The following is a 117,423-nucleotide window of genomic DNA, read 5'->3' on the forward strand; positions in this document are numbered from 1 at the left end:
TTGATTTTCTGTCTTTTGTCATGTTGCATGCTTTAAAGTGATAGAACATTGTATGACTACTATGACCCCATACCAGTGCCATATAGTATTTAATATGTTATCTCTGAAAGCAGTTCAAATGATTCCGATCCTATGATAGTGTGCAAGATGAACGATCAAACACAATCTTCAAAGTGCAAGATAAATTTATTGATTTAGGACAGTACTGAACAAATCACAACTATATATTAAGGTATGTACAGAACTCACCGATGAGCGGGTCACATTTCATTGTTTCATTAAATTCAATGTTTAATACATTCTATTATAACAAAATTATTTGTAATTTTTAAGTGAAGGTTACCATTGTATTGTATTTCACCCCTTTCAATTGAAGGTTGAAACTGAAATAACATAATTGTTGTTAATATTGAGTTTTAAAAAAATGACTGCCAGGTTGTAACAATTATATAAAATCTGGCTTATACATATATTTATGAAAAAATATTGGCAGTAAACATTTATTTATTCTGCATGCTTTAATTATTCTATATACATGCTGGAAAGGAAAGCTTGAATTGGTTTACTCTATAGAAGCGAATTGCATGATGGCTTTATCAGTTGTGTGTATAGTAAATGAATAAAATATAATACTAATCTGGCAGCTGTTCATAATGTGTTATTTAGCTTATGAGCAACCAGATGCCCCAAGTTATCTTTGGGGACTGGTATTTATTAAAAGATAATTCTCGGTTTAAGACATATTTTAAGATACGGAAACTGCCACAAAATTAGAGATTGGAATATGCTGATAACAATGCACCAAAGAAATAATGTTTGTTGTTAAGATGTTGAAATGAGTAGGATGATGAGAAATTTCTCAAGTATGCACTACACACAAAAATGCACAAGTGGGACTGTATGCTAATGTTCAGCCAAACGTGTTACCTGTTTCAGGTCATAGCTTGAATGTGAATGGCATCTGAGCAGTGATCCTTTGGCAGAGGACCAATTTACTGTAAATTCTTCCCCAAATTAAACCAAAATTCTGTCTTTTATGCATTTCCAAAAGTGCACTCGTGCATGGAATTAATTTCTAAAAAACGTGGGATATGTTCACAAAGCCTGTTGTGAAGTTATAGTTATATGAAGCCCCAAAATTTGAATCATCAATATATCTAAATGTTCCAAATAAAGTCACAATACTAAACTCTAGTAACTAGATTTGATTTATGGCAAAATTATATACTTTGCATTAGAATGTATTTATACAGTAATACCTCGGTAACATTTGATTTACGGCGACCGTATGGTGAGTCTAAAACAGCTGTTCTATCAATTTTTATTCAAACCACCTATATGTAGCTGGTACAAAAAATATGTTAAGCTGTTTTCGACTCGCCGTACGGCTGCTTAGACCAAATGTGACGGAGGTATAAGGAATGTAATGATATCAAGATATGAAATTGCAGCTAACGTGGATGAAATTATCAAGTGAACCTGTTTATGGCTTTCCGTATATCAGCTTGATGTGAAGTTGTTCATAACTTCTACGAAGATTAATTGACCACTGCTCTACTAATGATTATGCCACCTTTGATAAGAAAACCCACTTTGATTTTTTTTTTCTCCATTGACATGATACTGACATACATGTACATGTAATCTGTAGATTACTTTGTAGCAAGAATTGAAAACCCACATTCATGCCATCATGATTTGTATGCAAAACTTGCGTGTATTAAAGTTTATTGTTATTGTCTGCATGATTTATTCAAAATGCAATGTCTTCTATATGTTTAACAATTACAAATGTGTTGATAGACATTTGGTTTCACTTTCTACCCACCACTTTACCTATATTGCTAATATGACAATCTACATTGTAGTTACCTCTCTCCAAGAAGTGTGAAACTGAACGAAACCCTTGCTGCAAGTTCATCTGTATTGTTATGTTAATGTGTTGAAAAAAATTGTTAAGTAATGCTTTTTTAATGGAGATATTGCCTCTTGAGTTGGACTACAGTTTGATTAGGTACAATAAGCAGCAATGTACTTGGGTCTCAGCTTGATCCATATATCAGCTCCACATATACATGTAGGTCACAATGACCCGACTAACCAAATTCCAAATTCCAAATATATTACATTGCTACTGATACAAGTATTGATTTCTCCACACCCCAATGCAGGGATACTGATTTTCCGTTTTACCAGTAAACAGAACGGAAATTCTGTTTGGTTCTTAAACTTTTCATGTAAAAATTCACGGAATTCAGGTTTTTGCTGTGTACATTTTCAGTGACAAAACAGAATTTCCATTTACAGATCAAGTTGAAACAGAATTGCAGAATTTCAGAAGTGGCAAAGACCATTGTTTGAAACAGAAAATCACCGTCTCTACCAATGGCCCATATAGGGAATAGGAAGGCAGCAATGACAGTGAGCCTTTTTTTTTATCACTGGCTGTTCCAATTCCTGTATGAAATCTGTGGGTTGGGAATAGTGTTTTTAAAGCCTGTGTATAGCTTTGGTAAAGGGTCAATAATGTGATTGATAATCGAATATCATCTAATATGACAGTCTTACTGAAGCGTAGAGACCGTTAGATATTTTCCAACTGCACTTCTCTGAGAAAATTTCAAATATTCAAATCTTGGATATATAGCGCCCTCTCTCGGCGATGCTTGTTTTAAATTTAAAAAATGGGCATTCAAGCACTTATCTTATAAATTTAGTGATTAGATATCCAAAAGTTACAGACAAAGAACATATCTTGAAAGTTTCAGCCCATTCCATGATTTGGAATAGGATTTAATTGAAAGACAAAACACACAGATATTTTAATTTGATCGGGTGACCCGATCAAGTTAAATTTCCATGTAAAATCGCAAAATTTATCCTGTAAAACACATTTTCATTTCATATCCTCCACATCATAACTGTTATAGGGCATATCCATTCATATTAGCTAGCAATGAATTGGAATAGTGATAGGTGCATTTTGGTGGATTTACCAAAACTATACACAAGCTTTAAGAACTTCATCTAACACCAAAGATATTAATAGTAATGATAGTGTTATCTTTAATAATATGTAGCATACACACTGTCCAGGAATATTCATGTCATGTAGTGCTAACTTGCCTCCAAACATATTGGTCTAATACTCATATCATGTGATGCTAATGAGCATCCCTGCCATATCAAAAGGATGCAAGTGATATCAACCAGAATTGAGTGAAATAATCAAGCCTTCTTGGTGGTCAAAAGTATGTATGAAAGCTAGTATCATCCTTGGAGGTACATGAAGGCAAAACAATGTAATATTCCATTGGGGAATAATGTTACTATCAAATTGTCTATTGCCTTGTCATAAGCTTGTCTGTTAAGCTTTTTGTATTAATCAATGTTCCCCCAACGAGTCTGATTACTTGGTCTGTAGACTAGAGTAGATGTGTGATCAAGTGGCTTGGCTTATGAAATCTAGTTTTATTCATGCCATGGTCTTAGCCTGTGCTTTAATTGTTGGACACTCAAAACAAAATGTGAAACAACTTAGTTTACACTGTCTGTATGTTTTAAGATTACAGTGCTCTTTTTTTCATGATTCAGTGGTGAAGAAAAGAAATGCATTAATCATTACTTTATACACTTATTGTTTAAGTGCCAAATATGCTGATGATTTTGAACCTCTACTGTTGAGATGTGTGGAACACTTGGCTCTCCAGAGTAAAAACCACGACTATAGAACATACTTGAAATTCAACTGTTCAGAATGGGGGGTTTTAGATAAAATGAGCATATCGGTAGTTTAAATGGAACAGGCTAGGTTACAACGAAGGTGCAATGGTTCCTTGACCAACTGGTTATAGATGAAACATGATTCCACCAAATAGTCATTATTGGTTTGACCAAGAGGCAAATCGCCACATCTGCTCTTTTAATTGATGATAGGGATTTTTTTTTTTCTCCGCGAGGCAGACAGATTCAAGAGCACAGTTATACCCCAGTCACATTTGCTTTACAGCGAGTCGAAAACAGCCATTTTATTCAAACCACTTGTATGTAGCTATTAAAAAAATGTTTAAAATGGCTGTTTTTTACTCGTCATACAGCCGCCGTAGAGCAAATGTGACTGGGGTATAAATATATTGGAAGTGCCGCAGCCAGTCAAATGACAAAGCACAGCTGAGAGGTCATTGACTAAAATTGGTGAAACATAACGGCCTCGTCTTAACTTTCGGAGCTGAAAAGACATTGCAATATATCGATTGTCCAGAGTCCAGGACCAAACTGCTGTTTTGATTCACCAAGTTTAGACAAAGACCTCTTGTTTGTTCATTGTATTGAAGGACATTGACAATATATTTTCTATGTTCTTGAATCTGTTGTGCATCGTGGAGCAAGAACTCCCACAGATAACTTAAATACTGAAGTGATAGATTTTGAACTTTATATCAGGTAGCTTGTAATACCACCTGCCATTTCAAAGCAAACCTGGTGTTGTATCGATATTAAATGAATTTTCTGCTCTTGAAAGATATCCCAATATTGCTAATTTCTTTGAGTGGTATTTATGTGTGTTGTCAAAAAATGTTAATCTATAGAATGTAAATTACAAAGCAAATGATTGTCACCACTACCATAAACACTGTCCTTATTGCTATCATCATCATCAATCATTCATCATCACCACCACCACAACAAATGACAGAAAATTAAGAGCGCTGTCTGTCGATCTGCGGATATTCAGTCTGAAATTCCTTTTGTTTGTATTCTCCAGCACAATGGACCAGGGCTGTATCATCTTTGTAGTCAGCAAACATACTGCTAATTCATAAGTGTACAAGGCAAGATTCTACACAACTTGCACGATCCTTCATATGCATCTCCTACACAACCCACCTGTGATGTTTAAAAGAAACAGGCAGAATAGAGGTCCTAAAGCTTACTTTATATGCAGACTGCCATTGTTGTCCTTTTTTTTACATCATAACCTCTTTAAATAATCACTACATAAAACATGAACCTTTCAATTTAGATTAACTCTTACAAGTATAACCCCTTCGCTTATGTTGGGTTTTTCAAAATTCCCTAGTATCATCACGATAGTTGAGTTGCCATCATTAAAATTTGATTACTATCGATCGAAAGTTATACACAATGTGTATAACTTCCAATTGATAATTTTTTTTCAAACAGAAAAACACAGCCGCACAAGTTTATATCAAATTATCATTCATGAATATTTATTTCAGACTACATGATATACGCTTGTGTCCTTCAACATGAGAAAAAAAAGCAAGAAAATAAAAAGAAAGTACAATTCAAGCATATTCTTGTGGCTACTCAAATGTACAAACAATACAAATTTTACACATAAATAAAAGAAATTGAATATATTTTGATGATTGGTTTAATTACAATGAAAACAAAAAGAAATATAACCCTGTCTATGGTGAAGCCTACATTCAAAGTAGTCCAAAGTCTGTACAATAATGCTTATGAGTGATACAAAAATCATTTCATACATGTACGACTAAACCACAGATAGATACAGCATGAAAAGCTATAAACACATTCATTCTGACCATACCCATGGACATTCAGTCGAGGATTATCTAACAAGAGTATAAACATATTTGTATTAATAATATATATTTGTGTGGTATTTATATGTATAAACAAGTGAATAAATTAAGGAAACATTCAAACATATTACAAATATAAATACAAATGCAAATACAAAATGGTGATAAACTATTCATACATTTTCATAAAAAATAATCAATAGAAATTTACTTACAGGAAATTTCTTATTTCCAATAATGATCGCAAAGTGGATAGTGTTTGATAACAAATGTATGATAAAAAGAAGCTGATACATGCACAACTTTATTACGTCTTATAGTCTGAATATGACATACAGTGTACATGTACAGCCATGTCCTAAATGGACATATGTACATTAATAGTTTCATTGAAGACTCGTTATATTCCAAAGGACAAGGAATCAAATTGTTTTTCATCAATCTCTGCTCGAAAAAAAGCTGGTGGGTGTTTCATAAAGCTATTCATAAGTTACAAATGTTTTTTTCACACATGACCATTAACCCTTTCTTGTGGAGAATGATCCAATCAAGTCCAATAGTCTATTGATATAGCGCCTTTTCCTTGAATTTCAAAGCACTGCTCATAAACTACTCCATGTTTGGGGCACTAAATCAATAATTCAACAGATCAGCTTAGTCCATGCATTTCATTGTCCTCTTAACTTTATGAAACATCCACCAGGTATACATGGAGAGAAGCCACTGCAGCCATTCTATCCATATCTTTAGGGTAAAATTCCCCCATTTTCTTTCTATTGTTCAAATATAACCGAGTTTTAACTTTGTAGAAAATAATTCAATTATTTGTTGATTCAAAGGTTTGTGGCACAAAACATGTTATAATCATGAATATAAACTCGACAAAGACAACAGAAAATGAGAGGAAGATAGGGTAACAAAAATTGGCTGTCTAGAAGTAAAGAAAACTATAATGCTGACAGAAAGAATTTGTGCGCACTTGTATCATTTTGATGACGGTAGCGTGGTTTGAAAGCGATTTTTCACACCGTTTGATCCTTTTAATTTCTGTTTGCATTATTTGATTTTGCCCTCTTTATGGGTATTTTGGGGTGAATTCTTATAACAGCAGGACAAATTGCTTCCTCGATTGTATGTATACTTGTGTGGAATATAACTTTCCTCCACCACTCTGAACATGGTAACACGAGAAAAACATGCTTTCAAACAATTCCCTTTCCTGTAATTGCTGCATAGCATTGTATAGACTAGTAGAACGATGGAGCATTTAATGACAGGACTTGTTTGATCTGAGATTTGTACCGGAGTGTTGACTCAGTTTGAAGGGCATCCGTCTCACAACCGGGAGTTCAAACCCCGGCCGCTTGAAACAAAAAGACATTAAAAGATGGGAGTTACTGCTACCCTGTTTGGCACTGTGGCAGCCGGGCTCACAATCAATTGGGCAAAAAGACTTCAAAGTATTTCTACTTCAGATTTCATTTTAAACAATAAAATATGGATTAATTTTCATTTTTTGAAGTTGACTTACAACTTGTTAGATTACAAATAATGACGAAACTCTCCCCTGATGGTCATCTGTGGGAGAGCAAAGTATAGCATTGGGCAATTTAAAAGACAGTGTTGGTCTTGAGAGAATTTTAAAGGGCTTTTAAACCAAAGCTCCAAGATGAGATGGGTTCAAAATGACAATACTAGTCATGTCATCAATACTTGAACAGCTAGTTATGATTTCAAGATGTTGATGAATACCTCAAGCCAAACTGGTTCCCCATTCAGTTTTGTGGCATTAGCTTAAGTTGATGTATCAATACTGATTTACACCTTCATGTACAATTAATTGAGTGAAAATTACTGTATTAGCCACAATCTACATGAAATTAGCTGAAGTAAAGTCATATATTGTGAGAACAGTAGAAAACTACATTCTAACATGTTGGTGCTTAACGTTCAAAATTCAATCACGAATTTAAAAACAGCTTCATACAAGAGCGACAGGAGTACTTTAGTGGGGTGCAGGTGGCATGCAAATATGAGAAAATCTTTGAAAAAAATGTACATGCTTTGTTGCACGAACCTTCAAAACAGAACTGTGAATTGATGGAGTGATATCAATAAAAGTATGATAAAATTCTGAGGTAAAATGTAATTTATATCGCAATCACAAATGGATATGGAGAAGGTTCAATGCCAAAACAGCCTCTGAGCGCACATACCAATAGCACAGTGAAAATATCTGAACAAAGATCATTGTTTTCCTTTTCATGTGAGAAGTACAAAATAGGGCTGCATAATATGACTACAATATTGTCACATCAAACATCATATATCATCACTCACAACATGGTTTTTTTTAAGTGAGTGGTCTTATGCTTCGCAGACAACGAACCTGTTTCAAACTGCTCCAAATCTCTTTGAAATCCAGATATCATCCCATCACTATAATCCTATAACCTGGGTTCACGTTTTAAAGGGTCATAACAGTGTCAACCCTTACAAATCTTTCCCTGTCTATTGCACCTGGGTTATATGTTAGCAAATAGAAACAGCTACAGAGAAAAGAAGTTAAATGTGAAGAGTTTGACAAGTGTTCATTGGGGACGTATCACCTTATCATAATATCACAGCTGGTGATAATCTTATATGCAAATATGTTATATTGTACAGCCCTAGTAGAAATGAATAAATAACATACAGATTAAAAGAAAGGATTCAACAAGACTGGAAAACAGGAAAGGACCTCAAGAGGTAAATCCATTGAAACACATGTAGGAGGAAAGGATCAAAATATCTGTATAAGCAACACAGAATTTATACCAACCAATGAGAAACTTCAAATTTGTACAAGTATCTGCCAACAAAGCATAAAAAATAAAACTTCTGTTTGAATTCAGCAAAATAACATATGTATGTTCAATACTGCTTTGATCATCATTTAGAATGCACCTGTTTAAAACAAAACCACACATTTGCTTTACACAACCCACTGTTCAATATATGATAGTTCCAAGCTTTCTTACAAACATGCCATCAATAACTAAATCGCCAATATCATGATTCTATTGAACACAAATCATTCCACAAACTTTATCTCTCCTTCTCTTCCTTTTTGCTTGTTTTAAAATAAAAAATCTGCATTTTCTCATTAAAAGAGTTAAGACCACCAAAAAGTCAACCAAAATAATTTGAGTACAAACTTGCTTCATACTAGAGTTGGAACAAAATGCTGCTTGAATGCATTTATAGAACATTTCAAAAAAATTTGATTACATTCTTAGAGAATTCCAAACTCTTTCATAATCTCATTATTGAGCTTGGTTTGAATTCTTCCTCATGGTCAATTCCATCGAACGATCAACTTGTTAAAATGTCTGCCCCAATATTTCTCCATTTTGACTTCACATCATGAACAACCGTACTCTAGCCATGATGATGTGAGAGCAGTACTCATTTTCATTTAAAGCAAAAAGCAGAGAGCAACCGTTTTAGAAAGGTCCCACACATACAGGGGGTCCAATGGTCATACTTCATGGAATTGCCCAAATGCTAAAACACATTTGCGGCCTAGGGGTGTTTCACAAGGTGACTTAGAGTCACTTAAATTCCAAATTGCATATGGTATAAAAGGTATCACCGCAATTGGTCAAATCAAGCTAATGCGTATCAATCTATTAGGTAGCAGGTAACATATTATTTGCGCGTTGGCGTCTAGGCATGAATAAAAGTCACAATTAAATCTTTGTGAAACACCGCCAAGTTTAATTCAAGGAGGAAAAATGTAAAACTTTTTTTTCCTGCACTCTTTCTACGTTCTAATGATTTGTGTGGCATTCCAACCACATTGAAAGCTAAGCAATGATCGTGGAAATTGTTTTGATTATTGACTGCATTGACTACAATGTACAATTAATCATGAAAATCAAGCGTACGATTAATAGCTAACCTCTGTTACGGACCGAGGCTAATTGGCAACCCACTTCAAGACATGGCCAGCTACTGATAGAAAGTCAGCTGGTATTGTTAAAATGCTTAAAATTTTGAAATACAGTTTGTTTCAGCTTGCTCTGCATGATACCATTCAAATTACTGACAGGGCTTTAATATTAAACAGATTACATCAGTCCCTGTGTTATATTTCCTTTTAGAAGGCACTAACTACAAAATAAACAAAACGATAAAGATTTGACATTGCAAGATGAGTGAAGCTCCACCCTTTTCAGTATAATTTCAAACAGAAAGTAAACACTTTAACCCAATCATCACCATGCCCTGTATTATCAGGCCATAGCAAGAATACAATTGATATCAAACTTAGCACAGGAATAAAACATTTCAGTAACTCAAATTCATCTCTGAATAACTGCAGGTCAATATGTAAGGCAACTGCATCATGGTACACAATGAAAACAACCAACCTTGTCTTTCAACCACTCAAAACAAACCTTGCACCATTTCGAATAAGAAAACAAATCCTTAAAAAAAAATTCCCCACAACATTCTGCTAGCCAAGGAGCCCTTTACATACACTTATTCTTTCAAATACATAGGACAATTTGGAAAATATAAATATATATGTAATGCCCTTTTAAAATTGTAAAGTTGTAGGTGTCATCTTTTCTCACCAAGTTATACATTAAAAGAGATTTACAATGAAAAAAGAAAATATACTGACAGGAATACACGATCTGGTAGACCATACCAAGGTAAAGGTTACAGGGCTACAGGTTAAATATGATAAATCATGGGTCCTTTTTTGGAACGGGGGAATTTAAGGAAGTTAATTTCAAGTGAAATTATATCAAAGTGATTGGTTAACAATGGTTTGACTTTTAAAAAATCTGAGCTAGAAGGTCACACTTGTCACCTGTGTCTGTGATATGTTACAAAAATGAAGCCCAGAAAAAATATTGTTCGAAAATAATTATTCAGTGCTTCAAAAATTGAAATATAAAGTGACCGGAAACACCATCTTAATTTCATCCCATACACTTATGTGTAGTATTTAGGCGTCTATAAGACATCTATTTACAAAATCAGGGTTTGCCTTGTAGTTTTAGCTTTTCATTCTCAATAATGGTTGTTTTCAGGGTTTATTAGTTCTAATACATGCACTTGTATACATGTTTCATCTTGGTTTGAGAATTTTTTAAATCGGCCGCTCACAAAGTTAAACAATCCCTTTAAACAAGCAAATAGTTACTTAAAACAAACCATTCGAACCAGATTGAAGACTACCAGCCATCATATCAAATTTGTATTCATCACTTCTATTCATTCAAAGCTTCCATCTCTATTCTGTTAACATAACACTACCAACATGTTATCTCCAATCAAATTTTACAGTAAAAAACATGATGCAAAACCATTTTTTTTTAATGACTAGTATCCAGTTTTTGTCTAACAAATGAGACAGAACATGGGGCACCTGTCTGAATACTGCTTGGTTAATATAAGCATCACAATACTAAGATACATGTATCTGACGGGAGGTAACTGGATCTATAATTGATCTTCTCATATTCCATCTCTCTCTCTTTGTTCTACGGGTATTGCCTCTACTCTTTCTCCAATGTCTTCCAAGGAAGCAAGAGAGTGCTGAACAACAAGAAACATAAAAAAAGCTTTGGAAGGTGCATGGGTGATAATGTATCACAAAGTATGAATATATATAGCCTCTTGGTGTCCTAGATGTGTCTTGCTACATAGATATTACATCATCTTTATAGACGGTGTAATGCTTTGAGACATGAGGTTACAGATTCTTTCACGTAAATCTCAGAGGCAGTTCTTCATTGCTTAGTCATCACATTCCTACTCCCTTTATTTCTTGGAATCTTCAGATGCAACAAATGGTGCTATGATTTCACAGTCTTTGAAGAATATCCTCTAGGCTCTTCTTTGTTGCCTGATCATAACTTTTTAACTATGAACATTTCTCGCAACAATCTCAATATGTAACAGAAGGTGCCATGATTTTGCACATCTGGTTGAAAAGCTTTGAAGAAAATCCTCTTGGCTCTTCTTTGTAGCTTGATCATAGATAACTACATTCTAATTCCACACATTTTTTCACAACAATCACTAAATTGCAACAAATGACAGATGCTGCATTGCCAGGATTTTGCCAAACAGGTCAAAGAATCTTTGAAGGATATCCCCAAGGCTCTTCTTTGTTGCATGATCATCGATAACTGCATTCCAACTTCTAACTTTCCCATCTTAGCCATACCAAGAAACCATGGTATTACACTCTCAGCCAAAACAAGAAACCACAATCAGTAAAGATGGTGCAAATAATACAAAAGCAATTGCATTAGAAATGTCTGTGTTCTCATTCGCCAGTAAATCCGCACGTCTCCTCTATAGCACACGTCAGTTTGTCAAGGAACTTGGAGTAGTTTTCATATGGTGGGATGTCAAGACGGTTGAAGCTGAAAAGATAAAGTTAATGGAGAATTAGATTCTTCATCTGAAATAATAATTTGATAATTGAATGATTCACATAATCAGCATCATTAATACTGATATTAGAATTAAGGACTGTCCTCCATTCATTATCATTATAACATACATCTACATCATCTTTTCATATTCATTGTGATATCATGACTATCATCACCATTATTATTATGGCTATATGGATAAAAAATAACCATGTTTCATCAAACAAAAGCAGGACCACAAACTTACCAAACTGTACAAAATAGTATTCATATATTTGGCAAGCATAACCCATGTTTTATTTTGCCTAAACAAGAGAAGGGGAGCATACTCTTGCTTAAAGATAAATTCCAGTTGTGGTAACGATTTCAAAATGAGTTCGCACGGAATCCAATAAAATGACCACTAAAGTGTCTGTTCGTATAAATAAAAAATATCTGCCAAAGGATTCTGGAAGAAATTGTGTAATTGCTGAGAAATTAGCAAATAAGCACGGGATTCGGGTCAAGCGTTAGGCCGACATTCAAAGCAATAATATTGCACTGTCCCATGTGCGCTTATCTGTGTTGGTGATCTTCAGTGTGAACATTTTCCTGCGTAGCTTTCAAGATTTCACGTAGTTTGAGTTTATGTAACTGTACCAGATCTAGATCCTCGAGGATATAGTGACAATTATGCCTGGTTTACAGACTTTCTCTTGAAATCAGTGTTTACTGCAACTACTTTCATTTATCTTTAACATTGTAACTTCAACCTATAAACTATGTCACAAATTATAATATAAAAAAAATCAAGGAAACTTGGAATCTGATTGGTTTGTCATATTTTGTCATAAAGTTGTAGTATTTGTCATTGATCACAAGTTTAGTGATACTGGGCCAACCTCGAAGTAGCAGTAGGTACATACCATGTATGGGCCTTGGGTAAAAGGTCTGTGCTAGCATCTATTTGATGAATGGTGAACAGACGTGGGCTCAATGCACCAGTAGAACCTGATGAAAAAAAATTATAAGATCAAGGCAAATTACTCTGACTGAACTATAGCTCTTAAGAAAGATTTTTTTTTATGCTTCTTTTGTTGTCTCCTCCATCTTTATCGTGTGTTTTTTTCTTCTGAGTGAATTGTCATTTCAACAAAATGTTAACAAAATGAAAAAAAATAGATTGAATTGAATCAATGTCTATCAAATAGAGAAGACAATAGTCTGTAGTATGTCACCTGCCCAACACTCTTTAAATATACTTTCAAACATTTTCACCAGATGATTTTACATAAACTTCTATATAATGAAATCATAAAAATTAGACAAAAAAGAGAAAAACCGAGAAGATTTTGCATAATTAACCTCTTTACAATGTATTAATCAAAGTAATCAAAGTAATTAAACAGGAAAAATGATTCCTTGATGGTACTCACCTTGAAGTGCCTTGAACCCTTCTAAAGGCACCTTGGATGTTCCAGTAACAAACTGCAAGAGTCTTGCTCTCTTCTCCTCATCAAAGGAATCAACTGCTTGCCAGAACCATTGGACAATGGCAGTCTCCAGAGAACAGTTCTTCAGCCTGGTATTGTTCTTCCAGTCCTCAACGTCGATCTTGCCCAGGCCGTTGATCAGGAGCTCCAGCTCACGCTCGTCGAACGGTCTGAGGAGCCGCGGTGGGATGAGCTCGTGAAAGCCCTTCTGGAGAGCCAGGAACTGGGGTTCGATGCCACGCAGGAAACGCCATTGCACAAACAGTCTGTTGGGTGAAGACAAAAGCAGAAATAGTTCAGAAGTGAAATCATCTAAACTTCAGACTCATTATCAACTAAATATGATGTATAAAAGATCTGGAGGTTATCACCAGTGATTGTGATTACAAAGTCAGTATACCACCTGCTCATTTGTATCAACATACATCCATGCACATGAAAATGGGTGAAGAATCAAGAATCAGACTTGCTTAGTAACTACAATATTTTCACCATATTTTTCAAAGACACACTGGGTAGGATGTGGAATTTTGAAACGTATCTCAAGGGAGATGGTCACCACATTGCCGTGATGGACAATCAAAGAAATGACCACACATGATATAAGGAATGATGGAAGGAATAGGGAGAATACCAAGGTTAAGATGAAGCAAAAGAAATGCTGTCATTGAAACTATAACAGCTGAAGGAGACAGCTCATAGTCGAGGGGAGATGAGAAAGTACCTATGGGCCATTACCAGATTCACTTTATATGGCAGTGAATCCAAACTTCGCACGTATATCCATAATCCGCGGACTGTCATTGTCTAAAAAACTAGCCAATATCCTTAAAATCTGGCATCATCAACGTAAAGTGCAACCTATAATTACCCTTTGGCGTAAGTTTCTTTAGGATGAGTTCAGTATTCATGAAAACATTGACAAAAGATCAGCAAATTTGTCACCGTTAACGCCCGTTCCTAATAAATCTGATACTCTCAACAAGCATCCCGATATCATCATTTTGCAAGCAGATATCATTAAAAATGTGAGTTCAACGTGGTTCTGACTGATTCTATAGCATTTTGTTGTCAATCTGACAAAAATATCTCACCTTTTGAGCTTGAGCTTTTGTTTAAATCTTCACAAAATTTTTGGTCCGCGAAGTTAGGTCACACTTTTGGAGAATGGTTTTCCAGCACAGCGCGTATTCGTATATCGGAATAGAATTTTGAGATCGTGATACCGGCAAAATGCCTTGACCGCCTTCACATTTTCGTTAATGATTTTACAGTTTACGCTCTTGCTGACAGTGAGGTAACTATTACTTGAATTGGTTTTGTATAAATTGTGTAAACAAATTTAAGCCTGATGAATATTTTTGAAAAGTCCGCAAAGTTTGGACACCCCATCATACCTAAAAAGGTGAAATACAATTGTAAGTAAACTACCTTGTAAGACTGATTTCTTTCTGTGTTTCTACTTACTTGACATATTTCTTCTTGTTTTCCTCCGTGACTGGGATATTCATACCATTGGGTTTGAGTTCATGGACCTGCATCTGTCCGAATGAGTTGTGTTCCACTGCAAAAGTATTCTCCAGTATACCAGTGATATCATTCTCTCTGTTGAGTAAAAATAACATAAAATGGTTTTTAGATAAAGAGGAGGACCTCTTTTTAAGCACGTAATACAGTGACAGCCAAGGCTCATTGCTTGCTTTCTTTGATTTCTAACCCTTTAATTAGTTTTAGGTACATGCAAACAGGCATGGATTCTTTGTGGGAAATCCAGCTTTCAGTTATTGTGCCTACCTAAGGAGCTCACTAACAAATATCAGAGCTGCCAACCTGAAAAAAGAACATTTCAGTATTTTAAAAGCAGAAAATCAGTATTTTTATGATGACATCAGTATTTTTAATGAAATACCATAAGACAACACATAAAAAAACTTTAGAAATCAGTATTTTGCATGAAACCATCAGTATTCTTCTTATTTTTCAGTACTAAATACTGAAAATCCGTACTACTTGGCAGCTCTGAAATATAGTGGCCTCTGTGTTCTTGAGACTGACTAAACTTAACCCTATACAACCAAGGTTATTCAGCAATTGTATCAGTGACGTTTTTGCATTCACACACAATGAATTATTCCAATTTGCAAAAGATACTCATTGAAAAAAGAATTCTTTTTGGATTTGTATGTGGGATTATGTTCTTGAGCAACATTTGGCAAATCAGGACCAGTGTTTGTAATTTGATATTTCTGATAAAGATCTTCAAGGAACTCACAGTATCCATACAAGGCTCCTGTACACCTCAGGGTCTACTGTCTCCATGTCCTCAAGACTGACTGGCTTTCCTAGAAGCTGCTTGTAGAATGGCATGGTGAAACCTCCATCTATGTAGTGACCATGGAAGATGGCAAGACCGATCACTCGTCCAACAAAATGGAAGTAGGATAGATGTTCCTGGATTGAGAGATTAGATGAGAGAGAGAGAGGATAATGATGTGTGATTTTATCTTGAGAAGATTACTTCATGGTTCAATTTTTTTTTTCAATTCAATTCGGTTTATTATGAAAGACATTGTAAAATAGTCCGAAGACTGACACATACGAAGTTAACAGAAAAAAGGAAAAATATATTTAAATTATATACCTACGAATTAACAAAATATAATAAGAACATAATAGTAAGATTAAATATTGCACTCGAGGTTCTACACATTACAGAAATATAATCAAGGGGATAATGCTATATAAAGAGAAAATAGAATGACCGATATAAACACACAAAAGTATTGGGATATGTATTATGTTGATTGATTTCAATGTACACTGAGGGGGGGGGACTTTTGTTGTAAATAATGAAAAAGGAGGTGAAGGGTGAAGGGAAGAAAACAATGCCATATTTTTACACACAAATTATATACGAACATGAACAAGGGTTGAGTTCAATGGCATATAAAGAGGCACATATCACAGAGCAGCATTCAATAATGCTGTGACATGAGGGATAGTTGAGTTCTTGTATCTCTGATGGTAAGGTACATATATTTTGTCTGGATGCAACATTTGTGTTATTACTCAATAAAATACCACTAATGTATTCAATATTTTCACTCATTCATATAAACATTTATTTTGATCAACATCATCAGCAGCAGAATATCATCACCATCATTGAGGTTATCACAATCATCATCATCATTGAGGTTATCACAATCATCATCATCATCCAACTCCTTCTCCTCCTCCTCATCATCAGCATATCATCGTCATCTTTATCATCTCCACAACCACCAACGTCATCCCCACCACCATCATTAACACTATTTTAATCATCATCATCATCCTCATCACCACCATCATCACAACTATCATTATCATCATCATCATCAACATCATCGTTATCGCCATCATCGTCGTCATCGTCATCATCTTCATCATCATCACCACAATCATTATCATCATCACCACTATCATCATCATCATCGTTGTCATTGTCATCGTCATCATCATCATCAAGATCATCACCATCATCATCACCACCACCACCATCACCACCTGTATCCTTACTGGATTGACTCCTGAGTCTGGGTTGATCTGTAATGTATAGATATCATCCCGAGAGTACTGGAAGAGACCATAATAAGGATTGAGCATCTCGTGTGATAGGAGGTACAGCCACTCCCTTGTGATGCCTCCATAGTCCAGACCCTCCTCTGACTTGAACTTGATGGCCAATCGTTTCCTAAGGTCCTTCGGCTTCAGCTTCATGATCTGACGGTAGGATTCCTAGGGTTGAAAATTGCAAACACACATGAAGGCATGGAGCTTTTTGTCAGGGTGTCCTATAGTTATGTGTGGACACTCTTAAAGATGTAATGGAGAATATTGTATAGTTTAACATCTACTCAAACTTTTTGCCCAACAGAAAATAAAGAAACAATAGAAAAGATAATTTGAAAATACACTCTTACCAAGAAGGAACAAGCATGGGAAATATTGTTTTTACTAGATTTTCACTACTCAAGAGATTTTGAATGAGAGACATCCAGAATGTTCTTCTTGAGTACAATTCATTTTTAGGTAACAAAATGAGACCTGTAAAAGCTAACAAGGAAACTGAAACAACTGAAAGTAATTGTCATAAAATATAAAATCATTGCAAAATTATAAATTATTTGGTCAGATTATTCCATATTTGAAATTAGTCACTCATAGATACCACAATTCCAGATGTTAGCAATATCAAATTGCCTTTTCAGTTAAAGGGGAATCCAACCCAAATAAACACTTGTTTTTATAAGGAAAAGAAATGTCAGACAAGTTGATAGGTGAAAGTTTGAACAATATCGGACAAACAACAAGAAAGTTATGAATTTTTAAAAGATGTAAATATTGGTAATCACTATACCCATGGAGACTTCAAATTGGCCGAGCATGTGATGTCATAGTGATGTAAGGCAAGGACTACTCTTCCATGTACTCCAATACATATTATGGCTAAAATGTCATTTTGTCCCAAAGTTTTATTTCAAATTGAATTTTTCTTTCATGAGGACATAAAACAACATACTACCTGGGTTATATTTAGAATACTTCCCCAGGGGAATTGGTACTTAGGAGAAAACCACAAATCCCTGATAATAAAGTACATGGCCTGTGGGAAAGTTGTCCTTGCCCCTTGTCATAATTTACTTACCCAGTTGCCAATTTGAAATCTACATAGTATTAGTGATCTCAATTTTAAAGCAGCTATAACTTTCTTATTGCTTGTCCGATTTCTTTCAAATTTTCACCATTCTGTTTATTTTTCTTCTTCCCAACACATTTTATGGCCAAGGCTGGATTCCCCTTTAACAACTGATCATTAATTCGTTAGAGCATTGGACTCATAATCGCAAGGTTGTGAGTTCGAATTCCAACTCTGCCATTGTCTCCACTTTGATGAAAAGGCCCGAGAGTAATATCTGTCGTCTATAACGTCAGCCACTATGACTGATAAATTTAGACGTAAAATGTTTCATAGGTAATTGGTTATATACCAGCTTGGCGTTTACCAGCAAAATGCTCTCCTGCCGAGTTCCTACGGGAGTTACCACAAACAGAAACAGAAACAAAAGTTGTAAATAAATGTATCATAAAGGTATTTTGGGAGTATAATGAAATGCTAACCTCAAAGATGTTTTCTCTTGAGACCTCTATCCTACAGTGTCCTGTCTGAGGTTGAACTGTAGCTAACTCTGCATGTAATAGCTTCATCTTCTGGACAAGGTCTCTCTTGTACTTCGGTACAGGCGATGAATCTGTATTGCCATTATGTCTAGGTATTAAATAAGAGGATTTTAAGCATTAAAACCACTGGAAACATATTAAGCATCGTGATATTATAATAATGACAGTATTCATTAGGTGCGATCTTTTCAGTAATCATGTTTAAAATGTCTTAGGAATAGATATTGTATGCGCATTTCGTAAAAACCCATACATGTAGTTGATATAGTTTCTCATTTCACTTTATCAAACTAAGGGGTGCTTGAACAGATGCTCCGGGCTGAAAATATGATTTGAAACAGATAAAGAAAAATCAGACAAACAAAAGACTGAAAATTTGATCAAAATCAGACAAGGAATGACAAAGCTATGGCATTTTAAAGATTTGCTTTATTCCGGTAAAACAGTTCAAGGCATGTCTTCATGAATATTCATTGGGTACACCAATGATGTCTTATCCCCACTAGTTCTTTTGCATTTTATTATATGAAATTAGATTCATTCAATTTTATCTACCAAGAACTAAAACAATTGGATTGACAAATGATTAAGTGCATTAGATATTCAATGCTGCAAATTTTTTTTTCATTATGAGGGAGACATATTTACACATGTATGTAAAAATGAAACAATTATGATTTCAAAAGAAAAAGGAAAGTGGAGGAGTGATAATCCAGGGCTCGAATAAATCCAAGGCCATCCAAGGCCATGGCCTTAGATGCCCTCAGAAATGGCCTTGATGCCCTTTCAAGTATTTGTAGACTTAAGGCCAAAATAACTGCCCTTTTTTTTGCTGTGGCCTTGGTGCCCTGCGGTAATCCAGTGCATGTGCCCCATTGAAAAGTGCATTTATTATTGATGCCCTTTTTTGGTGGCCTTGGATGTACCATAAAGTGAAAACTGCCTGCCCTTTCCCTTAAGTGCCCTTTTAAAAAATGGCCTTGCCCCTTTAAATTCTTAATTCGAGCCCTGAGTGATATCATCAGCCCAAGTAATGAATATTCATGACAACGTGCCTATGACTGTTTTCACAAAATAATGGTAAACTTTAAAATTCAATAACTTCATTATTTTTGTGATCAGATTTTGATGGAATTTTCAGCATTTTGCTCTGTGAATTTCAGTCTATTTATTTAGATATAAATATTTTCAGCCCAGAGTACCCCTGTAAGGAAACTGGTATATTGCAAATATCAGCCAGAAACTTGCAAGCTGGGTCAAATCTAAGTAAAGTTAATTGTTACTTTCCATTGCAAGAAGCAGACAAGGGGCCAATAACACAAAGCTTAGCAATGATTGTAGAACATTTTTCTGCAATTGATTCCATGGACTTCAATGTACATTCCAGAGCTGCAAACCTGAACAAGAACATTTCAGTATTTTCAAGGCTGAAAATCAGTATTTTGGTGAGGAAATCAGTATTTTCACAGGAATACCATAGGACAACACACAAACTGAAACTTTAGAAATCAGTATTTTACATGAAACTATCAGTATTCTTCTCTATTTTCAGTACTAAATACGGAAAATCAGTACTACTTGGCAGCTCTGACATTCAATCGTGAAAATCAGGCATACAATTAATTGCTAACCTTTGTGTTACGGGACCCTGCGATCAATCGCAAGACTTATGACTTGGGGACTTACAGTAAACTTATGATAGATTTATACTTTTTGGAATGCCCAAAATATGTTTAAAATGACAAATTAAGCAAACAATTACTTTGACATAGCCCTATTGATGATCTGAGCATCAAGCCTTGGATCCGTGAACTGCGTTGTCCTGTTATTATGGTCTACATAGTAGACCCTCCCGGTAGCCGTGTGTCGCGTCTCCCACCCAGTAGGGAGCCCTCCGAGGTCAGCCTCGTTGATGTGAAGGTCACGTGGTAGTCGGGGGTCGTGCCACGTACTGTCCCCCGTACTCGTGTCTAAGAAGTAGACCTGGCCTTGTGATGTTGTGCGTTGTTCTAGTTATTAAGAGGAATTTCATACATATATTTATTAGTTAATAATGAGTCTGAAGATATTTTATGTATTTTAGACAATTTTCAGTGTAGAAGCTACATGTATTAGTTATATGAACTGAAGTTCTGATTTTGATTCATTTGGATAAGTTATGATTGAAATTAATTTGGGATACTCCCAATTTTTATTTTGATACCTGGAGCAAAGGTCTAAAAAATAATGCTTCATTTGTAATGGTTGTAAAAGATTGATGACAAGAAAACCTTGGATAAGCGGGACCAAGTGTGTAATAGCTTATTTCATATAACAGTTGCAATTTCGAAAGAAGACTCAGACAAAATCTTTCACATGTTTCACATAATACTGCAAGTCATCAGAGAAAAGAGGTTCTTGGTTGTTTGCTGAATGCTGATACATGTGCATTAGATGTTACACATGTGGCATAAACCGAAATGAGCTGATAATCAAACATGACTGTTCCCTCTTAAAGTGAATTTCAATAGGAGTAACAATATGAACTGAGTGAGATCCAGACTGGGTTTGTTGATATTTATCAGTTCCTAGGCAAGCAGATTTAAACAGCTGTGTGTTCTTAATCCCACATCAGACAATATGGGGTCTCTCACCATATCCCTCTGGCAGATCGATGACTCTGTGCAATGTTGATCGATCCATGTAGTTTCTGAGCCTTGAGGATGCCCTTCTGCTGTACTTGCTGTGGTCGTCCGATGAGCGACCATGCCGACTGGACGCCCCTGACCGCCCCCCTTCATGGCCCTCCCCACTGCCCCCTCCTCTGTCGCCATGACTGGTTCCTCTATGATGTTGAGATGAGGAGGAGGACGATGACGACGATGAGTGGTGGTGGTGGTTGTGATGGTGACCGTTGGCGTGGGTGGACGTCCGTGATGAAGGAGCATGGGTGCACTCAGAAGCAGGCCTAGGTGGGAGGGGGTGAAAACAGTAATTCAAAGATAGAAAGATTCAAACTACATCGTTAATGCAAACCTGTTTATAAGGACCAAGGGATGCATCTTTTCAGGTGCTTCTGTGACCCATCCCCTATCTCTCTAAAAAATGTGGGCCTTTCAAACAGAGTCGTGAGTTTGGTTCGAATCATAGCCATGACCTGTTTTTCCTTCAGCAAGAAATTTATCCCCACTGTGCTGCACTCGACCCAGTTGAAGTGATGGGTACCCGGCATGATTAATTCCTTGCATGCACTGAGCGCCAGTGATGTTAGCTCAAGCTAAAGTGCTTTGTATCCTCAGGCAAATTTGCTATACAGTATAAATCGAGCTATTATTATTAATGCATATGATGAATTCAATCCTAATGTCACGATATATCAAAATGAAATCAACAATAGCTTAACATGCATAGCGTTGCAAATACAAGGTAAATACACTTACAAAGAGAGATATTTTGAGAATCACACAAATGACAGTTCAAGCTCTGTCTTACTGTCTTACAAACATGAAGTAAAGAAGTCAAGCAATATTTTACATTCCACTTCCACAAACAATGTATGTAATCTATGTTTCATCTTCACATTCTTTTTCTCAACTGCAACAATCATAATATTTTTTTTTTCTCTTAATGAAATAGCTATTAGTTTGAAAAAGAAAGTAATGTTGCAACTTTCAGCATAACAAGAAAATTCCCTCATGTACTAGGAAGAGAATGTCCATAAATTGCAGAGTTAATCACATATGACAGCTGGGGAATGCCAAAGAAATAATCTGTTTCTCATAATATCTTACAACATTTTGATATGGCATGGAGCAAAGTCTCTAAACATCTATCCCTTGCAATCTTGTTTCCTGATCGCATTTCTTGGCAAACCGCAGCGAATTCTCTAGGGATGTTATATGATACGTTGAGGAAAGTGGGGAATAAAGGTGGAAATATTAAGGAAGTAAAGTGTGTGACTGTGACTGACTGAGGGGAATCAGTCTATCTCTTTACACAGGTTAATCATACCATACAACACAGACAAAGCAAAAATGGTCTGGACTACTCACATATGTCTGCAATACCCAACCTCGATAAAATTGTGTTGATCTTAATCATAAACTTGCATTAAGCCAAGTTTTCAAAATCAAAATGACATGTAAGGGATGAGAAGTCTGATTAGTCTATCGAAAAAAAAAACCCTAAATAATTCAACACCTATGCAGCACTCACATCTTTTGACAATATATCTATTTTTGCCACTCTCCACCCAGGTGTAATAAATAAGAAATTCACTGAATGCTTGAGCACGCGACCCAGGTGTAATAAATCAGTGCACCGTCAGAAGAAATTCATTGAATGCCTGAGCGCCCAATTAGAGTAGCAGTGCTATAGCCAGGGTAATAGTATGCAGCGCTTAGAAACAGTTTACTAAGCGCTATATAAATTTTGCATAATATTACTATTATTATCATTAAAATGAACCAAGGTGGGTGATTTACCTTGTAGGTCTCTCCCATTGTGTTGTTCTTGTGAGGTGATTGACAAAATACACTCTTCCTGAGGTTGACATACGCTCCTCCCACCTGGAAAAAAGAGTGTATATACAAACATTGTGAATAAAACTATATTCTATGTAAGCATACAAAACACAGCATAAAAGGGTATTTGTAAGAATGACAAATATGAGATACCTGTAGGACAGTTCTTAATGCCTGAGGCAAAGCTGATTGTGTTACATTAAGTAAAATGTCTCACATTTCTTTGTCTTCAATCTCCCTATATGTACAGGTACCCAAGTTTACTCCATCATAACCCACAAAAAGACATCCCAGCTGATTACCAATGCAATGAATAATTGATGTACATGTACTGTGCATATTTTACTCTCTAAGACATAAACTTTATACTGTAACCCTGCCCTGTACCAGTTAAACTTCATTTCTTGTGTTTCAAATAGAGAAAACCTGGTTTACAGACTGAACAAACATATGACCTTGTGACTCTATAAGGTACAGATAGGGCACCATTCGTTTCATATAACAACTAGACATGCTAAATTACTATACTATGAATTCCTTCACATGTAGCCCCTACGTAAATAATACACATTAAAAAGTACGATGACAGCCACATCTGTAGTTAGTTCAGTTAAATGAATACCATCATTGCCAGTAGCTTGTTACCTCAATGGATATGTGACCCTCTGCATGAAAATAAGACTTAAGTTACAGCATTGGTGTATGGAGGCTGCACTTTTTAGCAAGTTCTTGCACAATGTTTTTTTTTTAACTTACAGATTTCATCAATTTTAAACTCATGTATGAGATAAGATTTTAAAAAAATCTATAAGAATCCTATTCCTAATTTTTTAAGGGGGTGGGGTCACAGAGCTATTTCAATTACTACTTTGTATCACATTCAGAAAATGGAACATGTTGAAATTCCAATCCATTTTTCATATCAACATGAACAGTGGTATTTTCTTTTTACTTTAAAATAAAATAGAAAAGATCATCAAACAATCCAAAACTTCAATCCACAGTGCAGCTGCCCTCTTTTGAAATGACATCATCACAAGATTTACAAACTTTCCTAGAAATTGTTTTGATGAGTAAGATGTTGTCTGCCTGCTGTCAGAACCTGTTAAACATCTAAAGAGCGCCCTGAGGAACCTGCCTCCAAATGCTCATGTGTACCGATGACACTCAACTTCAGGGCTAGGCGCTTGAAGCCAAATTTGAGAAGCCAAAATGAGCAAAACTTTTAGTTTTTGAAGTAGGAAAAGTAGCGAAAAAAAAAAGAAGTGGCACTAAGAAACATTAATGATAATAACACCTGTACATAATTATGTAGGTTGATGATTTTCCTTGGAGAAAAAAAGATGTCTGATAATAGTATGCCTTGCTTTCTTACAGAGCAATTACTCAATTTCTTTCAGAATCATTTGCACCCAAGATTAATTTACACAAATACATTTACAGGCACTTTAGGTCATTTTGTAAGAATTTTTAATACAAACTGATTTTGTGATCATTATTACCACTGGACTTTGTCTTAAAAAAAACTTTCCTGAAATACACTTTTCAAATAGGCAAGATTTTTATTGCATGAGAGTGTACAAAAGTGCCCCTGATCGAACACATTTATACCAGCACGGTGCTTTGCAAAGACCGAGTATGAATGAATTAAACAAGGGTAGAAAAGCTCTCCCATTCAAGTCTGAAGGCACAGACCTTTGCTTTTTCAATTCGTACATTACTGTACTGTATATAGTGCATAATGTAGAGTCTGAAGTTGTGAGACTACATTCACCATTTACTGTGACACAGAGAGTTTGGAGTGTAGTCTTCACTCAAGACATAGTTTTTTATTTAAGTGTCAAATATGAGTCTGTGCCTGCAGACTACTTTCATAAGTGCACTATCATTTCGTCGCACGCACAACGAACCGTCTTCTCTGCGCAGATACAGTGCGCTATCGCGCCTCGCGATTTCACCACGAACCGTCCCGTTACGATGCCCACTGTGGCGTAAATAATTCACTTCAAGAAAATGTAAAGATACGGGATGTAACTTTGGAACCTGAACTATCGAACAGAGACACCGGTTAATAATTTGCTCTCCTTGTAGGTGCACTTATTGCTGTTTTTAAAAAACCTTTTTTTTAAATGCGTTCTCTGCAAAACTAACTTTCGCATCGGAGTGCGCAGAGAGGACGGTTCGTGGTGCGTGCGACGATTCGATTCCGCCTCCAGTGCATTACCTCTTATGTCTCATTGCACTTCATGCCCCAATAGTCGTTCATATAAAGTTTATATGCAACTTCATATACAGCTTCATTGTAACAGTCCCTAGATTACATTTTTTATTTACTTTTTTATAGCAACTCTTCTTCCTCGTACTCATACTTCTCCTATACCTCATCTTCTTCCTCCTCCTTCTCACCCTTTTCCCTCTCTTCTTGTTTTATTCTTCCTTCATTCCACTTACTTTTCTTTCCTATCTTTTTCCTTTTCTCTTCCTTCACAACATTTGCATCCTGAGCCATCAAATTTAAAGCAGTCACAAAATTGGCAACCAATTGTCACAAAATCCATAACGATGCAATGTGTCATTGAGCTTATTTCAGGTTCAGCAGAGAGGGTTCGATCTCTCCAATGGAAAGGGCAAGGACTTCCAACAACACTTTCCCCATTCAGACGACCACAAATTTGACCAATAAACCACCCCAATAAGATTAGATGTACCTACACTATCCATATACACAACCTGGTTTAACATGCAGCAACTGAATGAGCAATCATTTGTACAACTTTTCCCTGAGTCTAAACTGGGTATTACTCCTTCATCAGCACAGCATCACAGCTGGATTAATCCCCCTTCAGACACATGTCTTCCCCCTCCACCACCCTTTCTAATCCCTTCCTAATAACAAGTGACAACGATCTCAGCCGTTTCACACTTTATTCATCCGTTACCATGGCGATGATTCACACCTGTCAAAGACCACATAAAATATTGTGTTGAAAGGAGTACACAGCCAAACTAATTTTGAGTAGAGACATGTGATGAGATTGTTTTGTGCTAAATACTATCAACAAATATTACTGAAATTGGATAAATTCATGACATCAATTTGTTATCCGTTTAACTTCTCCAGCAAGAATCAGAAACAAGGATCTGTTGTCTCTTTACACTATCACAACTGCCGTACGGTACTAAGGGGTATATGTTACTGTGTGAATTTCTCAAACAAGGAATGGTTAGGTTTAATAAAAAGATTTGTATTATCTCTTGAAGCTTAAGTCCTTATATTTAAACATTTTCAAAACAAAAAAATCTGTAGGGGAAGGCGGGGTAAGCTGAGCATAGGGGCAAGTTGAGCCACCACCCCAGGTCAATAATGAATGAGTCGGACATTGTGGTGGTGTTATATATTGATGACCCATTACATAACCATTTACCCAACCATATTGTTTTAATTTTGAAACAAAATGTACTTTTTTTAGATGGAAAAATACAAATTTCAGCCAAAGAAGTAAAAAAGGGTGTAAAAAAAGAGGAGTGCTTTTTACCCACACACATCTTTATATATAATAAAGAAATAAGAACAATATTGTTAGTCCAGGTATGGATCTTCATTCTTGTCATAGTCTTTTAAATGATGGATGCATAAAAAATGTGTGGATGTGAAAATATCGCATTAAGTTTGGACTGGGGTACTTTAAGCCAGCCAACATGTGGAAAGTTGAGCCATGGTAATTCTTATGGTAATAAGAAAGAAAAATAAAAAAAAAAAACTTTAAAACCATTGATATGCAGGAAGAAATGTGTAAATTCACATGACAGTTCTTTTACTTTTAGAGGATGTTAGTATTTATAGAGAATTAGCAAGTGAAAAGACTTGAAATAAAAAAATTGACAAACTGCTTCTTCCCGCATACATTTTGTACATATTTTTTGTGGCTCAACTTACCCCAGAAGGTGGCACAACTTACCCCACATATGGGGCAAGTTGAGCCATTTGACATCATTTTTTTTAAAGGTCACAATAAATTTCAGTGTGGGGGTACAAAGTTATATATAGGTGAAAAATATTTCCCAAGAATCAAATTTAAAGGCAAGGTACTTATTTCTACAATATCATTAGTCATATCAATTCTAACATGCCAAATGCAAAAAGTGTCACAACTTACCCCGCCTTCCCCTACATTTTCATAACCCAATCAACTAGTGTATGATTTATCATCCTTGTGCATCGCATTTAGCAAATGAATTTAAGTTCAGATTTCCCAAAAGTACAGGCAATTTTCAGTTAATTACAAACAAAGGACCAAGAGGCACTAAGAGATGATTGTCAATCTAATGTAACTAATGATTCTGAATCTCAAAATCAAATTGCTAGCTTCCCCAATTTTATACTTGAGAGCATACCCATAGATGATTTCAAACCAAATTAAGTTTCCGATGGAAAGACTGACTACGAAGCTGCTTTTTGTCTTTTTCTTGCCAAGGGCGAAGAAATGACTAGCAATAATCATGTGGGGCTTACATAGGTAATAAGCATGATTCACTGTGCAAAATGATTTCAAATGAGGTACGAATGAGGATACATCATTTTCGAAAACATAGGTAAAACTGCGATGTCATTTAGATTAACCCCAACATTTGTGTGGACTTTTTAGTATCACAAGGATTAACAGATATCGAATGTCAATGTTCAGAAAACAATTTATATGATATTGATAGTCATTTCCCTAAACAGTGCTGTACATGTTCATTTCAAAGGCTTTTCCTCTTCAATTTGGATACTTTCTTTTATTTCCCGTATTTCTTTTAAATATCAAAATAAAATGAAAATTGACAGAGAATGTATCAAGTTGGAACTTTGCAGATTAGCAGGTAAAACCAATGATTTCCATGTTCCAATTGTGTTATTGAGCGTTTTCTTGCTTCCCTCCGTAATATAAAAATGTAGATGGTATCTTTCCTAAGGTATTCTTTTGATAGGTAACTACATCAAATTTGCCTTGGAAATGACAGTTAGTACCATCACTTTCATCAATGATTATCATTCACCAACACCCCTTAAGAACCATATCACAGACCTAGCCAAGACCCTGTGCCTTCAGAGAAATAGGACTAACTGCGGCAGATCGAAACAAAATCCTGTAGGAAAAAAAATCCCCTTTTTTCAAAATGAAATGTGGCCTTTTTCAAAATGAAATTAATTATTAGCTCTAATAATTAGCTCTATAACTGACCAAAAAGCGAGGTTTTCAACTTCAGAATTGATATTTTTTCCAAACCCTTCGCTCGCTATGCTCACTCGCGAATAATAAAACCTATATCTTATCAATCAGGAATCACTTTTAAAATAAACTTTGCTCACCTTAATTACTACAAAACACACTTCTTCACACAGCTGATAATCGCATGGCGAAAAAATCCATTTGCACCAAAATACCCTTTTTGGCGTATATGTGCCCTTTTTTGGCTTTGCCCCTCCCTCAAATGGAAGTATGTTCCGCTGCCCGTGACTGCCATTGATGCAATCAGGATCCCTGGGCAAACAGGCAGTCAAGAATTCTTACCCATCAGGCAGCTCATTTGGATCTGAAGGTAGCAAAGGATGCGGGTTGATGTTGCGAGAGTCGACCACCGCTCCGCTCGCTGAAGACCCAACCCGATCTCTCGATGTAAGACTGATGACGATCTGACCGCGGATGTTGTCTCCATCCTCCGGTTTGTGCTTGCATAGATCTAACCTTTGATCTGGTGCAATATGGAAGAAAAATTGACGAAAAAATATTATTCAGAGAGAATAGAGGTGAGGTCCACTTGTCATCATGTAGTAATGATTGATAGGTGGGACTAGTTTCCATAAAGCGCCGTGGTTTAGCAGTTCTGACTCTCGCCTTGTAATCAGAGGGTCGTGTGTTCCAATCCCGCCATGGTCTAGTGTCCTCTGGCAAGGCGTAAATCCACACTTTGCCACTCTCACCCAGGTGCTAATTGGGTACCGATAGGAAACAACCGTCATTGTGGTTGGTTTAGCAAGTTTGCGCCTAACAGGCTGCTTGAAATGCTATGAATCCAGTGACCGGGTAATAATAATTGTGAAGCACTTTGAACTGTCGTAGATTAATAAAGCGCTATATAAATGCCAATCATTATAAACAACTGTATGTATAAATATTGTTCCACTAGTATATTCTCACAAATTAAAAAAATATTTTTTATGATGATAATAATGATGGGAGTAGTGATAAGGGATTAGTCCATGACAGTACCAAGACTGGACTTTCTGCATAACTGTAAAGAAAAACTTGACATAGCCTTGACAACTTATGACTAAAGATTTGGCTGACATGTATAAAAAAAAACACAGCAAAGCTCTTTCAAAAGTTCATATCGTTAGTAATACAACCCTCGTATTTGAGCATTGGGAAAAATCTTAAAACAGCCTTGAATAACTAGAAAGGTGTAGACTCTTCAACTTTAGGTTTGGATCAGATACAGGAAACAAATTCCTTGATAGATTCATGGTAGAAGTTCTTTACAATTGATGTCCTTTATCCCCTTACAATGAAACCTTGAAAACCAATGACATATCAACTTAAGTTTTACAAGACACAACCTGTTTGATGGTGAAAGTAACACAACCGGTGCCTTTCAGCCTCTGTATGGCAAACGTAAGAATCTTGAGACAACCTTGAAAACAATATCACATTTAGTTTTACAGGACACAACTTCTTTGATATGTTCATGTTAAAGTTACTTACAACCGGTGTCTTTCAGCCTTTGGATGGCATGGGACAGAATCTTGACACAGCCCAGGAAACCAGCTCCCTGCTTCTTGTGGATCTTCCGATGATTCCATACACTCAGTGTGATGCTGTCACTTAAACTTAAAAATCTGTAAAAGAGAAATAAAAGAGAAAATAAACAATGTTAATTTGCAATTGACTTCTAAGAAAGATTCTTTATTAAAAAAGGTCAGTATTTTCAAAGCTGTTAATACATCAATACATTGATATCTATGTATTAATAGTTATGGGTACATACTACAAGCTATTTCATTTCTATTGATATTGGTACATCCCAAGTCTTACCATCCACTTCAATTAAGAGTTTTGGTGTATATTTGGATAGTAACATGTCTATGACACAGCAAATTGATTTTTTTATGTAAATCTGTTTATGTAAATCTGTTTCAATTAAGAAATATATGTCGCATACGAAAGTAAATAACAGTAGATGCATGTCATCATGCGGTACGTAGTCATGTACTATCTCGGATCGATTATTGTAATGCACTCCTTGCAGAAGTTCCCCAAATTCATGTAAGGCGACTACAGAGTCTGCAAAACTGGGCAGCACGTATTATTCACAAAGTTGACCGTAGACATGATGCTATTCCATTAATAAGGGCATTACACTGGCTACCAGTTAAACAAAGAATATTATTTAAGATTCTTTTTTATGTATATAAATCATTTCATGATCATGTACCAATGTACATCAAGGGGGCACTTCAGGTTCATAATCCTAAACGAGAAGGTTTGCGGTCAGGTGGAGATCATCTTTGACTAACCTGTCGGACAACCTGGAGTAAGGCTGCGGCAAAAGAATGGAACACGCTTCCCGTGACATTAAGATCTGAAACTTCTCTTCATAGATTTAAGAAACAGTTGAAAACATACTTGTATCCAGGATAGATGTAGCTTTTTAAGTATTTGTAAATTGATCTACAGTGTAAACGCTATGATATAGTGTACTATGTATAGCGTTCCTAAATGCCTTATTATTATTTAAATCATATGAAATTATTTTAAATCAAATTACCTTTTTACATGTTGGGTACTTTTGATTTGACTCCGGAAGTACATGTACATGTGAACATAATTACAAGACAATATCTTTTTTTTTAAGTTCAAACACAGAACACTTTTCATAACATAAAACTTTAGTTAGCTTCAACCTGTTAAATCATTCACACCACTCACAACATACATGTAGGCCTACAATGTACCAACCAACGACAACCTATTTTGCACCATCCCAACTAAAGGCCCAAAATAACAAAAGGCTTGGGGGGGGAATCATGAACAAAAACACCATAAATGAATACAGTGTTCTATTTCCAAGATCAGATGGGTTTGCCAGCGCCACTTGTCGGCCTCGTTACGCTAGCCTTGTCCCCATAACTGGCAGGCTCTGACTGTCACATACAATTTCACACCATCCCCGTCATCAGACTCAGCACTGGTGATTTCAATAAAATTTCAGGGTTTGTGGTAATAGAAAATGGAAAAAGCAGATCAACCAAAAGCAATGGGGCATATGGAAATCAAACAAAATCTATATCTGTGCATGTAGTTTATAAATGTATGAGGTCGCATATATAAAGAATGGAGGAGAAGACAGAAAGGAAGTATTAAAGATATCAAGTATACAGAGAAAAACAAAATACATATTGAACCAGTAGATGTGATGATTGTCAGCAAAATATTTAGGAAAGGGCATGACAGAATACTAACAATCTGAAAAAAAAAAAGAGAGAAAGAAAATCAAAAGTGAGTGTCAGAAATGCACAGTGGCAGTCAATACAGGTCAGTATTGTAATTGACCGTTGTATGACCTCTTCAGACTTGATTGTGTCTAGCACCTCAGAGTAACAAAATATGACGAGTCGTTCCAATGAAATATAATTCAATTTAGAAGCTTGACCTACTGTACAGAGGCAATGAAGACATTCCCAATGTCCATGGCAGGCAAATACAGATTTTCATTATTGGAGGATTAATCAAAGTTTGAATAATCCATGAGAAGACTAGTACTTGAAGAGGAAAGGAACGTCCACATAAATAATAAATGAGACTCCAATGACATCTTTCTTGATAAATATTTCAAATTCTTTTTCAACAAACCCCTTTAGTTACTTGAAAATGACCTACATGTCTATATTCAAGATTTTCATTGATTTAGTGACCTACAAGCATCCGGTAATTTCCTATACTATAGATAGGCCTATGTCTTAGAAATTGAGAAAAAATGGTATGAATTCATTATTCCACCAATCTGTAAACTTCATTCTGTTGCAAATCAAATTAGATCAACATTCTCATTCCACTTCCAATATGTAAATGTACAATGCTGCAGGACTGCATGTATGTGCACATGATGAAAAGGACTATGGATGTCTAAGTCACATAATTTATTCATGCGCGAACCAGACCAATGATTCATTTCTTGGTGCATGCTGAGTTCACTGACCAATAAATCAAACTTTCAATCTGATTAATGAATCATTTTCGAGTAAACAATAACTTTATAATGTAGACATTGCAAACCATGCTACATTTTCAACAACAAGGATAGTTGGTCACACTAGTTAACAACAAAACTTGCTTCAGTCAGTTCAGTGACATCTGCTCAATATCAAATCCATAAATTGGCTAGTATTAAATGTGTTTTATTCAAAGGGGAAGTTAACCATGACAGAAAGTTTCTTGTAGAAATACAAGAAAAAAGAATAGTGAAAAATATTGGTGAAGGTTTGAGGAAAATCCATTATAGACTAAGAAAGTTATTTGAATTTTTTGTTATTTGTGATGTCATATACGAGCAGCTGCCCTACATGTTATGTAATATAAAATGCATGAGTTTCACTTCATTAATGGTTCAGGATGACTCGAAATGTTCTTCTTACTGGAGCAGTAGTGAAATAATTTATCTGTTGAAATAATGAAGGTACAATAAAGCTCATTTTCATTTTACTAAACAAATTTACACTTTATTGATTTTTTAAAATTCACGATACATGGGAAGATGCTCAAATATGACGTCACAAATCAAAAAATTATCAATAACATTAATATTAATCAATAAATAATATTCATCAACGAAATGCATTTACAAAAGAAATAGTGAGTGATGTCTTCAGTCCCCTTATTTGCATACTAACCAGCATGTGTATATAACTGTTTTGTGAAATTAAGCAAAACTTGAAAACATCACAACTTTTTTATTTTATATCCAATTTTGATTAAATTATCGGTGTTGAGCATGATCGGTTCATCACGGACGGACATTTGATAGATTTTGAAAGTTTTGAAGGCTTGTAACAAATTAGGAATAAGATGAACAAGGTTCCTTTGTGTTTTATAGTGAAGGGTAGGACATAGTATGCTGAATGATTAAAAAAGTTTGTTGCCATGGTTACCTACAAACACAGGTATCCACTAAATGTGCCATATCACGGACGGACAAGATAGAAATGTGGTTTTTAGAATTTTTGTACATTTTTATTGTTTCTATCTAAACAGCTTTACATGGACCAATTATTGTTAATGCACCTAACACTCGGGTATGTTAGCTTCTATGTTCAGCATATTGAATTCTTAACCAATATCAAACTTCCGAGAGAATTGCAAATATTTTCCATCACGGACGGACATCATGGACGGACATCACGGACGGACACAATTAAAATACAATGGAAGTACTCTGTAAAAAGTTCTTAGTACTTTTTTGGTAAACAAATGAAATTGTTTTGATGATTTGTACATATTTTAATAATATTAAACAGTATTAGTTGCACAATCAAGTTGCTACAACTTCAATCAAGTTGCTGCAACTTGATTTAAGATGTAGCAACTTGATTTCTATGCTAGACGCACAGTATAATCTAGACATACGATTGCTCTTAACACATTTCTTGTCAAAATCGAACATAAAGAATAAGTGATGTATAACAAAAAAAAAATAAAAAACGTAAAAAGCCATTGATATGCAGGCAGAAAGGAGCAAATTCACATGACAGTCCTTTTACTTTTAGAAGATGTTAGTATTCATAGAGAATTAGCAAGTGAAAAGACTTTAAATGAAAAATTGACATCCTGGTTCTTCCCGCATACATTTTTTACATAGTTTTTGTGGCTCAACTTACCCCAGACGATGGCACAACTTACCCCACAGATGGGGCAAGTTGAGCAATTTGACATCCTTTTTTTCAAAGGTCACAATGACATTCAGCGTGGGGGTAGAAAGTTATATATAGGTGAAAAATATTTCCCAAGATTCAAATTTAAAGGTAAGGTACTTATTTCTACAATATTACTAGTCATATCAATTCTAACGTGCAAAATGCAAAAAGTGTCACAACTTACCCAGCCTTCCCCTATTGTCTTTTTAAAGTGTAGAATACAAGTAGGTTCAAAATCAACAGCTAGTTGATTATTGATCATGTTGATACAAGTATTTTTATGATCATGATGATTTTAGGCATTAATTTTCCAAGAGCAAAGATGTTTTTTTAAGGTCCAAAAACTAAATCTAAAAGATTAACAGGTCACTGATCCTTATGCTTGTTTGTTGGATCAACACTTGTCAGGGGCTCTCTTTAAATCCATCTTTTGCATTAAAGCAGAGACACCCCATAACATCAACAGCCCTCATGTATTTAGGACCTGACCGAATCCAAAATTGAAATTGATATTCCAATCCGAAGCTTAACTTCTAAACACTGCAGTGCAAGCTTTATGCATTTTCACAGTTTACCAGATAAGCGATTTGCTTAAAATTAGCTCCAAAATGGACTTCGAAAAAAGGTACATGTATTCATGTAATTTTCACAAACCTATGTTCTGTTAGAAGCATTGTGAATCCATAAGTTTGTACATGGAAAAATTGATTTTTCTGCTTATCAGATTATGCATTGCATTCTACTTCTTCTCCATCACTTTCTGCAAGCTTGAATTGATGAAATCTACAGCTTTGGACTTGTTCTTGCCATACTTTGTTTCCCGCTTTTTTGGCATATACATGTACATGTAGCTTTTCAACTCTATCTGCATTCCAATAATGCTTAACAATTTTCCTGACAACAATATAGCCCCAATAACGGCAAAACAAAGATATCACAAAAAATTGTGAAGAGTTGTAGGCTTATTCCATTTGAGTTCTGAATAATTCTCAGAGCCATTTTTCACTGCAATTAGAAGCTAAAATTAAACTCATAATCTGCTCAGCAAAGTTTCTCATTTGCATATGAATCTTTCCACAAGTATTTCACTCGTCCGTCCGTGATCATTTTTCATTGATTTATTAAATGCATAAAATGTATGGATTTTAGCTATGTTCAAATAAAATGATGAACAGTGTCCAGTGAAATACTTCTACACACTTTTATTTCTGTTTCTATTCTGATAAAGAATAAAAAGCTGAATCCATAGACATTATCCTAATAAAAATGATCACGGACGGACATTAATTTCATCACGGACGGACGGAAATGTTAACATCTACAAGGAAAGTTTACTTCCATATTTTTTTCCTACTAATATATGTTTGATGATAGATTAATGTTCAGAGTGCAAGACCATTAAAAAAAATTGGAGTAACTTTGAAAACAATAAAACTAGAGTGAAATGAATTTGAGTGAATTAACTTTGTCCGTCCGTGATCAAATTAATGTCCGTCCGTGATCATTTTTGACTGAGTTTATGATATGGATAAAATGTATGGATTTTAGCCATGTTCAAATAAAATAATGTACAGTGTTTAGAGAGATACCTCTAAACCTTTTTATTTTTTATTTCTACTCTGATAAAGAATAAAAAACTTTTCATCTTTTTTTCCATCACGGACGGAAATTTCAAAATGGAAATGTTAACACCTACCAAAAAAAATTAGTTCCCAATATTTTTTTTCTACCATATTATGTCTGATAATAGAGAAATGTTCAGAGTGCAAGAACATCCAAACCAAATTAGAGTAACTTTAAAAACAATAAAACTAGAGTGAATTTAATTTGAGTAGAAATGTCCGTCCGTGATGAGAGGTAGCAGCACCCCCATGAATAAAATGGACTATTCCGGTACTTTCGGAATCATCAATCTTCATGAAACTTAGTTTTTTGAAACCTGAGATATCAAAGATCATTTTAAAAGCAAATTTGATAAAAGTACCTTAAAAATTTTTTTTCACCTCAATGCGAACCCTTAACCGATCATGCTCTGTTATGCTTGTTGGATTTTTCTCTTTTAATTCAAATCAACCTTTTGTTGGGGTGGACTTGTCCTTTAAAACTTTTTTTTCTCTTCAGATCGCCCATTGACCCTTCCCCCTCTCTCTCCCAGTCTCCCTCACACACACACAACTCCTGTCCTAGGCATTACTCTTCCTTTTCTTTCCACTCACCTTACTCACCATCCCTATGCCTATCACTTTGCCTCAGGGGAAAAACATATGGGGTAAAGGGGGAGGGGGCTAAAGGATAATCTACCCCCTCATGCCCATTAATGCCCTGGAAACTAAAAAAAAAGGCCCCCAAAATTCCCCTAGGATAAAATATAAACTGTAATAGAATGTAGCACATTTTGTTTTGTGAGCAAAACATGGTAACCCAAGAAAAGAAAAGTTATTCATCTTTTCCCTTAATCACACACTCTTTTTATGCCTCTGTCACTTTCTTCCTTTATCTTGTTTTGCAGTTTCACTTTGATTAGAACACCATCACAGAGTGCGTGAACTTCCACCACAGTCCAGCCTCTAAGCTGTCTCCTACATAGACACAGTGTCCAGTCATCTAATTTATCCACAACCAAATCGTCCCCCAACTTCCTCCATTGATTTTTCTAATGGCCCAATATGTTTTTTATGACTAGATCTTTTCTCGGCATCGACCCCAAAGTTACACATCATCTTGGAAAAAAGTGTCTAGACTTGAGGCAAGGCAGCCAGCTCCCCAACAGCCTCATTTGAAGGCTTTGAGTGATTTTATCGTTTATAGTTTTATATCACCACTTAAACTGTCACTCCAAGAAGTGGTACATAGTTCAATAGATTGGGGTGGTTTGCCATGCTGTTTCACAAAGATAACCCACAAAATCAGAACTTTTGACAGACCTTTAATGGAGTATGTGAAATTTCAAGCTTAAAGGTGATACTGATAAAGGCAATATTTTAATGCAAATTTTTTATGTGTACAGCATGTAGGTGCTTTCAGTCCAAATAAAAAACTGATTATACCCATTATTTATCATTGGGAAATCTACCCTAATTTAACCTGGCAGTGTGCTACTCACACCATAGTATTACAGATGTTCATAATTTTGAAAGCTTTAATCTTGAAAGGGTCGGGGGTACATGTACATAACTGAGTTGCCTGCATCGCCCATAAGATCACAAACCATAAAGCTGTGCATTATTTGTTTTATACCACGTGTTGACTGTCATAAAATAAATTGAGCTACACCATATTTTCTTTAAGACATTATCAATAAACCATAAGAAAAAGGTGCATATTACATGCAATTTCATGTGATACTATTTTCCTATGTGATTTTAAAAAAAATAACAATAATGCGATAAAGAGCTCACAGGTGATCAATTTAAGCATGCCATTGGTTGTGTGTTTCTTCATTTAACCCATTTATGATTATTCAACAATGGCTCAATTCAGTTGCAAATATCCTTAAAAATTGCTATTTCACCATTGACGTCAATATTCCACTTCTTGCAAGAAAGGAAATAGAGAAAAATTCATTATCACTTGATGTCGAGACAAACTTTAATAAGCTAAATTATTTCTACATGTAGTTCAGTACCAAATAGGATTAGCACTTGTCTTCCAAAAACAAACTTTTAATACAAAGACAAGGAGAACGACTCGACATGTTCATGTACTTTTATATGTGGAAAGACAGGCTACAACATTTGCAATAGTCAAATATTATTAAATGAAAGACTGGCTGCATTCTGTCCTAAGCAGTATGGTCATGAAGGCAAGATATGGATAATAAATGAATTAACTGATGAGACTGCTGACTCCTAGACTGCCTTATACTTGTCTTAATCGTGCCAAAATGAAATGCATTTTAACTGCCCCTGCAAGGATCTGCTATTTATGAAAAGGGCAGATGTCAACAACCATCCATTAGTAGACAAAATGCTTTTAATTTTCAGGCTTTTCACTAAGAGGCTATGTCCAGACTTATTTCCTAATTATACATACTGGCACTGTTTGATGAAATCCTTGAATATCTTTCTTAAAAATCTTGGACCCCTCCCTTGTCTCTAATACCCCTTTCATAAACCCCATTAAAATGAATTAGGCGGCTAATAGCAGCATAATTTGGTCGTAAAATTGGAGGAGGACAAGAGTTATCCGCATTACTCTGATGCTGCTATTATCCGCATAATAGCAGCATCGGGACAAGATTTTGAGTTTATGAACGCATTTCCAAATTATGCGGATAATTGCCATGGTGCGGTCACAAGGTCACCCTTTTCCAACACAACCGCATCGGAGGGGGCGTGTCCAGTTGTCATGGCGATTATCCCCCTTTTTCAGGACGGGCGCTCGTAAAAATAATGCGGCTTATTTTCGGAGTTTATGAACGCAATTTTTATTGAATTATCCGCATTACTCTTAGGCGGCTAATTGGAGGATAGGTTTATGAAAAGGGTATAAAACATTCACTTCTCTATCATTAATCCTAACCCATCCCTTCAATGTTCCTCTTAAGTTAAACCCTTCCTTTCTCCCTCCTGAAGCATATTTTCTTCCTTCTTAGAGGCCGTTCTCATTACGCTTTCTAAAGCTAGGAAACCGATTCAGGAAACCAGTTTGTTTGGAGGATTGCTTTGCTAGCGTTCCCACCTGATCACACGAAAGTGGTGTTCAAAATCACTTATAGTAAAGCGCTCTTGTTGCTATGGAAACACTTTGGTGACACATTTCGCACAAAATTCGAAACCGCAGCGTAGGCATTCTACACCTGTCGTGTGGGGTAGAGCGCACAAAATGTGCGAAAATCGCTTCCCTAAGAACGGCTGTGTCATCACTCACGCTAAAATCGCGAGGTGGTTTTCCAAACTGGTTTGAAAGATCGCTTCCAAGACCGCTTCGGCTGGTCTCACTACGCCGTAATCTAGTTTCCATTAAACTAGTTTTAGAAACATAGTGAGAACAGCCTCATATCCACACTTCCATGCCTTTATTTCCATTTCCAAACACCTCTTTTCCACACCCTTCCTCACACTCCCATCCCCATGCAAGTACATGTAGACGGTAGGCCTACCCCCCCCCCTCCCCCTCCCCTTCTCCTGTTCAGCCCTTCTTTCCTTGTTTTCCTTCAACATGATGTCAGCTAGGTTTTATTATAGGAAGAAAGGTTTTGACAAAACTCCACCAAGGATTAACAAAGCTATGAATTTGTAAAGTTTCCATTTTTTGGCATGACATCATGTGAGCAGCAACCACATACTGAGTAGTATAAAATTCATTAAACTTGTGTTGCCTACAAATACCTTTCTTTTAGAAGTGTTAATGAATGATCTCATGATTATTGAATAAACAAGTAAAAACAATAATAATTTTCGGACAAAATGGCATTTCACTGGATATATCGCAACCAGTGGGGGCTACTCGCAAGCGACATAAAAAAAATTGTCTCTGAAATTCCTTATAAGTGTTATTCTTAGAAGGATTTCCCCCAATGCTTTAGAATTATATTACTTTCATTTGCTGCTTTTAAACCTACAGGACTTGACATTGATATCAGGGTGAACTTCCCCTTTAAACCCTTCATTTTAGTTCTCCCCTCTTCTCATCCTTCTATTCCTCTTTCTGTCCTGTTATATATTCTGTAGCCTCCCCTATCCTTCTTTCCCTCCACCAATAGTTGCCTCTTACCTATTTACCCCTCTCCCATTCCCTCCACCTCCCCCTCTTCCATCACCCTAGATTCTTTGACCCCAGTCCATACAACAACTCGCCAATCCATCTAGATCAAACTGCATCCAACTATCAATCAGGTCTCATGTTAGTGCCACAATGGCGTCAGAGGGAACCAAAGAATACCAGGCACTGTAGCAAGAGATCAGGGTGATTGGAAGGGTTGACCGGAACCCATATCACAAGGCTTGGCGATTGATTGCACTCCTGATATGGCTGACTGCACATGGGGAGAAATGCAATCAATCCTAGAAATCAACTTTATGATCAATTTCTAAGTCTTGTGTTACTGAGCACCAATCTTGAAATGTACCATGGAGACCTCATTAACAAGTTCAAGGGTATAGCTTGATAATAAAAAGTTGGTATATAATTCAGAGCCAAACTCCAAGAATTCAAGATTCAGGATCTCCAAGGGAGAGACCTCAAAGAGTTGACTGTTTATCAATAGATGGTTTCAAACCGCCTCGATCACAAGAATCCCTGTTAAATTACAAGAACTTTTACAGGCTCAAAAATACCTGATAATTATTCCCACATTCACTTTGCCCCGTAACATAGTTCTAAAAGTTTCAAACCTGCACAGTACAAGCAGGCAAGGGACGAGATTGAATCCAAATCGCTACTTCAGCAGCCACCCATAGCCCCTGCGCCGCACTAAAGTACATGCTGAGCTAAGAAAGTTCTGTAATATGCTTTCACACTGCCAAAATACCTGCGACTAGGAAAAATCCCTGCGAAAGTTCTCTTAATTTTGATCAGTCCCTATATGGCAGGTATTTTCTTTCAGGGATGTTACGCATAATTTGCTTTTTCCTATTGGGGTAGATATGGGTGAATTTTTTTATCAGAAAATACCTAGAACTGACAAACTTTGAGGCGGTCTAAAACTACCAACTTAAAAGCATTTTCATCCTTAACAACCAGCATGACCAATATCAACAACAAAATATGAGGGCTGTATTAATCTTAAGTTGGAAGCTAGTAGGCCTTTTATTGCTTAACTTAAATGTGAACTACCAGTACAGTCAAGGAGAGGTCAAGAGTTCATATCAATCCCAAGTGTTTATCTATGTTGTTAACGATCAATATTTTCACATTAAAAATAGAAAGCATGGGCTGAAATTGAATGAAATGGAAAATTGTATATTTAATTGCCACAGGTCTCAAGAACCTGTAAAAGAACTCAGAATCATAGAACTACATGTAATGCAGAATAAATAACAAGTATACAATATTTTCATGCTGTTGCCATGTGAACCGCAAATACTAACAAGACAACAAATAAAATATGCAAAGGTATCACTACTATTGCTATTCTTGCAAGGGAAAAAGGTTTATAAATGACCTCAAACAAGAAAAAGTGATAGCAATCACATCCCTATTCTGTCAAGAAAAATTAGGTAACAGATTAATTTGCTGCTCACCACCCAGGTGCAAATATGACGAGAATACACAAATCAGAAATATAGCTCAGCATCTTAATAGTGAGATCAAAGCAAATTTTATTTGTTACTGTGAATAAATCATTTTTAACAGATCAACTGATACCAATACACCCAATGAGCCATTTTAAATTCTATGGTAGAAAAACATGCTGGTTTCAGTAAAAGTGTAACAAATCTATGCCAAAGAGTGCAGAAATAATCCTGATGGAAGGGATCTTTCGACTTCTCAATATCATTTAAAAGTCTTTTGATTCAATTGGCCAGTTCCTGAGAATCCTCAATGGGTCTCCTTGATGCAACTGTTCACTATGAATATACCCCAGTGAAAAAGAAAACTTCACTATACACTTTTGAAAAACACCAGAGACCTTCTCAAGTCCCAACTGAACACACCCACCCTCAGCCTCCCATCTGATCCTCCTTCCTCAGAGGAAATCTGAAGGGGAAATTCTGTTAGCCTACACTTCCTACGGGCAGTGTTCAGACTCCTTTAACCAACGTCTGTCTGGCGGGGTATTCCAGTGCCGTTATCCCTAGGAGACGTTCCCCTAGACTCCATTACCAGCTATTACCAATATCCTGTAACGCTGGCTGATGCGCTGTGTTGTGTCTGAGAGGACATAGGCGCCACCGGTACGGAAATTATCAAAAGTTTGGATAGTTTCTCCTTTTTTTCTCTGCCCTCTAGCCTGACAAAGTCACATGGTTTTTGTGATCAAGTTGAGATCCAACCCTCAAAAAAAGACAGTTTGGCAATGGTGAAAGATACATGTATGGAAAAAAATTATATCAAAAGTGAAAAAAACTGTTTCGTTTGAAATAGGCTAATCAAATTTCCACATACTACTTTTTTATGAACAGTTGGGAAAGTTAAAAGCTAAAAAAAATTCTTTGATCAGGATATGCTTTTTCTTTACTGACATTAATAATCAAGTTCTATTTTCCTCAAAAGAAAGGATTTACATCCAGACCAGGGACCCAGTTTCATAAAGGACTTGCAACTGTTGTAACTTTGCCATTATGGCAACTACCATGGTAACCTTGATTCTGATTGGCTGCTGAGCCCTGTTACCATGGTACTTGCTATTATAGCAAATTTACAATAGTTGTAAGTCCTTTATGAAACCTGGCCCCAGAATTCATGAAAATTGATCAAATGCCTACACATTGTTCACTTCTGATTACAATAGTAACATGGCCTAAATTAATAAAGGCCACCAAGGCCTGGGCATTGGATGCATTATTGATTGGCCTCAGACATTCATTGTACCCTTTCACATTTTCTACTTGTGCTATTAAAGGTATTATAATATGGACCTAACATAGGTCCATGATTATAGAACTGTTGTCTATATAGAGAGTGGCCTTGCTCTAACAATATCACAACCCAAGACCTCAAGCAATAATGGGGAAAAAATCAAACCTTGAAATGTAAACTAATAACATACACAATGTTAACTAATAGTTGTATCACATAGGCCCTATCCGGTACTAAGAAAGTGATTGCGGGCATGATAAAAAAAAGAAATATAAGAGACAATGTGAAAAAGAAAAAAAAACCAATGTGAATATTCATCAATCAAACTTCATCCCAACATTTCCCATCTTAAATGAATAAATATTTCTAACAGAGACCCATAGACCTGAATCAAAATGCAGTACAAGCATGATTTTCTTTCAAATGGCAATTAATGCCATTGATGAGATAAGACCCTCTGATTAGGGGTGCGTTTATTCGACACTTTTTTACCCTAGAATCATGATTAGAATCATGATTCAAATCACGATTCTGCAGAATCACGATTGCGTTTAGTCGAAATTGGAAATAAACGTCTTTCAAATCACAAACATGAAACACGGAAAAAGGGGCGTTTGGAAAGACGTTTCTGTAGAATCACGAACGAAAAGGGTCGTATAAACGATATCGTGATTTGAATCATGATTCTATGACGTCATTGTGTCGTGCTTCTTCCGGGTTCGACTCAAAGGCGCGCGCTGTGTTTCGTGCAGGTTAATTTTCGTGTAGCAGATTGCCAGTGTACTAGTACCAGTATATGCCAATTGTCATGTGCATTTAGGAATTATCATTCTGTGTATTGTACCCCGGGGTTGTACTGTAGCGTCATTTGTATATTTCACTCAGGGTGACCAGATTTCACAAAATGAAATACGGGACAATTGACAAACGAAGATCAACAAAGAAGCCCACACAAAGTGTGGGCTTCTGAGAATCCATAGTATAATAATAAGACTTTTGAAAAAAATATAAAGAATTAGAAGGGAAGGTGAACGAAAGAATGAAGGAGAGAAAGAAAAGAGATGATTGGGAAGGAAAGAAAACAGAAAAAATAACAGAAAGTTAGAATAAAAGGATGAAAGAAATAATAAAAGAGATAAAAAAGGTTTCCGTCATTCTTTGAAATGAATATAGAAAGAAAGAAAGGAAGGAAGGGAAGATTAATAAATGTCTCGCAAAATAAAGGAGACAATTAAAGGGGGAAAGGTGAGAAAAAGTAGGAGGAAAGAAAGAATGAAGGAAATAAACATGTTTCCTTCATTCTTTGAAAGAAAGAAACAAAAGAAAGGAAGTAAAAATAAGGGAAAAGAATGAGAAGGGAAAAATGAAGAAAGGAATAAAGAATGGAAGGGAAGAATGAAGGGGAAGAGAACGAAAAAATAGAAAATAATGGAAGGAGAGAAAGAACGAAAAGAAACAGGAGACGAAGAGAGAAGGAAGCCAAGGTAATTATAAGGAAAGAAAGAATGAAGGAAATAAAAAAGTATATTGGATAAAGAAGGAAAGAAAGAAAAATGAACAGAGAAAGAGACAGAGAGAAAAGAAAATGTCGAGGAAAGAAAGATAGGAAATAAAGATAGATGGAACAAAAAAGGGCAAGCAGAAAGGATAGGGTATATATAAAATAAAGAAAAGGGAAAAGTTCAAACTTCAAGTAAACAAAAAAATCCAATCATCTAATAAAAATCATAACTTTATTAAATGTATTTTTAAAATTTTAAACATAAAATGTTTTAGAAATGAATAAAATTTCAAAGTGAAACATATTGTCAAACTTAAAAATTAGATGAAACATCGCGGCATCGTGCACACCAAGACTCAAAACGAAAGCTGAAACTAGATCTATGAAAAGTCAATAACATTTTCCTCCGATTACATCTCCAAATCATTAAACTGAGAATCCATAGTATAATTATAAGAATTTCCCGCCGATTTTGTGATTATTTTGGTAGAAAAACTGTTTATCATGTGAGAATTTGCTTCGATCCTCCATGCCTAGCTAGTATAGCCTGCCACACACAGGCAGGAGGCCAGTTCGTTTGCAATGTATTAGCAAGAAATCATCGCAGAACTTGCAAAAGTTTACAGTTATCGATTTAATTGTTGTCCCTGCTTCGTCAGCTGTTGGTTATTTAATGAAAATTCGTCACTTTCAAATGTATTAACTACATTTTGTTCAATATTCTGAAATACGGGACAATCCCGGGAAATACGGGACGTCTGGTCACCCTGATTTCACTGTTTTCATCAATCATGTCTTCAAGTTCCAAAGGCACAAATTGGACTGACGACGAACTCAGGGCTCTGCTTGTGCTTTGAGCTCAGCCTGAAGCACAAGCATCCCTTACCGGGATTCACAGAAATATAAGACGATCTACGAGTCCCTTTCAGCGGCGCTTGCAAGGGAGGGATTTCAACGGAGATGTGGCACCGCCTGTCGAGACAAAATTAACAGAATTCGTGCCCAGTACTACGGCTACCGAACACCATTTTTGATGAACCGACAAGACTGAATACAAGTAAACAAAAACAATACGAGGTACAATACACGGAATTCTGGAAGTAAAAGATTTATTTTTCGGAAGCCGAGTTGCACTTGCACAAACGATCGCGCGTTAGCTCCGGTGGCAGCTAAAATCTAGCAGCCGACGTGAAGTTAGAAACACGCGCGAAAATGTTGACCTATACTTCCTGGGTCAAACTGCGCACTGTGATGCGCACTGGATCGGCCCGAATTCAGGGAGAAACAGCGTTAGAAAGATGGTCGTATAAACGCTGATTCTGTCGGATCGTGATTCATGTTGCTGTTTTGAATCATGATTCAAATCGTGATTCCAATCATGATTCTGGGTTGAGGTCGCATAAACGCAGCCTAAAAGGCACAAGTTAGAACTCAGAACATCCTTCAGCCCATACCATGCTTCAATTATTCTAGTCCTCATCATTGTTTTCTCCAAAACAAACAACCTTAATGGCTAGGTCGTCTTCTCAACATATAAAGACATTTATGATATCATAAAAGAATCTCACAATCATTTTTTATGAAAAGGATCATTATAACTTAAGTTGCATAGCTAAATTCACAGCGATATTACTGGTACTTTTACCCCTTCCCATATAAAGCCTTCAGAGAAACATTATTTTGACCAGTCAAAACAGTATTTGTTCAGGCAAAGAGGAGGTTCAGGTCAGACCATGCCTAACCAAACTCTGATCATGAGAAATGGTACAAAGTTTGGGCCAGCATGCACCTTTCATTCTAGGTAATGTGGAAATAAATCTGTTGGTAGATTAGCTACAAGTAGAGGGAAAATTTGTAATAAAGTTGCTAGAAGTATAAAACTTTGAAGGATTTCAATCTAGAAGTTATTCAAATTCCAACAAAAAAAACCCCCTGCATGTTCCAGTAAGCACACTCTGGTACTAGCATATACATGTAGCTTCACACCTAACACTATCAAAATTGTGTTTACTTTGAGAAATGTACATCCCCGCTTAAATTGGCTGCTTAATTAGTCGGGCGCAAGACAGAGTGAATTTCCGGGTGTTAAACATGGGTGTGTATCTCTCTCTTGCAACACAATGCCATAATTGCAATTTAAAAATTCAACAGACGAGGGAGACAGACAGTGTGTTCTCCTCTCCTCCTACATGAATCTCTGAACTCGATATTTGAAAGAGGTTGTTCTATTACGCGGTTCGGCAAAATGTGATGAAGTTATTAAGAAATACATTGCTCCCGCATATTCTGGAATTAAAGGCATTGCTTTGATCACAGTAGTTTGATTCTTAAACATTGAAAGTAAATGAGAAATAGACCTGCATAACAATAGCCCCCCTCCATAAAAATTCCCTTTGGTAGGGAGAGATGTACAATTGTACATTTTTAAGGTAAAACAAAAGGACATCACTGAGTATTAACCTGATTATGCTATACAGAATTTTAATTTTTACTCAAAATTAGTTTTCTACTATTCTACCAATAACATACAACAATGGGTGGTTTTCATTAAACACTTTAAACCTATAAGAGTGTCTTCTTTTTTTGGCGGGAGGGGGAGGCAAATCACTATTTACTCTGTGTCATTGTGCGATTCCGACTAGCTTCATCTCCCTTTAAAGGGTCAATTCAATATTCAGAATTTAAACTTTTCTCAGCATTAGAAAGCAGCCATAAAGAACAAAGCATATTAAAAACCAGTAGGAGACAAGAGCTCTGGCATGATTAGACAAATCCAGTGTTTCTTAAATCTAATTCTTGCCAAGATTTCATAGAGTAGCTAGCTGAAAGAAGCCTGTCTGGGACTGGGCAAGGAGCCTTGAAGAATCAACACAGGCAACTCTGGAAGCTCCATTCCAAGACCGACCCAGGGTCTAAAAGCGAGAAGCGAGAGAGTGCCAGGATGGTGAATGATAGATAAAACAGGCATAGACAACTGACTGGCACGCTAGGAAGCACTCCCAGCCGCCAGTCAAATGTCTTAAACCATGCCAGTCTTGTTTTTGAGGGGAAGAGGGAAGATAATCAGGCAGACAAATTGACGGAGAATTAATGGATGCAGAGAAAGAGGAGAGTGTTTGCTGAGCCCTGCCTCCTCTGCCAGACATCTATGTAAATCATGTTTTCTTCCCAAGACATGAAATTATCTTCCATCCCAAATATAGCTAAACATTGTCTCCCTTCCATGAGCGAGAACGAAAAGTCAAGGGAAGTCAACGTAGTGCGTTGACTTGCCACAGATTTCGCTTGCAAGAGGGCTTGCATGGCAAAATTGCACTCTTAAATCATGGAATGACGTGGGTACAATATAAAAAGTATTTTCAATTTTCAAAATAATGGCATTCAGACGGTCTTATCTTTGCTTGCCATTCTCAAGACATTGATTTACATTTAGGTTTGTTGAACTTCAATATCTGCAAGTTTTTTTTCAATCATTGCAACCAGCATAGATTGCTTGAATCAAATCAATACAGTCAATCTAAAACTTAATCTTTTTCCTCCAGTCCATACTATAAAGAGGAATTTCAATAAGTCCCTTCCCATTGTTTGAAAGAACTCTTGTGCTACCCGGTTGTATTTTCACACCTGTAATGTATAAAAAAAAGCTTTAAAATTGATCACGGGATGAATTTTATCTGAAATCAATCACAAATATCCATCATATAACTAATTGCAAAGCATGTTCTATGGGGCCTGATCGTCCAACCTGGCAATTGAGAGGTAAGCTGCTCATAGCAAAGATACTACAAGGGGAAGATCGGACAGTATATTAGACCACGTAATGAAACGCTCGGGAAGAGCACCCCACAGTGTTGAGTAAGTAATGACCTTTTTTACCCATGCGTATCGTGAGATGGTTGTGTACAAAACGTATGAGGGAAATGGTGAAGGGTTGAAGGAATAGACGATTTTTACATTTCAAAATTTTTTTCATTCAATTTTTTTTCCTTCAATTAAAGATGAATTTATTTCAGAGGTTTCTGGGTAATAAAAGGTGGAATGATTCCCATGCACCACCCTCGAGTCCTCTCCAAAATCCCCTCTCTCATTTTCCCCATATGTTTTATACACAGCTGCATGCCGTTGTGCCATGGTTTACTTACTCAACGCTGTTGGGCGCCCTTCCCCGGGAGCATTTTTAGGGCGTTTGGGAGCATTTCAAAATATCGCCGAAGTGTCTGATCTTCCCCTTGTAGTATCTTTGCTCATAGAAAAGACTTCTCCAGCAAAATTCAGTTTATAGCCAGAAGCAAGGCCAGCTTAGCCTTGGTAGAGCAGCACACAGGGGGAGTAACTATTGAACTTCCAAAATAAGAAGTGCACACACGAGATAACCAACATTATTACCTGAATGAGGCATTTTGGAGACATGATATAAACGCGTATTTTGTCTGTCTAACTGATTAACTCAACATAAACTACGTCACAATGGCTCGGTCAGCGATCAGCTGAATGACGAGTGACCATAATATTCGTACACCCCTCCTCCCCGAAAAGAGTAATTTTCCTACTGCACCTACGTACAATAATTAGCGGTCCATAATATCCGTATTCCGAGCTCATCAATCCCCAGCGCATTTGTGGATGCGTATAAAGAGATACGCTTCATAAGGATCTGCGCACCAACAATATACGTCATAATAAAGACAACGCTGGATCCGAGCGATTGTAATTACGTCACAATGGTAAAGTGCAGAATTGACACTAGAGGTTGACCAAGGTAAGTCCAACAATTTGGTTATATAATCTATCAATATGTTAATTTAATGTACCAGAAAGTGGTAACAGGTAATAATAATAATATTGACTGGCGTTACTTTCAGGAGATACCAAAAATATTTCCCTCACTAGACCCATATTGCCCTCGTCTTCGAATCGGGGCAATATGAGACTAGTTTGGGAAATATATTTGGTATCTCCCTCAAGGCCAGTCAATATTATATAAGTATGCTTTAATACAAAGTACCAAACATACTTCACGCTTGGAGACACCAAGTGCAAATTGCAAAAATTTCCAAAAATGAATGAACCTTTGAAAGTGATATGGCCCATGTGCGTTCACTTGCATAGTTTACTAATTATTTGCCCGATACAGGAGTAAAAAGAAGTCTAATAGTCCGCAGATATATCGTAAAATATGACATCTTTTGGGTGGTGGGCTGGGAGGGGGTTATCATTAAATATCATGAAAAATAAAAGGAAAAAGATGGAAAATATCAGTCATGCTTGAATGACTCACAAATCATAATGCTGGTTCCATTTTGGGTCAAGAGTTCCTTTGCAGTAGTCTGTAGAATGGCACTGCCCTGATCCATCAACCACTACCTTGGCAAAGGGATCCGGTAACCCTGCAGAAAATAAACAAGAAAGAATGCAAGAGAACAAATATATTAATACATGTAATCAATAAATACACATTCATTGAAGTAGTGTTTTAAATCACTTGTTCAGATTTCTGGTTTTCAAGTTGACGAGCATATCTTTAAAAAGGGTTGTGGTGTACGAGTTGGGCAGTTTGTTAAGGGAACGACCAAAAATGTAATCAAGGAGCAAAATGGAGAGAGCAAGAATGTTGGGTTGTGGATGGAGGATGCACCTATTCATGCAAAGTGGAAGGAAGATCAGGGTGATTGCAACAAGTGTGAGTTCAATCCACCCCCCCCCCTTCCTCTGTTCACAGAGACAAAAGTGAATTTTGAAATGTTAGGACTTTGTATTAAAGCCTCTCAGAAAAGTCCACACTGATATTGTCCTGCTGTCATTAAAAGCAGTGACACAAACAAATTGATCACTTAAACATTGATTCTAAATCATAAGAATTAAAAGAGAATAAAATTCAAAGACAATAATATATCTGCTTTTGTATCATTCTCTTCTTGGAAATAAAATTCATGCTGTAACTGGCACCTAACTAGCTTCTAGGACACCAGAACAATAACAGATATGCCAAGTTCAAAGACCAGCTATGCGTGAGATTTTCTGTGAATCTGAGTGAGATCACAGACATTGTGTACAATGTATATGGGAATAGGCTGTGATAGTTGGCGTGAGACAGAGATTTGAGGGGATGAAAAAGAGTCCAAAATGCTTGAGTCTCATGCATAATGTGTGAGACTTGGTAGCTCTGCAATAAGGTTAGCACTACAGTTATGTACATGAAGCACCATCTTCATGGTGTACGTTCAAGAATGCCAACATAAAACACAATTTTACTGCTGAGAAGGTACAAGCAATTTTATTTATCAATTCAGTTTCAGACATGCCAAATGTTGCACACCATACAGCCCAGTACAAAATAACTGATGGTCAATTTGAAGTGTACACTAGTACACAATGCCTGTACAAACCGAAAGCAGGCTTCTACAATGTCATACATACATGTACATGTACATTTTGACAAAAATAGGGTATTTCCATAGTAACATGCCCAAAGCGCTGTACATTATAAAATAACAAAGAATAAATCTCCTCTAGAAGCGCTTATAATATCTTAAAAAGAAATAAAACATCATTGAGTGATCTCTGTTGCACTCAACAAGTGTAAAATGAGCATCATTTCTGGCCATGAGATTGAACCATGAAACACCTGTCTCAAAGTGATTGGACTAGGTACTTTGTACATATGCACCTGAGAATTTGTGCATACTGCAAATATGGGAAATGACTGAAATCTGATGAGATTCAACATGAATGGAACACAGAAATACATGAATGGGACTACATACAGATGTTGTGTCCCCCAAAATTTCAGCTGTTTTGGGTCATATCCTAAATATCAGGCATCTGAGAAGCATTCATCTGCAGTAATACATTAGAACTGTGATATTCTTTATAAAATATGAAAATTATCATTTCTCATGAGAGTTTCCTACTTTCCCATTTAAACAGCACGTCTGTCCAGTTCTTTTATTTATGACCCTGACAATGACCCTTGCTTCGTACTCCCAAAGCAGCCATTACAATGCCTATATTTCAAGTAGGTTTCAGTGAAAGTAGGACATATGCAGGCCAAACCAATCCCACCCCACTGGAAAGGATGTGGCCCTAAAATGAATCGTATACCCCTTTCATAAACCCAATTATGCGGCTAATAGCAGCATAATTTGGTCGTAAAATCAGAGGAGGACCAGAGTTATCCGCATTATTTTGATGCTGCTACTATCCATATAATAGCAGCATCGGGACCAGATTTTGACTTTATGAACGCATTTCCAAATAATGCGGATAATTGCCATGGTGCGGTCACAAGGTCACCCTTTTCCAACACAACCGCATCGGAGGGGGTGTGTGCGGTTGCCATGACGATTATCCTCCTTTTTCAGGACGGGCGCTCGTAAAAATAGTGCGGATTATTTTTGGAGTTTATGAACGCAATTTTTATTGAATTATCCGCATTACTCTTAGGCGGCTAATTGGAGGATAGGTTTATGAAAAGGGTAGTAGAGTGAGAACAAGGCAATAGTACCTCCTTGGCAACAGTTAGCAAATATTAGTAATTGTCCAAGGTTTTACTTCGAAGGCCGAATAGATCAATGGTCTTCTGATTCACTTTGATTTCTTCTGATATTTCTGGTAAATCTAGTGATTCTATTTATCCCATTAATGGATGAATTACACTTCCCTGAATCCAGTCTGCCAATAGGCCTATTCTGTTGCTACATGTACATCCGGCAAAAATGTTGGTCAGGCATTCAATGAAATGCTTCACAAAACCATCAAATCGTAATATATATATAAATCATCTTTATTTCATAGTCAAATAGAGAAGTTACAATAAACCCAGGTCCTCTGCCAGTGATTATGGGACAAATTCCCCTTCACTGGCAATAGGCAGGGTGATAATACATAATATTAATTGAACAATTCATAAGGTACAATACATATAGTAAGATTTAACACATAATTTACATTGCATAAGAAAGATGAAAGTTACAAGCATGTTAAATGAAAAAGAAAGGTGACTGTCTCAATGAAATGAAAGAGAGATGAAGAGAGGGACCAGACAGTAATAAGAAAATACAAAATTGGAACCATCACTTTGTGATAAAGATATATATACATATAGGTACGCATCGCCACAACGAAAACAGTGTTACGTACTTATTCAAGTTCATAGAATCTTGTTATGATAAATATTTCCATTATGTGAACTATTGTAATTATGATGTTTTAAAATAGATAGACTAATAAATGTAAAAAAAAGTTCAAATTGTTTATTCTGATTGACATTTGGAAGTTATAGATATTACTAATAATCCATTGATTTAATGAAATATATTGTTTGAATGATTCACATTCTATGTATGTTATTATTAGACAGTAAGTATACATGTAATTGTTTCATAAACGTCACTGAATATAAATTATAATTTAGAGATCACAATACCTATATCTTGAGAGAAAAAAAAGTGGAGTTACTCATCTTTATAATGGTCAAAATTATCAAGCAGATAAAGAAGGCTAGCTTTGGTTGTTTTCCGGGACACTGAGCAATGGGGGCTCGGTCCAAGTTGGTTGGTCTTTTGCATTTCAAACGTGCATGTAATAAAATTCACAATGATATGGGATGTCCGCAAACAATTACTGGTATAATTATTTGAGAATCTGCTTCCCAGTTAAAGAACAATATACAGCACAATCAAGTATGTCAAAGTATTATGCATTAGAAGGATAAGCCCACCCCAACTAAATGTCATAACTTTCTTATTTTACAGCCGATTTTGGATAAAATTTTAAGCCTTATGCCTGTCTGATTTTTCTCTATTGACTCAAATCAACATTTTTCTGAGGTGGACTTGACCTATGATGTATACAAATTTGTCAATATCAATAAGACAGTTCAACTTCTATGGCTTCTACATGGAGCACTTTAGAACAGACAGAATAGATATATATACAGCAGGCCTACATGTACATGTAAATTTGAAGCAGAATACAGTTAATCTTGTAATGAGAATGGGGTCAAGTCTAACGGTACAGTACATGTACTTGAAGCAGAATAAGTTATTCTTATGATGAGAATGGGGCCGACCCTAGAGGTTAGTGTGTCTCACACAATAAAAGTGACATACCTTGAAAGCAATACTCCTTTTTTATATATCTTAATGAGAATATGACTTTCTATGACGAACAAGCTCTTTAATCTCACCAACATTGATATTTCAATCATTAATCCTTCTATATCAATGCTTGGCTAGACAGCTTGTCTTTGGATATGTGGGGTAAGAAGACAGCAACGCAGTCATAAAACCATCAAGTAATATTCTGAATGAGTTTACATTTGGGAGGGCAGGATTTTTTTCCTAATAGGAATATTACACTGAACAGGACACATGGTCTGTGTTTACTAAGTACTTACAAGAGCCTGAAATCTGATAAGGGATTGAAAAATTCAGGTACTTGTGTGGAGAGGGCCATGGCTCCATAACACGAGTTCAAGTCTGTCTTGTGATGCAGGGGTTTATGACCGCGACAATCTCTATTAAAGCAGGCCTCCATGTATGCAAGTGTGCATATGATATGAACATGAAACATATACAAAAGGGGGAGTGGGTATAATTGGGACTGATATATGTAAAAGGAGATCGATATATGTACCTTGTAAAAGGAGATCCCTAGTATCACTTTCCTTTGAAAACTATTCCTACGAGCTTCACATACAAGTCGAGTAGGCTACATGTACCACTATTGCTAGTTTGCTATATCTAAATTTCTGTGTAACTTTTGAACATACATGAGCTTTTAATAACTGGGCAATCCTGAGATGACATAGCCTTTTGACAAGGCTTCGTGACTTGGCTTTATTTTTCGTCAAGCAAAGGATGAGATGAGACTATCAGCCGACAAAAAGAACTGGCAATAACTGAGTGAGTGCGAGAGCGAGCGACTTTAGTCGTGAGGCCTTTAGGAATCTAGTGAAGACATGAATATATGATGTGCCAATCCGCAGTCGGTGTCTGTGACGTCATGGGACTGTGTTTGCTCGCTTCTGTGGCACAGGGTCACATGGGGTTCATCGATGCGAGCACTACGCTCGCTGATTGGCCGCTACCTCTTGATTCCGATTTGGAAACAATGGTTAACATAAGAAATCCAATGCAGGTTGGTTCCTAAAGGCCCTGTGACTGAGATGAAATCCTTGCACTCACTCGGCTTTTTACGAATGGTCTTTTTTTCCAGTCAGTATAGGTATGCAGAGATGCCAACTTCTGGAAATCAGAATTAGGGAGGATTTGCAACCGACACCAAATTATGCGCACATCTCGAGCGTGGAGCGCTCAACCCTTGAGGCCGGGGTCCAAGGCCCATCTTAGCATGCTTAGGGCCCTGGAAGCTCTGGGTTTCTAGATGCTCTCTGGTGCAATCTGACCCTTATTTTCGAGCATTTCACATGTTTTTAAAAAAACATTGTTCCCACTTTTTTATCATAAAAATCAAAGAAAAATATGCATTTTTACATGTAAAAAAAACAATGAGGGGACAATAGAAGGAAACGACCTGTTCAACAATAATGAGGAATTATAATAGTCCAGTAAACATGGTAAAGAAAAGCTCAGCGCAGGTAACGTCTTCCTCCACGCTGGTCCATTGCTTGGTGAAATAAGTCAACAGGGTACTAGTGGAGCTCGAAGATCTCGTCTTTGCAATGCAATGTCCGTATGTGTTTCTGAATATCATCACTACCTCCGTACTCAACTGAAATGTCCACGCTGCAAATTGTGCAAAATGCATGATAAATTCCTCTTTCCGACTTCCGAATACACGGGTACTAGAGACTGTATTTAGTCTTATACTTCTGAGACCATTTCTTTGTCTTCTTTTGTTGATTTTCCGCCATTTCATGTCAATATCACCCCAACAATACGCCAAAATCACACACCGATATTCCACCGCACGACTTGACAAATCCAGCGGCCGCGAGCGCACATGCCTTGCTTGCGAAGCTAGCCGGGCCTACCGGCCTGGTGCACAGTGGATTCCCGTTGGGCATATCACATGCACCAGCTTTTCGCAGCGAACGTAATGGAGTTACTACATGCAAAAGTTAGCAGACGATACATGTACTTTCAATCCAATTTGATCAATGCAAAAAATCGTAATTTCGGGAGGATAAGGATGGTAATCGTAAGGGCGGGAGTTGGGATGAATTTTCGGGAGCCTTCCGATAAAATCGGGAGGGTTGGCATCTCTGGGTATGCGACATAAATATCACAACAGACAGCCCCTAGTTGAAAAAGGCTACATGTAGAGATGACAATGCTATTTTAGAGCACCCTCTACGCAGAGGTCGTGTAACAAATTGAAAATTGGAGGGCTGAATACGCATGAAATCATAATTTGATGGTCATTTTCATATTTCTGTACAGTGTACATGGTTACTGGTGATGAAGAGAAAAACAAAAACTAAAGCTCGCTGCTGTTTCATATCATGTGGCATATTTACAACAATGAAATACATTGTTTCATAGAGTAGTGCAGTCCCATGTACATGTAGGCCCATTTGACATGTTAGAAAGAGTGTTTGAAACCACTATACAGGGTTGCCTTTCAAGACCAATCAGGGGCTGATAATTTATCTTTTTACAGTTTTATATTTGAAAAAATTACCCATATGTTGTATATTTTTTAATTCCCAGAGCTTTTTCAAAGTGTAAACTTTTTTTTGATACGCACTGTATATTCTGCTCTTCGAAATTCCATTTCTACCTTCGTTCTCTTTACATTGCCAAACTTGAAGCCGAACCCTAACAAACCAAACCAGAACATGGCGCCAACCTTGAAGCACTAACAATATCATGCTTATTTTGCGACTTTGCAATAAGAGGTCTCATCCCGCAGCTACTAGTAATTAAGTACTTTATTAAACCATGTACATACTACTGAATATTTATATCATACATTTGTTATTCCTTTCAAAAGTTTTGTTCATAGAAAAAAAAATTCATGTGGAGGAGACTACAAGTCTGTACACATATCACTCCTAATGTTGTGCATGCATGTGCCCTAGCAACCAAGCAGTCAAACTTTAGAACAATTTTCAATAGCACATTTTCAATTTGACAATTAGGCATTCATTATTCATTTCCTCTCATGTGTTATTTATTATCCATGATTTTTTTTTATATATGTTAACAAGTGCACAAGATATTACAATAGCAGTCAAACATGGTGTAGAAAAAAAATAGAAAAAAAATGATTATCTATTTGGGTAAGAATATTTTTATCAAGTTTAATTCATCCCTTCAATCCATCCTTCCTCTCATCTTCAACTAGTAAAAATGGAGTGTTAATTTAAGTTCCATTTTCATCTATAGGGCCTACATGTATGTACATTTTCTTAATTCATGAATGGACAATGATTGCAAGTTCTACATATACATCTTCTTTTTTTTTAACAAATGTTGTTTTACAGTATTTGTCAAATGAGGAAAACTTATCTTTCTAAAAATTCTGATCATTTTGGCTAGCAGTCCTTAAATGTTTATTGTGCATTAGAAAGAAAACATCAGTCCAAAGTGATAAAAAAAAATTAAAATGCAAACAAAGACAAAGATTTCCATTTCTCATTTGTTTTCCTCTTGAATGTGGCAAAATAAGATATTGAGCAGGATTTGGGATTTAGGTCTGGTTATTATCATATGAAGAACTTGACAGGAAATAAGACTTAAATTGAGGTAAGAATCATGGTGCCACCAGATAAACCATACATGGTCAGTTCTACAACAACCTCGCTGCTCCACATCTGTACTTTGGGTGCGTCCATACATTTTTTTATCATTTAAAGCTAAATGATAGTAGGTGCAGTAAAACACTAATTTCATGAGAAAGTCTGTAAAACCAAACTTAAGTATGACTATATCATCGTGGATCTAGATCTGGTACAGTTACATAAACTGAATTTTGTGAAATCATAAAGCTGAAATGCGATCACACTGAAGATCGCCAACACAGATAGACACCCGTGGGACAGTATGTAATTATTGCTGGAATAAAGACCCGACGGAAGTGATTGAATCCACGCTTATTTTGCTTATTTCTCAGCAATTACACAATTTCTTCCAGAATCCTTTAGCACATATTTTTTATTCACACAGACACTTGGGTGGTCATTATATCAAATTCTGTAAAAAGTCATTTTGAGATCGTTACCAGAACTGGAATTTATCTTTAACTTGAAAAAAAAATGTTAAAAAGCTGGCAATAACTTTCCTTCAACAGGTCAATTCATATTATATCCCAAGATTGTATAGGCGGCAACAACGATTTGAGATTGTATACATGTATGTAAAATGTATGCCTACTTAAAATAATTTCTGCCAGAGTTGTAAGCAATGATGATTATATTTGCCAAGAAGCAAGGAATGGTAATTTTGGCAGTCATCCGAACCGTCATATGGCGATACGACAGTGCGAAACTCATTTCTGAGAAATTTGACTTCAAAGTCTACTAAAATTTTCACTTTTTGTCCCAAGCCAACCAAGACAAATGCTTTACATTGGTATCTCTATTTTCACAAGGAACCAAGTATTAGAGAAAATACCACAAAGCTACATGCTTGTACACGTACTTTTGGTTTGAGCAGTTTAGATTTCCCCTGTACAAAAACGCCACAGGGAATATAACAACAGTAACCGCATTTTCAATTTGCGCCATCAGCAAACGTATCACAAGGTGGTTTCAGACTGCCTCGAAGTTCGTCAATTTCAGGTATTTTCTGATCAAGAAATTTACCCCGATCAGAAGATACCAGGTAATATTGGCAATGTGAAAGCAAATCACGCATAATTTCCCCGAAAAGAAAATACCCAATAAATAGTAGGTACTTGTCAAAATTACGAGAACTTTCGCGGGGTTTTTCCCAAGGTCGCAGGTATTTCGGCATTGTGGCAGCAACACACAACCGTGTTGTTGAAATCAAACGATGCGTGCGTGAATGTTTTCGATAAGCTCAACTCTGCCCGGCCCGCGCCCGGCCAAGGCAGGGTAAGGTACAGGCGTGAGGGGGGGTACGACTACGATCGAGTGTGATGAAGTCACATGCAGTGTGTAAACTGTCATGATTGTAGTGACGATCATGTTTTCTGGGGTTTTGTGGCTATTTCATATTTTGTTGAGATTTGAGTAATTTCTGCTGCTGTTCTGTGTATTTTGAGAAAAAATATGTTTTCTGTGATTTTTCATTTGAAATGCCACTTTCCATTTCAAAAGGCCCTTTCTGTGAATTCTGTCCGTTTTCCGCAATCGCGGAAAATCACTGTCCCTATAGTTTGTGTGTCCAATGTTAATACTTTATCTGTCTAAAACCAGTGTTTTGGCTTAGTGGATAAGTCTCCTGACTCTGAACCACAAGGTCTGGTGTTTGAATCCTACTGCAGCTAATGTGTCCTTTGGCAAGGCATTTACCTACATTTTCCACTCACCAGTCTCAACCCAGGTGTAGAAAATGGGTATCCGGTTGGAAGAAATTCTTTGAATGCTCAAGCGTAGATCAGGGTAGCTTAAGCCGGCGTAATGGTATGCAGTGCTTAGAAACATTGCATTAATTTAAGTGATCAGACAATATTGCATATCCTTCATATTATTTCAAAATGGAGTACCCCTCTAAATCCTGCTACCTACACGGTTGATATCACACACAGGGAAAAGACAATGAAACGTCTCAGGCATCATAAATTGATATGACTTTGGCTATCACAAGTTGATGGCAGCTGCTTAAGAGCTGAACAAGTATTCTAAAGAAGTAAAAATACATGTACCTGTATATTTCTCACTGGAAATAGATCAAGGACATTCCTTGGACCAAAGTTTCCTCATACATGTACCATGAATTTTGAGCAAAAAAATGAATTGCGGAAATAGAATATGGCCAATACCAAAAACTGATTTAAATTTACAATACTGCCCAACAATTTCCCCGTTTTTCTCAAGTAAGCATGTCAGAATATTTACATAAAAATATGGAGAAGAAATTCATATATATATTTTTTTACATGTAGGCCCTACAGGTATGAACTACATGTATTGTATATTTGACTCGATTCCTACTGAATCATTTTTCTATGAGCTCACGACATTGTTCACTCATTTACATGTATTCCTGCATGTTTTCAATTTCACAGTAATTATCCCCCCTCCCCCCGTTTTTTTTCTCTGTCAGTTACCTTCTGCGCTTTACTGGCACCTGTGCTGAAGTTCAACTGTGCTGTGGTCTATTTTCCTTTCATAAAATATGGGACAGCATTGTGAATGTGGCTATATTGGCATTTTGAAATATCACTGTCTCACTAGGCACGTCAGAATGAGAAAGTAACAATGGTGTTCTAATTGTCTACATGAACAACAAGCTCCTCCTAGGCTGCTGTGCAGACTCTTCCCTTGGGTTAAATGGTATGATAAAAGGCAGCCAACAATTACTTGTATAATGAAGACCCTCTAAAAAAAGTTTAAAGACATGTATATGCTAGTCTTATGTGGAGACCCAATATTGATCAAAGTTTTAATCAGTGTGTATGCCTGTAGAGCAGACTAATCTCTTCCTGCTTCTAATGAGTTTGTATTCTTTAAACTTTCTGTACTTTAGGGACAAGTCTATCCCAACAAAAAGTTGTTTTGAATAAAAAGAGAAAAATCCAACAAACATAACACTGAAAATTTCATTAAAATCGGATTAAAATAAGAAAAGTTATGACATTTTATTTTAAATTCTGCTTAATTTCACAAAACTGTTATGTGCACATCCTGGGCTGTCAGAAAATGAGGGAACTGATGACATCATCAACTCACTATTTATTTTGTATTTTACTATATGAAATATTTAAATTTTCCCTCATTGTCATGTGACAGAATGTCTTGTTCCTCTCCAAACATGTGGAATTACCATTGTTTTAACATTTTATAATTCAATCAAGCTTGTCCCTATTGTCAAATTTGTAAAAATTGAAATATAATTCAAACAATAAATCAAAAGAAATAGTGAGTCATACATGTACCTTGGTCACATTTGCTCTACGGCGGCCGTACGGCGAGTCGGAAACAGCCGTTTTATTAATTTTGATTCAAACCACCTATATGTAGTTGGACAAAAAATTGTTAAAACGGCTGTTTTCAACTCGCCGTACGGCCGCCGTAGAACAAATGTGACCATGGTATCAGCGACATCATCAATTCTCTCATTTGCATGCAACTGACTCATTCATATACCATTTTGTGAAAAATAAGTGATACTTTAAAATGTCATAACTTTCTTATTTTACATCCGATTTTGATGGAATTTTTGGGTATTTCTCTATTGATTCAAATCAACATTTTTCTAGGGTGGACTTGACCTTTAAGAGAAGATTATACATGTAGATATGTAGAATGAATATGTTGAAATAGTTTGGGAATCAAAAATGTTTCACAAAAATCTTCTAACTTAAAGATATACATGTCAGGTATTCTTCTTACTGAATGATTAAATGATTAGGGTATCTTTTTAAAAACATCATCCAGATATACTTTGTTATGCATAATGTACATGTTGCAAAGTAATGATTACTTTCAAATACTTCCTTTTTAAATAGCACCTTATTTCAATCTCATCCACATTTTTATTTTTCTTGCCCTTTTTGCCCTCTTCTCTTTGAACATACACCTAAAATGTATTCCAGACCTTTCATCCCAGATCTGCCTTGACAGTTAGTTTTCATTAATCTTAATTCAGTTCCATATAATTTTTTTTAAGGGGATCTTCCTGTACATACCCCTGTTAAATTTCCTGCCCTCTCTTGTCTCTCTCTCTTCTTCTAAAAAAAAAACCTGCCACTCCTTCATTGTCAATCAAATCCCTATTCCTCTGCAAAATTCAGAATTACAAGATTTTGACCTTGTGTTAATATTCCATGGTTATTTAGGGTATTCCTACCACCGACAGGCCAAAAACAAGGAAGGCACCACTGTCACATGACTCACTTGCTAGTGTGGCAGCATGCAGATAATTGGCTCGCGACCATAGAACCCTCTTGTCTGATCACAAGCTACAAACCAAAGGCTGAATTGCAGAGTCCCTTGCCTGTTCAATGTCACTTGCAATACCATTGTTTTTCTCTCAGACATAAGTGTGATCTGGGACGTCTTGGCTTTGATTGTTCATAATTTTGCTAAATCTATAGTTAAAGGGAAAAGTGGGTGTTTCACAAAGATTAACCTTTTGACGAAGGTCCTTGCCTGAGTATTATGTTCCATGCCAAAACAAACACAAAGCTTTAATGACCATATAACATTTTCTACAATTGATTCCATTGACTATAATGTACAATCAATCATAAAAATCAAGCTTATGATTATTAGAACGCTATTAACCTTTGTGTTACAGGACCCAGAAATACTTTTATATTTTATTTTTATAAAAAATGTCTACTTTGTATGGATGACAACCATTCTTCTTCAAAACTGTACATTCTATACAGATTCCTTGTTAACAGAAAAAGAGGTTTCCCATAAATTAAAAGATGAGCTAAAGATTTATCTCACCAGCATCTGGGCATTGGTTTGCAACCCATAATTCAAAAGCATTAAACAGAGCACATGCAGTTGATGTGAATTCAATATACATGTCTAATGAGAACTCGCCATTAGAGAGACAACCGTCAAAGTAATTGCTCATTCACATGCTGTCGTAAGGCTGTGGTCATTTATCTATCTAACAACAGGACGGTCAAATGGTCGACCGACAGAGGGTGGACAGCGCTAAAATGCTAGCCACCATGTCCGCCAATTGCCTAAATGGCCGCGTAAATTGAATGGTTGATTTGGGAGTCAGCCGCTACTCTCCCATAGAGGTCTGTTTCCACTATCAATGTGCAGTATGGACCTTACACGCGTACATAGAAGTGATGCATGTCAATGATGAATGCTTGATGATGAAATAGTGCAAAATTCAAAATCTGGTTCCCTGCAATATTGCAATCATTTGCTCGATGGCAATGGCCAATAAGGGGCCCATTTCATAAAGGACTTACAACTGCTGTAACTTTGCCATTATGGCAACTTCCATGGTAACAGGGCTCAACAGGTTACAGCCAATCATGATCAAGGTTATCGTGGTACAAATGGCAAAGTTACAACAGTTGCAACTCTTTACGTAACAGGCCCAAGATCAATGTTGTGTGTGTATTTTCTTCCTTTTTTTTGTTCAAAACATAGACCTGAAAGGCATGAAAATTATTAATACCGTAATTTGCAACTAATTACAATCTTGTGTAATAGCACCATTGTCCCCCATATCTATCCTTCACCCAAACACTTTTTGTGTACATGTACATGTATGTACTATTCATCATATTATTCTGAATCAAAACCTGAATTGCAAACACGTTTGGGGGGGGGGAAATAAAAACAATAGCAATTGTTGATGAAGAAAATATTGTGCGACCAATATTTTGAGCGTGTATGTAGTGACCGATTACATTGTTGCCAATTTCATTTAAAAAGCTGAGTCATGCATGCAGTAATAGTGATTTTCTTTGACAAAAGTGTAGATGGCAGCAGTGGGAAAGAGCCAAGTGCTTCAGACGGAAGTTGATTGATCAGTACGCCTGGCTAGGCCAAGCCAGGCAGCCTGTCTTTAAGGGTTGGCCACTACAGTCTCCCCTCTTCATAGCAACTTGAACTGTCTGCTATCAAAAGATTACATCAAAAATAGCCCACACAATTTGGAAAATATTGTTACATCTGAATCTTTGAATAGAAAAGTGTTCATTTGCTGGTGAAGTTTGTTTTTTGTAATCTGATCATTTTTTTTCAATTGATTTTTGTTTTGTCACCCTCAAGGCTGAAATACAATTGATTCTTCAGTATGTCTGTTGGGCCTGCATATACATGTATACTATGTAAACTTGATCATTCCAAAATATATAAATTAAAAAAAACTTAGGCCTGAAAATGAATAGACTGGTCTACCGGAGCCCAACTGATGTTCCAAGTCACCGATGCAATTTCCTGCATCTGGATGAAGTTCAAAGAAATAAGATTACAAAACAGAGTCAGAGACTTTGACCTCAAGTAGTTTATGAAATAAATTTCTCAAAAATTTTATATGAATTCTTGCTTGAGTTTATCAGAAAGTACATGTAGCACCATACTGCTACAATATTGCTTCATTCACACTGCCATATCATTTTCTACTCTCTATCTCAATTGCAATTTTCGTAGATTAGCGAAATGCAGGAACAAAGCCAACACTGCAAGTTCAAATAATTTAAAATACAGTATTTTCAAGGATTACTATTAAAGTCCTGTAGGTCTTTGCTGTCCAAACCATTTTAGAATGATGCTTCACACAAGCTAAAAATACATTGCCATAATGAAACAATTTTGAGAAGAAAAGATTGGAACATGATTACAGTCACGTCTGCATTCCCATGTTTACGGTTGCATTGTATCTTATATGTACATGAAATTCACATACAAACCCAGAGAGAGGATTCCTAACATCCAGTCCTTTCACATGCACCCAACTTTCTGACTTTAATACTGGAAGAAAAAAAAGTTCTTGAAGACATATCACTGACTAGTATCCTCCTGTCTGGTGCTCAAAAATCACATTTCAAAATGCAACCTTTTTAGTGTTTCATATATTGCATTCTGAAAGATTTACGCGTATTTTCAGAGATAGACCCCCCAAAATATTTATAAATGCAACCATGGTTTTAACTAAACATCTTTGTTGGTATATTATATACTGTTTAGCCAATGTATTTGATCAGCATAATTTAGTTCATGCAATAATTGCTTTCTTGTCTGGCATATTGCTTTCTTATCTCGCATCAATGATTTGGTTGCAACATTCTCAGCTTTTGTCTTCCAAATGTTGTATTGAAGAACCCAACAAACCGTGGGAAAAAATCTAACTCACATATATACACTCCCACCCCTTTCTTCTCAACAAAATATTACCCAAAGCATTTGCAGAATTCTGACACATTCACAGTTATCCTTCCGTATTATTATTTCTTTAATCCACATGTTCTCCGAGTAACTGCCATATTTTGACAATATGGGAAAGACCCCTAGCATTTCCTGAACATGTTGGAATGTTCAAACCCAAAGTGCAGCAGTGAATGACCTCAATCACCTTCAAGAAGCTGAATGTTCTAAAATTTTTGCACATTAACATATACATACATGTTTACTTTTATAATAGAATGAAGTTTGAAAACATAAAAATGAGGTACCGTACCATAAAAAGCCACTGAACCAATTCATTTCAAATAGTTCTATAAAAAAAACTGTTGAAATAAATCTAAAAGATAATGAAAACTGGAATAATATGATGGATCTGAACCTAAAGATCATTTGTTCAGGAGTACATGACCACTCAATAGTGTCCCTTCATACCTGTCGTGGCTGGCTTATTCAATATTAGTTTAAAAGAAACTGTGCAAAAAAGTCATGGGCAAGATTGTTTACGGTATTATGCATCAACAGCCTGACCAAAATGTTACTCTAATTACTTGCCACAGGTACATGTACAACATCATGTTTAGGCCTAATAAGAATAATAAAGGCATTTATAGCACCATATACATGTACATTGTACATATATCTAGAAATATTCCATTCTGAACCGCGATGTTATCATTACTATTTCCCCGGCTTTAGCTCAAACTGCCTTTCAGCGCTCATGCATTCAAGGAATTAACCCTGCCGGGTACCCATTCACCTCACTTGGGTAGAGTGCAGCACGATGTGGATAAATTTTTTGCTGAAAGAAATTACGCCATGGCTGGGATTCGAACCCACGACCCTCTGTTTCAAAATCAGAAGACTAATCCACTGGGACACAACGCTCCACATACATACATACATGTAGGCCTATTATAGCACTACATAAAAAAAAACTGTCACTCTAGACATTTAAGCTGTACTACCCTGAAAGCTCAGAACAATTTTAATCTCTTTTATTTTCTTTCTTTCCAGTAACCAAAATATTGTTTTAAACTGCATACATATGAAACAAGACATGTTACACAGTTACAGACATTGAAATGAATAAATGCCATGATTACATGAACTTAAGTTTCATACCCACCTGTCTAAAAGAAAATAGTGGATGGTAGGGTTCAATAACCCTTAATGATATCAAATGGTTATAACAATGGGTAACACGAGCCATCAATGTAGGCTGAACAAATGAAGAACCTTTGCACTTTATGTTTCTTTATAGGTCTAGTGTTTTATACTTAAATAGGCAAAAAATGATTACTGTAGGAGTTTCTTTTACTATTTTACGTGTCCCCATTACCATGTACATGTACAATGTACTTCCATTTCTTTTACAAAATGAATTATTAGGTAGATCTATGCCACTGCAAAGATCAAGCAAATGTGTCACATGTTGAATCAATTGGCTGAATTCTATCAGAGTCCCCCCCCCCATTTTTTTATATTGAATATAATACCCCTTTCATAAACCCAATTATGCGGCTAATAGCAGCATAATTTGGTCGTAAAATCGGAGGACTAGAGTTATCCGCATTATTTTGATGCTGCAATTATCCGCATAATAGCAGCATCGGGACCAGATTTTGACTTTATGAACGCATTTCGAAAGTAATGCGGATAATTGCCATGGAGCGGTCACAAGGTCACCCTTTTCCAACGCAACCGCATTGGAGGGGGTGTGTGCGGTTGCCATGACGATTATCCTCCTTTTTCAGGACGGGCGCTCGTAAAAGTAGTGCAGATTATTTTCGGAGTTTATGAACGCAATTTTTATTGAATTATCTGCATTACTCTTAGGCGGCTAATTGGAGGATACATGTAGGTTTATGAAAGGGGTATCAAATGTACTGTATGCTTTCTACTTTTCAATATAGTTGCAACGCCAATTCGAAAATGACCAATTCAAATTGCAAAAACATGTCAACACAGATCAAATCAAATCACTACTCACAAGATCTTATTCAGAAACCAATACACCCTGCAACACAGGTTCATTATCCACATTAAATGACAATATTATGAAGAATTTAGGACAAATAAAATAGAAAGGGCCTATCACAGTACATATTTCCACAATTCTGTTTACATGGAATGCAATTATAAATCAATAATGTCTGTCCTAGTGCTGGGGTAGGTAACAGGGTCAGTGGTGGGTAAAGGACAAAAACCACAACAAAGGTACTACTCGTGTAAATAATTAGAGCAAATGATGAAAGTTGGGGGTAGAGACACAGTGCAGTGACACAAACATCTCAAATCAGACCACAGACAGACATGACTTATTATGAATGGGATCCAAATGTATGTTCAAGGTTGTAGATACATGTACATGTAGGTCTCTTGCAAACCAATGAATTAATCATCCCATGTGAAAATAATGAAATAGTCCCTCCTCATCAAGAAGGATATTAATAAGGGTTACACTTCGTAATTCTGAAGGTTCGTAATTACGAAGGTTTGTAATTCCAAAACACTTAAATTGCCTATACCTCGTTAATCCGAAAACGTTAAAGGGGTTCGTTAATCCGAACATTTGTGGCGTTATTCCGAAGTTTCGATAATCCGAAAAAGAAATAAGATTCGATATTCCGAAGGTTCGTTAGTCCGAAAACGAAATAAGGTTCGTTGTTCCGAAGGTTTGTTACTCCGACAACGAAATCAGGTTCGTTGTTCCAAAGGTTTTAGTCTGAAAACGAAATAAGGTTCGTTAATCGTTACGTTTTCGAACTAACAAACCTTCAGAATTCTACGAACCTCATTTCGTTTTCAGATTAACAAACCTTAGGAATTACGAACCTCACTTTGTTTTTGGACTAACGAACCTTCGGAATTACGATCCTTCGGAAATACAAATCTTCGGAATAACGAACCTTCGGAATATCCGAACCTTCGGAATAACGAAGCTTCGGAATTACGAATGTATGCTATCGATAAAGATTACATGTACATGTAGGTTTACTATGCGAAAGTGAATTGTATGGAGTCGGTTGTTCTTACATGTAATTTCTATTTTTTTGTGTGTGCCCATTTTCAGTTTTTTTTATTTGTTTTATTTATGTTTTCCTGTAAAGTCCAAACATGCATTTATGTCTCCAAAGAAAAGTGGTGCTCTCAAATATATTGTAGATGATTGAATGAAGTATTTCAATGGAAATACAATTACACCCATGCAAAAGGCCTACCAAGAAATGCACTATGAATCAATAAATATATATGATCTTGATGGATTTTTGCTTTTTGTTTTTCACTTTTTTAGCAAAGGAAGTAACATTTATGAAATCTTTGTTCTCAAATTAAGTACCGGTATTTGTAATTTGCAATGCATTTCTACAGTAATTGGTGTATAAATCATGACAACATAGTTTTTCATACTTACTGAAAAAATCCTTTTTACAGATGTTCTTGGCACATAGAACTGCAATAAAACAAAAACAAAGGGGGAAATGTGAATTAATATACAGTAACATAAATCTTCAAGCATCCGTTGCTTTTCTAATAGAATAATTCTTCAATGACCATGAATGTCAAAGTTTTTACACAGAGTAATAATGGTATTCTGTTTAATACTCTTTTTTGTATGGTATGGGAGTCTTTGCACACTTTCTGAGTTCTGTTTCAGGCATTAGTCATCCTACAAAAGTATTTCACTTTAAAAATAATCAATTATGACTTTAAATGCACATTTTTCCATTATACAAGGCTCGACATTAGCGGTGGCCCGGTGGCCCAGGGCCACCAAAAATTCATCTCGGGCAACCATTATTGAAAAAATGTTAAGTTTTGGTGGCCCGAATCGGGCAACCAATAATTTTCAAAGTAGCACAATTTTTCTCCCGATTTTGCATGCATTTATCAACTTTCTACAGTTCAAATTGCAATCCAATCCGTCATGCGCCTTTTTTGTTAATCTACACACAAATACACACACACAAAGATTGCATAGTCATGACAGTATGTAGGCCTACCGCTGGCATACAGTAACTATTATTCAGCCGGCCGTCTGGCTGAGCTTTGCATGCATGAAACCACTGCAGCTAGCTGCGCTGTGCGATAGCAGACTATTCAGACTCAGGGAGCTGCGATACGAAATGTTACTGCCAAGAAATCTTCCCCAGAACTTTGAAAATCTACGTCAAAGTCACAGTTTACACCAATGAAATGCCCTTCTACAGTCCATATTACTGAAACCTGATTATTTAAAAGCATTAAAAGGAGGAATTATGACCTCTCTTTTGACTCAAAAAGACTGATTTCCAAATGCATTAATACACATAAAACACAGAGGTGAGTACATCACAGTCCCACATGTGCATTTGTATGTATGTTGATATTTGGTTTATTTCGAAGCTGTGTCTCTTCTAGCCAAAAACAAATACACAGCTTCTTTCTTTCTTGTTTATAAATGACTTCTTAAACCATTCTTAAGGAAGTAAATACTTTGGAAAGGCATTACATTGGTATGAAATGTGAATTTTTTCCATCATTTTGTCAAAAATAAGGAAGGAATTTTCTCATTTTTTTTCCAGATAACTTTTGCCGTTTTCTTATTTTCTCCCCCCCCCCTTTTTTTTTTTACAGTGATTAAACCATTTATACCCCTTCCCATTGAATATGCCTGATTAAAGAACATGTTTCTACTGAATAATATTAATAATAAAATTTTCCCCCATTTTTTTATAATTTTGTGCTATTCATTTTTCTTACATTTTCTTTTGTTTTTTTCTCAATTTTTTTCCTGTTCTTTGTGTTTTCTTTCATCATTTTTTCTTTTGTTTTATTTCACTTAGATCTATTCATTTTTACAATTTTTGTTTTCTTTTTTCAATACATTGTATACTATTCTAAAAATTATTTTTGTTTATCTCCCCCTTTTACACATTGTTCTAATTCTGCAGCATATTTTTCTGTGATTTTCTCCTGCTATAATATGCTGGAAAAGAGAAAATAAACTGGATTTGGGGCCTGCATAATCTAGGTTTTACGATCAAAAAGGAGGAAAGGAAAAATCAATTGTTTTGTAATCTATCTGAGTTTGCTACATGCACTATTTATTTACTTTACCATTATGAGTGTGTGTCTATACGGAGATTAAAAGTCCACACAACCTGGGAACAATACAATTCTTTTATTCTCTTTCAATCATTTTTCATATTTACAATGAAGGAACAATTTGTATATAACCACAAAATAAGCAAAGTAAAATAACAGCAAGCACGATTTACATACAAGATAAAGAATAGTGGTACGTGGTAGTGACTGCAAAATATTTCAGTTTGTTTTATTCATTTTATTAATGTTTTTCTTTATATTTTCGGGCCACCAAACTTTACTAATGGGCCACCAAAAAAAATTATTAGAAGGTTTTGGTGGCCCGAACGGGCCACCACCAAAAAAAGTTAATGTGGAGCCTTGAATTAGCGATATCCCTAAATTCACCTTCATTCCTTTTTCAATCCAAATTAAAATTGTATAGCTTTGTGATTTTTATCTACATGTATTCTCATTTCCTTTTTTCAACACAAAATAGTTAAGATCACCTCATACAGTTCACATCAATCTCTAGCATGCCTTTTCAGGACAAAGGGATAAACTTCCCTCTTATGGATTTAAGACAGACAGTGGAGAGGCTCCATCCTTTGTGTACAAACAGCACACTTCCCCCTTGGGACAGCTATTGGTTCCACTCCAATGAACAACAAAAGGACAACCCACACAAAAGACAGTACATGGGACAACGGTTTGTGCACAAAACACACACAGGGGAGATTCCTATCCCACAATATTTGGTATGATGCACTATGTACACACAACATGCCTTTGCCTTTGTGAGGGAAAGACCTGAATGGAGGAATATATTATAAATGAATGTGGTATACATGTACAATATTTGTAAAATCAATACTGCATGTTGTTATCAAGAAAGTGCCAAGGACTGTTTGTTTTTAGTAATTCAAAGAACAAGCATATTTTGATACTTCAAAATGTTTAGTTTGAACACATGTACACACCAAACCATACAAAATTGCTGAATGATAACTGACACTGTATAAAAATAATACATGGAGTTCTTAGCATTTATTTAATAATCAATATTCATAGAAATAAAATATAGAGGCTAATATCCATGGATTGTACTGAAACAAGAGATTATAGCAGCAATTTACTCTGTACCCAACACTAGCAATATCATGCTCAAAATGTTGAAAACAAAACATGAAACATACACGATGTGTCTAGCAAAGGTCTGAAGACCTACTGAGTCTATGGAGCAAGCACATGAACGTGAGAGAAGAGCCAGACGGATAAATTGCGTGTCTGAGCAAGCCATCTGTGTTTCTCTGCATACGAGTCAAACAGCAAACAGTATGCAATCATGTAACACAGATGTTAAAGATATTGGTCTACTGGTAGTATTATTTTCAGATACAGGCAAAATAATTGATCTTTTCACAGGCCCTTATGCCGAGATCATGCCTCAAATTGATCTGGAATCTATTCATGCTTCTACGTATGGCCTGTTATGCTTTGTGGTCTTTGGGTGCCAAAATCTCTCCAAATCCATTGATCATTAAAAAAACATGAAAATATTAAGAATTGTATGTAAATGGAGCTTACATTTATTAATGTATACCGGTGTGTACAACTATGTCAGTGATATAACTAATCACTGGAATGGAATACAGTACATGTATGTATTTCTAAGGATTTTACAATTATTTATACAGGCAGATGCCAGTACATCATGTTAATATTAGCTAAGGGTTCTTGGGGCTGTAGAAACTAGATGCACATGTTGTCGACACTACGCCTGTTATGTAAAGCAATAATTCTTTTGAATTTAATACGCAATTGACAGATTATATCTTTGTACACCCAAATGTCCATGATGTGAAATACTGTGCAGATGTATGATTGGGCAATAAACTTAATGATCTGTAGCCACAGTGATTATTTTTAATGACTTTCAAGTGATTAAAATGAGCTTTTCCATAAAATAGAATGTCCCTTCAGGTCTGCACACTACTGGGGGGAAAAATGGTCACAGTATACAGCTAGAAAATTGATTAATGTTGAAAATATAGTTTTAAAATGAAAAAGTTAAATGAAAAACAAACAAATTGTTCATATGCGAAGTAAAAAAAGGAACGTAAAGGACATTTTCTACAGAAATAATGTAAACATATTTCTTTTTATTGAATTTAATTGGGAAAAGAAAAATACAAAAATGTAGGCATGGTTTGTAACGATAAGGACCATCAACAACCAGCAGTAAAATATTTGTTTGTTTAGTTTGCATGACATGTGTAGAAAAAGTTCTCCTAATGTGAACTGTCAATTTAAATTCCACATCATTACAAAAAAATAAAAAATATGTCACTCAAAAATCATATTTTATTTTTCAAGAAGCAATTTGGCCTTTGTTAATGATTCATTGTTTCAAAAAGGCCGCTAGAGCAGCAGAGTCGCTGGTATTTAGAGATCAAGCAATATGGCTTGTAAATGACGAGCCTCATTGTACGAGGTGCCACAGCGACTGCCAAGGAGATGAGCATTAATTGCAATGACAATGGAGCAATATTCACTAAATTGGGCAGACAAATCAAATTGATGGGAGACGAGAGATTATCCGCCGGGTCTCCCGATTTCTCCGCCAAGACGCAAATATGATGACAAAAGCACTTAGGAAATGCAGAGCCACTGATGCCTGCCTGCTTTGCTCAAGTAACTTGGTTTATGACAGCTCATCTCCAAATTGAGGTTTAATTTACAAACGCTGATTGCATGTACATGTAAACATATCCCATACAGGAAGCGCAGTTTGTTTTCAAAAGCTGAATATGATGAGCCATTGTCTTCAGGAAATTTCGCTATGAACTGGAGGGAGACAGTGTTGTTTTGAAAAAGATTTTGGATCAAGAAACCAAGTAAAACAGACTGCAGAGTCGGCGAGGGATTTGTCTGATGCAAATTATAATTCTATCTCTGCAATCATTATACAGTACAGTAGTCTACTATTAAAAAGACAGATTGAAAGACAGACTCCAGTAGATGCAAAATACATTGAATTTACAAACTCATACACAACTCATTATGTTATAGCAGGCTACATGTGCAGAGTCAGTACAACTGCAATTCAGTGCACATGTTGAACTACATGTAGCACCTGCATCTTTACGTTTATAATTTCGTGGAGCTCAATAAATCGCTCTCCTTATTTTTTCGAGGAGCTCAGAATCACTATCCTTGAGGAGCTCAAATCAATTCAATATAATACATGTATGATAAATTGTAGATTTTTCTTAAAATTGTAAATGCAATAGCTGTGTAGCTATTAATCTGTGGTAAAACTAGGCCTGGGTCAATATGTTTTCAAAATATCGCGCTCCTGCCTAATAAAAAATATATACAAAAACTTGCTCAAATTTCACATTTCACATCCTTAATTCCTTGAAATTATTTTGATATAGTTGAAAACTATCAGTAAAATGAAGAATATTCAGCTCTTTCCATGTATATGGAAATCTAACAATGTCATTTTTTTTCCAGCAAACTTGCATGATGTCCTTTGTAAACAAAGAGAAGCACACTGAATGTTCAGAAAGAGATGAACATGATGAATGTATGATTATATTGTACATGTATCTAGAAAATATTTTTAACAAACATGTGCATTTTAGATGTTGAGCACTGGCTTCCCATAGTTGAGGTTGATCACATCAATCGTAAAGTTCTCTTTGTAAAACGAGCCCAGGGGCCCATCTTACAAAGAGTTGTGAGTGATCCGATCAATCGCAACTATGGAAAGCCAGCAAAGTCAACATATAAAATGCATGTTTGCTCAACAATTTTCTAGATATGAATGTATATCCATACATTCATTGCTTTCTTTGACAACTTGGTGTGTTCTCCTTTGTTTCGTTGTTTACAAAGGACGTTTTGCAAATTTCCTATAGAAAAAATTATGACACTGATGGATTTCCATATTACGATCGATTGGATCAATTGTAACTCTTTGTAAGACGAGCCCAGATACTGGTCAGATGAGAACTGTTTGAAGCATTGAGGCATGGGGGCTTTATGTACATGTATAAAGCTTAAATTGTACATGTACATGCCAAGCCTACAGTACATGTACATGTAGGTACATCTCCTGATGCATACTGTGTACATGTATTAATACTGTATCTGTAGAATAGTGTGCAGCCCTAAAATACATTAGCCTTCAAATTACTATGACTGAGTATTGAAGTATGCATGCTAAAATTTGTAAAATTTTACATGTACATGTAACTACTAGCATTTTGAAAGGTAGATATACATGTATAGGGGCTACATGTACAATGTATTTCACTTGCTGTACTTTCAGAATGTTATTTCACTGTACATGTACATATTCTGCGTGAGTTTGTGCAATTTACAAAGACAAGGGCAACATTTTTTAGGACACGTCAGGGCCCACAGCATACGTTTTGATTTTGTGTTCATAAATTATTTGAAATAATTCTTTTCGGATGTCAGTTCAAATTTAATATATACTCTTGAAAATCAAGACATACATGTACATATATACTTTAACATTTAATGTAGGTCAAAAATATGTCTAAAAAAATCTAAATACACCATTGGTCAACTATTATTATTTAGATATTTGGAATTTTAAACCATACAGTACATGCACTATGATAAATAAAATGCCAATCTCCCTCTCTGTACCATCAGAGAAGAATGGTACATAAGTTATGTAGGCTGGTTGAAAATGCAAGTTCAAAGCCCTGACCTGGCCTTTGCATAATGTCATTTTACTGCCTTGTGCACTATTCATCAAAATCTTAAAGATAAACATCAACTGGTTCTGGTCATCAGATTTTTATGAAAGAAACTACTGCACCTCTTTATAAAGTGATTGGAAAATGTTGATTTTATTTGGTTCAAAGAATTACTGTAGGCTGTGAGATACAGACCCCCCCCCCCCCCATTGGCTATTAGCATATTTGAGTAACTGCACTGCACAAAGAAAAGCAGGAATGGGACTGCACAAGTCAGCGTGCGACACCGACACTGGTCGAACGGTCCCAGACTAGTAAATATCTATGTCGGGCCAGTAACTTTTTAGAAATACATGTAACCAGATTTACTGGTCCGACATGACCAGTAAAACATATATCAAACTGATACAAATGACATTTTTTCCCTCTATTGTAAATTCATAACAAGTAGAGCGCCTCTGGCAGTCTCACCTGCATCACGCGATTGCTGACTTTGAAAACTACTATTCACAAAAAACACAAATCATATAATGATACAATACTACATGTATGTTCAATTACACTAAATGACATTTGGCCTTGATCATGCGACCTAAGACTTGTCAGTGATACTTGATTACCCCTAAATTCACATTTTATAATCTATATCTATAAACTTTGAAAGTTATACTCAGCAATCTAATAATTACCTCCAAATTGGCCAAAGTTCATTGACCTTAAATGGCATTTGAATTTGGTCATGTGACCTAAAACTCACATGAGATGTTCAGTGATACTTGATTACTCTTTAATACAGACCTTCATTTTTGAGGAGCGCGATCGCGCCGGCGCTCCTACCGCGCTCCTTAAAAAAATAAGGAGAGCAAAAAATCACGCTCCTCAAAAAAAAAAAAATTGAAAAAAAATCTGGGTAAAATTTCAGATTTTCACATTGATCTTTAAATCCATGAAATGGCCTTCTTTTTTCCATAATTCCTTGAAATTACTTTGATTTAGTTGAAATCTATCAGAAAAATGAAGAATATTCATCTCTTTCCCGACTCTGATTTTAATTTAATCTCGGTAAATATTGCAGTCCCATGTAGTCCCATATGTAGATTTTCATGGCAACACCATGGAAGTCTACATGTGGGACTACCATATATACCGAGGTAAGTTCAAATCAGAGTCGGGAAAGTGGTGAATATTCTTCATTTTTCTGATAGTTTTCAACTAAATCAAAGTAATTTCAAGGAATTATGGAAAATAGATGGCCATTTCATGGATTTAAAGATGTAAAATTTTAGCAATTTTTTTTTCAATTTTTTTTTTTTTTTTTTTAGCAGGAGCGCGTACAACATCTTGTAAACGTATTGACGTGACCCAGGCCTAGTTTCACCACAGATTAATTAATATCTAACACAGCTATTACATATACACAATGTTAAGAAAAATCTACAATTTATCATACATGTATTGTAATGAATTGATTTGAGCTCCTTACGGAGAGCGATTCTGAGGAGCTCAATTGATCTCCTCAAAAAAATAAGGAGAGCGATTTATTGAGCTCCACGAAATTATAAACGTGAAGGACTGCTCTTATGTCCAAGTTTTATGAACTAGATCCAAACACTTTCGGAGTTATGATGGTAATTCAACAAATACCCCAACATGGCCAAAGTTCATTGACCTTAAATGACTTTTGACCTTGGTCATGTGACCTGAAACTTGCACAGGATGTTCAGTGATACTTGATTACTCTTATGTCCAAGTTTTATGAACTAGACCAAGACATTTACAGAGTTATGATGGTAATTCAACAAATACCCCCAACATGGCCAAAGTTCATTGACCTTAAATGACCTTTGACCTTGGTCATGTGATCTGAAACCAAGGCACAATGTTAAGTAATACTTGATTACACTTATGTCCAAGTTTCATGAACTAGGTCCACATTCTTTCGAAGTTATGTAATTTGTAATGACGATGCCACCACTCTGCTATGCAGGCGAGACAAAAATGGCTCTCCAAAATTGAGAAATGTCTCTCATGAATTATGTTTGTTGAATTTTTTTGGGGGGGAGGGGCAATAAAAGCAATGAAAGACAGCACTCAGGTCTTTTTTTTTCTTTGTTTTTGTGGGGGACCAGTAAATCTTAGGTTCAGACCAGTACAAAATGGAAAATCTAGGTATCTACTGGTCCAACCTGTTAGACTTAGTGGAACCCTGCATAAGTGTTTCCCTTTAACCTTTCATCTGTTATGGGTCATACAATGTAGCTTGAATGTGAGGGTAGCTGAATAGCAATCCAATCTGGGCATGTTTTTTTTTTTCCTTAAATGTATCCTAAATGAAAAAAATATTGTTTTCATTTTCCCCTTTAAAACAGTTTTTCTCTTGACATTGAAGAAGAGAGGCCATAGGAATGACACAGAGAGGAAATCATCTTTTAAAAAAGTATGCACATTAGTGCATCAATTATAATAAGCCTTAGAATCAATCACTAGGCTCAATTAATTTATCATTGATTTCCAGTTTTATTTTGAAAGGGCAGCCTCTTCACAAATTGTTATCACTGAGTAAAGGTCGAATAACAATATGTAATGGCAGTCAAGATATAGAAATTATACAATGTAAACATACATTGTATAATTATGTACAAATACAACTCAACAGGATTCTTGACAGTGATGAACATATCCTTTGTTTGAGAGAGTAACAGGAAGACAGATAACCTGGTATCGCGTCGCAATTTGCTCCATTTATGCTAAATAAAAAGTATTTTATGTAGCACATTTTTACATAGAATTTTTTCATAAAATTTGTTCAGCAAAATTAGCTCCTGATTTAGAACTTCACATGCATGTACATTACTGTCAATAGAACATAAAGCTTGATATCAGATGAATTAAAGCTTTAGTAAACATTGAATACAACCCCGGCTTCCCAGACCCCCCGTTTTCATAGAAATTCTGCTGAATTCCCCAAATAAGGAAATTCTGGTATTTCAATTTCTTCTTTTGTTTGTCCCATTCAAAATTCAATGGCTGGGCATTGCCATCAAGGCATTAGAAAATGATGGAAAAGGTCACAAGACACAAGCAAAAACTTTGGATGAAAAAAAGTAAATATTCATGATATTGTACAGCTCACACAATAACAAGGGCTTTGCACCCATGGGTGTATTGCTGCCGCCGTATTACAGGAAAACCTGAACGGTAGCACTTGCGCGGCTTCTTTCAAGCCAAGGTACGTAGAATTTTCTATATTTTTTAAAAATTTGTCGCTTTCAATATTTTCCAAAAAGTATTATTACCTGCAAAAATAAATTAAAAAGTATGTTTTTTAAGTTATTTCATTTATTGGTGTCTCTATCTTATCAAACAATCATTGGAATTGCGCATACAATGAATCAAGAATCTGGTTTAAAAAATACAGACAAGCTGAATTAAGGTTGTTAATTATATCAGCGCCACCAATGACCTTCCTTTTATTTCCGTGAAAGAAACATGCGAAGCAACTTTCCAGGCCGAGGTAAGCGATTTTGCTCTTTTTCATGTGCTTTTGTAGAAAAATATTTGTAAAATTGAAAATGGAACACTTTTCACCAGAAAAAGCCCTGGCCCCTGGTGAGTAGCGGAATGAGTTTTGGCTCAGTAACATTATTCGCGTTATGAAGCCATGTTAACCGACAACTCTAAAATCCATTGCGTAAACACATTCATAGTGCGAGGATTCCTGATTATAGCATACGGTACTATTAAACCTCGCAATATAATAATTGGAAATCCATGCAAATTGCAATATGTACATGATCATGTGAGAGCTTTTTAATTCTAGATCCAATTCAACATAGTAAGTTACAATGTAGGATAACATGGCCAAACTAGGTCTGTACAGCCTCAATTCACTTGGCTAATAGACATTTATTCAATTATAATTATACTAGATCTAGGCATATATGTCGGGCAAAAGTATTGAACTGACTGCATGCACAAAATCGGCACGTCCGATCCACAGCGTACCTTCCCAGCCGTACCCGGCCCGGTATCCGACAAAGAACATACACTTGCTGGATGACATTCCTCGACCTTCTTGGACATGCATTGATTAATTGGACTTTTAGTGCTCCTAATTCGCAGAATATATTAATCAAATACACTGCACACGAATCTGTAATTATGATTTTACCTGTTAACCGAAGTTTCATCGGTCCCTCGCGTCGTACCGATGGATTTGGCATGGTGAAATCTTGAGTAATAGTTGGCATAAAATTGTTGTTTTCCGTTTATGGACATTCCAGTGTATACCGTACGCTACGGCGCGGCATACGCAGAAAATCGGGAGACGATGTACATGTACTAGTAAATGCGATATGCGTGAATAAGATGCACAGCTGATTGTAGCTGCGCATAGTCGCCGGTACTTGCGCACTACTATATTGCTCTCCGCACGGTTATCGGAAACTAAATGTGAACAGTCAACACTCGACAGAAGGTCGGCTGTTTTCCGTCGTGGCGCCAGCGTAAGTGGTGCTGGTGGTGGTGTTAGTGGTGGTGGTGGTGGTGATGGCTGCTGGTGGTGGCGGCGGTGGTGGTGGTGGTGGTGGTGGCGGTGGTGCTGGTGGTAGTGTTGTCTGATTTGGTGGTGGTGGACGGTGGATAATGGAAGGCAGCAAGGTGATTACTTATGGGCCGACTCCCTTAACTATCTTAGCAATGCCCCTCCCGATGGAACTGGGCCCATGGGCACAGTATTTTTTTTTCTTTTCTAAACTTTTCCCTTTTCTTGTTCTGCTTGTTTTGTTTGGTCTCCCCTCTCAGGGACCTGGGAAGCGGGGGTGCTGGGGGTGCTGAAGCACCCCCATAAATTTTCCTGGGGGTGCTGCGTGTATTATTTCCCATAGGCAGCACCCCCACGAAATCAGGTTCCCTTTGTGTTTTTTTCATTTATGTTATGATGTACATAATTATCACATCCGACAATTGCAAATTATTTACATAGTCTTTCACATAGTAACATCCCTTCTATGACGCGATTCAATCACGCTCGGCACTCCGATACAGACGTAGTGGCGCGCGATACGTGATATCCATAGTTTACACACTACTCGATAGCAGGGAGGGACATAGGTGTGGCTGACTTGAAACTTCTAAGTGAGGACATGCGCTCGACCGCCCGTGTTTTGTATTAACAATTACAAGTCAGACAATAGAAATCAAATTTCAGTCTTTTTCGCCCTGCCCATGGCGCTGGGAAGCGGGGGTGCTGGGGGTGAAGCACCAAAATTTTGGGGATTCTGCATGTGTTATTTTCCATAGGCAGCACCTCCTGGAAATCTAGTGGTAATTTGATAAATGACAGAAATGTAATGAAAATGAACCACGTTTTGTAGAACCCACCCCCCCCCTTCAGAATTATCCGACACAAAGCTTAAATAGTGCTTAAATTCATCCTTTTTCAGATCGGAATAATAAATATTTTCTGCTCGCGCTTCGCGCTCGCATTATTGATTTTTATAATAAAAAATGTATTTACACTGCCCAGATACTAGGTCTAACTTTAAACACACACACGCATGTTTTATACGCAGCTTGTTTGGGGCTACTCTGGGCTGAAAATATTTATATCAAATAAAATTTTATGAAAATCTAATTTAAGTTATATAATTCTAAAGTTTAGCAATATTTTATGAAAATGGTGATATGCATGTTGTCATGAATATTTAATAGGTGGGTTGACATGTGCGGAAATCTGTCCACAAAGATAAGGGGACCAGGGCCTGGAAAATATGACAAGCAAAAAAAAAGAAAAAAAAAAGTTTTTCACCCAAAATGTAAGATCACTTAGTCCAAAAGGTGTTATTTCGATTGTGAAGTAATGTATTTTTGGTAGGGGGGCACGTCCCCCTGTCCCCTCTGGGATTTCTGCCTATGTGGGTTGAACATGTCACATCCCCACTATCATGTTTATTGTGTTGTGAAAAAAAAAATCGTTTCATTTTTCATACCAGTGTGAATGATATCTCTCCCATATAATGAGTTGCAGAAAAGAATATCTAATAGACTAAATCAGTTGTCAATTCAACTGTTTTTGGTTCTTGAAGGGAAAATATTTAAAAAAAAAATACAAAAGAACAAGTGGGGATATGACATCATCAGTTTGCTCGTTGAATATTAATGAAGACATGCTTAAAACTGTTTCACCGGAGTAATGCTAATCTTTAAAATGCAATAATTTTTATATTCTTTGTCAGATTTTGATCAAATCTTTATTCTTATTATCATCTGATTTTTCTTTATCTGGTCAAATATCAAAAATGTTCTGCTCGCGCTTCACGCTCACATTATTACCCATCATTTTCTTGATTTACAAAACATAAATAGAATGTCCCAATTATAGGTCTGAAATCTCAATTTTGTTTCCGCTCGCGCTTCGCGCTCGCATCAATTGTATAGTTATATACCTATTCTGTTCATGATTAGAAAAGTGCTTAAGATGTCCTGTTTTTAGGTCTGAAATCTCATTTTTATTTCAGCTCGCGCTTCACGCTTGCATCAATTGTATTATTATATACCTATCCTCTTCATTATTAGAAAAGTGCTTAGAATGTCTCATTTTTTTTTGTTGAAATCTCAATTTTGTTTCCGCTCGCGCTTCGCACTCGCATCAATTTTAAAGTTGTATACCTATCCTCTTCATTATTAGAAAAGTGCTTTGAATGTTTTTTTTTTATCTGAAATCTCAATTTTGTTTCCGCTCGCGCAATTGTATAGTTATATACCTATCCTGTTCATAATTTAAAAAGTGCTTAAGATGTCCCGTTTTTAGGTCTGATATCTCATTTTTATTTCCGCTCGCGCTTTGCGCTCGCATCAATTGTATAGTTATATACTTATCCTCTTCATTATGAGAAAAGTGCTTAGAATGTCCTGTATTTAGATCTGAATGTCAAAATTTTCAGCTCGCGCTTCGCGCTCGCATCAATTGTATAGTTATATACCTACCCTGTTCGTAATTTAAAAAGTGCTTAAGATGTCCCGTATTTAGGTCTGAAATCTCATTTTTATTTCCGCTCGCGCTTCGCGCTCGCATCAATTGTATAGTTATATACTTATCCTCTTCATTATTAGAAAAGTGCTTAGAATGTCCAGTATTTAGGTCTGAATGTCAAAATTTCAGCTCGCGCTTCGCGCTTGCATTATTTGGTTGTTGATATATGTATCGTCTTAATGGGTAACTGCAAACAGTCCTTATACCACTTTCCTTTCAATCAGAACGTATACAAAATATATCTGCTCGCACTGATCACTTTCGCAGTTATTATTTGTTACATATGCATGTTGTTTAGGACCACAAACATTGCTCAAAATGTTCAATTTGTTCAGGACAAAATACATGAATCCCCCCCAAAAAAAAATAGCTTGCGCTCCGCGCTCTAATTATATATCTATGTTCTTTTATAAAAAAGCTAAGAAGTGACTGTCATTTATATGTATGTACATATATATGGGGGGGGGCTGGGTGTGTGTGGTGTCCTTAGAGGTGTGTGTGTAATTATGGAAAACTCAATTGTGTTCCATCCTCCCCCCCCCCTCCACCTTTGAGGAGAGATTTCAGCACCCCCACTGAAAAAATCGTTCCCAGGTCCCTGTTTTGTTTGGTCTCCCCTCTCCATCCTTTTGGGCATTTTGTTCTTTATATATTTTCCCCTTTGCATTGTATAAAAATTTCCCTTGTAAGTTTTCCCTCACCCCTCAAATGATTATAAATAATTATCATTATTTATTTGGAAGTTTTACCTTTGATCTCTCCTAAACTAGTTAAAACTTTCATTTCATTTTCATTTGGGGGCCGACCTTGCTTTGACAAACTCAGATTCTTTGAATGGAAAGTGTATTGAAAAGATAGCAGAAAATTAATGAAATATATTGCCGAAGGTTTGAGAAAAATCCATCAAAGAATAAAGAAAGTTATTAGAATTTCAATTATTCTATTTTTTACATCATATGCCAGCAGCTTCCCTTCATATAAAATTGTATGAAAATTAAATCAATTAAATAGCATCATTTTCTCAGAAAATTGAAGTTGTTTTTTACTGTCCCTTCAGTATATCAATGGACAAATCATTTTACACAGGTCTATTCATGAAACGAAAATCAAAAATACCATAAAAAAAAAATGAAATTTATGCATTTTATATTACATAACATAATGGGGTAGCTGCTCGTTTATGACGTAATAAATCCAAAACTTAAAATTCTAATAACTTTTTTTCAATCTTTGATGGATTTTCCTCAAACCTTCACCGATATTTTTTTTCATTATTTTTTCTTCTATTTTTACAACAAATTTTTCATCAGAGTGAACTTCTTCTCTTCATTACATAATGTAAATAGTTTCAACATGATCTCATCTTTCTCATTATATTTTTTTGTTCTTTTGTGTGACAATCGATGTACTTAAATGTTTTGTTATATGATGTCGTTTATTTATTTATTTGTCGTTTTATTTTAACAGGGTAGCCCTTTCAGTTACAAGAACTGCTCGACCAAGGGGCCCTGAATCAACAGAAATTAAAAACATGACAAAACAATATCACATAAAAAATCGTCAACAAAATGCAAAAAAAATGCAATACATAAAAGTAAAAAAAAATCAAAATCACTATAAACTTATAATAACAGAAAGTATTCATGGATATCTTAAAAACATATTTGTGTGAGGAATATCGATTTACATTGTTTTTTTAAAGAATTAAGTGAATTTGCTAAACGGAGAGAAGGGGATAACGTATTCCATATTTTAGAGCCATGATAATATTCGGTTTGAGGTTTTTCAATAAAAAGGGGACAGTTAATTGAATATCTAGTTTCGAAATGTATTGTTCTATGGCGCACTATATCCTGAATATATTTGGGGGTTATATTGTGCATCACTTTATACATCCATATTTTAAATTGGTAATCAACTCTATCTGTGACGGATTGCCATCCTAAAGATAATAATAATGTTATTCGGGGAGTTAAATAATGTGCGTTAAGTATCAGACGTGCATACCGGTTTTGAAGCTTTGTAATTTATCCAGATGGCACTTTGCTGAACAGCCCCATAAAATTATACCATAATCAATATGTGATAATATCAAACTATCATATAGCAATTTTAAAATTCTTTTTGGTGAATAAAATGCGTTTTATACATGATATAGTTGTTAACTCATGTTATGTACAAATGTTGTGAAAGAAGAAAATAAATGAACCATGAGCCATGAGGGAAACCAAGGCGCATGATGTGACATCTTTGATTCGACTTCTCCGAGATATAGCGCCAACTAACGATATAAACAAAATAGTCTATGAAAAATGAAAGAAATATCTATTCAAACCCGGGGGGGGGGCACTTAGATTGACAAGAGGATACCGTGCGTGATCCCCCAAAACACGTAAAAGGGATCTCTTTTTTCAAGATAAGGCACATTACGTACCTAACGTAATAAGGGTGTCCAAAACACTAAAATAATGAAAAAGGGGCATAAAATTTCGCTAGCTAGGGAAACTACGTGTTAACGGTCCAATTTGCGAGGGTATAAAAAGACTGTAAGGAATAAAATAATGCACTTTTTGCCGGGACTTTTTGCCCCAACACTACGTGTTTAGGGTTCGAGTTGATTGGGTTGGTACTAAACGCATAACACTAAGATATCGTTATACTTGTTTAGCGGATCAATTGAGGGAATAACACAAGGGTACCGTTTTGTTTCCAATACTTGTTAAGGGTAGGGTTTCACACGCCAATACTTGTTAAGGGGTGCATTTTCAGAACATGGAGAATACATGTTTAGGGTGCTTTTCGAAACCCCAAGGTCAACCATGGTTCACTCGTCAATGGAAGCCACCCCCCCCCCGGATTTATACTTCATCTGACCTTACATGATCATTTACCTACACTGTTAGAAAATTCATCCTTAAAGGACAAGTCCACCCCAACAAAAACTTGATTTGAATAAAAAGAGAAAAATTCAACAAGCATAACACTGAAAATGTCATCAAAATCGGATGTAAAATAAGAAAGTTATGGCATTTTAAAGTTTCACTTATTTTCAACAAAATAGTTATATGAACGAGCCAGTTACATCCAAATGAGAGAGTTGATGACATCACTCACTCACTATTTCTTTTGTATTTTATTATATGAAATATGAAATATTTTTATTTTCTCATCACTGTCATGTGAAATTAAGTTTCATTCCTCCCTGAACATGTGAAATTCCATTATTTTAACATTTTGTGCTTCAGGCAGGGAGGTCCTAATCGTCAAATTCATAAAAATTGAAATATTGTATAATTCAAACAATAAAAAACAAAAGAAATAGTGAGTGAGTGACATCATCGACTCTCTCATTTGGATGTAACTGGCTCGTTCATATAACTATTTGGATGAAATTTTCAGCATTGTGCTAGTCTGATTTTTCTCTATTGATTCAAATCAACATTTTTCTGAGGTGGACTTGACCTTTAAAATAAAAGAAATTCCTGCAGCAGAGTCTCGAGAACACCTGTAATCTTACCAGATTGCGTAATCTTACAGGAAAATGGTATTAGCTAGGTGTATGGAACGTTTCAAATTTCCTTGAATAAAACAAACTTTTCCACTTTTTAAACATACTTTTCTGTTAAATTGCACCCAAAAAATCATGTTTTATGAATTTACAGAATGATTCTGTTATTGCTTTCTGCAAAATCTTCCTCCCCCCTGTAAAATCAAAGGTTTTTTTTAAATAGTGTACAACCCCTACATCTGTAATCATTCCGGCTCTACCGTTAACGAACTGCAAATATTCATATATGGTCGTATTTTTTTTTTATTTGTTTGTAAATATTTTGCTGATTATTTTACAGTTTTAATGAATGGCTCTTTGCAAAAAAAAAACATTAACAATCTGTGAATTTCACTTTAATCATTGTCACCTTTAAAAGGGGAGAATTCATTAAAGGAGAATACTACTAAAAAATGAGAAAAGGAAAAAAAATCAGACAAGATTAAAGAGGAAAGTTTGTTGTTTATCATATACAAACAATAAAAAATTACCAAACTTCAAGTATTTTGAAAACTTTAAATCGTTTTATATAGGGATTTGAAGTCGGCTAATATAAAGTTATATTGATGTATTTAGAGTACATTGTAGGTATAGGGTTCAACACCTCCACATCAAGGTCATTGCACACCCCACGACTGGTCTGCGACCTGATTTTGGAATAAAACGTAGAAAAAAATTGATGCGAACGTTGAGATATTGAAAATCTAACGGTTTAAAGTTTTAAATTGTTGTATAATTATGTTACGTTAATTTCTGTTACTATGCTACCATGCAAAATATATTGAATATCTCGTCGTAGTGTCTTTATAACAATCGTGCGATTTGCTACGATTTGAAACATAATTTATTTAGCCTATATCAAAATAAAGGCTTGCAGTCATCCAAAATAGCATTCTTATTTTTAACTTCAAATAAAAATATACCCTTCATTAACATTTTCAGAAAATGCGTTTTGTCAAAAATGAATCAGTCGTATGGTGAATTATCGGATGGTCTAATACCACTTGGTCTACTTAACAGTCCGTCCAACTTTAAACCCATTTCGTCTACAACCAGTTCGTCTAATATCCAATTCGTCTATTTCCTACTTGGTCTAATATCCAATTTGTCTAATGAGCAGTTTGGCAAAAACCATTTAGTCTAATTTCCAGTTGGTTTAACACCACTTGGTCTAATTTCCACTTCAGCTAATTTTCATTTCGTCTAATTGTCATATGGTCTAATGACCGTTTGGTCTAATTTACACTTGTTCTAATTCCCATTTAGTCTAATCTCTACTTGGTCTAATATCCAATTTGTCCAATAGCCAAATGGTCTATTGTCCAGTTGGGCTAATCGTCAATAGGTCCAATTTTCATTTTCGTCTAATTGTCACATGGTCTAACATCGTTTGGTCTATAAAGCACACTTGATCCATTGTCCATTCAGTCTAAGATGAAATCATTCATTATGATTTATTTGATCTAAAATTAATATTGTCATGGATTAATAAATACTCCATGCATCAGTTAATACATGTCGCCAGGAACCAGAGGGGTAGCCGGATTAGGGCGGGCGCAAAACCTCTCCGTGAAGGACTTCCGATGACGAGATAGTCGCTCATCGAATGAATTATTCTAATCAAATATAATTCTTATAATTAGGCCTATATCGATTATATCTATGATGCTGAAAATTGTATAAAACTCATTATCATTACATCACCGCATGCACATTTACAGATTTTAAGTATTGGGTGAACAATAAGTTGGGGACCTTGTTAGCTTATAATGGTGGAATGCCGAATGGCGGGGGTTTCATCAGAATAACATTATTATGAAGAAAGGAACGAAAATATAATGTAATTGATTGCGTGGATACGTATCTGGTAAACATGTTTATACCTCTTTTATAGTCATTGTTATGGACCATTACGGACGATACTTGAACTTGACGGAAAATAAGCAAGTAGTTATCATGAGATGCAGTTTGGGGATACCAAAAATTACAAAGCTATTAGATGATGTAATTCTCATCTTCTCATTCTTTTTTTTGTTCTATTTCTCACATTAGACCAACTGCAATATCTAGACCAAATGAATAATAGACCAAGTGAGGATTAGACGAAATGGTATTAGACCAACTGGTATTAGACTAAGTGACAGACGATAAAAACTTCTTCTTCATCATTTTTTTTTAAGTTTGGGCTTCTTCATTCAAACTTTATCATTCTCATTTCTTCTTGATTTATTTTTCGCTTGTTCTTAGTATTCCTTTCCCATCCCCTCTCATTGGATAGGCCTAACATAAGGTCTAGAGTGGAAAACCATGCAATGCAATATTTAATTGTTACAATGCTCAGGTTAAAAGATAAAAAAGAAAAACACAAATAACACGAATAAACTGTATGTATGATGACCTAATGGGAATAGCCCAACAAACCATTATCCCAAATGGAAAATAGACAAATAGGAAATTAGACCAAGTGGCATATAGACGAAATGAATGATTGACTATCTGGAAATTAGACGAAGTGAAAATTAGCCCAATTGTAAATTAGATCAACTGCACATTAGACCAACTGCAATATAGACCAAATGAATAACAGACCAAGTGAGGATTAGTCGAAATGGTATTAGACCAACTAGTATCAGACTAAGTGACAGTTAGACGAACTAGTATGAGACCAAATGCAATTAGACCAAGTATTCATTAGACCAATCGGCTATTAGACCAAGTGGTCATTAGGCTAATTGACTATTAAACCTAATGGTCATCCTTAGACCAAATGAGAATTGGAATAAGTAGGTTTAGCCCGAATATTTTTAGCCCATCTGAAGATTAGACCAAGTTATCTACCTACATGAGACCAACCGTCAGTAAACCAATGGGAGAGAAGCTCCTACACCATTGTATTGGTACGAAAATTGTATTTTTTTGTTGTTTGCAGGAGTTTCTGCATTTATTGTAACGTCAAAATAAATTTGCAATACATAAACATAATCGTAGTATGACATTAAAAGTACATTGTAATGTGACAAATTTATAACAGTGTCATAACAAAATTTAGACATGAATACAATTTAAGAATAAGACAGTAGTGAAAGTAGTGAAAAACAAATGCAGTGGCAAACTATGTAAGCAAAATAAATGCTTGAGTAATAGCAGCCAATGTAACTAGTTCAAACATGTTAAATAGCGCCATCACAGGTTTGAAGGCGTCAACCTTTCAACATTGTCAGATTATATGTTATACGCCTACTGATCTCTCCACTGTATACGCCTGACCTGAAATAAAAAAATTGTAAGCACCATTTTAGTTCATGAAGAGGATAAATATGATCACTAAACAAATAAAGTTAGCGCGAAGTATATTTATTTGAAAAGGGGGAAATTTTTAGGGATTTTTAGCACCGTTTGAGTTTCAATGATGAGGATAAGTATATCGGTTAATAAATTACGTGAACGCAAAGTGAGAGATAAATTTCGTTAATATTCATTACGGTACATTTGCTTGGAGAAAAAAAATAACACACTTTTATTGTTTGAGAACGATATATATCTTACTTAACAAAATAATGCAGGCGTGAAGTGCAAGCTCAAATCCGACCTGAACTTACTGATAACAAAACATTTTCTATTCGTGCACATGAAACATAATTAAGACAAAAAAATGAGAGCGCGAAGCGCGAGCCGAAATGTTTGTTATCTTGACTTGAAAGGGATCATTTTGTAAAAATTATGAACATGATGCATATCTTACCATTAAATAACCTAATAAAAATACGAGTTGCGAACTGAAATATCTGATTCTTTATTGTCTTGAAAATGAGACATTTCAAGCGCCACGAAATCCTTATGAAGTAACTAATTCTATTAAGATATACAGTGCGTTTAAAAATTACATTTTATTAGCTGTAAACACTGTTACTGTATCTGTAAGATACGTTTTAATACTGATACATTCTCTAAAAACTTCTCAGTCACAAAGTCATGACACCAAAATCCCCAAATGCAATTTTTTGTTCATACATTACCGAACATTGGTCTTTTGGGGTCTATGTGGTGTCTAAAATGGCTTGCGCTAATATAAACGAATTGGACACAGTTCAAGCAGCAATTAGAGTAATCGTAATCGTAATCATGCTCTTTGCAATTATGTATTATTATGTTTGATGTTATATTTGCCGATTTTTCATTCAACATTTCATTTTTCATTTGTTTTTTTTTGCATAATTGAGGATATTGAATAGATTTATAATTTCAAGAGACAATTCGACTAAACATCTTACTCGAAGTACACTAATGAAGGAGTAGTTAGCTAGACCAAGGAATTACCAACGATGGATATATTGCAAGCGATAGCTTTCTCATTCAAAATATAAGTGTAAATCATGTAGTCAAGAAGAAGAGTTGTAAAAATTAAATCTCCATTTCAATCATGGGAAGCGGGTGACACATCGTCTCTCTTCTCACCTTCATTTTTCTTTCCCCCAGTTTTCCTTTTATTTCCTCTTTCATCCCATTTTCCCTTCTGTCTTTCCGCGACTGACTGATATTTGTAGACCTGCATGGATTTCACGTATTATGAATACTAATACATGTATTACAAACCAGACCGAATCAAATTGTTAGATTTCCAGTAAATAAACCTTGATAAGAACAGTAATATTCATTCCACGGTTGATTTACATACGTTTATAGACGTTCTTTCAACAGAACAGGACTCCGTAACACAAAGGTTTGCGATTGATCGCTAATCTTTGTGTTACGGAGCCCTGTTCTTGAAAATACAAATTTCAACATATAACTTTTTAAGTAACAGTATTTGACAAAAATGCAGAAGCTAAGCGACGACAATGTTTGACAGGGCCTTTAAACGATGGATCTCTCTCTCTCTCTCTCTTTCTCTCCCTCTCTAACTCAAGTTCGCACATGTTCACGTTATCGTTTTACTCTTTCTCTGCAATCTTCTTTTCCCTCTCCCCCTCTTTCTACCTCCCCCTCCCACTCTCTCTTTCTCTCCCCTACCCCTATATCTCTCTGAACGGAAGCCTACATGGCAACTCCAAAACGCTCGAACAAATTAGTTCACTTGAGATGAGTCACGGCGTTGGGTTATTTTTGGCATGCAAGGATAGAGTAATATAGAACATGTATTACAATGATCTTATTCGTCAACTTCAAATGTGTTACAGCAACAGGTGCATGGGATACAGCAATATATTTTTCTTTAAAACTTTGATCTTCATTCATTGCCGTTGAGCCTTTCTCCTCGATCTTCCAACATTTTAGTAACGATTAGAAATATAGGGGGAGACTTTTTCCTCCATGCATGGAGGAAAAAGGCACGTACCATGATACAAGCCTGTATCATAATTATGACTTTCTTTAAATACAATCAGAAAAAAAACATTTTCATCACAATAAAATTCACCGTATAATCTATGGTCAATGATGGATATGGGGGGGGGGTAAAGTTACATTTATATAAAATAAGTAATAACATAACATAAATACAAAGGAATCACGTAAAGAATGTCAGCTTTGTGGTTAATTTTCTCCTTCATAAATTCGGGGGTTTCCAAAGAAAGAAATTGAAACTATCTCAAAGTTGTGGTCACCCAAACTTCCGCAGCATCACACCCTTCAAACTAACATAACCTTTCTGTATTACATGGGAAACCCCAAGAATCGATTAAGTTGCAAATGTATGTAATTTAAAAGCTCTTCATCGGCATTCAAAGAGCAAGTACACAAGCTTTCACACAAGAGGGAGGGGGGAGCATAAACTCTTCAAGGATTGAAAGAAAGATAAATTGTTTTGCTCTCCCTATATAATCATGATGAATATTTTTAAGAGTGATTTTTAGTTACACCTCTCTTAATATGCCATAAAACATGCACCCTTTTTCTTGTCTTGACCAAATGACCTGTTATATTATACCTATTTGATAAAACATGACATATTTAGTTCTAAAATAATCTAAAGAAGAAACATTTTATGTCGTCTTGATTTTCATGGGAATATCCCCGTCATTTTTACTCAAATTTTGTATTAGCGTGCGAATCTTTGTGTGTGTGCAAATAATGTTCAATGTGTGATATTGTTATATTTTTACCAGAATTTGAAAAAAAAAGTAGAATCGCTTTTTGATTCAGATCCGTTGGAATATTCCCCATCATTGATACACTTATACAAGGTCTGAAAGAGCTAGATTCATTTTGTAAAAACAATAACTGTATAACAATGACGAAAAATTGATCATGGCATCGTCATTCAGATTAAGCCTTCGCCTGCACGTCCCCCGTCATGATGAACATCTTTTGAGTCTGTAAAGAGTTGTATCTTTATTCATTTGAGAGTGAAGGTAATGCCACTGCACAAAGCAATTGAAACTTATGTGGTTTTTTGATGACACAATTTCCCTTACTTTCAGAATGTAAACAGAGTTTCCCTTTTCTGTAATTCCCTTGAATTTCCTTTTTCAAGGAAATTGAACACTGGTAACGAGCAGGACCTTTCAAAACTGAATGTAAAAAACGCTTATCGATTTACGTGCTGATATTACAAAGTAGCTTTGAAGAACTTGAATGCTTATATAAGAGCTTTGTCATGTTTGTTAAGAAAGTAACAATAAAATGCATGTATGTATGTCGATATCTATGTATTTTATTTTCACCATCATTTTATGTACATACACACACACACACACAAACGCACATGATATGATGTTGATCATAATAATCGTGATGATAATGATAAATATAAATATAAAGGTCTCGAGAATGAGAGGGGGTCGCAGGAAGGACGGATAAATTATCATTGATGACCTAATGATGACAATTAATGCTCGTTTTTAACATTCATGACTGAATGCATCCATTATGTTGTGATATAATGTCAGTCACAAAGTTTAACCATGATTATGTTTTTTTCGAATGGATATCCGTCCCTGTAACAATCAATTAGAACGTAGGTATACTACTGCATTCTTTAACTTGATATACATATGCAAGCTTGTGGAAGCTATCAGGGAATTATCATCCGAGTACTGACAGGTTCGGAATCTACGCCATGCCATTGACTGACATGTTATCTGAGTTATTTATAGAATCAAGGAATATCTCCCCGAGAGGGTTTGTGTGGATGTTTACTCTGTCTGTGATACAGGAAGCCACCAAAATGATCCAAAACGGGACAGAGTAGCAACCCTTATGCTCTATGTAGAAATGACACGGGGAGAACGTTGTAAAGGGAGCGAATGTAATCATCTTATAACGACATGTTGTTAACAAGACAGCGGATGTTTTCATTTTAGGGTTCAACCGTGTCGGAGGATGCACGTTCATTTATGAGCCAAGTGTTTCGCGCCTTACACACACGACCAGTGTGTTATTTACGGAGACCCATACTCCTAATGCTTTCCACGCAGCTACAGAAAAAAGGCGGGCTTTGCTGTCTCCCTACGACAAGTTGCATCGGGAGATCGGAATCTCCTCATCGCACGCACGATGTACGTCGATGAATGTACGTGAGCTTCTCTCCCTTGTCAGATCGACGGAAACCGACGCCGCGGCATCTTGTAGAATCCATTCTAATTTATGAAGCCATCCTACGCAGCAACAGGGAAGAAAAGAGTAGCCATTTTGTTGGCAGTACATCTCATTTTAACAATCAGGAGTAAAGGGTATATCGCCTCTAAAGAGGTATTCCGTCACGTCGGTGGGGTTCGTTTGTGACTCTGTGTGTTTGGAATCGCACCACCGCCCAGGTATTTATACACACCAACGGAAAACATTCCGAAGATAGGGAGAAAGGTATTCATATCTGGTACTGATATAGAAGTCTGTGGTTGATGTTATTTATCGTGTGTTTTAGTGCAAATGGGCTCAGCGGGTCAGAGCATACCTCGCTCCTAATGAGAATATCACATCTCGCTGTGACGACGTCATCCTCATATCACTTTATGACACAAGTTAGTGATGTTTAAAGAGTTGGTTTCGATTTGAGGTCTGTCATTTTCATTGTCATCAGCTCATATGCGTTTCCCATCTGTTTCTCGATAGAGTGATCACACCGTCAATATATATAAGCCAACAGGTTTGTGCTGTTTGCTCGGGATAATAAACGTATGGCAAAAGAGAGAGTGTGAATATATTTAATTGGAGATTAAATGGCCAGTGTTCTTGTATCACGAACAAGTGCACCAACAACCAACATGAATGGAATACCGGACTCAGATGGGGAAAGCCCCACACACATGCAACAGGGAGGGGGTTCCCCTTGTAAACCAGCCCGACAGCAGGATCCGAGTGGAGCCGAAACCTACGTGAAACTTAGTCCAAACGATCTGGGTGCCACTTGTGAAGGACTGACTATGATGCCACACCATGGACAGTCAGCGTCTAAGCAGCAGCTGGGTGGCGGGAGCATCCAAAATGGGTGTGAAGGGGCAGGATCCTCACCAACAGGACATGTTCTTTTTACAGCTCAAAGCTTCGAGGAGCTCTTCCTTGACAAGATCTTCTTGCAAAGACTCTTTTTGTACCTCACGCCGGTAGAGCGTTGTGGACTCGCACACGTTTGTAAATGTTGGAAGGATGTTTTGTACCAACCAATGTTCTGGAAGACGGTCACACCGATCCTTCATCGCAGAGACTTGTACGAGGAACAGGACGATGGCACCAAGAATTTCACATCTCTATCGAGTTTCGAGCTGCGTGGTTTTGAATCAGTTTGTTTGGTCAGCGTTTCGGATTTGGATATCTGTGAGTTCATTGACCATTGTCCACGAACAAAGAAGTTCCTACGCGCCATTTCACTGAAACGCTCCACGGTGACCGATGCTGGGTTGGAGGTCATGCTGGAGCAACTTGGGTCCGTGACATCACTGGAGTTAAGTGGATGTAACGATTTCACGGAAGCGGGACTTTGGGCCAGTCTTCAGCCTAGGTTAACATCCTTGAGCATCAGTGATTGTATCAACGTCGCAGATGAGAGCGTCGCGGCCATTGCGCAAAGGCTTCCCCACCTGCGTGAGCTGAACCTTCAGGCTTATCATGTAACCGACGCCGTCCTTGGCTGTCTAGTGGCACAGAGATGTGGCACCTTGACCACTCTAAGGCTCAAGTCTTGCTGGGAACTGACCAACCAGGCTGTAGTGAACCTTATTCACTGCCTGCCACAGCTCACTACTCTTTCACTGTCAGGGTGCAGTAAAATCACCGATGAGGCTATTGAGCTCATAGCAGAGAATCTTGGCCAGCTCAGGTGTCTAGATCTATCATGGTGCCCTCGTATCACGGATGCTGCTTTGGAATACATCGCATGTGATCTGCCGAAGCTGGAGGAACTCACATTAGACAGGCAAGTTTTGTGTGTTGACAGTATATGTTTATATTTTTTGATGACATAATATCTATATCATATAGGCCTACCCGGATCATATATTTTTACACATGATGTATTTATTAGAAGTGTTTGGAATGATTGTTTATAATTGCTCTGAATATGTTTCAAAGTGCGTTGTGGTCAGATGATGAGTATCGCGGATTCGCAGGCTTAAAATAACCAAACAGATGAATGGGTGTGTTTTAGATCATTATCTCATAACGTCATCCCAATCTAATGAACATCTTCAGTGATACTGTAATACATGTAAGCAAAATTATAACAGGAATGAATTGTTAACGCATTAACAATTTGATGCATGATAAACATGAAGAAAATGCAACTGCTTTTAAAGCACTGCGATCTTACAAAATGAATGACGCTTTCCTTTTTTTAAACAATAATGGCTATCAGTAAAACGTGATAGTGTCGAGTCTTTTGTATTTTGATGACATCATTATTAAGAACTTACGAAAACAGTATTTGGTTCTATAAGATCTCCTAAATAGATCGATCTCTAGCAATACTAGAACATAAAAGATGAAAATAGGAATAGGATCTTGATGACATGATTTACGAGAAGGATGAAGGTTACGTATACAACTGCATTTCTGGTCTTTCAATGCGGTTTTCAAAATTGTTTTGCTTTGGCAAATTCGAAGTGACCAAATGGACAAAAAGGAGTATCAATGAATACAAAGGCAGCATCCTTGAAAGGATGGCCGAAAGGGAAATAAAAACAGAAAGCGGAAAAAAGAAGAAAAAAAAGAGTAATCAGAACTAAGTGGAAGAATCTTATCTTTCGTGGTATATGCTTTGAATTGTGAGCTGTATAATGTACATGTAAATAAGAGTCATGTTTGACATGTTAGAATTCGCTTCGTGTTTTTATAGCGACCTGCATGAACATTGAAAGAAACTAGAAAAAAAGAACTTATTCATTATGTATATACCAGACGACGCTTCAACAACGAAATTTTTATTCCTTTTCAGTAATAGCCAAACACATGACATAATTGTATCAAAATGTCAAATTTGATTGTGATAAAACTGTAAATTCATTGAGCAATTTTTTATATACCCGTGTCCTGTAATAAACTTACGATGTATAATTGCATCACCACCTATATTTTATATCTGCCCATAAAACTTTTGATCCTATAATATATTAAAGGACAAGTCCACCACCACAAAAGTTGACTTGACGAAGGAGTAAAATCAAACAAATGAGCATATAACGCTGAAAATTTCCTCAAAATCGGATGTAAAAAAAGAAAGTTATTACATTTTAAAGATTTGCTAATTTCACAAAACAGTTATATGCACGTCTTGGTCGGTATGCAAATGAGGGGACTGATGACGTCACCCACTCACTATTTCTTTCGTATTTCATTATATGAAATATTTCAATTTCTTCCTCATTGTCATTATGAAGAAAGGATTTATTCCTCCCTGAACATGTGAATTACTATTGTCTGAACATTATATGGTTCAGTCAAGTTGGCCATTATTGCCAAATATGTGAAAAAAATATTGTATAATTCAAATAATAAAAAAATAAAAGAAATAGTGAGTGAGGGGCATCATCGACTCTCTCATTTGCATATCACCGAGTTGTACATAACTGTTTTGTGAAAAATTAGCGAAACTTAAACATGTCACGTCTTTCTTATTTTACATCCAATTTTGATGAAAAGTTTAGTGTTGTGCTTGTTGGATTTTTCTCTATTTATTCAAATAAACATTTTCTTGGGTGGACTTGACCTTTAATGTTAATGTATTTTTAATATTCTTCTATCGCCACCCACCTCCCCTTCCCCCTCCTGCTATCTCTTTCTCACTCTCCAAATGAAATTCTGACGAATCCCTTTTAAACTGAGGGGATTTCCATCGGCGTTCAAAATAGGAAATTATATTTCACCATGAGTCACACGATATATATACGGGCACGCTCCCGATACTTTCTAACCCCCTTCCAGTATGAATTAGGCACGCCGCCTTAGAAAATGCACAGACGGTGAACTGAGAATTACTTTCGAAACAGAATTGATGTCGTTGACCGCGAATTATCGTCACCCTATTCAAAATGGATGTCGTCCACGGTCAAGATCGTCAGAATATGTAGAAGATCGAGATAAGAAGACCCAAAGTTCAGAACTAAATTCGTTCTATAGACTATAAGCAAATGTATCCAATCATTATGAAAGGAACAGAATTGGTTTCCTCGAAGGTTTCACGAAAAAATGATTATCACCATCCCCAATTTTTTATCACCCTAAATAGCTAAGTAAAAAGAAATGTAATCAAACAAGCAATATTATGCAACCTGGTTTATATTCTGAACTGGGTCTCTTTTTTATAAAGAGATTAATGAACAATCTGTTCTACAGAAATGTTGCAGAGCTATTACAATGAACATTGCAAGTTCTATTTTGGATCCTTCATAACTATTTTTTAAACAATTGTTATATACACGTACTATTTATTCCCATGCTGTTTGTTCCACCTTCATCTACAATATGAAATTTATTCTTCTTTTTAAGGATTCTATTATGACAAGCACATTTTACATGAAGGCAATTTTAACCATAATATGCTTACCCGAATTTATAACCAGTTATTACCCATGATTTTTGTTTTACTTTTTTTCGGTAAGGATTTTGAAAGAATGTATATAGTCAGATCATGAAGGAGAAGTGTGAAAAAGTTTGTTGATATTATACAAATAAAATTGAATATTTTGTCAGTGTGAGAAGGCAAGGAAAAGCAATTAGAGGATGATGATAAGAGAGTAATACAAATTGTTTGCACTAAAATAAATTATACAATTGGATATTTATTTAACTAACGGTATTTAGTGTAGTATTTTACCTCGCTAGATTCATCAATGGCTGGCCATCCGAGGGCTATGAATAGTATGATGAACCAGATTACAACAATCTATGGAACTCACAGTGGGAATAGATTAGAAACCATGGCAATTAGCTATCTAAAGCCACTGTTTCCTGCGGGACCAAGAGATGACGTCATTATGGGTATAATGTCACGGTCCCTATATTATACCGACTAATGTAAAAAGGGGTTTTGTTCAAAACTATCATGATTATTCTTATATCTGTGACTTTCATTGATATCAGAGGATTTGTGATCGTCGAAATTCAAAGAAAGTATGGATTAAAGACACCGCACTGAGTGAGACTGGTATGCGATGTGATATAAGTTGTGTGTAAAATGATACTTCTGATACATGCTGCTGTTAGTGTATTAATCATGTTACTTATTATTTCAGCGCTGACGTAAATTTAGAAGTACATGTACAAAACTAGTACTGTAATACAAACAAGAGAAATCATTGTCTGTAATGAAGTAAATAACATGTTGAAAAAAAAGCACATGAGCATGAATTAGAAAAACAAAGTAATTAAATGGAAATCGTAATTAATATAAAATTTTAATCTTACCCTGAACAGTGAATATCGCGAAGATGTCTGTCTATGATGACATTATGTAAAAAAAAAAACATAAACTAAGAAGCATCCTTAATAGAGGTATTACTTTGAGCTGATTTTGATTTGGTTTCGCAGTGAATAAAATCACACAAACTCACGTTATAAGATATACAGTAAAATGAAAAAAAAAATAAAATAAAGACCAAACTCCGTACCAATGAAGAAAGTGAATGGTATCTTTCCTGATATTCTTTCGATGGGATGGTTGTCATGGAAGTACAGAAAGGGCCAAGGGAGTATCTTTTGTGAAAGCATTTTCTGTCTATGACTTTCTGCATCAAATTTCCTTTTTTCCTTTCCTCTACAAGCTCAGCCGTTTAGCAGCCTTCTCCATTTCCAACCTGGTGGGTGTTTCATAAAGCTGTTCGTAAGTTAAGAGCGACTTTAAGAACGACTGGTGAACCTTTCTTACGCGCTAAGTAATCACCAATGAACATAACATTTACCTCAAGAAAGGATCACCAGTCGTTCTGAAAGTCGCTCTTAACTTACGAACAGCTTTATGAAACGGCCCCCTGATGTGTAATAATCTTGAATATAATGTTTGTACAGGGATACTTGAAATATGTTTTATTATTTGTATGTCAAAATGTACAAAACAAACTGTAATTGTTGAAAATGGAAATAAACGAAATGAAATGAAATATCTGGCTCACTGGATAACATATTTTACCACTGATTATTCCGTTATTTCAAAAGGATGGGGCAAATGAATATCTTGTAGATTTTTTTCCCTTATTGGCCTATTATGCCACTCATCAATTTGATCGAAAAAGAAGATAGTTGTTAAATAGATTTGAAACAATTTTAGGCCCCATTCTTCAATATAAGTATGAAGTAAATGCTCTTGATGTGATTAAGTAGTGTCAAACCTCGAAGTGTTTTAACTTTAAAAGCTCTCCAGATTCTGTATAATCGTTAGGAGCTAGATGCTTTCCTTTCCTAAAACGGAATGAGACAGATATTTTGGTCAATACATCGTTATGTTATTCGATCTAGAGGAGTTCTTTTAGTAACTCTAAATTTAGTAAATCCAGGAGTATAAGAGTTGACTCGAAGCAACCATGCATCTCCTCAAAATGCCTTCCGCTCATTCAATACTTTTTTTTAGGTATCGCTCACGCGTTTTTTGGCGCTTTATTTGCCTGTGCAAATCGTGACGTCACTGATCGTCTGCTAAATCGCCTGTTCGTCAGAAGCAGAACATATAATATCCCATCCCCTGACGTCACTCAAAATATAAAATTCTCCAAGAGTAAGATGGCTGAAGGCATAAAGATATTGTATAATGTCTTCGACGTCAGTATTCTTAAAGAACATGTATGGTATAAAGAACTTATTTTAAGATATCCACTTTCTTAATTTACAGTTCTATTTATTGCATCTTTTCTCTGTTCCATCGCGTATATTTTGTGTTTCTGAGTATCTTTTGGATCTCTAAGATGAGACGATCGAAATCTAGGCTCTATCCGCGTAGAATGCCTACATTTTATCATGCAAAACCAAGATTGTTCTTTTCAAGACACGTTGCACATCAGGTTTCGTTGGTAGTCTATATTCAGTGGTGTAATGAGCCAAAGCATTTTAGGGAGCACAATATGACGCATGTGGCATAGCTCCTTCAAAGTTGAGAGAAAACGAAATGAGCGAGCATTTTTTTTTGTATTTTAAATATAACTCTACTTCTTGATAGACATTGATAGAAAAAAATTATTTCTCTCTTTTCTTCCCCCGTTTTTGAGGGGGGGGGGGGGCATGTGCCATTAAGCCCCAATCTTCATGCTATAGTACACATGCTTGTTACATGAAATATGACTGTTTACCTGTTTCCTTCGAAGCCATAATCCTTAATATAATCGTTTATTTCTTCCTGCTTGTGATAAGATTTCAAATAAATTGTAAATTAATCTTAAAAACTGTAATAAGTACCTATAAAAACCTCACATTGTAATAACACAGTGTCACGATGCTAATTCATTATATTTCTATCTCCATTTCGCTCCCTTTCTCTTCCTTTCTCTCTGTTTAAAGCAAAATTACACTTCCATATTAGTCTTCTAATTAGAGTCACGATAGGTGCATAAAATATTTGAACTATAATCTGACCTTTGTCACTGATGCTACGTTGAATACCAATTATATTTCAGGTTTGCTTTATCCCATTTTTGGTCCAATTTAAAAACATGCCCTCTTTAATATTTTTGAAGCGAAAGTGCATCATGATGTCAGATATTATGATGAACAATGAATAATTCAAAAATATTAAGGAAGAGTTGGCGAAAATCTGTCAGAACAGGCAAAGATCTAGATTTCGTTTGTCGTTTTAAATTTATAATTGTATTTGTTTACTTTCAAATTACTTCAGAATTCCACAAATTAGTATTTATTTTTTATTTGAAAAGGAATGTTTTTTCCTCATATCAAGGAGTAACCAGTATGGTTACTCCTTTGTTGATATATATAAATGTGCATGAAATGAGTTGTACAATAATTAATCACAATTCAATAAATTGTAGAAGTTATAGTTTACGATGACGGGAGCTCAGCTCAGGAGTGATATAACAGAAAGAAATGTAAGAAGAAATGTGCAATTTGTATTGATTGACGAACAGTAGCATGATGAGCCAAAATTCTTGAGGGAGTGGGATATGGCGTATCGGACATTTGAAAAAAAAAGTTGTGAGAGGGGGGAGGGGGCGAGTAATAATTTCTACATTTTCTTTTTGCAAAATCAAAGTTTGTGATAGATTTTGACATAATATTCAGAAGATAATATATTTCACACTTCTCTCTTAGCTTTTCTTTCCTTTTCTATTTCTTGGCCGTGATTTTTTTTTTGCAATTTCCTCTTTTGATCTGCTTTTATTTGATACATATTAGACATTGCACGTGTTTGAAAAAAAATAGTGTGAATGACCTTTATTCATTGGAATAGTAAACGGAAACGATTATTGTAAAATAGGTTTAGATGGTAATGGTGGTTCGTGTTTCACGGGAGTAAAAACAAAATTATTATGAAAAAAAAATATATCGCGAATCGTAATTCGGTGGAATATAAAAAGGAAACTATATATTATAGAGAAATTGAAAGTTTAGATTGCTCTTAAAATAGACATGGTACAGTGATTCATTTTAAGGAGACTATTATAGAGAAATTGAAAGCGATGGAAAGGGATATTAGATCATAGCATACATGAACCTTTGAACCACTGTTGAGCAGTATTATGAAATAATTTCTATTCTCCTGAAGACGAAAAGAATACACTTGTCGAAACGTCGAGATTGGGTGTTGGTCCTTTTCAGGACCAACACTTGCCCAAGAAAGATACATGGTGTACCGTGAAACCTACTAGCTACTACACATTCTTCGCAAAGGAAACCTTCAGAAAATAAAATAATTTCCTAGTTATAGAAGCAATATTTTCTGAAAATATTCTGATTAATTCACCATATAGGTCATTTGATTTTTTTAATTTAAATGAACAATGTGGTGACATTAAAAAGTTGCGAGGCCAAAACCAACGTGAATTTCATCACGATTCCTTGTACTCGTCGTATTATTATCTGGTGTTATAGACATATACATACTGAAGAAAATTGTTAAATAGTTTTATATTTAAAGAGAAAAGGTTAATTCCATTTTCTCTGTATACATCTCAATACAGTTCTCTTTAAAAATGATTTTGATAAGTTGAGAGGAAAACTCTTCTATCCAAATTTAGAGTAAACAGTACATTTAATAAACTAATAATCAGTTTTTTACATTCACTGCTGGATAAGCTGAAATCTTGATAAGTGCATCAGAGTTAGAACTTCGACGCACATCAAACATGCCAAATCTTGTATTGTTAACATTCAATCCCGATTTATTTGGAATCAATGAACGTTAATCGTTTGAAGTTTTTCAGTCATGGTGGTTGAACAACCATCTATATTTAACAGATTAAAAAACGTCGTCCTGTCGAAAGACAACCGGCGTAAACCGTAATACGTCTCTTGCATTCCTTCACGAAACAGAACGGAAATTTTCCAAACCTGAAAAGAGGATCTACAAGAAAAAAAAAAGAAAAGCGGTCAAGCTTGCTCATCTCAGTTCCATGATCCAATAAACCTCAACTAAATGGAAATCATCAATGTCATAACTTTTCCTACAGGAAATGTGCACAATGTCCTTTGTACAAAAGGGGGAGCACACTGAATCGTCAAGACAACGATGATTGTATGAGTATTGTGGAGATTTTTTTTGAACAAAGATGAAGTTTAGATGTTGGCGTTGCTGACTTTCCATAGTTGTAGTTGATCGGATCAATGGTAGATTGTCCAGGTGAATATTAAAGTGATTGGTTAACATTGGTTTGACATTTAAAAAATCTGAGCTAGAAGGTCACACTTGTCACCTGTGTCTGTGATATGTTACAAAAATGAAAAAATTGCGTTCGAAAATAATTATTTAGTGCTTCAAAAATTGAAATATAAAGTGACCGGAAACACCATCTTAATTTCATCCCATACACTTATTTGTACTATTTAGGTGTCTATAAGACGCCTATTTACAAAATCGGGGTTTGCCTTGTAGTTTTAGCTTTTCATTCTCAATAATGGTTGTTTTCAGGGTTTATTAGTTCTAATACATGCACTTGTACACATGTTTCATCTTGGTTTGAGAATTTTTTAAATCAGCTGCTCACAAAGTTAAACAATACCTTTAACCGCACTTGGGTTGCATCGTAGATCCATATTCATACGGATGCCATGAAAACCAAGAACGCAGCGCGTGTGGCAACCGCTGTTAAGAAGATTCCCTCCTGGAATCCTAGATTTCTTGACTAAATCTTATGATTTATCAAACAGATTAAAATAAAGTATGTCAGCATGTATACTTAGTAAATACAGAATAGGATATTGTCATTAATCATCCCTGAAGTGTAGGATAACCCAGGGTGATTGGATTTGTAATGAAGTTCGACTCAAAACGACGTGAATCTAATCAAAGACCCCTTACTCTCAGCGCTCCGTATTGAATTTATTGATCACCCTTTCCGTCTTCCCCTGGAGGAAAACTAAATTTAACTTGGGTTCCTAAATCCCCTGCATCCATTAACTGTAGCTGCATACTCCAGGAAAGCGATTTTTCATAACATTGCCTGGTAGGTAGTTTGGATGTGTTTATATTATGTTCAATCAACAATGTGGCCCCAATCGGATTCATCAATTTTTCGTTTCCGTATAGAGTTCACTACGGTTCATATTAGCTACACTGCAATTCGGAATTGGTGTTTCTACATATTCTATTTACATAGAGAAACAAATTGATATTCGAACAAGGCAAAATTATTTCTCCTTCCTTGTTGCGATATCGTGGACTTTATTCAAGTTGTGTTTGTAAATTCATCTTGAATGTAGATTGGAATACATGTGTTGTTTAAAAGCGCATTATAATTGTTGTTAATTGACTGAAAGTATGGCAGTTTCGTATTGGTTTTTATTATTCATATTAATGAAACACGTAAATGTAGTGAGGGTTGCGCTTGATCGAAAAAAAGAACTGTTCGAAGTTCACACATGTATTAAAGTTAATCATTCACTGTTACCTAATACTTTTTACTTTCGGCTTTATGAATTTCAGGCTACCTTTATTTGTATTTGTTTTAGAGCCTGCCCTGATTTAGTTTCAGCTATTTTACCTTTTTTTCGATTTTCATAGTTTTGGTGATTTTAGATTAGGCCTATTGTGATGCAAATATTCATTTCATTATATATATTTATACATTGCTTCTTTCGCTCATAAATAATGACCGGACAGTCATATTAAGATTTTAAATGCATTTCGTTTTGTTATATCCCATCCTTCGTAATATATTTTTTATTAAGTCATATGTATCGTTCACTCGGTGATATACGTACTTTGAACATGTTGGTATTGGTATAGGTATTTATCTTCCATATCACAATGTTAAAAAATTATACAAGGTAAATGTATGTACATAATAAAATCAGAAGTATAGTGAGATGGCTGGATAAACCCCCTCAGCTTTGTTAATATAACAAAACTGTTGTTCCCTGGGGTCCAGAGAATTATAACAACAGTTACTGTATATAACATAACAACAGTTACTGTACATGTAGAATTATACATAGTAAATAATTGAGCTAACAATAATGAAAAACAACAATAAGAATACAAGAGAATACATCTATACCCTAACGGAATACCTTTTACATAATGGAATACCTTTTAATTCAATATTACTCAATTACTTCAAAATCTATAAAACATGGAAACTGAAATATAAAGCGACAGGTGAAAGGGGGCAAAGAGGAAGAAACGTGTACAGCACAATATTTCTTCCCTGAGCATAATGAAAGTATTGATATCTAAATTTAGAAGCTAATTATGTAAATAATTATAGTAATATAGTGGGTGCGGTGTATATGATCTCGCCTAACAGGGATTGCAGTATATCGAAATGTGTATCGACCGGGAAGCAATTTGCATACATGACATTTGGAGAGGATACATCGTTCGTCTCTATAGCATCAATTATTCAGAAGAGTTCAGGCTCTAAACTGTGATGATAGTGGGATGAAAGAGGGACACCCGTTTCTACACACTGCTTGTACTATATTGCATTTTTGATGACAAGCTATATATTATCGTCTTTTTGAAACCATATAGAGATTTCCGCTTGGCAATGAAGATAAAATAAGATGGTGTCCGCCCATTTACATTTTTATGTAGAGATTCGCAGATGATGGGAACGAGATACGATATGAGCGAAGCGATCGAGCAGCAGAAATTTTGACCTTTTCAACACAAAAATCTATCTACATATATTTTATAAATTTAACATAGTATTCGGAAAATAATATCATATTGCACCCTTTCCTTTCCTTGTTGTTTTTCCCCTTTTTTCTCAGTCGTGAAAATGCTGGTGGGATTATTGCCCCAATCCCCTCATCCCCCAGTTACCATAATGATGACGGGTGACAATCAGGGACCATATTTATATTTTATCTACAATGACGAAATTGGAGTCACCGCACCCAAATCATTTATTTGGCATCTAATGAGAAATGCTTATATAGGTCAATCATCTTTTCCATTCATCTGAATATACCTATCTATCAGAATGGATAGTCTATGAAAACTTTCTTTTAGAAATCGCGTAATCATTGGAGACATGCATGAAGCATCTTCATTATGACGTGGTTGATTCTTATACGACTTCAAATGCGAACTACTAAGGGAATAATACCCCGCCCATCTCCCGCAAACACACACAGCCGTTGTCATCATTTGAAGCAAAATGATTAAAATGATATTTTTTAACTACTTTTTTTTGGGGGGGGGGGTATTAGAAATCATCAGGAGCGACAATAGTCATAATGAAAAAGACAAAAAAAAAGAATAAAAAGAACCCCAAAATTGCTTATTATATTATTTTAATTTGTTCGGCAAATAATATATAAAAAACATTTCAGTGTAAACAATACAAAATAAGAAATGTCAACAATTGGAACACCAGGGACAGAAAGTGTTAACTTAATTACTGAGGCATGAAGCCTCTTGTCCCAATTTCAAATGGTTGATTTACAATATATATTAATAACTAAGCAATGATAAAATATTCATAATTATAAGAGGGAGACATAGTTTACTCAGCACGTAAACCTCTAATATGTATGAAAACACAAAGGATTAGAAGATACATTGATGGTTCAGCAGTACCAGCGTGTTTGCTCGCTGATGTTGTAATTTTGCACATTCGTACAATTGAATTAAACAATATTGTAATAATTATATTTCTCCTCTACAAACATAATAGAAAAGCTCATAAATTACATAAGTTCTTGATAACATTTATATGATAATCATAAGCATCAATATAGTGCAATATGGAAATCCTTAAATAAAGAAAATACCATTGAAATAGTTATCATTATTATTATTCCCCCAAAATTGATTCAATGTGCAAAGAGTTAAAGAAATATTAAACCTTTGTGGATCAAAATGATTATGCATATCCTCTTGTGATGATTTAATTCTGTAATTATTCCATTAGAATAGCTCCTAGAGATCATGTGAACAACCTTATGTATTGTCTTTTAAAATGGAAATACAAAAAAAGATTTTATGAATTTTATCTGCTTCATTTTATATCCAATGGTAATTTACTCAATCGAATGCGAATTGAAAATTTTTACCCACGGAACTACTTTTATCATGGTTGTTTTGTTAAGATACGACAGAAACCTCTCTGTCACAATAGAGATCTGTTTCAGCAACACAGTCGAAGGTTATAGTCTATTCTAAACATTTACTCATTTATTCATCAACTAATAAAAGAGTTTTCATTTTAAATTCATTTTTAAAGGGTCACAGTGGTTCTGGTGTCTGAACATGTAGACCTATATTATTAATTTAAAGGCATTATTCATACACTTGCAGTCACTGATGATGATGATGACATTGTTATTTTAAAATGGAGAATTGTAAATTTGTTTGTTTGTTTTATTTCCGTATATGAAATAACAAATACAATGTACATATACATGTAATACATACAAATACATATAACATGAGATGAAGAGGTCAATGTTGAGATATATAGTAATAATACGTAACTTAGGAATAAAGTAAATGGTACGGCTGGTAGTCCAATTCAGCTGCAATAATGCATTACTGCTGGTCTTCCACTTTACTTGCAAACAGCCTATATGATTACCATATGTAAAGAAAGTTGACCATCAGACATAAAAGTGAAATCATTAAAAAACAAAGAAAAAAAACCTATTATAACCTATACCCACCCCCCCCCACCCGGTACAAATCAGTGATTTAATTTCATTTAGCACAGATATATTTCAAAAATGTATTTTTAAAAGAATTGAAAGTGGTGACATTACGCACGCACAAAGGGATTCTGTTGAATTCAGAGGCAGCTCGGTAAGAGAAAGATCTTTTACGACTTGGTTCTAGGTCTGGGTAAACATGACGGGCGAGTAACATGTTAGGGAGAACTTCGGGAGCTTAACTTGATCTTCTTAATGAAAAAACGACGAGGACAAATAATGCGTTTGTAGATATTTTCAGAAAGGTCAATATAATTTTCAAATGCCTTGTACAGCCTCCCTGGCCACACCTGTGATGTGGGCGTCTTCCTGTGTCTGTATATTGTATATTGTAATGGCTTACTCGTACGTCACATTTCAACTATGTATAGGCCTATATAATTCAAAATGTCAGCTACTGGCATCTGTATAACAGTAGTGATGAATGACCGGTAGGAGTCTTATTCCGGTACGTCAATGGTCGCATTGGTAAGAGCATGGGGGGGGGGGGGGAGAGGGGGATGAGGGAGGGGACGAGTGGTATAAAACCTGTCATTCCTGGGCCTTGAAAAGGCTGTCCAAATCCCGCTTAAAGGATTGTGTTATTATTTTCATAATTATAGCGACATGCTACTCGCGAGCGATGCTTCTCAAATTTTCCAGTCATAAGAATTTCAATAAAGTTTGGAAAAACAGAAAATACGTTATTTATATATTCTTGAACATTTGCATCTTTTACAACTCATGTAATATTCAATATTAAACCATGGGCCTATAATGAGAAAAAAAAATCTCTTTAAGATATGAAAACATCATTGCAATGCCGAATCTTTACACTTAAGGAAGAAATACACGTACAAAAACGATGTGCAATTTGAGAAAAACAATACGAATCACGATTATAATGCCTACCACACTCGAAGTTTGAGAAAGAATTGCGTTTAATGTGATAAAATACCAATCTAAGTGCAAATTACAAATGTGGGCTTTTGATTGGTTGAAAGGTTGAGTTACGTTCGATTGCAGCCCTTTCTGAAAGGGGTTTTCTGATCTTAGGATCAGGTGAAGATATGAAACCAGTCTGAAATGTACGAAAGGTATTTAGGAATGTGATTGCTAAAGCTTAGGACAAGGACCACAGTCGAATGTTGAAGATTATTTGAAGTGTAAGATAATCAGATTGGTAAAATGTGTCTTTTTAGAGGAGTTTGAGAAGGGCTGTCACAATGTGAACTATTGAGCAGAGATTCACGGGAATGGCTCAGGTGAAAGATTAGACAAATAATGATCTCGTCATGGACTGATTATCTTACAGAGACGTACACGAACGAGTGATGAAATCTTCGTTTGATCACGTTCATGCATTTACTTTGACACGCGAACAAAGAAAGAAGCTCATTAGAGGGAAGTCGTTCGGAATAACCGAAGCACCGCTGCTAATGTGTAATATAAACCTGTCACGTCACATATCTTGATGCATGTTTTGTTTACATTTCTCGCTTAATCTTCCCGGCAAAAAATCGTGTGCTTGTAATGTACCGCGATCGTGTGAGCTTTTGTTTTCGTATAGCATTATAATGACATTACCAATTCATGACAATGCGTATACACGGGGTCTTGGAACCATACATAAAAAACGTTGCTCCAGGGAACAGAAATGGAGAAGAGTGGGGGTATCGAGCGAGAGAGAGGGGCTTAGAACATCCCATTATGTAGCGCCAAGTGTCTAGGGATGCGTTGCTATGGCAACATGCTGGTCCATTGACGTCATTGGTTGCTAAAAAGCGAGCTCTCGCAATATTGACATTTTGGGCGATGATGGCTGTGAAGATGAAGGCTCTCCCATCGCTCATCTATAAAGTTCCATGTATTGACCAGATTTTTCTTAAATGCCATAGCATACAATGTATCCATCACAACATTCTCTCTGCTTTCCCCACTCACAACACACACATACACACACACATACTTTCCCTCTCTCTCCCTCCATCTCTCTCCCTGTCTCCCCATCGCTTTACATTTGATTTAATAAACATGTTAAACATGGAATTAAATCGATTGATCCCATCATCGAGATGTGCTTTATAAAACATATTGTGTATGAATTATGAAACATTCATTTACTTCGACGAATTCCTATCGATCTAATGCCTAGTAGAGTAATTGCATAATAATTGATTAATTTGTATGATATCCATTTTCTGGTTCAATCATTCATGGACTCACACATCCTTGAACGCAAACCACCCCGGCCACATACTAACAAACGCTGAAAAGTCTAGTAACTGTGTGTCTACCTTAATAGTTCAGTGTCAAACGCATCCGCAACATTATACACCAACACTATTTAATGCACAAAACACACACATACACACTCACACGCACCCTTACCCACACACATCCTCACACGCATCCTTACCCCCACACACATCTCTTACACCCTCACACACATAAGGCAAACAACACCTGTCTTACTCGCTTACATAATATATACAAGCAATCCATCATCCCCTCTCCCCCACGCGCTGGAATACACACTCGCTCACGTAAAATACACTGCACTAAAATTGGAATGCTTTTAAAAGCAAACTGGCGACACTAATTCCATTTATAGGACATAGTATGGTCGCTCAAGCATAATCCGTTGATGTAAAATGTATGTGTGTGAGGGGGGGGTAAAACACAGTGCCAAACTATATGCTTGGATACTCGAGGAACACCAAAAATTAAATCACACGCATGATCTATTTGGTAAATGTTATACAGCTTAATGTAGTTTACCATGCGGAGTAATAGCGTTTAACCCTGGTAACATTATATAAAGTTCTAGGTTAATTCGACCATGTTAAATTACTTAGTGGTATATACACAACATAGACCTATGGGGCATCCATTTTATTTTTCAGTTCATTGCATTAGGAATTATGCAGAAACTCACGAGACTATCATTGACTCATTGTTATGTCTCTTTATGATTATTAGATCTGGGCCCCGTCTGATAAAGAGTTGATCCAATCAATCGTAACTCTATGGAAATCCACCTGGGTCATAATTTTGTCTACAGGAACTTTGCATAATGCCTTTTGTAACCAAAGAGAAACACTGAAACACAGTGAATTTTCAAGAAAACAATGAATGCATGAAAAATATCATAATTAAAAAAATATTTTGAATGAACGTGCATAATTATAGATGTTGACGTTGCTTGCTGTCCATAGTTGCGATTGATCGGATAAATCGCAGTTCTTTGTAAGAGGGGACCCAGCACATAATATTATAATGGTATATATTATAATCAACGAAGTGGAGTTAAATGAGATCATCAAGGTTATCATGATTTTTTGGTCTTTTTTATTTATTTTAATCGAATGTGATCTAATTTAATAAGCTTTGGATATTAAATAATGCAAAAGTAACGTTATTTGGCAATGCTGGAAATGTTGAATTGTTAATAAACAACTTGATGACGTCATTGTAGGGAATTAGCGACGAAAGCTCACCCTAGTTAAAAATATGAATCTGTGCATATTAATAACGGGACATTGACGTCACAGCAGTCATTGTCTTTGGTTGACACTGCCTATATAGTGTTTTTTTTTCTTATTTGGGATAATTAAAATAATGTTTTATTTTGCTTCAACAAATTTGCTTGAACAAATTTCGACTACGACTGCAATTTGCAAGTTATTCTCCTAAAATCTACGTTCAATCGAATGATTTTAAATTATTTGTTATCGAATTCAACAACATTTTCTATGTAGCTAATAGCTTTTAAATTGATTTGGAGTCTATACTTCATTATCAATGTAAATTCTTAAAAACATTACTAATCTAATTGTAAATTGCTCCTTTTGAATATTTCATACAAATTTTAAGAAAATGACTTTCCATCAATATCGTCAATATTAAAGATATTTTTTTTATCTAAGGTAGCAAGATGATCAAGTCACATGACCATGGTGAAGGTTTAAAAATAGGAGAATAAAATCGTTGATAGTTACCAGCCTTTTGGTATGCTACCGTCAAATCTTAAAAAAAAAAAAAAACATCCCCAAGATTGCTTCGTGGTTAAATTGAGGTACAAATGATAAGCATGTTAGAATAGAAAGAGAATTTTAATAATAGAAATGTGATGATAAGTAAGATAAATGTGGTGTCGTAGTAACTAGGACATTTGACAAATAATTAATGTCGTTTAGGAATAGAAAGTATCATGTCGTAAAACTATATATGCAAAGATATTTGAGCCCTTCGAGCTCTTAAAAGATTGATACCTTAATCTTCCTGACATAGATACCCATTATGATTTATAACATAGTCTGTCGATATTGTCGGTATGATAATGATGTTTTCGTGCTGTTTTGAGCTTGTTTATTGCTTTCACTGTCTAAGATTTAGCGACTTGACACGCTTACAGTTATTTTTAGATTCCCAGGGGAGAAAGTGAAAGCTGGAATCGAGGCAAATATTCTGCTTATCCATTGCCTTCTTCCACTCTCTTACGATTTGCCTCTTTCTTTATTTCTTCCTTTCTTTTTCTTCTTTCTTTCTTTTTCTTGTTTTCTTTCTTTTCTTTCTTCCTTTCTTTATTTCTCTGTTTCTTTATTTTTGTTCTTTTTATTCTTCATTCCTCTCTTTCTTTCTTGTTTGCTTACTTTTTTCTTTCCTTATTTCCTTTAATTCCTTTCTCTTTCTATCTTTTTATTTATTTATTTATTTATTAATTCGTTTATTTCTTTCTCTCTTTTTTTTTCTAGTATCTCCCTATCTCTCTCATTCTATGTGTTTCTATTTACAGCCTCTGTCTCTCTTGTTCACACCCATACGGCACACACGGTCACTCTCACTACCTCTCTCCCACGTACACACACACACACACAATGTACATTAACCCAAATATACATACTTTCTTATATTTGTCACCCTCTCCCTTACTAGTTATGTAGAATTCAGTTTATTAATGTATTCGAAACAAATGTGAAATAGGGAGCTGTATATGAAGGCCCATTGCAAGAAACTTAAAAAGGTAAAGAAAGAAATGACGAATGGGAATAGCTATTGGGTAGCTTTCGTACTAGATTCCAATAAAAAAAGATTACATTACATTCACTATAGAGAGTAATCAAAACATTCGATTAATGATCGAATATAAAGTGCTTCGCATATCTCATTTCTATCGTCTGAATACGAAACAGTAAGAACATACGTTTTACCCGATGGGTAGGAATCACATCAGTGATGCGAGTTACAATGGCAACAAAGATAAGTTAAACCGTTTGGATTTCCAAACGTATCCAATTTCCCCTAATTATTTTAGTTTCAAGAATATACTGCTGAAGATTTAAATGTCAACGCTTTGTCGATACTTATAATCGATGTTGGTCGTATACAAGAAACTAGAAAATTATTGTGATTAAGGAAAGATTGCAGGATAGAATTTGCAGGGAATTTTCTTTCGGGGGAAAGGGTTAAAAGTTCAGTGTCTGCTGGTAGCAGTTGATTGAACATTTTTCATTATTATTGGCAGTGCCTATTTTTGAATATGAATCAGTAAAGATTTCAATCATTAAACGTCAACTGATGAAACAAAATGACCGTTTATCTGCATGTGCACGGTTTAGTAAAACAATAATTCATAAATTGAAAGAGTTCGAAGCGTAATTACATTATCATGCAAAGTGACATAGATTATCGCGACCTACCAAAATATTTCATACAAAGATTGCAGAAGATTGCAAATAGGCGTATATGCAATCCTAGATTGATATCAGATGTTGAAAAAAATAAGATAAAAACGTCACTTACATGCAACCTTCTTTTACCAAAATTTGGTAGGTTCAGATTTATAGAAACCAAAACGATACCAAACTAAATTGCTTTTCTTTTGACGTACAAACCAAAACACCACATTAGTTTAAAATATTATACAACGAACAACTTCGTTTATCGTGACCGTTAACTTTTCTGTACGCTCAAATGGAACAACACTAATAGGGGGTATGGAGCATACGAGATAGGAAAAAATGACGGTCAAGTATTGGTCTTTGCTATCCACTTAAAGTTAATCCAATAAAGACATAATCCAATAAAACATCAACATCTGACCCTCAACACAAGCTTGTATACACCAATATAATACCTATACAGTAAAGGTTGAATCATGGTAAAACTCAATGGGTTGAGTCTAGTGTTGCATGGATACACCGCATGCATTATTTTTATGGCATAATAAATGAGATCTACTCTTGATGTGGATTTAGTGAATCCATTGAGGTACCTATACCGAGTATGACGTACGCGTGCATGTCCGAAAGCGATGGCTTTTGAACTATGTTGAATGGCCTTGCAGTATTACAAGGTGCTTGTTGCTGGTTAAACTACGTGTTGTGTGGGGTGTACAAGATACATTCTCGTGGCCTACAAAATTATTGTACAATAGCCTCGATAGCCGAATCCTAATGTTGTTAGTTCCCTTTTTTTTCACGCGGGCTTACATGAGCCTGCAATTGCGACTATCCCGTCTTTAAATTAATGATGAATATAATAACTTAATTGCAGCTGCAATGTCTATTCTTTTCCTTACCGTCGTCATCCCAACCATAGAACATTTCATATTTGATGCCACTCTCACCAATCCACTTCGTTACTTTTTGCTGTTATTAATCTCTACCCCGTTTCCCTATAGTATATACCATTTTTTTATCTTTCACCATTCCTTCATATTCAGATGTTCATGCACTTCAAATCATCCGATATTTCGACTCACTTTTCATCCCTTTCCCACTTCACTGTAAAAAATATTGGGTAATGTTTTTACACCACAAGGTAATTATGTGTCCAATCAATTTGGGGCAGTATTTTACCAAATGTGGGAAGCATATTGTCCAGGAAAGTTAAAAATAAGCAGCAATTACTTTACAATGGGCAAAGTTTTCATCACACTGGATAAATAGAAATGCCCAAAAGAAATGCCTAATGTTGGTTGGACACATAATTGCCCTCATGGAGCACTTTTAACCAATATTTCTGTTTAGAGTGTTCCCTATCTTTCTCTATCTCTCACCATCTTCTAATGACGGCATCTGCATGAATCATCAAGGAGACTAATTAATCTCAAGACAAAGGCATTTTCCCGCATTATAATGATCGATTGCAGTCTATTTCGGTCTCTCATTTTCCTTTCGACACTCCAGGTTGCGCTCTCAACCGCAATCTTTGAGGAAGTCTTACCTGCTTTGAAGTTCACCCCCTCTGAAGTGTCTTTATTTTTGTGAAATTTACCTTTATTTCAGTTGGTGACGTGAATTTTTTCAACAAATTTTCGTGATTGATATGCCCATGCCGATGTAAAGGTATATTAAACTCATTTTCGAAATAGCAGGGATAGAAACTTTTTTTTTCTTAGTTTTTCATTTCGTTTCGTCGATTTTTGTTGTTTATATTTACACGAACACCCTGTCATGGTTTCCATAGAGTCAATCTCTATGTTAATATAAATTGAATCTAAATATGGGTTACTACATGGTTATACTGAGGTGCTTTTATTGCTCTCTCTTCCCCATGCCTCCTATATCTCCGTCTTGTAAATCCACCCGTGTATGCGGCCCCATCTTCCTCTCACATAGCAACTGACCCGCGGCAATCAAGCCGTGTCTATTGCCAGAGCACGTTTTTCCTTGAAGCCACGGAGTAAACATTAGCAAGATGGCGACGATTAAAGCCCAAACCCTCTCTATGATTAGATCCGCATTCTGAATGATGTGTGGAAATCAGGTTCAAGGATGAATATGCACAGAGTACACTTCATCATCGTCTTTAAGGGTGACAAGTGCAGCTGCTTTCGCTGCTTATCGTGCTGCTTATCGTGCATTGTTATTATCAGATCTTGTTTATTTCAGAGGACTTGGTGGCCTGTCACACTAAAACCCTTTATCATGTTTATTATATAGGTCCTATTTATTATTCATATCACATTGAATTTTGTGTACGTATATATCAATTTTTATCACATCAATGCTAGCATGTATTTTATTCCAAGTAAAGACCTTTTTACCATGGTCATTCTGTAAACAAAAAATATATTTTACTGGCTTGTGCAGTCCTTTACCAAAGTTAATGTAGTTGAAATAGCTGAAATTTAAAATTCACAGAAGCTGGAATTGACTTGAGCAATTGGGGACGTGGGAAAAATTTGCTTAACGTGGAGTATTCTACACGTCAAGTTCTATATTGTGCCTGAATTAAAAACGAATGCAATGAAATATATTGCTAATGTGAGTCTAAAGACAAGAAAAACTTAAACACACAATATATAAAAAGGCCATCAACAAACACACAACCTTGTTTCCATTTTCTAATCTGCCGCCAAAAATAGGACAAGATTTTGCTGTCTGTTCTCTTACCCACATAAAGTGCATGACCCCTGTATAATCTACCAACCCCCCCAAAAAAAAATCAATATTTCTAATACTATAGCCTCCGATAACATTTCGCTGTGCACTTTTCATGTTCTCTGATTATTGGGCAGGATTCTAATCCTCAATTAAGGTTGTATTCATCGGGCAAGCATCATGGAGGTATATAGACCTTGCCCCCGCATTTCCGGGGGAGGAGGTCTGTTTCGTCCGATTAAAAAAAAGGAAAAAAAAGAAGAGAAATGTACATGAAATAGAAATTCGATCAAAGAGTATGCTGTTGTAAATAGGCTCCATTTTATCCCAAATTCCCATCCTTCAATATGCATTATTTAATCATCGGAAGGGGGTGGGGGCAAGATCCACAAAGGCCACAGTATTTTACCCCACTCGTGGATCTAATGCTATATACGGCATAGTGTAATCCAATTTAAATTCAATTGTCAACATGCAAATTTTGTTTGCGGTAATTACAACAGACATGGAACGTGCAATAGGAGGAAGCAGTAAGCTTTGACGAGATTAAACGATCAAGTGGTGTGTGTTATATGAAATACAATTATTATGAAGTGTTTCACGGTATTATTGACTTTCATCAACGCAATGTCCGTTAGTTCGAATGAGTAAAGAATATTGATTGAGTATGTGTTACTGATCTTAATAGTGCATAGTACCCTTGATTGGGTAGGCGCAGGCATCAAATCCACGCTAGAATATTGAATGAAACTCATTTAGATTTCACAATTATATGGATATTCAAAATTTGTATCGTTCTTTTCACTACGTATTCTCTTCCCTCTCTCTCAAACACATCCATACCAATCTTCACTCCACACACGATTCTGCTCCTTATCTTTTCTGAAATCCCTTATGTTTCCTTTTGTAGGCCTTTATTATTGTTTTAAGGTTAATTTAAGATAAATGAACGGGTCGTGAGGACCAGTGGTTAGAGCATTGGACTCATAATAGCAAGGTTGTGCGTTCGAATCCCCACTCTGACATTGTCTCCACTTTGATAAAAAAAATTGTACCGAGGATTAACACTTAGGCTTGCAGTTAGCCAAAATGGATGTATGTTGCGGAACATTATGTGTACCTCTGTGTCATGATTGCTCCTTCCCCTTCTCTATTTCACGGCTTCATCCTCCATCTGTTATTCCATCCATTAATCCCACCACCATTCCCGTCTCTCTCTCTCCGACATGCATCTGTCCAATCAATGGCGTTAACCTACTTTTCCTCTTTCTTTGGGCCTGCATGGCTGCGTTCCTCTGACATTTTCATTTTACCTGGGGGCAGGCCAGCGGCCTACCTCGTCACATTCTTCGCAGCATGCCCCCCACACAGAGAAACAAATGCCTGGGAGATTGCGTTCACATGGGGTCTTGGCAATTCAACAATGTCTGGATTTTCTTTAATCAGATTATTGTTGTTCACACGAGGACAAACATTTCCGATGCCGTTTCACGTGATGTTGAATTAATGCGACTTGCAAGGAAGTATTGAGACCGTCGTGATATTCTGCCGGTCGCATGCTTCAGAATTAGCATTCGCGCTATTTTAAACATTCCTGCCGTGTGAACTCATACATCCGCAGCGAAATGGAAGTCGCGAAATCGCAACCAAAAAAAATGTGATTGTAATGAATATGAAGCATTTTTCTTTTAAAAAGAGAAATGTGTTTTTAAGGGATGTAAGATTCTCCTTCGAATTCCAGGAAAATGAAATACGCAACCTATTTTTCCAATAAAAAAGATGAAGACGAAAAAAGACGTACCGACCATGATGCCTGTATTATTTTAGAAACCTTTTAGAGGAAAAGTGGCTAATAATTGGATGTGGGGACACGACGAAATCATGAACTGGTAATAAAATGGTGAAAATGTGAAAAGATAAGGAAATTAATGTGGTAAACAACAGACAGGTTGTGATTAGAGTGAGAAGCGATGGAGTAATGACTAGAAGCTTGCGAGGTATGCCTTGTTCTTTCATTGTAGATCAATTACCATCCCGTGGCGTCCTGGGAACCCCACCAAAGTCCTACTGAGTCATACAGGGTCCTCCAATCAAGGCCAGTCCTAATCAGTAGTAGACCACTGGCCTAGATTGTGACTGTCGTGATGCAAGCTCAAGATGCACCAAAACAAACACACACACCCACACTTCCACATACACACGCACACACACTTACACATACACCCTCACAAACCATTTTACAACAGCGACTCACACACACACACACCCTTCTACACGCACACCCTCACACAACATTTTACAGACACCCTGACTCTCACACACGTTTCCCCCCACAAACTTCCGATCCCATACATAACGTCATACTTGAACATACACACACACACGACACCCCCACATCCATACGCATTCACCCACTCTTACACACACTCACAAACACCCGCTCAACAGGCCATAAATCCATTTCACCTTGGGAATGTATTTTTGTAGTGACTAGAATACATTCATCTTAAAATTCAATATTCAAATGACATCTAAAATCAATATCTTAAATGCTGTAATAATGTAACCATAAAATCGAAGCTTTGTTTGGGAGATAGTTATCGCGTAGAAAATGTCCCAATATTGATCTACAGTAGATCGTGACATAGAATGCCCTATTTGATAGTTGGTTATGATTGAGAAGGTGAAAAGTCGTCTGTTTCAAGCTTACCTCACTTTCAGTTGCATCAAACAATATCATTTCACGAGAAAGTATTTAAATTAATATTAATAATTGTCACCGAGTCATCCTAGATATAAATTAGGTTCATTCGTAAAAACC

General features: G+C 35.9%; 2 protein-coding genes across 2 annotated transcripts; one reads left to right on the forward strand and one right to left on the reverse strand.

Moving 5' to 3' along the window:
- Window positions 1-10,855: 10,855 nt before the first annotated feature.
- Window positions 10,856-78,364, reverse strand: LOC121423271 (E3 ubiquitin-protein ligase SMURF2-like). Its single transcript, XM_041618601.1, has 15 exons — window positions 78,090-78,364; window positions 67,528-67,566; window positions 49,407-49,515; window positions 29,960-30,093; window positions 28,769-28,949; window positions 23,175-23,258; window positions 21,345-21,658; window positions 20,474-20,720; window positions 18,652-18,799; window positions 17,050-17,268; window positions 15,761-15,939; window positions 14,956-15,093; window positions 13,432-13,754; window positions 12,922-13,006; window positions 10,856-12,004 (listed from the first exon to the last, which is right to left on the reverse strand). Exons 1-15 carry the CDS (start codon window positions 78,166-78,168, stop codon window positions 11,905-11,907), a joined length of 2,379 nt encoding a protein of 792 aa, XP_041474535.1. The 5' UTR covers window positions 78,169-78,364; the 3' UTR covers window positions 10,856-11,904.
- A 13,169-nt stretch (window positions 78,365-91,533) lies between these two features.
- LOC121423120 (F-box/LRR-repeat protein 16-like) lies at window positions 91,534-95,133 on the forward strand. The gene has a single exon (XM_041618409.1). The coding sequence runs from the start codon at window positions 92,655-92,657 to the stop codon at window positions 93,894-93,896; it is 1,242 nt and encodes a 413-aa protein (XP_041474343.1). The 5' UTR covers window positions 91,534-92,654; the 3' UTR covers window positions 93,897-95,133.
- The last annotated feature ends 22,290 nt before the right edge of the window (window positions 95,134-117,423 follow it).

This window comes from Lytechinus variegatus, chromosome 10 (genome assembly GCF_018143015.1).
Source record: "Lytechinus variegatus isolate NC3 chromosome 10, Lvar_3.0, whole genome shotgun sequence".
In the NCBI taxonomy this organism is placed as follows: Eukaryota; Metazoa; Echinodermata; class Echinoidea; order Temnopleuroida; family Toxopneustidae; genus Lytechinus; species Lytechinus variegatus.

What these genes read in the sequence shown, in the direction of transcription:
- LOC121423120 (XM_041618409.1), top strand. Translation starts at nt 92,655, where the DNA reads ATGGCCAGTGTTCTTGTATCACGAACAAGTGCACCAACAACCAACATG.
- LOC121423271 (XM_041618601.1), bottom strand. Translation starts at nt 78,168, where the DNA reads ATGCCAACTATTACTCAAGATTTCACCATGCCAAATCCATCGGTACGA. An exon ending in AGGAGCCTTGTATGGATACT is followed by an intron (nt 15,094 to 15,760) that starts GTGAGTTCCTTG and finishes TTTACTCAACAG; the next exon opens with AGAGAATGATATCACTGGTA. An exon ending in AGGGTTCAAGGCACTTCAAG is followed by an intron (nt 13,007 to 13,431) that starts GTGAGTACCATC and finishes TTTTTTCATCAG; the next exon opens with GTTCTACTGGTGCATTGAGC.